This window comes from Hirundo rustica, chromosome 4 (genome assembly GCF_015227805.2).
Source record: "Hirundo rustica isolate bHirRus1 chromosome 4, bHirRus1.pri.v3, whole genome shotgun sequence".
NCBI lineage: Eukaryota > Metazoa > Chordata > Aves > Passeriformes > Hirundinidae > Hirundo > Hirundo rustica.
Window position 1 is genome coordinate 24,471,612 of NC_053453.1, and position 115,112 is coordinate 24,586,723.

At 39.4% G+C, this 115,112-nt stretch overlaps 2 protein-coding genes across 2 annotated transcripts; one reads left to right on the top strand and one right to left on the bottom strand.

Annotated features, from left to right (window-relative positions):
• Positions 1-4,385: 4,385 nt before the first annotated feature.
• On the bottom strand, positions 4,386-93,845 carry CFTR (CF transmembrane conductance regulator). The gene is made up of 27 exons (XM_040062137.2): positions 93,705-93,845; positions 81,138-81,248; positions 78,300-78,411; positions 73,384-73,599; positions 72,410-72,499; positions 70,893-71,056; positions 70,301-70,426; positions 66,032-66,278; positions 63,674-63,766; positions 62,951-63,133; positions 60,123-60,314; positions 48,909-49,003; positions 46,237-46,323; positions 44,632-45,364; positions 43,388-43,516; positions 40,500-40,537; positions 39,279-39,532; positions 38,155-38,234; positions 33,830-33,980; positions 32,517-32,744; positions 30,535-30,635; positions 21,297-21,539; positions 18,247-18,402; positions 10,216-10,305; positions 7,517-7,689; positions 7,059-7,164; positions 4,386-5,608 (listed from the first exon to the last, which is right to left on the bottom strand). The coding sequence occupies exons 1-27, from the start codon at positions 93,755-93,757 to the stop codon at positions 5,402-5,404; spliced, it is 4,458 nt and encodes a 1,485-aa protein (XP_039918071.1). The 5' UTR covers positions 93,758-93,845; the 3' UTR covers positions 4,386-5,401.
• A 1,560-nt stretch (positions 93,846-95,405) lies between these two features.
• Positions 95,406-96,170, top strand: LOC120751551 (uncharacterized). The gene has a single exon (XM_040061550.1). The coding sequence runs from the start codon at positions 95,406-95,408 to the stop codon at positions 96,168-96,170; it is 765 nt and encodes a 254-aa protein (XP_039917484.1).
• Positions 96,171-115,112: the final 18,942 nt, after the last annotated feature.

Genomic DNA, 115,112 nt, shown 5'->3' on the forward strand with positions numbered 1-115,112 from the left:
ATGTTTTGAGGCATATTTTAAAACTGCATATTGTCTATGAGAGTGAAAACTAATCAGTACCATATTGTGCATGAAGATTGGCAGAGGACAGAGTAACTTTGATCATGGTGTGAAAGTTAGGTCTCTTGTTAAATTTAGCATTGCCTTTCAATGCCCTCATTATCCTTCCTTTTCAGCCTGCTGTTCTAAACTCTCCATCTGCATCTTTTACCTGTTTGACTTCGGTCTGCTGTCATTTTGTTTGTCTATCAGTTCAACAGTCTGTGATCTCCTTGCAGCTTTAATCTCACAGAGTCTTGCAGATGTCCTCATTGGTTCTTCTCTTCTGCACTAAGTGCTGATCTCTCTTGTTAGGCCACAGCAGTTCCTGCCCTCAAAAAGTGAACACCACATAACCGTAACACGGTTTGCTTGTGGACACGCTGGCTTATCGCTTGGTTTGTGATAGGTTTGTGCTGAAGCAAGGCAAGGCTCTGTTCATGAGCCCAGGGTTTCACTGTGTCTTCAGGTTCTTCCTGTGATGCTTGTGAACAGCACTCCTCATTAGTGACTTCTTGTACCAGCTACTCTCATTTTGGGTTTGTAATGGGCAAAATCCTTTCTCTTCCTTGCTTCCTGTGTCTCAAGCAGCAAGGATTAGAGTGTGCTGTGGTGGGCTACGCCCATCCATGCTGCTACTAGCTATTGCCCTGTAACTTTAAAGGAGGTAAGTGGAGAGAGAGGCCATCTCCATGGAGGAGTATCTCAGAAAGTATAGGGAAGATTCTATGGTTGAATCCAACTCACCAGCCAGTGGGGCGGTGAAAGACTTTTAATTTAGCCCTCATCTGACTACACTGTATTCTTTATACTCATCTCAATGTCTTAAACCAGAGAAACATGAAAGATACTTCTCATCCATCAGCTTTGACAAGTACCAAACATTCCAGTTCTCCAAGCCAGTCCTGAAAATAAAAGCTTTCAGCATCTCTCCTATGGTTCTTATTTCTTGACAAGAACATGGACTATGTTCCTAAAGTGAATGTCTGAATCCATCAGACAATATTTGCCTTCATTTTTTGGGTTGCTGAGCATGAACTCCAAACTTATGGAAGAAAGAATGAAGAAACCTATTCCATCATTCAACAAAGGCAGCAATATTCATCAGCAACAGCAATACCAGCAGGCCTGAGGCACATCACTTCCTGTAATACAGCTCAAGTGATTTAAAAAATATATCAAAAACCCTCCAGCTTTCCAATAGAACTGGAAAAGCAAAACAGCCTCTGGTGGTGGAAAATGCTTGGAGAAAGGATGATGGATCACTTTCTTGGTTATAACTCTGGCTAAAGTGATGTTTATGATGGTCAAACCATGATTAAGAGATTTGAGAATTACTGAATGGGCTGTTCTTCATGAAACTTGAAGTCAAAGTGACTTTAAGGAAGCCCAAGGTATGGTGGTACTGGGCTGTAGCATCACTCAGAAACCTCTGGCTGCATGTTACAAGGGTTGTATTTTGAGGTTGAAGTGAGCTCTGGGGAATGAACTTGGATAAATATTGTTTATCCTAGGAACAGGAAATTGGTTTTAGAGAACATGGGGGTTTGTAAAGGAAATTTATTGCTATTGCATTGCATTGCTTGATTTGCAAGATGTTTTTAGGCAGCAAATAGTAGTCCATTAGTGAACAGTTGTACATCAGTTCTAAAGCAGTGTGGGTTTTTTCCCACATGTTAAATCAAGTAATTATAGACCTAAAATGCCAAATCTGTAATAGAAAAATGAGGAAATAAATAATCGCCAGAACACTTTTTAGGTCAATAAAATTAAACAAATTATATAGTTCTGAAATTACCTCCAGCAATTAACACCAATTTAGAATGAATAAAGGGAAATGCTTTGCAAGGTGTTAAATTACTAAGAAATAACTTAAGCCTGTTGCTTGAACAGGGTAGATGGAATTCAAGAAGTGTAGAGGCCCTCAGGTGTTTAGCAGATCTGATCTAATAGCCAGAGAGATTTGAAGCTTGCGGAATTGGAGGAGATGGATTTTTAGAAGACTTTGGAAATGGATATTTAATGAATAAAGCACAGCTGGTAAGACACCAGTTAAGGAACTGTGAAAGCAAAGTTGTTGGAATAGCAGGCTTGTTTGACTCCACTGAGATACTGAGCAGTTCCCACTAATGACGATTATCAAGCTACTTTGTGTAGTTATTTGTACATAAGATTTATTAAAATGGTTAAGTGTGCATAGTTCAAGTTTGTTTAGGCTATCTTTGCTTAGCCTTTGCTCTCTCAAGAGTTTCTTTGTGCTGTACTAGCAGTGAAGCCACCCTTCACTGTACCTAAGGACAGCTACAGAATCTCTTTTCAACTTTGGCTTTTCCACTTCTTAGCAGGCTGCAAAATTAAATCTCCACATGTTTTATTAAAGTCAGTACGCTCTTCTCCTTGGCTGTATGTTGTACACACCCACATTTCTGTATAAGTGGTTTTAATGAAAAAGTGCTCTGGTAGGAGTATTTTTTATATCTGTTCTATCAAATGCATGTGAAGCAAAGCACATGAGAAGAAAAATTCCCATAAGTAATGCTCAGCCTGTGTTTATGAAGGTCATTGTTTGTTCTTCCACTGTTTATGGCCTCATTTGCTTCTTTTTTATTTTCTCTCTTTCCTCTTGTGCTCCATTTTCTATCACGAATAGCATGTGCAACTTCCCAGATTAGTTTCAGGCAAACATCCGTGGGAGCTGTCACCCCCTGACAGCAAGTATAAGAACACTTACTCTAGAAGGTAACGTGCTCTTCTCAACCTTTGTTGGGAAGGAGAGGCTGTGTTGTCCTCGGGTGGTGCTAACTTACCTCCTATTCCATCCTGAGCTCCAAAGGAGCTGAAGCACTGGTTTGGGACTGAAAGCACACTCTTCTCTCGGTTGCCCCGCGAGGGCAGCATCTTGCCTGGGCTCCTTGGGACTGGCAGTGTGATGGTGGTAGCTCGGCACTGATGGCAGAAGCTGTTTTGGTGAGTGTTGTGGCCCAGAGTGGGGGCAATCAGTTAACCGATTTACTTTTTCTTTCAAAGTCCTCCTTCCGAGTGTATCAGCCCTTCCCATTATGTCCCATCTACTACATGCTCCTGCTGTATTTTTTTCTTTCCTGAAATGTGTCTTTGTCCAGCTTACCTACCACCTTCTAACGCCGACAATGACACAAAACATGAACAGTGTCAGTTGTGCAAGCTCTGAAGCGTGCGCTGGTTCTAACAACACTGGTTCTTTTCTGCTGATCTTTCTGATCATCTTGTTTATTTAGATAATAAACTCCCCCACTTGGTGTGTCTGCTGTAACTCTGACTAACATCCTGGAAAAGAGCGACCCTTGGCACGCCTCCTTGGCCACGCTGCAGCAGCCCTGGCCTCCCAGTCGGGCTTGGCCACAAACTCTGTAAAGACTTGTACAAACGGAGAGCTGACTGCGTGAGAAAAAGGACCAGCTGTGTGAGGTGAAGAGTTTGATGGGATAAGGGGAGTGGAGATGGGATTCAAAAGTGATGCTACTTCAATACACAGTTGGTTTTCCATTGTTATAAATCAAGCAGAGCTTAGTGGCAAAGAAACGGTGTCATGGCAAAATTGAGACCCAAGGGTATCCACAGAAAGAAAGGAAAGAGACACAGGTTTAAAAAAAAAAAAAAAAAAGAGCCAACAAATATTTGCAGAGGAGAAATGTGTAATGAAGGCCAGAAAGTACGCAGTGGCGGACAGAGCTAGAGGGAAACCTGCGCGATGCAGGGTGAGCAGCTCCAGAGCGAGCTCCGGTGCCTGCGGGCTCAGCCGGGGCCGGGGCACCTCGGGCAGCGCCAGCGCGCAGCCGGGGGCAGCGCAGGGCAGCTGCTGCTCCAGGACGCCTGGCGGAGTGCAGCCCAAGCCTTGCCGGCGCTGCTCTCGGCAGCCGCGGGGCTGGGGCGGTGCGGGGGAGCCCGGGCTGAGCGCGGGCCGCCCGCAGCGTGTGAGGCCCGCAGCACCACCTAGTGCCGCCCGGGCCGGCCCCGCCGGCACCCCGCCTTCCGCCCTTTCACCGCCGCCGCGGCAGAGAACGGACACGCACCGCTGCTCTGCCCGTGGTTTTCGGAGGCAGCAATGACTGAGGTGGAAGTAACAGAATCGGTCCGCAGTGCCTGCCCCATTTGGAGCGGATTGTAATGTGTCATACAGGCAGGTTCTCTTTTTAAAAATTTATTTAAAGAAAAAAATAATCTAAAACGCTTGTATATCACTAGAATACCTTAGTGCACAAAGACAGCATTGGACAGTACCTGGCCAAACTCTGAGGCTGCCCTCGTTTTCAACAGCTCTAGCATAATGAGACATCAAAGTCTAGTAGCAAAATATCCCTGCAACAATCCAAATATAAAACTTTTTGTACAAATATATTTTTCTTTATAGGACGTAATCACTCTTAAAATACATAATTTCCTTAGCAAAAGTTTGCAACAATATTAAAATAAATAAAATATCCTAGAGAACATTCAGTTCCATTGTAAAACTGCAAACCAGAAGAGTATAAAAATTAATTTCATTATTAAAGTCTACTTCTGAGAGGTTTCTTTTTTTTTTTTTTCTTTTTTATAGGCCAAAGTAAAAAGCATATAAAGATGCCAGACCTATGCAGACTATTACAGGTCCACTGCCAGGAGTCCTACCTTTTGCTAGGTACTGATGTCAGCCTGCACTCATCCAATTGTGAGTGTGTGCAGGGTCAGGTTAACAGTCTCCTAGGTTTTAAGAGGAAATACCAATTCTCCCTTAACTGTGGAGACATGACAGATCTTGATTGGCTTCCAAGACAATATCCTCTCTTCCTTCATTTTCACCTATGCACGTGGCATTTGGCCTTTCCTGCTAAGCTGAAATTACAGTTGCTGCATGGAGAACAAAGAGGAGGAAGTTTTCTGTGTGCCTTGCTGATATTGTCCCTTAATTCATTTGCAGGAAGTGAATCCACAGAAGTTTTTTACACACTGATTTTTCTATTTTCCACCCAGGTCTGATTATTTTTTCATATTCTTCCTGCTGTCTAGTCCTCTCACCCCAGCAAGAACATTTCTAAAAGTTTTCTGAAACAATTATGTCAGGCTAGGCTGGTTACTTCAGCTTGCCATCTCGTTTGTATTCAATCGGAGCAGCTTTCCAAAGGAAATCTGGTTTCGCCACTGTAAGTGGCAAAACCTCAAAAACTGTACTAACTTGCACATGATTAACCACAGAAGGGAAGCAATTCGCTCGTGCGGTCGCTGCAGTAAACACCTCCTGGAAGGCTGAATTTGTGCATGGCTGAGGCAGGTTCAGAAGTGCTGTCCTGTCATCGTGGGGCACTGCTGACCATTCACTCCACAAAGAGGGTCTCTACACAGCATCTCACAGTCTTGTCTCCTGCACTTCCTCCTCTGTCTCCTCCTGCAAGGCAGTGATTTGGGGCCGGGGTTTACGTTTGCTGGAGTTCCTGTGGTGTGCTGGGGGTAGCTTAAGGCGCTCAGCGTGACTGATGGCCTGCCTGAAGGAGCTCTTCTCATTCAGCAGCTTCTGAATGGATTCGTACTGCCTCAATTTATTGTCCTCAATTACCTGGAGAAACATCACTCGGTTAGATGAGCAGTGGTGGTGCTGACTGAATTCAGCTAATGCAACTAATGGAACAGGGAAGAGACACAAAGACATGGCAAACATTTTCTAATAGAAAAAGCCCAATTTACAATTTCTAATTTCTAGTTTCCAATTACAACTACAAAAACATGCATTAAAATTTGAGTGTGTGGAAAAGGTGCCTATTCCCCAAATTAAAAAAGGGCTGCTGGTCTGGCTGGTTTCTTCTTGTGCCTCGGTTTTACCTCTGGGTCCCTTTGTTGAAGTCTCTCAGTACCCTGGCATTTCCCTGGCACTGCTAGGCCGCCCAGCTAAGGAAGCATTAATTTTTGTATCACAAGCAGAGGGAGAAGGCTGCCAGCAAGGTGCCAAGCTTTCTTTGCTTTCTTCTCACCGAACAAGGAAGCCCTGCTCACCTCTGTTTGAAGGAGTCAAGTTTGCCCTGTAAGGCTGAGCCAGTCTCCCCTGTCAGGCAGGAGCCAAGGAAAAATCAGGCTCCTTCGCTGGCACCGCCGCATTAGCACATCTCTGGTAAGGGCACAGCTCTGACAGGAGAGAACTTTTAGCATCTCTGTTGCTAAAACACGGTCTGGAGGATGGGAGGCCTTTTCAGAGCAGAGGCTGCCTGCCTGCTACGGCTCAACTGCCAGAGCAGCTGGGGGTGAGGCTGAGTCCAGCGCACACGGAGGAGCAGCGCACCCAAAGGATGTACAACCTGCCTACTGACTAGACTGCTTTAACTCCAGGCAGTGTCCCTCCTGCTGTGCTACTGCAACCAATCAAACAGACATCGAAAATCATGTTCCACTCTGCTAATAAAATTTAGATGCCTCTCAGAGTGAAAGAAATACAGAGAGAGGAACCTAATTTTTAAGAACAATTTACATAACTTGCCATTTTTTTACTAACCATTTTTATGTAACAAAGGAAATATCCCAGGACTCCAGCAATTTGTCCTCTTGATTACACGTGAAAGAAATTGCTTGTTGAAAGAAATCAGCAATTCCGATCATCACGTACTAGGAAACCTCTCTTCCCCAGGCAGCCTCCTATTGCTCAAGTGCAGCTGATTCTGCATTTGCAACTGTAAAACTCTGTGAGATGCTGAGATTTTTCTGAATCTCCTGAGCCAATCAAAAATATAAGGTACCTGGATCAGCAGCTGGATATTCTACACAACTTTCCTTCTGGCTGAAGCTTCCCTTTTTGCTCCTCCAGAATATGACCCAGCTCATCTGAACAGAGGTATCTGTGACAGATCAGGTGAAAGAGCAAGCAGGAGCCTGCTGCAGTTCTGCCAGTGGATGGGTTGCTCAACTGCCCTGAATGACCCCCATCAATTCAGAAAACATCATCATTTCCACTTGGTGTGTTTTGCACATTCATCAAATGCAGTAAGACCACAGTAAGTGAACCTATGAGAAATGCTCACCAAAAATCTCTGGCACTCCAGCATTGCCTCCAGCCTGTGCTCGGAGAGAATCACCGTGCAGTTGGCAAATGCGTGCTTCAGGGTCTTCCTGATCACTTGGGAAGTTCTGAAAGGCAAAAAACCACTGGCATTCAGACTGCAGTGTGCATGCCCATGACTGCATTGACATGTGTTAACTGCCTGGCTGTGGGCTGTAGAGCTTCCATGAAGGGACAACAGCTCTGAGGTGCCTCAGCTGCACGTCTGCTGTCAAAGTACTTATCAGCCACAGAGTAAAGGTTGTAACTGGGCTTCCCTGATCCCCTGGGCAGAATTACCAACATACATTACTGAAATCAGGTTTAGTAATAGGCCAGACAAGTTACAAAAGGTCTCTTTAGATGGTGCTGGTTTTCTTTAGATGGTTCACGGGTTTTCTTATTCCGTATTAGAAAACAGAACAAATGAACAAAACATACACAGGGTCCAGGTGAGCACTTGGTTCATCGAGCAGCAAGATTTTAGCTTTGCTGAGAACTGATCGGGCAAGGCACATCAGCTGTTTGTGGCCATGGCTGAGGACGCAGCCTCCATCCACAAGAACAAAATCAAGCTTGCCTGGAAATTGCTCTATTACAGACTTCAGCCCAACCTGCCAGAGAAAAAAAAGACACAAAACAATGGCAAGATATAATTATTGCTGACTGTGGCAATCATTTACATCATTGTAAATGCTACGGAAAGTGATTTTTGAAAAAATAGGCCTCTTCGGTTACTATGAGTTTAAAAAGAAATTACCAAAATTTATATGCTACATTACAGCAACAGAGAAAATAACCCCAGTCACCATGGTCTCTGTCTCTACAGCTCTGACAGTGTTTCCAGCTGCTCCTTTTGCTGCCTCAAAGGTCTTGTGCCCTTTGGTTATACTAATGGCATGAGGGGTTTCTCTCTGGCACTGGTGACAAAGCCTTTCGAGGCGTGCCCCTGCCAAGTGAAGCTGCTGCCTTTGGACCAGAAACCAGAGTCCAGCCCAGGAGATATTTTCTAACTGTTTCTTCCAGTGCTCCACTTTACTGTCCTTGGGAGATTTACACCTCAAAGTGAAGCTTTCCGTCTTCCACAGATCCAAACCAACTGTGGTCCTTGGCCTTATCAGTGGAGTTTAGGGAGACATTTTTACAAAATATGAAAACTAGGAAATATATGTGAGTTGCATGGCTCTATAAAACACTGCAAAAATGTAATGAAACACCAGGAATTTTTGAAGGCCCCCTCCCTTGGATTTTTTAAATATTACTGATCTGAAACTAATTTGCATTCCAGAGAAAACAAGAATTTGGAATTCCTACAAGGTGTTTTCACTTTGCATGGGAGCCATATTAAACTGTGGTGTATGGGTATATGTGTTGTGCTTCTGAAGAGCTCGTGCTCTAATTTGTAAGCAAATTAAGGTCAGTGATTTGTTCCTTGTTCTCTTTGGAACACACATTTTTTCCTTAATGAAATTTTTCATTTAGTGCATGGAAAAAGTGCTTTCTTCTTAAAACTGCACAAGGTCTCTTCATGTACCACAGGGTTCAGACAGGTGACTGCAGGAGTAAGACTTAAGCTCAAAAGCTGACACAAGTCTGACAGATTTCGGGTGCTGAAATATGGGGACAATAAAACACGAAGATCACACAAGGCTTTGTTCTCTGCAGTTGATTGCAAGGAGCGTAAAAAGCTGATGCTGATCTCAGGAGGATCCTCTAAATCCTCAGCAGTCAACGTGGGTCTGGAATAAGCTGACAGCTCATTTCTGTGCCGGGCTCCCAAAGTTACACTGACTCACTGCCACTGCCAAGCCAGACTTCAAGAGCCTGAACTTTGTAAACAATCCAATCACTCCTAGTAAAAAGCATTACAGCTCTTTCTTTTTTCTATTTGCTTTGCATTCTTGCCTGTGCAATGAAAACCTCAGTATCACATACAGATTTGCCAAACTCCTTAATGATAAACATTTCAAAATAATTTTTTTTTCATGCCATTGTAAAAGAAGTTTAGCTCTTTAAAATCCCAGGCTCAATTCAAACACACACTGGGAACAATCCTCCAAAGCAGGAGAGCTTATCTTCTTCAAGAAAGGGGATATTGATCCACGCTCAGTTAAGTCCCACACTGTTGGAATTCTGGAAACTTGGATTTTGGGATTTTAGTATATAATAATACATGTTAGTTAAGATGGAGGGCTTTGGGCTTTGTCTGAGTCCTTCTTCACCTTCTTCTTCCTTCTTCTTCTCCATGGGTTTAGGTGATTTTCTGTAATTGTGTGAAAAAGGTCTGCATTGTGGGCCTTGGGTGGTCATTATTGGGTCAGAAATAAAAATAATGTAGGTGTCACCTCGTTATTGGGTAATTATCGCTTAAATAACCTTGGAAAGAGTCAGAGGTGTTCCATTTCACCTCGTTTCTCTAACTTGCTAGTTAGAACTCACGGCTTGTGAGTCTGTAAATAGGAAAGAAATAATAAACATCCAAGTCCAAATTTGAAAACTATGTTTCCCCTGTATTATTCATCCCAACCTTGGCAGGAGAAAAAAAGAAGCCAGAACCGTAACACCACACCTGGAAAGCATTTTTTGATACATGAAACTTGCAATGAACAGGGAAAATGGCACCAATTTATGGTTAGGTCTGTATTAATTAGGTCACGTGTACCTTGGAAAAAGGTATCCACTTTCTAGGCTGCGGCCCTTTCCTTCCTGTAATGCTCACCTGACTTTTCCTGGGCATTACAGACACTTCTGCAACCCACGAAGCACTGTCAGAGCCAAGAGGCGGCACCTGACAGCCTGGTGTGTGACCAGTGCAACATGGAAACAGAATCTGGCCCCTAAGCTCGGGAATTGGGGAAAAAAATGTTGTTGAAACCTCAATAAAATATTAGAAGACAACTTTCAGTTTTGAAATTCTAACATTCCATGACTCTTATTTTCCATGGCAGAGGGAGATCCATGACCCAAGCAGAGCAAAAGTCTGAATGCCTTGTCAGAGAGAGATCCTCTCAGCTGGCTTCACATTGGTCTGGGTATTGAAATAACTATTTATATAAAACATTATATATATGCTTGACCTACACTGCACCCTGTTGTAACCACATCACCAGAGGGAGACAAATAACACTGAACAGCTTTACCTCCTCTGCAACTTTCCATATCTCTTCATCGTTCCACTGCCCATAAGGATCCAAATTCATCCGAAAAGTTCCAGAAAATATGAACACTTTCTGCAAGATAGAAGGCATACAGACACAGGTAGTTAACCTGAAACATTGTATAAAGCACTGGAAATGGTGAAGCATACAGCCAAAATAACCTCCTGCAATTATCAAATAGAGCTAACTGCAGGTTATTAATTTTTTAAAAAAATATTATTTTTTAAAAAGTGATTTTAAAGATACATATTTAGATTTTGGCAATTACCTTAATAAAATCTTAGCCAAACTTTTCTGAAAACCAGCAAACCCCAGATTTCAGCATTTTTGAGAATAAAACATTTCCTTCATTGTCATTTTGAAATAAACTTTTAAAACTATTTGTGATTCTGGATTACATGAAACATATTCAAACATACAAAAAAAAATTGTAAAAATAAGCATGTGTTTCCACAATTTTATTTAGAGAGAAAAAAACCTGCTTATTTGTCAAAATTTGGAGATATCATCCTAAGTTGTTTTTCAACAATGAATTTATTTTTCTAATAAATTGTAGCCAAGTACCCATCTCAGCATCATTCTGTTGTTCTCTGGCATCTCACCGCGTCCCAGTCGTGTCTCTAAAGCTGTTCTTTCCCTGTCCCACTGTCACCTGACTGAACTGTGACAGATCACGACTGCAGCAGCACCAACCCTCTCGGTAAGAGTTTTCCCTGCTGGACACTGGGCTGGGCTCGCTCCCTGCTCTGTCCCGCGCCCGCCCTCCGCAGCAGGAGATGAGGAGATGAGGAGATGAGGAGATGAGGAGGACACACATTTCCTGGCTCTGAGAACCTGCCCTTCTCCAGCTGAAGTTTGCTACTCCATTCTGCTTTCCCCATCAGTTAGGGCAAGCAGATTTGGGAGACCATACCTTAGATACACAGTTGGTAGCTCAAGAAGCAGTGACTCAGACAAAATTAAATATTTGTTTAACCTCTTTTTACATGGGGCGGATTCTGATGGAAATTAGATTCTTCAAGGGACACTGAGGCTGCACAATATTTCTTAAGGAACCGTGTTTTTCTATGCTGTAAGGTATGCCTGCTGTTTGTAGCAGGGAGAACTTGCTCTCAAAGCATTTAAGTGCCTTGTTGAGAAATATTACCATTTTCTTGCTCTTTCCTTGTATGTATGCAACAAATACTGAGAGGAAAACTTTGAGACCATTATTTTCTTCCATCTTTCTAAACTAAGTATTTATTTAGAGAAAAAGTGTTGAAATGCCAGTGATTCACAGCCACGTAAGTTCCTGGAGTCTTGGTAGTCAGACACTACCAAAAGCAGTGAAGGACTAGCTGTACCAGCAGAAAATAACTGAGAAAATACACTTAGAAAATACACTTAGAAAGTGCCCTCCCAGAGTTTGGCCTATCTGCCACAATTTCCACCTGCCTCAACCTGGGAACTTGGCATTCTTTCATCAGATTTCAAAGTGATTTATATGCACATTTACATTAATCATTTAATTATGATTAATTAAAAGTGCAAACATTGCAGAGGAAAATAAATTACATTAATTAGCTAGATTAAGATATGCATGCAAATGCCAACTTATTTGGTGTGAAAGAGAAGGAAATAACTAATCCAAGAAACCAGAGGAGAAAAGCAGCTGCCCTGTGGTGCTGTGCACTCAGCAGGGTGGATTTAAGTGCAGCGATACCTTCAACACATGGCAAACAACACACTGACAGAGCTGCAGAACCACACTCAGCTAAAAATTAATCACTGAAGTACTTTTTGTAGAGACAACGGGGAAAGAGTAGACTCTTTCCCTTATAATTGTTATTGTTAATAGCAGTGTACTTCAGTGAAGTACAGCACAGTCCTTTTCCCATGCCCCGCACTGGTTAGGCGGTGTGAGCGGGGTGACATATTTGCAGCAGGATTAGGTTCTTCCAAGTAGTGGGTGTGGTGGAAACAACAATGCTGTGGAGTGTCAGACGTGGGTTTGTTCACACTGTGAGCCCCATACATTTAACTAATGGAATACATGTTTTCATTTCTCGGTGGCAAAGAATAGTTAACTGAACAAACCAGTTTTGAAGAAGATAGGGCTGAATAACATTCCTGCTGAAGTGCACCCCGCAGAGCAATACAGGGTACAACTTTCTTCTGAAACTGCTGCTATTCCTAATAACTGTGCTTTCAAGAAGAAGGGCACTAAAAGCAAGCAATTCCCAAAAGCAGCATTGGTTTTTCATCCCCAAAAAGTGAATATGTCATTGTCCTGAATTCTGGTACTTTTCTCTCCATTTCAACATCTCCTTCCTCCCAGCTCATTAGAAGCCATATAGGGTTCACTTAAGTAAATACCATATGAGTCACCTGGGCAGTTTAGAGTCTACTTGAAGATAAGCGGAAACAAATCTCTCCACATTCTTAAAAACTAGAAGTCTAAAGTGAAACAAAAACACCCAAAAGTGAATATGAAGGACTTACATTGTTCATAAATATGGAAGAAGCAGAAATAAGGAGACCCATGATGTTGGAAAGGTGAATGGATAGCTGGGTAGACTGGCAGCAAATTTGGAATAATTTCCTTCTCAGTCACTTGTTCACATTCCCAAAGGATGATAGTGGGTGTGATTATACAACAAATAGTTTCTAAGACCTGACATCCACCCACAAGCAAAACATTTGGAAACATAAATATGGTCATGTTTATATTCTGACCACCCCAAATATTGCAAACCAACCCTTCTGAAGGGCGTTAACCCCCATCAGTGGATACAGCCTCTGTGTGTGTGGCAATAAGCTTCCTAAGCAATTTATGTGTTATGTGGAGAATCTAGACCCCAGAGTACCTAAGGAAATGCTTAGAGATGAGTTAAGGATCAGCTGACAAGAGGCTGCTAAGGAGTGAGAGTATCCTGGCTGCAAGCAGCTGCTGCTGCAACCTGTGTGCCGGTCCTCAGCACGACCCTTCTTCCCACATGCCCCAGGGCTGAAGAACAAATGTAACATCAGCTGGAACCAGGCAGCAGCTCCATGCACAGAGAAGTTACAAGTAACAGCAGCATGACCTCCATGTAGCCTCCTCTGCTTTGTCTGTGTTATAGCAGCAATATCAACATGAAATTAAGCTACTACATGAATGCTTTAGCACTAGGCGCAAAATTAGAGGATTTGTTTTTTGTAAGTGTCCTTTAGGGACTTTACATTGACATAAGAATAAGAGCACAGAAATAATAAAACACCAAAAGGTTTCTGGGACCAATTCTGTAACATTCTCCCTTGAAGATGCCAAAACATCTGTCTCCCATAGAGCGTACTGGTAAATGTAAGTGCTGTGTTCCTGGCAACACTGAACCCATGATGTAGAAAACAACCTAGATAGTGCCCAAAATGAACATGAGCATGGGGGGTTGTTTATGAAGGTCCCCAGGTGCTCTGTGCACAGCTCTGATGCCCGCTGTGGTAATGCTGACTCATCCCAATGCCATGCAGGAGCCTCTGCGGGAGCACCTTGGGAAGGAGCCCTGCCCGGCAGCTGCACACCACAAAGCAGCCATGACCTCCAGAAGTAAGCAGGCCTGAAGGGTATGAGAAATAGTGCTGGTGACAGACAGACAGACAGACAGACAGATACAATGAACAGAATGTGACAGCTGCTGAAAAACTGGAACTACGAAGAAAAAGTTGCAAATTTTCGCTCTTCAGTAAAATAAAGGGGCAAAACAAATTTGATTTGTTTTGTCAGCCGGCAGTCCTGCAAACTGTAGAAAACTTGTTCTCCATGTTAAACTTTGTCGTGGGCTTTCCCCGACATTCAGGTGGTTTTAGAGTCTTTCTGCCCTCTGCAAAGCCCTGTGCCAAACAGAAGAAAGAGACGGAGCCTTCAGGTTCTGATTTTTCAAGGTTGTGTGCTTCGTTTATTATTTCTTATCTTGCAATTTTCTCAGTGCCTAACAAAGGTCTGTGCAGCTGCTCGGGCATCTGGTGACTCCTCCCAAACTGGGCAGTCGTTATCTTTTATACTAATTGCTACGTATTCTTTATTTATCATTACTTGCCAATACTTATCACTTATACTAAACAGGTCATCCCTACCTTGACCTAATCTCTTTAAACTACTTTGTGCCACCGTCACTGCTGAAATGGAGTGAGGGAAGAAGAAAGAAGAAGCAGGAGACAACGCCCCAAATCCTCCATCTTGCCCCCATTCACTTCAATGCTAGAAACCTAAATTTACTCTTTTCTCACCCTGTGATGAGCTAAACTACTATCTCTCACACTCTTGTGGCCTGCAACCCCTCCCGCAGTGCAGGAAGCCTTTCCCATGGACTGAGATCAAAGCCAATGTCCCTCTGGGCTCTGGGCTGGGGTCCCAGACCCCCCTGTCCAGGTCTCTGACCCTCCAGGGCAGCCAAAGGAAGGCCCTGGACTCTAACAAAACTTGATTTTAACTCTATATGGAGTATTTACATGTAGAAAATAGTGTGATATCCATTAGGATGCATGGAATAACACTGAAGAAAACATCAGAAGTCACGCCCTTCTTTGGAGCCAGCAGCACTTCACAGGTCTCAGGTTTCTTATCACTTGTTTTAACTGGAAAGCAACTGAGGTCTCCTGTTCTCCATTCAAAGACAAATTTCTGAAGGCACATTCTCAGTCTGACTCCATTAAATTCCTCAGGATGCAATCTGCATGCAGACCCATGCAAGAAAGCCTTAGTGTGTTGAAACCAAATGCAGCTGGAGATCCTCGCTCTGGAAATGTGATGGGCAAATAAATACCTGCAGAAGAATCATCAGAAAGGCCTGTCCAGGAAGAAGGGATAATGGGTGCAAAGGTGCAGCCCAGTGTCAGTGAAGCAATTGTTCTGTGGGAGAATGACAAACAGCCCGTAGGAGCAGTGCTGCGCAGGCTGTGTTCTGCAGCACAGCCTGTGAGAAGCTACAGCAGGGAACTTCCTTGTGGGTGCCTCAGGCAATGTGTTTTATATGATTTAACCCTTCACACTACTGCAAGGCACTGACAGCCAGATTTGAGGTACTGAAAGAAACAAGGTGTTTAGCTTTGCTTCTGCTCAGTGTGATCCCTGACCACCCTGCAGGTCTTTCCAGCACAGCCTGCATGGAGCAGAGAGCAGTGTCTCAGGACTCTGTGTGCTATGTGGTTGTGCATTAGTGAGGCTCCCACAGTGGAAAAGCACTTCTTTTCTACTAAATTGGGAAACTTAGGGTTAAGGAAGGGAAGGAGAGTGTTGGAAAGTTTTCAGGAGGAAGCATGCCTCAGGTAGAGCTCCATTCCCCTTTTGTTGGCAAAGCCTGTCCTGGAGACAGTGAATATCCAGGTGTTGCTGTAGGAGAGCCTCCCAGGAAAGGAAAGGCAACATTTTTTCCATTCTGAAGCTGTAGGTGAATGGCAAAGAACAAAAGGCTCCCTTTGTTCTGCTGAGAAAGGCAGGGTGGCATATGCAATTTCTCTTTCCTGCTGGGAAAGTGCTACTGAAAACTTCATTTTGTTCTGAATGTGGGAACTTTTGAAGCATAATGTGCAGTTCTTTGCCAAGGCTTTGGGACAAGTGCTAAGAGCTGAAGGATGCAAACAGGCTGGCAACTCTCACGACCTTCCAGAGAATGGAAGGCTGGGATTATTTGGCATTGATCCATGTATCAGGGACTTCCAAATGTGAACTAAATGTCTAATTTTAACAATGAACTAACAATGCAGCTCACTAGCAGAAGGGCAAGCTACACTGCTCATGCAATAAATGTCTCTTGCATTTTGCTTACGGCTGCGGAATGATGTTTTCTATACCATTAGTGACTCTATAGTGAGTGCTCAGCTATGAGAGTTATTCCTCATATTTTCACTGGGACAATGAGTCTACTTGTTACCAAGCATCCAGATTTCTTCTCACTCCAAGCATTCCCAAGGACAGCTGGAGATGGAAAATGAAAATTCTGGTGGGCAACAACACCCCAAAGTGTAAAAGGTAGAGAGCAAAAGGATGACTATGGGAGAGATAAGAAAGCCCCTTCTAATACAGAAATTTATACTTGGCTGTATAGAAGAATTTTCCAGTGCAGACATAGCTTACTGATAAAAGCATCTTTCATCCTCTACAGCCATGCTTCAGAAGACAGTTGTACAACATGCATGTCCTCTAAACCAACTAGAAGCAGCTGCACATGCAATTCACTGCACAGCTGCCTTGATCTGAATGGGGTACATTTTTTCATACTCACAAGCAACAATCACTCTGCAGAACTGAACCAGCTGGGATAAAGAAATGAAAGTTTAAAGGAATAGATAGATATGAAAATGTTGAAGAGATGACAGATGTTGTGACAAGAGGTCAGTTATGGCAGCTTGTCAAGCAAGCCTCAGCTCTGCAGGCAGTGTGTGACTGGCAGAGCTCAGGTAAGAAATGGATCCAGCCTGTGGACTCAACACCGCTCTGTAAGGCTTGGTTTGTTGAGGGTGCAACGTGGCAGAGAAGAAAGGGTCTGCTCTGACAAGGTCGAAGTGCTAAAAAATTGTTACCTCTAGGAAATTTCAGAGCATGAAATGCAGAGAAAAGACAGTTGCTTAGCATGCCTACTCTAAGTAAATGGCCCTTGGGCTACTATGGAATAACGTATTTGAAAGGGAAGGTATCACAGCTAAAAACTGATCATCACGTAGAAATATTGAATGCTGAGTCCTCTTGGTGTTTGCAAAACCAAGGCTATTTTCCTTCCAGCATGAATATTTCAGTTTCTTTTAACAGTGACTCAAGCTGTAAAACTTAGAGACTTAGGTTAAACTGTCTGTCCCAGAGTCTCCCCTACTATTTTACAGTGCCTCATGTAGTCACTGCAACAACACCTTTATACATATACACTCAGGAGCTTTCTAAGACAGTAACCACCTTTCTCAGATGGAAGACTATCAGGGAACAAGCCAAATCTTCATAGAGACAAGATGGAAAACAGCTTTACTGTGGGGACAGGATATGGGGATCAGCACAATTAGGATTTGATAGCTAACAGTTAAGAGGGATTGCTTGGCCACCTTGCTCAGCCCACTCCCATGTGGGTGTGTCAAGGAGGAGGTCATCTAGGGTAACTGAGGATCAAACCATATTTTTCAGTCTCTGGGGCTGGTAGGCACCCTCAGGGATGGACAAAGGCAGGACAGGCTGCATGGCTCCTCACAGTGTGGCAGGCTGATCTGCAATCAGTCTCCCACTGCTGCCCAATACTACAAGTGACTCATTGGTAAGATTGCCATCAAGTGTTACTTGAATTAGTCTGCCACAGTCACAAGATTCCAAAGGAATGAATACTGTTATGGGGGAGAATGTGTGTGTTTTGAAACTGAAGAACTACCTGATATATAACTGTCAAAGAAGAGATGGTCAATACATGTTGTGTTACTCATGTATCAGTGTTGTTGGTAAGGATAGACAACAGAAGTACAAAAGAGTTAAAATTCTGCAGTTCATTCCATCAGTTTTCATTCCTAACCTTAGAGTGAGCAATCACCTTTTAATGTTACTGTATGCAGACAATAATGTTAATTTTTCAGACAGATAATCCACAGCTGTAACTGATACAAGGCACTGTCCAGTGGCAGGAGCATTGACAAGAGACTCAGAAGCCCTAGATTTACATGTTTGCTATCAGTCTTCCAGGGAAAACACACAATGTGCAGTATTCACGTGTTAACCATATTATGTGATGTAGAGCTTCAGAAAACAGGAGCTGAGAATATTGACTGTAGTTTTTTCTTCAGGTGGCACTATCTTATCCTAAATCAAAATGCAAATTGTCTCAGAGAGCAGGGATAAGCAGGCTAGAACCACTTCTGTTTGAGCATGCTGTACCTTCCCATTTCTAGAAGAGTTCTTGTGGGAGTGGCAGAGAAACCCTAAAAACGCAAAGCTTGCTGTGAATCATTGCATCCTTCCACCCATCCCTGCCTGGCATACAGAACCAATGAAAATAAAGGCACAAAAATATTCAATAATCTCATTACCTGAGGAATCACTCCAAATGCTTTTCTCCATTGCTGCACACTGACTGTATTCCAGGAGACTCCATCAATCTGGATATCCCCTTCAGTATTCAGCAGTCTTAAAAATGCAAAAAGTAAAGTGCTTTTTCCTGAACCTGTTCTTCCTAAAAGGCCCACCTGCAATGCAAATCATACAAGCAAACATTTAATACTTTTCACATATTGATCACAGACTAAAGCAAAAACCTTAGAGGTCTCAGCAGTGAAGAGCAGTCCAGATGGATCTCAGTGGGACAGCAAATGTCATCCATATGGGAACGATAAAAGCTCATAGCAAGGGCTGGATCAAACACTGGGCAGACTCTTCTTTGTTTTGTTAGAACTAACTAAATGATAAATCTGATAGCTTACTCTTAGCTGAAGGACAGAAATTTGCTTATCTATTACCTTGCACTGATCAGCCCAGCTCTTTGTGCCTCTTCCCTTCACTTTGCTATGAAGCCCTCATCATCAAAATCACATCCAGCAATCAAAAACTAAGTAGGGAGCATTTGGATCACCCTAGTAAGCTATTCCATTTTCATATGATTGAAAATAAAGGGCCTAACTCTGATTAGAGGGGTATCTTGAGGCAGAGGCAGTGGTTACAGCAGACTTCATGCCACTGGATGTCCCTAAAAACCTGTGCAAGTCCTCAACCTGCCCAGTTGGTGCTGATTTTTCTTGTCTCTAAGGTGTGAGGAAAAAATAATATAGGTTTGGGGTTTTTTAAGGCTGTGTTTCCCTTGTAGGGGAACCAACCTATTGCAGTAAGCAAATATCAGCATTAACCACCAACAAACTCCAAGATGCTGCCTCTTCCAACATCTGGGTTTACACAGCTAACAATATCCTGCCTGAGCGCGGGCTGCCTTTATAGCATGACCATACCGAAGAACTGGCTGAAGGCTTGTAGTGAAAGGGGCTACATCTGGCTGGTGTTGGCCAGGGCTCAATCCTAGGGACAGCTCTCTTCCACATATTCAATGACCTGGATGCAGGAGTGAAATGCACCATTAGCTAGGTTGATGATGACATCAAACTGAGAAATGCTATTGGTTCTCCTGAGGACACGAGGCCTTACAGAGAAATCTAGATAGTTTGGAACATTGGGCAATGTTTAATTGCAATTTGACAAGTCCAAATGTCAGATTCTGCACCTGGGATGGAGCAGTGCCAGGCACAAGTATAAACTGGAAGAGCAGTGGCTGGAGAGCAGCCCTGCAGAGAGGGGTCTGAGGGGCTGGCTTGACAGCAGGATCAATGTGAGGCAGCTGTGTGTGCCCGGGCAGCCAAGAGGGCAAACCCCAACCTGTGGTGACCACACACAGCATCACCACCAGCAGGGCAAACAGGGGTGACTCTATGTATCCCACTCTATTTGACTCTGGAGCAGCCTCACCAGGAGAGCCATGTGCAGTTCTGGGCTCCACAGCTTAAGAAGGATGTGATGGTGAGTGAATGCATCCAGAGCAGGGCAACAAAGCTGGTGAAAGGGCTGAAAGAAATATCCTATCCAAGTGGACAGGAGCTCTAGTTTGGAGAGGAGGCTGAGGGGCAACTGATCTCTTATCCCTGGGATCCAGTGAGAGGAGATGTGGAAATGATTCAAAGCTGCACCAGAAGAGGATCAGACTGAACATTAGGAAGCATTTCTTTACTAAAATGGTGGTGAAACACTGGAACAGGCTTCCCAGAGAGGTGATTGATGCCCCAAGCCTCTAAGCTTTTAAGAGGCCCTTGATAATATGCTTTAACTTTCGGACAGCCATTAAGTGGTAAGGCAGTGTGACTAGATGATTATTCCATTCCATTCCATTCCATTCCATTCCATTCCATTCCATTCCATTCCATTCCATTCCATTCCATTCCATCCCTCAACAGAGGAGAACTCCTCTGTTTCCTTCTTGGTGTACTACCTATGCAATAGAGACAACTTCTCTGCAATTTAAGGAGCATCTGAGTCTAGGGCTCATCACCAAACTTGAATCACAGACCCTGAGAAAAGGATTTTTGCTTTTACTGCTCTACCCCCTGTCTGTACAATACAAAAGAGTCTTTCATTTTCCCTACTCCACTGCTACAAGGGATTTAGTAGGAAGTAAATCCATTAGCCTGCAGCAGCACCTGCATCTCCACATTTCAGGAATCACAGATGTCTCTCTTTCAAAGGCAGAGTGGTTTCAGGATGGTGCTACAGGAAGTCAGAACTCTGGGTTCAAAATTTTGGTACCCTCAAACTTAGTAGATGAAACATTCAGTTCATGTAAACCAAGACAAATCTACCAAACCTGGCAGAGACCGGTGCTATCCAAATTAGGAGTGAATATGTGCCTCATGTCAAGGTCAGGGGGCTGTCACCGAACCTGTTTTCTCATTTACGTGGGACAGTTAAAATCTCTTCTTCCTCCATATGGCTTCAGCTCAGGAAATCACAACCCTTCCTTCCCATTCCAGCATGGATGGGCCTTTACCAAGAACTTGAAGCAAAGTGTTTAACTTCTACCTAAATGCTCTCCCGAAGCTAAAGCCCTTTCTTAAACACAACCCCAAACACTCATGAAGATTAATCAGAGGTTTGTCAATCCTCTCAAGAATAGAGCTGTTTACGGTCTGTAATATAATAATTCAGGGTGGCGTAGAACCCTCATGGAGAGGGTGAGACTCCACCTCCACCCTCCGGCCGCCGGAGCCAGCGGTGCATTACCCTTGGCGCGGCAGCTGGCATTCTTTTGTGCCCTGCCCCATCGGGTCAGGCTGTCCCCAGCACCTGCATTCACCAGCAAGCTCTCCTCTCCACAGCAGCAGAATTTCAAGCATAGGAATACAGCTTGGAAAACTCTTGCATATGTATTTTATCCTGAGTATTTTCTGTTCTTCAGTTAGTTTAGAAGCTATTTTGTTTTGCAACAATTTCATTTAGAAAACCTTACCGGACTCAAAATCCTGTTTAGTCATTGAATAGGTTTATGACAATTCTATACGTAAGCTTAATAGAAGTCAGAAAAAACAACAACAAAACAGTGTCTTACCCTCTGCCCTGAACTTATTGAAAAGGAAATGTTTTCTAGTACAGAAGCTCCTCCTTCACCGTATTTGGCTGTAAGGTCTTTCACAGTCATTTGGCCCCCAGATGGCCAGTTCTTCTCATCCTTCACATGCCTGTTTGCAATTACAAGGGCATCTGAAAACTGACTATTCTTCTGTGGCTTAATGCTTTTTGTCTCTTCTGTTGGCATGTCAATGAATTTTAATATTCGTCCGACAGACCGCATCTACAAATCAAAACAAACAGTATTCTAATTGTAATTCATATTAAACTATCAAAACAAATGAAATAAAATTGTTCCTAGTTCTTAGCCAGAACAGTAAGCCTTTTTCCCATGTAAGCCACTGTCATGGGTAACCCAAAACATTATTGTATTCCATACCAAAACCCCAAAAACTCTTGTCTCTTTAAGGCCTAGTGTGGCTGGAACTGGAATTACGGGGCAGCTGGGAGGTGCCGTTCCCTTGAAAAGGTCAGAGCACCCAAGTGGAGTCCCTCTTGCTCCTGGCAGCTTTTCTGAAGTCAGAGGCTCCACTTCTGGTAGGTTTTTGGATTTCCAACTGTAGCAACTCGGAAAAACCGCATTTCACAATTAGAAACTGTTTTCTGAGTGAAGTCTGCAGTGAAACTTGGGCGGGTCCTGGGGGGCCCAGTCACCCCTCGAAGGCACCAACAGAGCGGTTTTTGCTCCGACACACGCACAGTTTGGGGCACATCAGCACCAGCACGGGCAGAGTCTGGCGGGCAGTGGGAGTAGGCGGCACTGCTGCTGACCCCACATGCACTGGCTCTTCTCACCTGCCACTAGAATGGCTCTCGCCTTCCCAGGAGGGGTTTTTTGTCCATCATTTTCCCCTTTGTCTCCTGGAGTGTGTAGCCACCTGGGGGTTGCCATCTCGGGGGAAAGAGCTGGCGCCATTTTCCCTTTGTCCCCCTACAAGCAGCCAGCAGCAGGGCTGCCACCGTGGGTGGGGACGGTACCCTGCCACTTTGGGGTCTCTTTGTTCCCTCCTGCTTCCTGACATTCAGCAATTCTGTATATAATTGTTTCCGGGGGGGGAGGGGGGCCGGTGTCTGTCTGTTACTGTTTCACTTGTTACTTTTTCACTTAAATCTACTTCTTTGTTCCTTATTGGTGGAAAGAGATTGGTTTAAACTAAGGGGAGCTAAATCATTTTAAAGTGTCCATGTTTTTAAATTGTCTTAAACCAAGAGACCTATACTATGATACAATCTTCAAAGGTAGGCTACTTCTCATCTAGAGCTCTAGATTCCATTACACATGGACTACTGACATTGGTCCAACCTGTGACTCCCCTTGCTTTCTTTTTACACGGACATAGTAGCTCTTTCTGCCTTAAAAATTGTATTTTGAAAAGTGATGACTTGAATCTAGGAAAACAAAGTATAATCATAAAAACAACATGGGCCACTTAAACTCTTTCCTTCAGGAAGGTATGGGGTTGCCCAAAACCTGAAGTTCTTTGAATGATGACTGATCTCTGAAGATCATTAGAATGCATGGGATTTGAAAAATGCAAGGCAGTAGCATTAAGTAAAAAATGAACAATCATTAAACAGTAACATTTGATATTTATGAGAGATTAGTAGGAAGTTCCATGATAATAAATTTTGTATCGGTAATTATATATATTAGGTGAAATAATAAAATCTTGTAGTTTGTGAGCTTCAGAGAGAGGTTGCTAGTAGCGGTCTTGGTGCGTTTTCAAAGGAACATGGGTCTAGAAAGGATCTTCTTGATCTTATTTTTATTAAATGGGTCAATAAATAATTTATCTCCTTCACTATAACTTCACTGCTCAGGTGGTCAGAAAACATATTTTTTACATTGTAGACAACTTTGCTGTTATAACTTTATTAATTTTAAATTCTAATGAGCTCCTTTTACTAGCTGCTTTCTCCATTCATTTATGGAGGGATACTTTAGATATAATCACCCTTTGTCCTCCAGGACTAAAGAAAATCCAGGTCTAAGCCTCTTTATTAATATATGTTCTCCTTGTCCAAACTCCCCAGTTCAAATCAAGCTTTCCTGTCTGACCAGAATGTACACAACATTTTGGATGTTTTACCAGGACATTATACAAATGCATTGTTACTTCCCTATCCATTTTAGGAATATCAGCATTAACATACCCTGGGATCATATCCTCTGTTCTTCACAGTCACATCTTCTAGTCAGCCTTTGACTGAGGGGTGCTCAACAAAGCTTTCCCTCATTTTAGCCATGTCTAACCAAGATCCTCACTTACAACTGAGGTTGTTCTTAGCAGTCCCTAAATCCCAGCCTTTCCACTTTTTTTTTTTAAATTTAAATCTAAATAGTATCTGCCATTTGAAGTCACCTAATACATTTAAACTTCCAGGATCCTTTATGCCAGCACTGCCTTTCAGCTTTGTTCCACTGGCAAATTTCTTCAACACATATTTTTATTTTGTTGAGAGCATTTTAAAAAGATTAAAATGAGCTCAGTCAGCAATCTAATCTTTGTTGAGCAGCCTCCCTACAGGTTAATACCTACAGCTTAATGCCATTTCCTTTCTGACGAACTCATTAACTAGTTTACAGTCCTTGTAATAATCCTGATATCCTTCATTTATATAATTCCTGAAACAGAGCCACAGTCAATGCTTTTCTGAAGCCAAATGAGATCTATTACATTACTTTTGTCTGGAAAATAAATCATCAGACACAGTCATGAGGGTAGTGTGATGTAACCCTAATGTCAGCAAATCTAAGTTACTCCAGTCTATAAGCATTACATTTTTAATTAATTCTTAAAAATTGTTTCTAAAGACTGCTGCTATCACACTAACAAACTGAGGGTGGTATCAATGACTTCTCATTTCTCCTTCTCAACAAACAAATGACAGTTGTCATTTTATCACATATCAGCAGCCATCACCACTGCCAGCTTGTTTTATTTCTTTGAAGTGGCCATTATAAGATTTCCAGCTTCCTGGCCAGTTCTTCCTGAACACTGGGATGCAAGGTCTGCTCTACCCGGTATGGATGGCATTGTTCCAGTCTGGTTTCACATATTTAAGTGAAATTTCCAGCTGCAGAACTGAATCACTCCTAGCTGAAGATTCTGATTTTAGATGGACTGACTCACAGGTGGTCACAGGTGTGTGTCTCCCCACAAAGTGTACAATTTAGGGAGACCGGGATTCTAGCTGATTTGCATATAATTCCCACCTCGGATATTATAAATCGCATTTCTACTGTCTGCTCCACTTTTAACTCCACAGATTAAACACTGCCTTTTTAGTGAAATTAGGATCAAGTATTTATCCAGCTTTTGAGCCATTTGCAAACTCAACTCTGATTTTGTCAAATTTCCCTCCGCCCCATCCCCCCCCTCCTCTCCTCTCCTCTCCTCTCCTCTCCTCTCCTCTCCTCTCCTCTCCTCTCCTCTCCTCTCCTCTCCTCTCCTCTCCTCTCCTCTCCTCTCCTCTCCTCTCCTCTCCTCTCCTCTCCTCTCCTCTCCTCTCCTCTCCTCTCCTCTCCTCTCCTCTCCTCTCCTCTCCTCTCCTCTCCTCTCCTCGACCTCCAACACATAGCTTGTTTAGGTTAACATTAAAATCCATTCTGTAGAAGCTGTAGGTTCTAATATACTGCCAGAGAATGTTGTTCATTCTGGCAGTCCTAGAGTCTTCAAAATGTCCTATTTTTCTCCTGTTCAGGAAACAAGTTTCAGCTTCTTACTTGAAGAAGATGTGACTTCCCTTTACATTCAGGTACCTAATTGCCCCAGTCCCATATTAATTAATTAGATTCCTTGTTTAGCAAAAACTTGTTCTTGTAAATAACATTTCTTCTCTAATCTGTATTCTCAGAAATACATTTCTGTTTAGTGGTATCATGGAAAACTCTTTGCACATTTTTGTTTAACTGCATTTATGTTCTTTCTGAAAAGTGCTTCTACCTGACATATTAGGTCCAATTCCTTTTTGCTCTTCTATCCCAACTGAAATACTGCTAGGTAGATTTTCTATGTGGAAGGAAATGCAAGGGAATACTGGGATCATAGCTTGTATCTCAGCATCTTGAAACACAGTTGTGACAGAAGTTCTAAAAAGCATGCTAACACACAAGCCTATCAATTCTTATTTCCATCTCAACTACTGTGCAAGATGGAAAAGCATGGTCATCGTCATGTCATGTTCATATATGTATGCCAGCCCTTTTTTATGATACAAAGAGGAAGACCTTGGATCAGGCTGACAATTTTCTCCCCATCTGACTGTCAATAGCAAATCCCACAATGACCACCATGCAGTTATTTTAATTGGTGTTTGATGGTACCTTTGTTTTCAGAAATATTAGCTTTATAAAAACATAGCCATTTTAGAAATGAGGGTCTTTCTCATCTTCCTCAAGAGCTGTGAATGTTTGAACAGGCAGAGATTCCCCATAACTGCCCAAGAGGTCATACCACTACACACTGTCTAATGTCTGCTGTGGAGCCAGGTGGGTGAAGAGCCTCTATCCAAAAGAAAATTTCATCCCAATGTCCTAGCTCCCCTGAAAAACTTATCAGTTATGTATGCACATATTTTAGTCAGTTTAATAATTTTAAAATCAATTCTGAATTCCTTGTTCTATAGCTTGAACTGTGATTTAAATCTGGGCAGAATGTAGCATGTCAGGCATTTTACAAAAATATCCATGCTTCCTTTCACAGGTAGAAATGTTCTGTCATTCATAGTGACAGGTATAGGATAGGCAACAGCAAGTTTCTTATCCATTATTCCCATCAGTACTGTGCCAGCTATATTCATGTTCTTTAACTAGTACTTTTGAATAAAGGAGTATATTTACTATTTTCATCCCTATGTCTATAGCATAGTACACTATTTTTAGCCTTGCCCAATTGTATTTTACTGAGATTTCAATAGCACTGCAAATTCTTTAATTTATTTTCTCATTAATATCACTTAAACTCTCCTTAACTTTGAAGGAGAATTCATAACATAATTATACAATTCATATTTCCAGAAGGTGGAAGAAGTAATTATTTTACAAGTAAGCTAATAGAGTTAATTTCATCAAGCTCTGTGTCATCTTCTACTAAAAAGAGAGCAGTCACTCTCTCCAGACCAGACACACATGGTATTCAACGGCTGTGTTGCCAGACATCACCTCCTCACAAACACACTGCTTGGAAAGTGCACTGTGTAACTGGGAGATCCTGTGGGAGATTGGTCCGATGTTGTAAAAAATCCTGTGCATTAAGTCACTGCCAAAACTGGCTCTGTAGGCAGAACATATGGTTTTACTGAGGTTCCACATCATCTGCTGTTACATATTTGGTGCACTTTTAGGATGTATACTTCTCTTCTGAACTGCAGAAATTAGTTCATTTAAAACTTTTACTCTTTTTTTTCTCTTTTTCACACTCCTGTGCAGGCAGGCGGAAAAGAGAATGTTCTAAAGATTTCTTCATTATGTTTCCTTCCAGAAGACTGACATCTCACTTTGAGGACTGCCCTTCTGATGGAGATTTTACAGTCAAGTATTTACTCTACTTGAACTTAAACTTTGGAAATTAACAGTGTTCTCGGGTCTTCTGCCAACAGTAATAAAAACTGTATTAAGATCGTGTCCAAGATGAAAAAAAACCCCAAAGTCAATTGAACAGGTTAGAGGTATGGGAATATAAAAGCATTAAAAAAATCTGTAAAAACACCATTATTTTTCACAGCTGTACCTTTAAATTTGGTCCTTTCCTCTACCCTGTATTACTTTAATTCTTCAGCATCCCTGATGTACAGGGTGGGGCACTATGACGTTTAGCAAGTTGGGTTTTAATATCTCTTTGCAGGATTCTTTTTATATCTCCTTATATAAGTAATCTTGGCAACAGTAAAAGCATGGCATTTTCTCTTTCCCTGATAAAAGGAACTGTCCTTCACAGTTAAAGCACTGCTACTGCAGGGTATACGTCAGTGAAAGAAGAGGTTAGAAAGCAGTAAGATGGTCCACTGGGACTAGCTAATGCTTATCTGTGAAAGCAGCATTTACTGAAAAAATTATTTTCTATTTCCTTATGAAGGAAAAAATATATCAGAACACTACAAGACTGCCTAGAAGGATAAGAAAAGGTCTGAAAACCAACTAAAGGGATATTAGCAGAAATGATCACAGTGAAACAATGAATCCAGCCTAATCCATAGCTTTAAATGAAACAACGGGTAGCTGTCCAAATGACCACATATGTTTGGAGGGGGTGAAAGGGGGTTTGGCGACGGTGTTTGGTTTTTTGTTTGTTTTTAAATAAAGGCAGAGCAGATAAAGTATCAGGGCTGTAGAGAATGAAATGCTAAAACCATTAAACCCTACAGGGTATTAAGAGATAATTTTTCATTTAATTTTTAATTTAAAGCCAATCCTGTTAAAAAAATATTGTTTCAAAGACAATGTCTATGTATGTAGAAATAAAAAACAACCTAGGAACTCAGATTTCTTCAATCTGTGTGCCAGTGTCATGGAAAGCTCAAGAGGGAGATTGTGTGGAATAAAGTCAAATTTGCCACCTATCCATCTGTTTGGCCTGCTACTCCTTTGGACACGGCTTTCAAGCACCTGCAGTAAACTCCAGGCAATATGACAACCAAAGACTGCTACCTGCAAATATGCTATTCACTCAGGCATGTTTGTCTGCAGGCTTGTAAACATAAGTAACACAGCTGCTCATGGAAGGGCAAGAGTGATGTCAACTAGAGCGGTGTGTGCATATCTGTAACTGGAGACATGTGGAGATGTGTCAATTCTAGTCAATCTGGTCCTGTGGGGAGCTTCAAACTACTTCTAGAGAGAAAAATAGAGTATAACTAAATAGACTACTAAGTCAGGCAACCCTTGGCGAAACATCTTTAGCCAAATAATTCTAAAATACTTTGAAGAGGGAAGTGCTAAATGCAGAGAATACAGAGCAGGAAATAATACATCTGTATCACCCAATGAAGCATTTTTTTTATCTTGACACCATTAAGCTTTTTTTATCTGCTTGTGCACAGGAACGGCTTTTGAATGTCAAGAAAATCATCCTGCCAGCAATATCTATTAGTTTCTCATCTGAGAATGCCTAAAAATTTGTGTAATGAGGGTGGACAGATATCCACTGCTAAAAATGTCCAGAGGATCCACCTATAACCTGATGGACCTTAGAAGGCTATCAATAATATAGTATAACAGATAACATAACATAAACAGTGCTCCAGCACAGTCCTTTGTCTTAATACAGAGCAAAGTACTCAGAAAAGCCTAGAGCAATTTGAGACTCCCCTTCCAAGGGAAAAGGAGTTACCTTATTATTACTAATAGGTAACATTTTAACATGACTGTACTTTTAAAAAGGGGAATTCTTCTTTATCAAAACACTGGTGTGTCCAGCACCCTCTGAATCCTACTGTAAGTCTTCCTGTTGCTCTTGTGAAACACCTTCAGTTTGTACTAAGCCACGTAATATGCACACATGATTTGTATACAGATTTTTATACTTAAAGTGATCTCATTCTGCCTTACAGGGGATGGAGTTGACAAATGAGAGCCAAGTGAATGAACATGGTTATTGCTGTTGTGGTGTGGGGGGGTTGACCTACTAGAGAGCAGCTTTGTAGAGAAGGACCTGGGAGCTTTGGTGGATGACAAGCTGACTATGAGCTGACAGTGTGTCCTTGAGGCCAGGAGGGCCAGTGGTAACCTGGAGTGTATCGGGAAGAGTGTGGCCAGCAGGTGGTCCTGCCCCTGTACTCGGCCCTAGTGAGGCAACATCTGGAGCGCTGTGTTGAGTTCTGGGCTCCTCAGTACAAGAGAGACAAAGAGCTACTGGAGAGGGTCCAGTGAGGGCCACAAAGATCATTTGGGGTCTGGAGGGTCTCTTTTATGAGGAGAGACTGCAACAGCTGGGCCTGTTTAGTGCAGAGAACGCTGACAGGGGATCACATTAATGCATATAAGTATCTCAGAGGAGGCTGTCAGTTGGATGGTGCCAGACTCTTCTCAGTGGTGCCCAGTGACACAATGAGGAGCAATGGCTATAAACTAAAACAGAAAAAGTGTCACCTTAATGTAAGGAAGAACTTTTTCATATTGAGGAGGACAGAGCACTGGAACAGGCTGCCCAGGGAAGTCCTGGAGTCTCTCTTGAGACATCCAAAACCCACCTGTAGCCAGTTCACATGTCACCTGCTCTAGGCGGCCCTGCCTTGTCAGGGGAGTTGGACAAGAGGATCTTCAGAGGTCGCTCCCAACCCTAAAAATTCTGTGATTTACCAATGTCACATTTTTCTACATTTTTACTCATGTAACTACTGTTCAGCAGCTCTTGCAGTTACAGCAATGAGGCCCTTTCACAAAGTGCTTGCCCTTCAAGACAGGCTGTTCATAACAAAGCAAAGAAGGAGCTACCATAAAATGTTTGGTGGATAGGAAACACTGCTGAATGGCCATCAGCTTTCCTGACTGTCAGCAGTCAAATGGGCAAACAAGAGATTAGATACTGTAAGTGGTTAATTCCTTGTTCTGAGGCTCTTAATGATTTCCCTTGGGATGAACGTAGTTGAATAATTTATTTTAAAAAGAATTAATATTAGATATGCAAATATTGCTTCACTGACACCATCTTCCCCGATTATATATTTTTAATATGACAATTAATTTCAATCAGGATTTAAGGGACTCTGAAATCTGCTGTAAAAATTTTTGTTTTCCAATATATAAAACAAGAAAAAGACTGCCAGGGAAGTCAAGGACATATTTTAAAATCACTATCGATAATAGGTGAAAGGAACTCAAAAAACATACATTGTGATCTGCTATCCACAGCTGTTAAGTAGACAAAGGGAGGTATATTTTATATATATATATATATATATATATAAATTCAGGAAATAGAATCATAACAATCCCAAGCCTTTTCAAAGTTTTCCCATCACTGCTACATCTACAATCTGAATCCCTAAATACAGCAAGTATTTGCTGTTGCCTATTCCAGGCCAGAAAAACTTCTAATATGGAAAAACTCAGTTTGTGCCATCCCAGAGCCAATAGTTTGCTATCAAAGGTATGAGGGAAACTTTTCTGACACATCTGCATAATATTCAACTCTGAAGATAATTCACTGCACAACCATAATCAACAAAAAAAGGCAGTTTCTCAAAAGAAAGCACAGCATCATGCATTTTTTGCTTACCAAACTATCAACATCTATGCTGGAGTTTACTGCCCATTGCAAGGTTCCCATGATGTTCATAGCTAAAGTAAGAATAATTCCAGCTGTACCTGGTCCATCACCTGTGGAGAGAAAAACACATTCAATTTCTATGCAAATGAAAAGCCATTAGAAAACAGAAAATTAGCATGTATATCTTAAAATGCATATTCATACTCTCTCCTCTTTTATTTTATGGAGAAAACATGGATATGTTAATCATAAAAAGGACTAAGAGTTAAATTACAGTTAAACACCCGGCTTTGGCACTGAATTCACCAGAAACCCTAATCTTGCTTGGTAGAAGAAAAACTTAAATCTTAACCTGTACTTAACCTGTAAACAGAGTCAGGTCTCTGCAATCTTGATTTCTCTTTCCTTTTTCCAACACACATGAATCCATGAAATTAGTCTTATCTGACTAAAACACCACACACAGCTAACCACTTTAAAATTCAAAATGGCTTACATTTTCATTTCTTTGACAAATAGAGGATATTCCCCTTAGTGTTTCAAAAAGATGCAGATGTAAATCTTTTAGCTTTAATTGTTGGCTATAACAAGGATGGGATTTCCCAGGGATTTTCCTTTATAACTTCATACAATACAATATAAGCATTTAATCTACTTCACTGTTTTTTAAACCTCACACATGTTAAATGGAATTGAGAATTTAAGCCAATGCCTTTCTATGATTTCTCCATTCCTTATATAGTTTTCCTCAATAAATCTCCTCCTGTTTTTCTTATAGGCATCTCATGATGTAACTTAATATAAAAGTAAGCAATAAAAGCAAAATATTCCTTGTGAAAGCTGACACAGGACACAGAGTGAGAAATGAGAAGGACAACAGGGAACATGATTTCCTATGAATGGCAGGGGAACTAGAAGTCTCCTTAGTAACAAAAGTACTGTAAGTGCCTATATTTGTGTGGTGTCTCTTTTTGTAAGGAGAGCTAGAGCTCCTTCTACAAGAAACAGAGGATAGCATTTCATAAACTATACAATATAACTCCTTATAGCTCTTATATAACTCCTTTTCAACACTGAAGTACAGCTGAAGGAAATTTGAATATTGTTAGATTTTAAAACCTCCTGCATAAAATCATCAAACTTGTTCATCAGTGACCATAGTACTGAAACTGTGTACAGATCCTGCACACGAAGTCCAGTGTAAACTCAGAGAGGTAGAACCATGTCCAAACGTAGCAAAAGCATTGTGAATAAAAAACTGTATTTAAAGTAATCTTTAGCTGAATTTTTAATTATTCAATTAATAATGAATTATTAATATTTTTGGGACATCATACTCCTAATTTTTGCTTGTTTGAAGCTGGCTACACCTGGCAAGTCATGGGCACCACTTCAAATACAAGATATAGTGTGATTCTCATCCGTGCACTGTGTTTACTAGGAGTGGTGAGCCATTTTTCAGGGGATTTTGAATAGAATTTGCAAAACTTCACCTAGAGAAATAGGTCAGTGGGTTGGGAATTACAGAACTGGATGAAAATTTCTCCTAATGGTGTATGCTTTAAAAGATTATTAAAACTTTTCATGTCTTAGCCATTTGCAAGTGAGAGGAACATTAACTTTTATTTACTAAAAATCTTTGAGCTATACAGGTGCGATCAACATCCAAGCTTCTCGGAACAGTAATGTGGCTTCAAACTCATGAGATAATTTTGCAGCAATTACTATCAAGAAAATGAAAGTTTTTTACCTTCAGTTATTATTTTCAAATTAATCTCTTTAATGAGTCCTCTACAATATCAGACTGAAGGTAATAATGGTGTTATTTCTATTTTAATTAAATTGTGCTTTCTGTTATGACATACTTAAATCAATTACTCCAATGTATGCTAAATTCCACAGAAGTTTGTTTCTCTCAGAATTTTCTAAAGTTGAGCTGTTAAAAAGAAGCAGCAGACTTCCATTTCATTTTTTGGGTAAAGTAACCATACCTGTAGTTAGGATGGAGATAAATGCCACAGCAACAAAAAAGATGACAAAAATAATTTCTATCCTCATCTGGAACCAGCGCAGTGTTGACAGGTAGAGGAACCAGTTTGCCGTGTGTAGGTTCAGAGCTTTGTGAAATAAGGTCTCAAAATACGGCTGCCGCCCAAAAGCTCTCAGTGTCCACAGCCCTTTTAAGCTTGTAACAAGATGGGTGAAAATTGGACTCCGAGCTGTAAAGTGTTTAAATTAGGACAACATAACATGCATGAGCAAATGCCTTTGATATAATGCACACACCCCCCATGCTCCACCTCACAGCAGTGTAACTTCTGCCAGTGTGTAGTCAAACTACAGGACTGAAGTAATCCCAACGAAGGATATGCAACAATTTCTGCAAGAATGGGTTGGAATTCATTCAGTGTATTGACAGGAAGGGATCACAATAATTCTTCATAGTTAGCACATAACTATTTGTCTCATATCTACTTGGGGAAGCTCCTGGCCTTCTGTAGGTTGCCACAGGAGAAAGGCTGCTCCTCCCTAGCCAAAATTAATTCCTGCAATTTTGGTAACTCCATTACATGAAGCTTTCTTAGCATAGGCAGAGTACTCTAATGCATTGGATTCAACAGCAGTTGCATAGTAATTTTAGGCAGATCTTGCATCACATAAAAAGGGGTGAGCCAGTGCTGGATCCCTGTGAACATCAAAGAAATTTAAATTTAGATCTGAGGAATTCCAGAACTAAGTAAAAAGGAAGAAGATCACCACTGTTTAAGATTTAGGACTGATTTGCTGAGGATCTGCCAGTTGGCTGCAAAGCCAAGCAACAGTGTATGGTCTGCAAATTCACACTTCCAAATGAGGGTTTCAAATTTATTTGGAATATTTTAGTCTCTTAATGGTGAGAGAGGAAGGAATCAAATAACTTATTCAGAAATAAGAGCTCTTTGTGATCAAGATACATCCATCAAAAATTTTTCTTACTAAATAAAAACTCAAAGGGTACATACCAAGTCTGACCACAATTTTGCAAGTTATACTCTCAAGAAAACTGTTTGTCAGGACTTAATTTGTTTTCAGCTGCAGTGGTGATGAAGCCCATCTTTTAAAAGGCCTTTTTTATTGACCTTTGGCAGCAGAGCACTCAGTATTGGCTGGATCAGTAACAGCCCTGGCTTTAAGGAGATATGTGTTCTGCTCCCAAAGACAATGTCATCTCACAAGAAAAGAGACAAAAAAGAGGAGAAAGGGTAAATCACTTCTCAATTAATTTATTGTGGATTTAAAAGTCTACCAGTTTTGCTGCTCCTACCTTCAGATTCCAGTTGTTTCAGCTGCTGAGAAGTGTGGAGGAAGTATGCCCTTAACAGAATAAAGGCTGCTATCACAGGCACTGATGCCAGGAAGATGTAGGGTTCTAATATTGAGACTACTGTTATAGCGCCAATCACAATCAGTATTAACTGTAGAATGAAAGAAAAATACTATTGATATAGTAAACTTGTCATTTTATAGACTAGAGATTGGTGATGAACCTCCTTCCTATGGCAACTATGTATTGTTTCAGCTAATACAAAGTGCTAACCTAAGAAGATTTGCAGCTGAGAGCAAACCTCCATGAAAAGATAATGAATAACCTGGACCAGATCCATAACCTGTTGCAATAAGCTGCCAGATTTTCTAATAGATGGGAGAAGTGTTTTCTGCAGTACAATCAGTATTTCAGGCTTCTATGAAAATATGAAGCCACACAAAAATAATAGCAGCTAGGCACTCACGCTTCACTTATAATTGTAAGAATGGCTTGAAATATCTGCAGACACCTACCAAACCAGCAGTGCTGTCCCTGTTTTGTCTGGACTAGGGGTGTGAGACTGTCAGGAGCTGAGTGACAGTCTCCTGCAGGTTCTGGGCAAAGCAGTCTTGCTGAGGATCAGAAAAAGTGGGAAGTTGTGCTTGCTCACTGTAACTCATACATGAAACTAGCACTCCTGCTTGTCCTGGTCAGAAGAGAAGAAATAAATTGTACAAGAAATGGTGTCATGACAAATTAGTTTCAGGAGAAACAAAAATGTGTTTAAAGGTGTCATATGACAAAAGGAACAAAATTGTTTCAGATTTAATCTGTTTTAACCTACTAGAGACTACTACCATTTTAAGACCTCATCCTCAGTAGCTCCAGACAGATTTAGCTAAATCTGGTCTTGATCTTTATTCTAGAAGACACTTAAGCAGATAGACTGGTTTTGTCTCATGTCTAAATCTAAAGAAAATAAAGTATACTAGTGCACATAGAATAACAAAGTTCTGCTTTGTATCAGGGGGTTACTTCAAACATTAAACAACTATTTCATGCTGCAAACTTACCAGCATAAACCATCTGCAAATGGACAATTTGGACAAAATGATGAACATTGCATTGAAACATCACTGCAACTGACCAGTCAGCAAACAAACAGATGAAAAGCAAAACTAATTTTGCATTAGGAAGAAACCTGCAGTGGGTGCTTTTGCTACTGCAACCACATAAACTCAAGAAAAGATTTAAATTCCCAGCATTCCAAGTTAGAGGTCTTTTATGAACAGGTGAGCACGTTCTAAGTTTCCTACTACTTTTTTTTTTTTTTTTTTTTTTTTTTTTTTTTTAATCAGAAATCAAAGCAATCCAATAGTACCATCACATTACATGAAAAAAAAGAAAAAAAAAATTACAGCTGAACTAGCTAAAGGAGAAATGGCTTTGAACTGAATTACAGCAGGTTTAGATTAGATATTAGGAAGAAATTATTTTCTAGGAGGATGGTGAGGCATTGGAACAGGTTGCCCAGAGAACTTGTGGATGCTCCACTCCTGGAAGTGTTCAAGGCCTGGTTGAAAGGTGCTCTGAGAAACCTGATCTCATGGAAAGTGTCCTTTTCTGTGCAGGGGGGGGTGGAACTAGATGATCTTTAATGTCCCTTCCAGCCCAAACAATGTTATGATCCTATGAGCTCTTTCACAGTTTTCCTCATTTCTCTTAAAGGAATGGTGATATGTGTGGGTTATACTTTGTGCAGGCTGTTTAGCACTGGTCTGCAGCAATGCAAGAATGGATTTGTGTTTACTCATTACTTCAAACTGCAGAAATTAGTAACACTTGTATGTCTCTCTAATTGTTAAAAAGCAAATGAGCTATTCAAGTGATATTGAACCGAGTTATACAGTTCTCACATTACTTGAGATTACAGTCACTTAGTGAGTGTTATAATTCCCATTTCTGTCATTTACTTAAATTTTGTAAAGGTCATCATGATGCCATATTGTTTTAACTGCTGGTCCCACAGTTATTTCACTAAAAAGTCGAATATGAAAATCTGTGTTATCTCATAAACTCCAAAGTAAGCTTAAAGTCAGACAGAAGATGATATTTTCTCTAAAAAGGCAGAAACAAAAATCTAAACCACAAGCCAACTGTAATGGCATATAGTTGAGGAAGGGCAGCAGAGGGCTCATGCAGCCCAGCTGATGCCCCAGATGCTCAGCGTTCTGCCCTTGGACAGAGGCCAGATGACGAGACATGTTCCACTGTTTCACAGTTTGGAAAATGCAGGTGGTAGTTGACAAAGCAACCCAGGAAGCGTACAGGGTGGCAGTGACTGCAATAGCTGGTTTGATTAACCAACAGGAGTTTATCATTTAGGGGAAACCAGTCATGGTCACAGGCATAAATGTTCAGCGAGTTCACAGTGAACTTTTGAGTTAGACTATATTAAATTTTAGGGACAAGCACTATGTGCCAGCAGCATCTCATATGAAGGATCTCCAAGAAATGAGGACTGGTTGATAGAACCGGTTTAGCCTTAAGAGAAGGTTTGGGGGATCTCATAATTTTGGATCACTATCTACTGGTATTTATTATACAAATTATAAATGTTTCTGTATATGCAGTTTGTTATTATTTATATAATTCAAATATATTCTGTCTAGTAGGTATTTCTTGTGGACCATATGTGCTTGAGCCACATTCTTTTCAGTGGTACATACTGGGAAGAGGCAATGGGCACAAGCTGAAGTGCACAAAATTCCATTTAAACATAAGAAAAAGCACTTTTAGCATGGGGAGGGGCAAACACTGGGACACATTACTCAGAGAACTTGGAGATATCCAAAACCCAGCTTGGCCTTGAGCAACCTCCTCTAGCTGAATCTGCTTTGAACAGAGGGGCTGGAGGGGTTCCAGGTCCTGGGTCCGCAAATCCTTCCACATTCTGTGACTCTTCAACATTCATCAGAAGGAAAAATCCTATATATAATTTCTCTGTATCTTTCAGAGGAATCTGACTTTGTTCATTAGCAGAGTCCATGAGGTCTGAATCTATGGAGGACCAGAAGAAATTGATTGTGAAGGAATGATTGTTAAAGTTATTCAAAATGGTGGGTAGGTTCAATAATCTTCAGCAGAAGAAGCTGGAAAGACAGGGCAGCTTATCATGCATGTCTAGAAGCCTCTGCAGTTGAGGCTGAGGAGAGAGGTGAATCTATGGGACAATAGGGTATAGCTAAACCTCTGAAAGGCATCAGAATAGAAAAAACCAAATACTGGGATTTTCCTTATTCTTGAAAACATGAAAAACAAGTCAGTTTCTTGTAGAAAGTTTGAAATGTAGAGACAGACTTATTAACATGCTTCTGGAATAAAATCCCCTGGTAGATCCAAAATATCTGAAACAAAATGGTCCTATCAGAAAAGACAATAGCAACTCCTGTTCACACTGAAGGTTATACTGTTGATTTAGAGTCCCAATGTCCATGTTTACTCATTCAGCAAGTCCTCATAACATCAGCAGGACATGAAGTAAATCTGTAATGTACTTGAACCTCTTCATGTCAAGCTGCACTGGCCTCTCTGAAGTCATGAGTCAAAGTTATCAATTACTCACAAGGATACAGGGAAAGAAATTCTGTCTTTATCAGATTAACATGTTGGAAGGGACCGTAAAGCAGGCAAACTCACACATGGAGATAGGCAACCTGTACAGTGGAGTGTTTGGGCTGGTTAAGTTGGGCCTATATCACCTTAATAGTGGAGACAAGAACAGGAGCAGCAGGGAAGATTTGCTTCTATTTTTAAAATGTTCTTGAAACCAGTTTTATCTAAGGAAAAGCTGGTAATTTCCATAGAAGATAAAGGAACAGTAAAGTCAAGAATATATGCAACAGAAGAAAAGTAAACTAAAGGTGATGCTAGCAAACTGGGAAGAGGAAAGCTTAAGGAGAGGAAGTTATGAAAGTGACTGAATGAAATCAAAGAATAGCATTAAAAAAACCCAGTAAACTTGAGCCATGATAACCTGAAGAAACAAAGGAATGCCTTTTATGATTTACAGTTGAATCTGGCAGCAGCAGGGACACATGTCCTGTAAGGGTCTGCAGGGCAAAAATATTTTTGACCCTGGGTAGTAAGAGCACTTTGCATAAACAATGGAGGTAAAAACACATAGAGGCAAGTAGTCAAAAATGAAGCAATAAAGCTGACCTACAGGATAAACAGCTACCTAGATACATAGATTGAAAAAAACCTTTTTTCTTTGCAAGATGTACAGCTGAAATATCACATTGCCATGAAACAGCAAAAGTTACAACTTTTATTCTACAAACCTGAATGAAGTCAAATACTGTAAGTGGAAGTAAGTCATCCAATACTGCTGTATCTTTTGAGAATCTGTTAAGCATACCACCTATGGATTAAGAAAAAAAAAAAATCAAACATTTTAATACCCCCCAAATCCCACATTTTTTTAATTACTTTTTAAAAAGGTACAAGTTTTTCTGAATACAAAATATTAAGTACAAGATTTTTTCAAATACAAGTAATTCCATTACAGTTTAGTGGAGCTACAGTTTCTGTCCCCCTGGAGGATTTCTGTTTCAGCTCTTGGGGAAAAAAAAAAAAAAAAAAAAGCCAGGAAAATATAATTTAAAAACAGAAACAACTAAAAGGGGCCGAATGAGAAGCACAGAGCATAAGGTCAGTACCCCTTATTCAGCAGGCCCTGCTGATACACAGGTAATTTCCACGTCAGCATTTGCATGGGTTTGTAATCTGTTTCTTAATTTCTGAGAATAATTACTGTTTTAAAAATCATGTAACAACAAAGTTAAGAATATAAGGGAAAATGAAGGAGAAACTCATCATTGTATCATCATTTAGCAGTGTCTCCTGTAATCTAGTACTTACCAGTAAGAAGTATAGGAGATAGGAATTTCATGTACAATAGGAGATGGAACTTGTTGCATCAGTTATATAATGAGCTTTATATCAACTCCCAAATTTGAATGTGCATGCCATCATTCACATTAACTGATGTTTTAGGCTATTTTAGTAGGACTATTCATTAAAAAAGGCACTATTTATCATCCATATCTGATTCCTTGTCACTCATGACATAGCTGACAATATCTTTTCTATTGCAGTTTTTGACAAAGTCTATTCTTTGGAAGTTATTCTACTTTTATTGCCTGGAACAGTTGACAGTTTATTTTTTCCGATTTTCTTTCTTACAGAGTGATATTTCAGAATCAGAATTGACAACTGAAATATGTCACACTTAAGTGCAATCAAGTTTCATTAAAACATTCACAAATTACCTTATGTGGCAAGCTTCTAATATTCCACTTGACTAAAAATGTAAATGGAAGGCAACACTGTCCTTTAACAGAATGAAAACCATTTAATTGAAATTAAATGCATATATGAGTCAATCATCTCCCGTCTCAGTTACCTGCTTTCCAAGAGTTGAAGGTTGACATAGGTGCATGAAGAACTGCATGCACCATCTTTTGATGAAGAGTTTTAGACACTGTTATAAGTGTATGCACAAGGGGCAAACCTCTGAAGATTCCCATGGCAAGCAGGGTATCTGCCACGCCCACATAGATGTAAATGATGTAGTAGCTGCTAGTGTCAGTGACAATCACAGGAGGTTTGTCAGAGGTGTTGTTTTCTGACTGTGTTGAATTTGCCTTCAAAGCTGTCCTGTGTGATGGAAATTAAAAATAAATGCATTACTGGAAATTGTGTGCTTTTCCTCTTTTATTTACTAAACAAAACCGAACTATACTATAGTGTCCATTTGTTTTAAACCTATACTAATGCATAGATATAGATATTTCCAGTAATTTTTAAAATATTGTCATGTATGTATGAAATATAAATAATTAATTGCTCTGGTAATCTCTTGCAAATCTACTGCCTTTTAATCACTGACAACCTTTACCTAATCCAGGAAAATACACCCACTTCTTTTAAACAGAAAAATCAGTTTAAGTCTTGAAAAAACTGAATTCCTATGGAAGTAAATTCTTTATAAAAATAAAAACCCTTTAAAAATCAAAGCCGTTAGTGACTTCATGTAGTTGGAAATCAACATAAATTACTCTACCTCCAGTCAGACCAACACCACCATATGCTTCTATACTCAAACACACAGACTCATTGCTGCAGGACAGAAACAGGGATTAAAAGCATTAACCCAGGAAAAGCCACTGGCTTTTCTACTGCTCAGTACATCTTAACCTTCAACTGCTGACCCTGAAACTTCTGGGAATTCTTCATAGATGAGCAGAGGAAATTTTACAGATGGAGTCCTACAGAAACTGCTCCCTTAAAATGTTCTCAAGCGTGTCTTCCCCAGCACCTTTGAATCACGAGATGTTGAAGATAATCAGGTCCAAGCATCCCTAGAGTGAGCTGACCCAGCTGGAAAATCTTGCATACGCTGTTGTGTACTCAATAACAAGGCATAAACCATTCAACTGTTAGAACTTACAGAAGTACCAGCTACCACCTACACAAGAATTTAGATCATCCATCTATGAACCACTTTGTTGACCAAAAGATAGTGACTTTGCACATAGAATTCTGGCAGAATTTATTCATTATTTACAGAAAAAATAATATAAGGGATATCCCAGTTTCTCAATAAGTTATCACCACTACTTACTTTTGAAGAAACCATACCCCACAAAGAGAAGCAGCTACCTATGACCAAAGAAAACAGAGTCAGATTTTGTCTTTTCACTTTATGTAATTTTTCTATCTTTTTTTCATTGACGTTACACCTGTTTTTAGAAGGAGCATAACAAATGGGTAGAAGTCAAACTTACTTGAAGCAAAAACCTTGTAATATCTGCTTCTCTCTCCACGGAAACAATTTAGTGCATCCCACCAGGAAAGCTACATTTAGACTTGTACTACAATCCAACTCTCAAGTGCCTAAATATTCTTGTATTGTTTTTAACCATACTATTAACAAAGGCTTGCTAATGCCTTCCTACGGATAACTGTATGCCTTAACAAATTTTAAGTTTTAAAGATTAATTGTTTTAATGACCATAGAAGAGTTATTCTCTCGGTATCTTCAAAGGCATCTATTCAAATATGAATTTCAAACATTTAATATTATTACTTTTGCATTGTTCTTCTTGCTAGCTGATATCTATGTTTGGTATATTTGACTGATAATGCTTTGCTGTTTAGTTTTACATATTTTTCCACATAATCTATTATAATATTTTTAAAATGTAGAATTAAAGACCTTTTATTGTGAGATGATTCAGCATTCAACAAGAATTTAGTCTGTAATATATTCTTGTCTGTCCACCAAGATACTGGAGATCTTCCTCTGGTCTATCACATTTTAGTTTGCTCTGTTCCTGACTATGATCATTTTTCTAAGGGTTGAAACAGTTTTTACATTTTCTTCCCATATATTTTTATGTCACTGGTACAGAAACATATTGTGGTAGTGCCCCAACACATAACTGAAGTCTTCCTTTTGAGAGCAACTAACTTTTGCAGGTCTTACAGTAGCTCAAGGCTGACCATGATGATCCTGAACTTAAGTATTTGTAAGAATCAGGTTTCTTTCACAATAATATTTTTACATCTCCCAACAGAATTATGTTGTCATCTTGACTCCTCACAACAGAGGAATTTTTTCAGCCATGAAGAGGAATGGTAGGTAATATTGTCACAGAATAGTTTCACAAAGCTTTTCTCTGTGTTTCCTTCCAAAACTGCTCTTCTTGCAGTTAAGCAGCCCTAGTTTCTGGATATTACATCCATGAGACACAGTTTTGAGCTGCCTAAGTGAGCTACACAGCATACGCCTCTCAGACCTAGGAAATATGTACAGTTGATGTCCTATTTATAGTGACCTACGTGGACTCACCTTGGATCCTGCAATACAGAACAATCCATTCAAAATCTAAAATAGCATCTCTAGAATTTCCCCAGTAGTCCCACTCAGATCTGAAGGGTGTGAAAACACCACTCAGTTTACTTGGATATTTATCAATAGCCTCTTTTCATTGTCTCGGGTTGGAAGGGTACAAACTGTTAGCACAGGACACATAAACACTTGGCACGGTGTTTCAGCTGACACACAGAGGTTTGCTCAAGACTGGGCTGTGGCTGGATATTTTCCAGCCCATTCATTTGCCAATAGGCTTTTACTTCAACAATAGTCACACTGGAAAGTTTAAATTCTATGGAAACTTTCTTTGGCATAAGATTGGTTTTTTCAGTTAGAAGATGGGACTCTTGAACTGTTTAAAATAGGTTTAGTCTAAAATAAAAGCAAAAATGTGTAATCAGCATTAGAAATATATGCTGAATATACAGAAATAAACTAATATACCTTAACATTAAAATTTCCTTTGCCTCTAAAACTCACATTCAGCTTTGCTGTTGTTTACATAGCCATTTTCCACTATCATGAAAATAAAACTTACATGATAAGAAGAGCTACGCATCTAAATGCTGTCTTGCTTCTGGAGTTGGTTTAAAAATTTAGGATTTAAAATGAGATCTAACCTCCAGGATTTATTCCTGGTCCAAGAGAACTAACTTAAATCAACTACAATATAACATTAGTGTCAATTCAGAATACTATCAGCCACATCTTTCTCCAGCTGTGATAATATCAGAAGTTTGAATCTCACTGCAGAATTGCTAAAATCAGCCAGATATTAGCCCTATATTCCTAATGGATTCTTCTCTTCATTCAGTTCATGTTGTAAAATGCCAAGAGAAATTGGCACCATATTTTATAAGCTGACAAACACATATAGTCTCATTGATTTCTCACTATGAAATACGTTCCTTCCCTTTGAAAAATACTTGATTTAGGATATTTACTATAGAAGAGAACATTAAGAGGTGCTATACACTAATAATTCTTCCTAAATTGAGAGACAAGACAACTTCTGAAATATGAAAAAGAGTCAAATGTCCACAAACAGCTAGATGCTCTTCAGTACTTGTTCTGGTGTTTTACACTGTCCTTGGAAAAAATCTTGTTTGCATGCTGCAGGAACACCCCTTCCATCTTTACCAGCCACCACAGGCACTCAGCACTCTCCCTTACTCACCACTCTTCTTTCACTAGGAACAAAGCTAGTCACTCATTTTTCAAAGCAATTTTCCAGAACTTGTGTATGTGCTCATCAAGAAATATTATGGCAATTATTGCTGTTAATTCCCTAGGGCTCTGCAAAGATTTTTTTTAATGAAAAATGGAAGATTATTCACCCATGAACAAGAGACTTGCAATAGGGCAATAGGGCAATAATTCTTATTTATGGTACCACATAGCAGCAAATAATCTCGATAATTTGAGAAGATGGATCTTTTGCTGCTGTGCACTAGCCACCAGCTTTGGTGAAGAAATGCTCTTCTAAGCAGTAGAAAAGTCACTGCAATTTCATTTCACAGCTGTTGCCAATAAGTGATACATAAAAATGTCTTGATGCTTTATCCATTTTCACAGAGATGACCCTTAACAAGCATCACTTGTTGCATCATGACACCAAGCACAGATTTTCTTACCTCAACCAAGAAGACAGTCACACACAAAATCAGAACAAAAATCAAGTTTTTGTGGATAGTAACGTATCTGAAATAGGTATTCCATGTTGTAACAGTACCCATGCTTTCAGCATCATCACTGAAGCACTCCTGCCAAAAAATCAGTAAAATAATAGTAAGAATGCTAATATATCTCTGTATGAAAATTTATGACACAAGAATGCTATCATTTTTTTCTGCTAACTCACGGCAAATATTTGAGCTGAAGCATTAAATTAGCTGATAATGGCTAGAGAGGAAGGTACTGACTGGGTGAGTCATCTTTGCTACAAAAATGCAATCAAGATATTATTTGAAATTTTCAAACAACAATGAGAGAAACTGAGATTTGTCCAGCACTACCAGAATCAAAAACTATTAATCAATAAACTATTAAGCTGTATTCTTTCAATGGAGAATTATTATTGTGATTTTAGAGTAAATTTGTAAGCACTTTGAGCTGGTTTTTTGGTTTTTTTCTGTTCAGCTCAAAAGAAAATAAGGGTAGTCCTTCAGCAAATTATGAATTTAAATTTTCCTTGGACATCTGTTTCCTCCCAGGAAACTCCCCCTGAAAATTTTCCTATCCTGAGAAAATCAGCTATCAGTTTTGAAAATGCAAGTATTCCATCATGATCAATAGAAACTATTAGAAAAAAAAAAATTTTGGTCCAGTTTGTTGTATAAAACTTAACCTTCTGGTTTTCTCTGCACATCCATAAAACCAGAGTAAAATCAAGCTTACTCCTCCAATCATTATCTGCATCAGGACACAAGAACTAAGCAGTCTGGCAAATTTATCAAATTTGATCGAATTCCAGTTGTAAAAACTGTGCTAGTACATCAAATGCATTTTATTTTTCCCATGAGTGTTGATGTTTCAAAGGTGAATTTTACATAAATGCTTTAAAACAATGTTTTTCCAAGTTATTGTTCCAAATTTTATTTTATCATAAATAATCTGAAGGGTAAAGTGCAGGAGATGTAAATTCTGTATTGAAATTCCCCACAGATAGCACTCAAAAATGAAAAAAAGTAAGGCAAAATAAATTTTTGAGGATTTCAACATACTTGAGTTTAAAAATTTTCACAGGTATTCAAAAAGCATATTCCACAGAGAAATGCTGCATTAAGAAGAAATAGTCAAGCAGAAAAATGGATGAGGAGTATACTGCACTAAACCATCACCATGACCAAACCCAAGATGAATTCAGATCAACACACACCTTCAAATCCTCTTCATTGATTTCATCAGTTATGTCCAAGACACTGTCTCGAGACACACGCCTGGTGTAGATATCTATCTCAGAAGACAGGTTTGTCTGAGGCACCACAGACATTTTCCGAAATGCTGTACTTCCCTTTTTGGAAAAGTTTGGTCCGTAGTTCACAGAGGTGCTCGTCATCAGGTTCAGCACCGACTGCCTCCTCCGCCCTTGCAGCAGATGGTCAGCCTTGAGCATGCCAGTCCGCAGCAGAGCCACGTCCCCCTGTTCTATGTCAGGCACCAGCGAGAGCCTCCTCTCTGCTGGGTCATTGTGGCCATCGTCTACCCCATTGACCTGCATCCCGTTCTTCTGCACTACTGAGAACTTCCTATTTGCATTAAGGGGGTTAATAATTACAGAATTCTTCCTTTTGTCATTAAAATCTGATTTTTGTTTGAAAGATTGCTTCTTTATTTCATTGCGTGGTCCCATGCCTTCTCCTTCAATGGAAAATCGTCGGAGAGTCTCAGTAAGGATGGAATTTCTTCTCTCTGCACTGAACTGATCAAAAGAATCAAATCCCATCAGCTCTGAGCTGAAGTCTGGCCGTTGACCGTGAAGTTCAGAAAACGTTCCATAGAAATAGCAGCTCCCTTCATGTAAGATTAATATTTTGTCAGCAATCTTTAAGTGTTCCAATTTTGAAGTAACCAAGATCCTAGTTTTATTCGCCATCAACTTGCACACACAGCTGTAAAAGATGGAAGTGTGAACATTTAGACTTTTTTGTACCTGTGATTAAATGATGATTTTATCTGTTTCACTTTCAATTTGCTTTTACCTGCCCTGCTCCCAATATGAGCAGTCTTGAGTGCCACCTAAAATTACAAAGGAGGTGGTAAAGCTGAGATGTGTAAAGGGTGAGTACTTTATCTCAGGAACCAATAAAGGGCTAAAATTTAATCATTTTCAGGTCAATCCTAAAAGCATAGTTCATCATGAAGTATTTCTTTTCAGCTTAGGGTTACTCAGATCTGCTGATCTGAGACTTAAGAGTATTACTCCAATTTCAAAACTTAAAAATTACAGTGGCTGAAAAGCTCATGGATAGCAGTGCATGTCCTTACTCTTTTCATCAAAAGGATAAGCAAAAAGTCTCTGACTTGGGTCAACCTGCTGCCAATCTGCAGCCAGCAGTTTCAGGTGATTCAACATTCAGTGATGAGAAAAATGGGTCAAAATACAGCTTTTTGTAAAAAATTATACTTGCAAAGCAGGTAATTGTTTTAAAGTGAAAGCCTTTCAGATACAAAGATATCAGATGTAAAGCCACACACATTGGGAGTATGAGATTGCAGCAGGCTCAATATGTTCAGATGGAAGAGGGAGCAGTAATGCTCACACCTGGCCCAGGCTCGTTTGCCACACAGTGCATTCTCCTACCACTAACACAAAATACTCAAAATACTACAACATAATACAATGAGAAACTCTACAAATGAACATCCCAACAGGTATAATTTTGATCACTTCAGTACTTTTGTACTGCTGTTAAAAACCCTTCATTTTACTTTGTGCTGCTTGGTGAGATTCTTAAATACAATCTATCAAAACACACAATACCTTTCAAATATCTCTTTTTCTGTAAAAATGTCTAAGTGTCCAAAAGGAGAATCCAGAAGATACAAATCAGCATCTTTGTACACCGCCCTGAACAGAAAAAATGGAAATGGCATTAACTTTTGCATCTCTTCTAAATTTAAATGAGTATAATTTAAGAAGAATGCCTCAAATCTTTTAATTGATAGACTTTCTATAGCATCAGTTTAACATGAAAGGAGTTTAACATGAAATGTGCTTATAAGACATCTTTCAATAAAGCCTTTTCTTGCTGCAGACCACATGACAAACTAACTCAGTTTTCCATTAATTTCTGCGCCATGAAACAAAGCTGTCTTTTACACAGGTAACCCTGTTTAAAAAAGATCTGTTTAAAGCCTGAATCTCACAGTCTGCATCAATAAACAATGACCATTTCAATGGGAATTTAATGTCTACTGTAACACCTACTGATGCCTGAGGGAATATTGCATGTATGTAAATAAACATGTGAAAAGACTTTGTTCTCAGCACTTAATTCCAAAGGTACTTAAAAAAGATGGTGAGCAAAAACAAGTGTATTAATGAGGCATGGTCTTGCAAACATTATTTGCAATGGGACTGTACAATATTTTGAGTTGAAGACATTAAAAAGGACTTTAAGCTGTATGTACCTTGACACGGCTCACTGAGACCTAAAGCTCTGGCAAAGAAGGTCATTAAAAAAAAAAAAAAAATTGAATAGAAGTTCAGAAAGACCCCCTGCCTTCCTCTGTGAGAATGAAAATCATTACACAGTATCAATCAGAGTATAATTAGTAAAGAAATCCAGACAGCTGCAATTCTGTATTTTTTAAAGTATGTTAATCATTGTGAAAATATTTAACCACCAAGAGAAAAAGCCCTCAATATTAGCTCATTATGTCAATAAAACTAGCAACTTTATTGAAAAATCCTCTAACATGATGGATTTCACTGACCATACACTATGATGTAGTAGCTGCGCAACAACAAAAATTCCCACTGTTCTGGGTGCTTTTATCAGCAGGAAGTTTGCACGGTTTTATTGCTGTAATTTGTGTGTTACATTTAGTAGCTACAAAGCTACTGTCTTCGGGGTACCAGGCTAGCAAGATGACTCCAGTCCAGGACATGCACTGTGTTTTTCTCTTGGTCCTTGCTTTCCCCCAGTTGCAGCTGCAGGCAATGACAGTGCTCGGGAAGAAAGACTCACTCATGCAACCTCCACTTGCTTCTCATGATGGTGGTTGATATCACTTCCGTCAGGGATTCTCATTTCACTTGACCTTGCACAAACTACACCAGATAAGTTTATGCAGCCAGTCCAAGAATATAACATCCAGTTTATCACCAGTTTCTTACCTAGGTACAACCCAGAGCTGTGACGGTAAATTTACACCTAACTTTTCAGAGCTTCATCAGCAACCCACACCTCAATACCCACACACCTTGGATCACAATGAGCTTGGACTGGAGCCCAAAAAAAATCTAAGATAGTCACTGTCTTTATGACATGCAATTGTTTTAAAGTACTATTCTACAGCCAACAATAAATACATAAGTTCTGAGACCCTTGAGGAAACAAGCTTCGACCATGCAAAAAATGACAGACAGGATTATCCACAGCATCTAGGAAACAGTCCGTGTAAATGTAGCATTTTAAATGAAGATCTAAGTAGATTTTGTAGTTTTGGGGCTACATGCTTTAAAAGTTTTGCCTGATCTCCGCTTCTCTTTCCTCTTACTGCACAAACCAGAACCATCCATATGCCTCTTCAGTCTCACAAACCCACACTGAAAGATTCTCTGTTTTAATGATCCCATCTTTTGTCCTCACACAGATGAGCACATCTTTCATTGGAAGCCAGCATGGATCACTATAATGTGATTTTACTTCTACGCAGTGTTTCTGGGCATGGGAATCAACACAATTTGCACTTGGCACAGAAATAAATGGGGCCATTTGCACATAAGAGTTGTCATCACTGGATTTCTGACAATAGCTAAGTGATTCTGCTGAAACACATAGTTAATTTATAGGACAAACACCTATGCTATTGTTCTGTAGACCTTCAGAATTACTTACTAACATTGGAAGGTCAAACAAAAAAGGCAGTTATTCATATGTATTGAGTAGTCACTGCTTACTATTTTTTCTTTTCCTTATGACAGGGAGAAGCCCAAAGTGTTAGTGCAAAATATTTTGGAACATGGCTGCTTTTTGCTTTTTTTTGGTTTTTTCCCTTCCATTTACCTGAAGACAGGATGTATGTCATTGATCACTATATCAATCACTTCGAAGAAATGTCATATCAGGGAAAAGATCCTGGAATATTTATTTGTATCTTTCTATGGGTTCCTTCAGTACATAAAAAGCTACACTTAAAGGTCTGAATTCTCAAAGACATCTTGCATCAGGAAAGGAAAGATTCATCTTATGCTAAGCCATAGCATTTGTCTGACATCTAACTTTTAAAATGCAGTAAATTAATATGTAGGCATATCATAAACAAAATTGCATAGCAGAACTCAGATTTCTGATAGTAAAATCAAGTTCCTGATATACCAGGAGGATATTTATTTAGCAGGACATAGTCCACGTGTATTTAAATGCTTAGTCATAATATATTCCATATACATGAAAAAGTTCACTACTTGAAGAGCAAGATACTCACCTTGCCAGTGAGATTCGTGCTCGTTGACCTCCACTCAGAATGATTCCACCTTCTCCCAGCAGTGTATAATCTTTGTCTGGGAACTTGGAAATATCCTGTTAAATATTTTTTTAAAGAATCAGTTACATTCAATATCCAAGAAACTCAAGCTACAGACTTGATGGAAGCATAGTGTACAGTTGTCTACAGACAGGTTGGACAGCAATTGTTAAAAAAAAAAAATATCTTACAGAGGTTTATTTATTTCATTTTCTGTAATCAGAAATGGTGATAAGAGAAAAAGTATCATTCTACTGCAAAAAGCAATCACAATCTTAAGAACAAATATTTGTCTGAATTGTTACTCTCCCTAAAAGCAAGGAATGTACCTCCATAAAATGTCAGTCCAAGACATTAACTGCTCAAGTGTTCCATCAAGTAATGATAAATGCACTTGCTGCTGAAGTTAGGGAAAGCAACAAGCAAACTATTTCTGAGCTCTTCAAAACCCAGAGAAATAGATACTTCAGGCAGGTTCATTAAAAAAGGCTTGACAAGCATTCTTAGCCAGGAATGCTCATGGTTTGCAAAACTTTTGGGAACCAAGTTCCACTGCTTGGGCTGTAAGTTATTTAGAACTCATGACTATGTTAAAAACAAGTCTTTAGCAAGGGATAAAAGCAGAGAAAATACCATTTCACTCTCATATGAGACACAGAAAGGAGAAAATGACACTCTTGTGTCCCACTGGCAGGGGTAGCCAGAAATTTTCTTGAGAGGAGTATTTAGCACTGAAATAGATGATCCATGTAGACCACATAAATTCATGGAAGTGGAGACAAGGAGAATGGCTCGTGTGCCTGAAGGCTGTCTAGTTTTTCTACATTTAGAGTTGCTGTAACTAAAAATATTAATTCTGCCTTCAAGCCTTACCTGACTTACATCTGTAAGCCAATACAGTGACACCACTGTCACAGTGGTGGATGTAGTTTCAGCAGATTTTTCAGAAACACAGGCTGGATGACCTCCCTGTGCCTCATGGCACCTAGGCTTCCAGGGGATACAATTTCAGGGAAGTTTGCCATGGCAGTTGGCCATGCAGTGAGTGGGAATTCCTGACTATGCCAGGAGCTCCCAGTGCCTGTGCTCACTGCTCAGCAGCACCATACTGCCTGTGCACACCTTCCCCCTCCCACAGCCAAGGAAGCCAACTGAGGCATCCAGTACCAGACAAAATCAGCTCCGATGTTCTCATGCACCACATATATTTTCTTTTCAGTGCAGCTTCTGGGGAAAAAAAAGGTGGCATGCATTAACCCTCAGAAGCTGAGCTTCTGAGAGCAATCTTTAGGCTGTGCTCTGGAAGAGGTATCCTGTTTTGGGGTCTCGTCCTGCAGGCAGCCAAGAGGCAGGCAGGAACTCAGCTGTCTGTATGCTCTCTGCAGCACCCATGGCTTCCAGACTAGAAGCCACATGAAGCACTTTCAGGGCAATACTACCTGGGATTCTAAGTTGAGCTGCTCTCTGTAAGTTCGTATTTCACTCAAAGTCATATACAATCCAATTTTGATGGCCCCTGCTGTGATTTTGGTCGATGACTCTCTGTTGGGCAGCCTACTGGCATTCCAGGCCTCTGAGGTTTTGCAGAATAGATAGATAAATAAATAAATAAATAAATAAATAAATAAATAAACAAATCCTTCCGGAAAATATTTCCTTCTTCCTCCCCTGCAAATTGCCCTGACCTCAGGAACAGAGTGAACAATGCTGTTCAGGCTTGGAACAGTGACAGATGAAGGCTCCAGCCGCTCCACAGCTAGAAAGTGACTGCCTGGTCCATCAGGAAATGAGAGATTCTCACAACTCTTTAATTTGGTAATAGCATTTACTTCCTGACTTAGAGGATTCTGACCTTAAAATCAAGATGCTCTTATGTGCGGAAAATCTATTGCAGGTGATTTTGAAATTATTCTCATGTTAACTAGTTATTTCCCTCTTGTAAATGGAGTCACACCAGCAAATCCCTGGTATTAACATAACAGCTCAAGTATTTGCAGAAAGAGGAATGTGAAAAACAGTGCCAGCAACAGTTTTAAAGAAAATTTTTCTGAATGTGACAAAATCATCTTCCTATAAGTTGAAGTATTTAGAGAGAACACGTGAAATTCTGGCATAAAATGTTTTTTGGCATTTCTTTGGGACAACCAGATCAGATCACTTGTGGTCTCATTATGTATGCAGGAGTCATGTTACTCCTATAACTTCAGCATTAACAAATGGGTTTGCATGATTAAGTATCCAGATCTCTAAGCTGATTTAAGCTTTTTCCCATTTCTACCAGTACTGCAGCCTGTAACGGTGCTGGTGCCCTTGCTGTTTCCTGATTCCACTCCTTCCCAAAAACCCAGGTGAAGAACTGAGCCCAGCAAACAGGGTAAAATCCCAGCTCTACTGAAATTCATGTCAGGGTTCCCATTGCTTTAAAGTTTGTGGGCTTTCATTGGATATATTTCTTTGCAGGTGTGTCAACAAGGAATTTTAATCAGATTCTTAATGAGTTCCCCTTCTGCACCCCTCTACCCTTCACCTCAAGATAATATATGGCATGGCATGGAACAGACAAAGAACTTTTCAGGCTGTAATTATAATAATTAAAAAATATTTAGTAATTTCTTTCAAAGGCGTAAACAAAGTAATGAAGTCCAATAGACACACAATGTTATTTGTTGGAACACGCATTACCTATTGTAATAAAGTACATAGGGCAGGTCCAAATACATCCTTGCTGTCATTTTATGCAGGAAGTGAAATCAAGCCAGGGACAAACCTAATGTAATGATACCGAACAGCACAAGACTCAGCACATTCATGAAGTATGAAGTAACCACTGGATTTTCTTTAACTTATTTGTTTCTAAATGCTTAAATTGAGAAACTGGTTGGTAGCTATTCATACGTGAGAACCCCTACAGTTCCCACAGACATTAATTACTCTTGTGGATACTTCTAATATCAGGAGCTAAAAAATCCCAAGTGGCACACTCAAGGAGAAGACACCCTTTTTAATAGCTATTTGCAATTTTTGCAGTGAAAATGCCATATTCATCTACCTCAGCAGCAAAGGGATGGGTCTCATAACACCTTTGGGCTTGGTAAGGAGAAATACAGACAGGATACCTTCAGGGAGAACAGGAAATATGATCTCGTTATTAAAAAAGAAAACCACAGAATGGACTTCACACTCTAAGTCTTTTCTGTAGAGATTGTTATCAGAATCATTTGATAAATCATTAGCAACAATGAAGATAATAAAGCATGACAGAAAACAGCCTATAAGAACCAAGAGTTTCTTAATACGTCCAAGATTACTCAAACTGCTCAAGAAGTTCTAATGACAGAAACTAAGTATTTTATTTACATGACTTCTTTTTCTTCCTTAAATTTGTTCTTAATTATGTGGGGTTTGATGGTCTCTCTTCTGCTTTCCCTCATAAAAGACAAAACAGCCATAAAACATGATGGAACAGAGCAGCAGTCTTGGCTCTCTGCATTTCATCTTCATTCTATTTCTATTTCACTTCTCTATTTACCTTCTGTTTTTATTATAGTCACCTCTACAATCATCTCTATCCCCTTCTTTTTCTTCATTGCCATCAACATTCCCTACACTTACTTTCACAGTTCCCAGAAAATCCCCCACTCTCATTGCTACTGAAGTACTCCCTTTTTCTTCATCATCATCTTTTGAATTTTTAAAGTTTGAAATCAAGATTTGTGTTTCAGACTGATACCTACTACAGATACTTATACAACCTACTACAGATACTACATACAACTACTAATACTTCTATGAATTTTTAAAATATGACAAATTTTCAATAATTTCTTGTATCTTGGCTTTTAGGTAACCAGCCTGAACATCCTTGAATCCTCATTTTCCTGGGAATTAAGCCAGGAAAACAGATTTTTTAAAAGTATTTCAAATAACATTTTTAAAATTTTTATTTTATTTAGGTAACTCTCTTCTCTCTCCCAAGTGATTCTGTAAGCCAAAGCTTTTGTTAGACTTCAGCTGAACCACTTACGAAGGATTCATGATCCAAAAGCATAAGCTTTGTTTTTGCAACAGTTTGTGACCTTGAACAGAGTGTCAGGCTCACCCAAAACTCACATGAATGCTGGCAAAACTTGTTTTCTCTATGGCAAAATATTTCTGTGAAACAGATTTTTGAAACTTGAAGTAGTCAGTGCACTGCATTTGGGTAGGTTAAATGCAGAGTAAGAGAATTAAATATGATTCCAGAAAAGACACAGAAGATAGGACAACATCCAACATAATCAGCCCAGAGCCCTGTAGCTAAGACAGGGAAAGGGGTGAGGAGAGCTGTCTTGACTGAAACAGTTTTTTTACTAAATTGTATCAACAGAGAACATGGAGGAGGGGAGAGGTGCCTGTTACACATATTTATGGAATCACTGATAAACTTCTTGAAGTCAGTGCATTTGGGAGTTTGTCTCCAATCGAGATGTTCCCTTGCTATAAAGAAATTGTTCTAGCCTCTTAACTTCCAGTTTCCCCAGAAACCTCATTGTCTGCAGCTGATCTGACAATGATTTTGGGCCAGAGATAAGAATTTCAGTTAGAGGAGTCTGTGTAGGCCATTGGATCACAGCAGTGTGGGATGGAAAAAACACAAAGGTAGCCAGCTTTGGGGCCCACATATCTGAGATGCAATGGTGGCAGTGAGAGGTTTGACATGGTGCAAATAACACCAAGGTTGTGGGTTCAATCCCTGCATGGGCTTAAGAGCTGGGCTTGATGATCATTGTGGATCCCTTCCAACTCAGGATATTCTGTGAATCTATGACACATTACGTGGACTTTTGGCCTGAAAGAGGCATTTATACTCTTTTAGCTGTTTATATTATGATGTGATAAATTTCACCTTGACATGCCAGTGGCTCTCCCCAGCTGTGAAGACAGGTTAAGTCACTTGCTTTCACATAATTTACACCATAGACATGTACCTGATTAGATAACCAAGCTACCATTTAATACCCTCTTGTAGAGAATTTCATACCACAAAGCACTCTGTTTCACCTTTGAACCCTTTATTGTTCCTCTCCTCCCCACAGAAGCGAGTAATCTGCCCATTTCCCTTGTGAAAACGAGGCTCAAAATCACAGCACAAAGTATTTCACTCACTGACATGATAATTTCTCAACACCTACTGATTTAGTCATGTGCTAAAACAAACAAACAAACAAACCAACCAACCAACCAAACCAAACCAAACCAAACCAAACCAAACCAAACCAAACCAAACCAGACCTAAACCAACCAAACAAAAAACCAACCCCAAATCAGCACAGATAAAAGGAGCTGTAGCAGTACACGGGATGCAAGAATGTGTTTCTGTTTTGGAGCATTCTTAACACTGCAGTGAACTTCTCCCCCCAGGGTGGGTACCATCTTTTGCAAGGAGATATTGAACACACAGGAACACAAACCTAGGCTTGGCCTATTGACTGTCTCTTTCTATAGTTAATCTCTCCATAATCTAGTTATTAGATGAAAATTAATCTCCTGCACTCCCAGTAAACCCAGCTCAAAAACCTACAGAATCTGGCCACAAACTTCTTTAGCACTATTATATAATTCAATTTCACGTGGAAACACTTCCTGTATTTGTATGCCATGTTAAACATTACATTCATGAGCAGCTGGTGTCTCTCAAATCAGAACGTGTGTTTACTTAGAGAGTGGTAATCTCTCAAAGGTAGTTTACCATTATGTGTTTATGGGCTCTTAGGTAACTCTTGAAGGATCAAATTAATTAACTAGGTGGGAAAATATCTATCTCACATTACAAACAGGTAAAACTGGAAGTTATGGAAGTATGGCGTCAAAACTCATGAACTACTGGACCCACTGAAATGGGATATGATGCTTGTTTGTTTTTAAACACAACTATAACAGACCTGCTTCTGTAGTCTTGACTGGAGGAATGCCTTCTCTTAGGATGATTTTTTTCAATATTAACAGCATTTAAACATGAAAATTTCTATTTCAACTGTCCAGAGGTTTTACCTGTTTAACTTATCTAGTGGTAAAATCAAACAAAAATCTGATACCGTGCATATAGTAGGCTATTGATACTAATTTTTCAACTTAAATATCTGAAAATCAACACACATGTTCCTTTCCTCTTTTTCATAACATGAGTAAAAAGGATTTTGCAAACCCACACACCACCTACAAATTAAATCCTACAAATTTCCATTAATATTCATGTTATCCCTGTCATTACATTAATACAACCTCCAATTAATCCAATTCTTAGGGAAGTCACACTTGTAGAATTACTTCAAATTTAGTGGTAAATTTCCACAGACATACAAACTCAGGAAGTTTGTATCTCTCAGTGGCTTTTACAACATACTTGGTCCTTAACTTGACGTGTTAGGCAAAAGTTCAGACTCTCTTGCTACCATTTTTTTATTATGAGACGTGTTAGGCAAAAGTTCAGACTCTCTTGCTACCATTTTTTTATTATGAATGTGATGAAAGGTACGTGATAAAAAGGGTAAACCACTTTGTCAAAAGTGCTGCTGAGGCACCACCAATTCATCTTATCTTCCTTTTTGAGTACCTTTACACTTGCCTATGGGGACTACCTTTAGAAAATGCACTCAGAATACCAATTACATCTTGTCTGCTCTCCAGTACAGCATGCCAATATAATACTTCAGAGGCAGACTTGAGGTAATACCTGCAAACCCAAAAGTAATCTTAATAAAACAATTCATTTCAAAAAAGCTTCTAAATAAAGGGGAAATGGTATGGGCTACTGATCTGTGCTGGAATAATTTAACCTAGGAGGTTAAAACCTTCACTTTCTTATTTGCTTAGTGGGACCTTAATTTTAGAGAGCATATTAAATTAGGCACTCATCCTGTTTTCCTGCTTGCTAAAATAACCACTGTTTCTCAAGAAAAGGAGAAGAGAGCAAGAAGGTATTGGAGAAGGAACAGGAAGCCTTTCCTATACATCCTGAAAACTTTTTACTCTGATGTTTTGCAAAATATGTTACGTAATTTAAATGTATTGCCATTCTCTTGAGTTCAGCATCACACAAAAAAATGGGTAATATCTACAAACAACTTAATCTCATTGCAGTCATATTCAGTATGCGCCAAGAAAGAATTTTTCCCAGTAAGGCTGCTTCTTTTAGATATCAAGAACACTAATGAAACTCTTAATGACAGTGCCTTTATCTCAACTCCAAAGCACTCTTTTTTTTGTTCTTTCACCTTTTACTGCTTTTCTTTTAACCTCTTTCCATTTACACACTGCAGTAATGAGAACATTGTAAAACATGGCTTTAACTCTTCTGATGCCCTACTTTCTCTCAAAGGAAAAAAATAATCAAGAAATGTAATTGTAATCAAGTTCTGAATAATTTTACATTCATAAAACAGGCTACAGTACCATAAAAATATACATGAAAAGATAAGTTTAAAAAGTACCCTAGGCATACTTTCACTGATGCACGGAGATGCAGTTGAGAACCCATCTCATGATTCTTCAGTGTTATGTACCTGTACAGTGACATACTGAAATTAAGAGAAGCCGTGGTACTTAGATCTGACACACTTCCCTCACTGAGCCTTCAACACATGGTTGTCTTTCATTATGGAGCATTTCCACAACTCAGATCTTGTACACTTAGTCTGGGTTGCACTGTGGTGTCCCTTGCCCTTGCTCTCCCCATGTGCCAGAGAAGGCTACAGAGAAGAGCTGTGAGGACCAGGGACCATGAATGAAACCTACAACACTCTACTGATGTCACATATGCCATCAAGTGGGCCTACACTCCAAGGAGCACCATCAAACACATGCTTCCCACACGTAGACTCACAAAACTGTATCTACTGTAGGACGATTCCCATGTCTGACCCCCCATCAGTCACACTCCCGTCTCAGGGGCGTTGGGTGAGACAACAGCCACACTGTGCACAAGAAAAAAGGATACTTGAGAGACATGTACACACCAATTAAACTTGTAACCTAAGGCACAGATTTACATCCTAGTGCATTGTGCTCTACACAAACACACTCTGTCAAACTATCTTGGCACAGCATTTTTGAGGTATGCAGATCTCCAATATACCATGACAATTTTCTTTTTAATCTTCATCTTCTGTTTCACAGTACACCATGAACAGGTATGATGGCACAACTGGAGGGTAGGTGAATTGCATCAAGGCAACAAGATTAAGAAGCCAAAGGGAGAAATCTCTTATGAGAATTAAGGAAGAGAAAATGTAGCTACCTGAACTACTCGGACTAAAAAATGTCCCATTTCAGTGCTCTAAATCCCTATAAACTTATGTAAGCTCATAAAAGAAATAAAAGAAAATCCTTTTGTTGTTCATAGTTTCACTGCTTTTCCGAAATTCTTTTTGTGATTAATCAAAATTACCTGGAGAAAAAATTGTCTTTTTAACCTTCCTTTTTATGAGTCCATACATATATAGAACAAAATGCAAAGCAGTAAGAATATCTTTTTAGAACAACATAAAAATTTCTTCCATTCAAGAAAAACCTACCAAAGCAAACCTGTTTAGGTAATGGCTAACATAACCAGATTTGCCATTCTCTACAACTTGACAGAATCTAATATAAGACACATTATAACCTCTGAATAAAAATCTGATTTCCCATGCAGGGAAAATTCTATTCTTGAACACATAAAAAGAGGGAAAGCTCTGGGAAATATTTACTTTCACTATCTTTCATAGTTATTTAAGAGATAAATTTGCTTTGCATACTTAGCAACACTAAAGAGGCTCTAAGTGATACCTCCTTATTAAATTAACTACATACCAAATCAAAAAAGTCAGGCAGGAGAATGTAGTAGCATTGACTTTCACGAAAATTCTCATGCACCCCAAATTATTTAAGTTACTCTTCTGTAATATCATTTCCATATCTCTAGAGCCCTAAAACAGAGTGGAAAGCACCTTTTATGACACCACCTGGCTTCAGTATCCTGTTCTGTTGCAGACAAAAACAGGATACTCACTGTGTGTGTGGAAGCCCCAAACCCACATAAACGGTACGACGTGACCCACACAGAGTGACCTGCAGTATTTTATTGGCACTAATAAAGATGGGGAACAAACATTGAATTTACCAGTTGGACTAGATCTTCAGTTTGCTTCCTCTATAGGTTGATGGCGGAAATGGCAAAGTAAAAGGGGCACTTCACAGGTATACTACTTTTTACCCTACTAACACATCTATTTGCCCACTGGGTCAAAGAAAATGTCTTTGTATTCCAAAAGCATTTTGGTGAGTATGGAGCTTGGAAATAAATCTGACTTAGCCATTGTTAAGAGCACTATATGAACTGACTTGGAGCACATGGGCAATAAGGAAATAAACTCTCCTGTATCACCAATCGTTGATTTCTTGAGGGCTCCACATAAGAACTAGACTCAGCAGGCCTGTTTTCAGGTGGAATATATAACTGCCTAGGAAGGTTGCAGAGAAGGGGGCAGAGTGAACTCAGGCAAAACTGCTCTGGTTTCTCCCTTCTGAAGAAGGAGAACAAACACACACACAAACGCCAACGCAAAGCACTAAGACAATAAACCCCTAAAAGGTCGCACTGGGGAATAAACAGGGAATTAGTATTTGATATCCATCCTTCAATCTGTCATACTGAGTCTTGTTTGGTAACTAATACATGAAAGCTAACAAGACAAGAAAGCATAATAATAGCAATAAGGTAATGAATTTGGCTTCCTTCCAGACTTATTCTGCCTTCTCTTCAGGCCAGCCCAATTTACTCAGTCCATGAGAAAAAAAAAAAAAGGCATAAGGTATCAAACCTGGTCTCAAATAATAAGTCCTGCTAGCAGGTGAAGCGTATCTGCACAGAGCTCCACCAACACAGATCAAAGCTGGCTTGATTGAGCCTGCTTGGAGAACAAAGGAGCTGCAGCCTACTGAGACACGGAGCCATCCCACAACCCCTGAGACACGAAGCTGTCCCACCAGCTCTGAGACACTGAACCACCAGTAACCACCTGCTGCTCTAGGAAGAGCCTGGCTTGGGAAGCCTCCTTGAGCAAGGGCAGTTTTGTACTGCTGAAGTCAGCTGTTTCTTGAGCTTTGGCATTGACCATAACTTTCACAACTTATGTTAAGGACAACTTTACAGAAAGCCTGACACAGAAGTTGTTGATGCTCCAGAAGAGCTTCCAAAGAGATTTCCAGCAAACCAAATCAAAAATCCAAACATAAGCTGAAATGGCTAGAAACATATAGGGCAATATTACTTTATCACTTAACTATACCCTGCTCTGAAATAAAATGCAGTAGTAAATTCATCTTATTTTTAAACAAACTGGCTATGATTTCTTGCTTGTCTGGTGCTAACGAAAAATATGTTTCACTATGTGGCCAAAAGAAAAACCCAAGTTAGCACAGTTAAATATTTACTGGTTTTATTTTTATTTTACAGACAAAACCTTAAGGGATAGCAAATTTTGCAAAGGTCTCAAATGCTGGCTCCTTTTGTATCTTGCTATGTGCAAAATATATTTCCCAATACTCTCCTCTGTGAACAACAAACGCATACAAGGACATTTTAATGTGATTGTACTCATTGTGGGATGCATGTCACATAAGGATTGATCCTGCAATTATTTCCAGTGTAAGAACTTTTAGTGTATACATAGAAAAAACCCCAAATTTTGTCGAGACTTTCTACTAAATAATTCAGATTTCCGCCACGAAGTTCCAGTTATCCCTGGAGCCATTTTTGAAGTGTAAAAGAAAGAAGAAAAACTGTAAGGAAAAGCTTCTTTATGTGGAAGAAATAGGACAAAAAAAATTAGGAATAATATATTTGTAAATAATTTCTTCAACATCAGTAGGTTTATTCAGGTTTTTAACTAGCAAGGAAGGCTGAGAAGGCAGACACCATATAATATCTGAGCCAGCTTAGCGTCTGTTGTGTAAACTACCAGAACTGTCAATGTCAGTGCATCTCCCAAGCAGCTGGCAACAAGACGACTTGCAACTCCACAAAATTGGGATGTCAGGCTGAGTTCCTTAAATCTCAGAAATTTCTCACTTGCTTTAAGACCCACTCCCATACCTTTTATTTGAGGTTTTTCACTAGGGTTGGGTCACAGGTCTTAAAAGTCCTAGATGACTAACCTCTTCTAGTTGGCAGGCTTTGATGACACTCTTGTACCGGTATTCATCATAGGATACACCAAAAATTATGTTTTCTTTTATTGTCCCAGGCATGATCCAGGAAACTTGAGGTGAAAAGGATATCCTTCCACTGTGTTTAATTTTACCCTGCGAAGGCTCCAATTCCCCCATTATCAACATCAGAAGAGAAGTCTGAAAAAACATTAACACTTGATTAATATATCAGAGATCTGTACCGCAAAAAGAAATGTTGAACAAAGAGTCCCTCTGCTAAGTCACCTAAATAGCATATTTGTCTCATCGAGAGTGTCCCTTGATTTATTGCAAACTGCAGTTAGTGGAGATTTTTATGAGATGTGTGATTCTGAAAGGCCTCTAATATAGGAAAAACTTAATTTAATAAATGATAAAAATTGTGTAAATGTCTTGTAAAAAAGACTGTGAAATGTCTTGTAAAAAAGCCATGCTGCTGCAAAAGTATGTCATTTTAATGAAACTATCAATAATTTTACAAGGTAAAAATCTATCTGTGAAACACTTACAGACAGAAGGTACTAGTATTTATAGAGAATTCTATTTGATTTTTCACATTATCAGTGACTATTTTGTTTGCTCTTTGTACAACATAATTCACGTTTATAATTTTGCTAGTGTTTATAAGTATTTTATCTGTATTGCCTTGAAAAATGCAATTTCTTTGTGTAAGTATATACAATTGCTCAGTATGATCTAAATTTTCCTCTGTAACTTTGTTAACTCATTTACGTGAATGCATGACCTAAGTATATTTACTATTTCCCTTCATAAAAGAATTGATTGCAATTTCAGCACTGACATGTTATAATTTCAAAGTTAATCAGTAGCTTGTAGTAACCTTGTCACACATCATTGGCTACTAGATCAAAGAACAGAATTGAGAAATACACGGAAAAATATGTTACAGAGCCATTGCAGTGGTGCTCTTAACATTAATAAACAGTCAACCAAGTGGGACGTAGCAGCCAAAGATGTAAAAAATATGTCTAAGTCACATTTTCATGCTGTCAAGCCCAGAGATCCTTTTGCAAGTTATGCAATATACTGGGGGAGTCTCGAGATTCCTTCTCTTATACCAGAATCTGACTTTTCCAAAATGCTGAGTAAGAAGCTCCCAATCTTGCAAAGGACAGCTGCTTGGTATGTTTTGTACACTGGATGTTAAACCACTGCGTCATGCCCCATATAACAAAAATTAGAAAACAAAACCAAACGGAAACAAACCCTGTCTAATACTGAGGCAATATTAAAGAGCTGATGTCAGGCTTCATACCTGTTATAGATTAAATAGTTAATAAAGATAAAATTATGCAGTCTGTTTCACAGGCCTGACAATTCCTGGAATATACAGTAACAGCCTCAAGTACCAGGAAGGAACCCTCCCTTGAAGAAGGCGTAAAGGTAGGGCAGTAATTTTGGGGGGTGGTGGGTGGCAGGCAAACCTTATTTTTTGACTTTTATAATATAAAGTTTTTGAGTTAATATTATAAGGTTTTTATTTTTATTGCCTTGGAAAGCAAAATATTTTGTATGTATATACTCACAAAGACTGTTCAGTGTAATCTGAATTTTCCTCAATTTCCTATGTAGCAGAATAAAGTAGATACACATATATCCTTCAACATTTTCTTGTTCACATTTCTATATTACAATTCCCAGCATTAGCAACAGCAATAGATAAACTATCCTGTTAATTCAGAAGTATCACAGTAAAATACACCTTAACACATTGTCTTGAGGACAGTCTCATGTTCTGAGTCCCTTGCTCTCTCTTGTGGGAATCATTAGTGAAAAATAAGATCATACTGATGATCATACTGAAATTGATGGGTCCTTTGTCATTGACTCCAACAGACCAAAGACTTCACCCCATGCAAGTAAAAGAAATCATAATATTTTCACCTATAATTTATTAAACAAGAGATCCATAATGAACATTTGTTTTGACTTTCACATCTCCTCAAAAAACCCAGTGAAAATGAAAGACTCATCAAGACTCATCTAATTACTTGCTGTTCAATGTAAAAAAGAGTATCACAGTTCAACTAATTTTGTATTAATGATGTTAATTGGATGTGTCATCTGCAAACTAAATACATTGATAACATTTTGGGGTAGTAAAATGATGAATGATCTAAACCACAACTTTTCAGAGGAAACCACCAATTTCAGCAGCATCTCCCCAGGCTTTCACATGGGTCTCAGGAAGCCCAAGTGAGGCATTACAGGAATCAGAGCTAAGTGGCCAGGTACACCACATGTCCAGGGCACACGTACCTGGCTATATTCCTGTCAGTCTCGTCCAGTTACAAACCATCCTGTGTTCAATTTTTTTCCTTAAAATGATAGCAAAGCAGGGGGGAAAATGCTTTCTAGCACACTAAGCCATCAGAAGATCTATTCTACATTCTTCATTTTTTTTTAAAGCAGAGAGATTCTCACCATGAGACTTAACTTTAGGTTTCAGTCTGCATTACTCCTGTAAAATTTCCTTTTACTTCCAATGGAAAAACATTTTGTCATTAAACTTCTGTTTTCTTATAATTCTGTAACCTTCTATTACAAAAAATATCCAGCAAACTCTATCTCATAATGGTCATAGTATAAAACTTCAAGTAACTATTTTAGTGAAACTTGCAGATTATCCATACTTTTTCCTGCAGCCATCATTTCTGCAGCAAGCACAGGATAGCAAGAATACAGTAAAAATACAGGTAACAATACAGGTAACATCAGAGTATTATTCCTTACAGTTATTAGGACTCCTGTTGAACCAGAAGAAAGAGAAATACCTTGCCTGCTCCAGTAGACCCAGAAACAGCTAATAGCTGCCCCTTCTCAATCTTGAAATTTATATCCTGAAGAACAGGAGAGGCATGAAGGGGAAAATTACTGAAGAAGAGACTGCTGTCAGTGCTAGGAGTTTTGCTGCTGTTGTTTTCCTGGTTTGCTTTTACAAACAGCTCTCCAATTCCCTGCAACATACATAGATATATATTTGATGTACATAAAAAATAAATAAAACATGCATATGTGGAGGTGTATATCATACTATGGATTTATGAAAACATATGAACTTACTCTTCTCATGTTATTTTGCCTATCAATAAAACACTCATTATATTCTTAAATATACTTTTTTAATGTATGTATTGGACTTGTGCCAAAATTTGTGGACACAAACAAAATTTGCTTGTTATAGACCTGTTTTCCAATGTTTATATATACCATAGCCTGATCCTGTTTCCAGGCTGGCCTAAGTCAGTAGTAACTACTTACTACAGGCCTTAACCCTTATTAAAATGTTTCTTCCAAAGTTTCTCAACTCTGGATAATTTGATATCATGCATTAATTACTTGCTATGTATTCCTTACCTGCTGAGAGCTGAAGCTAGTTAAAATAAAAGAGTGTAGGCTGCTCTTTTTAGAGAGCATCATGGCAAATATTAAAAAAAAAAACCAAAAAAACCAAAAAACACTCTGTGTTTTAATATAGTTTGGGTAAAAGTACCAACCTCATCCCAAAAAGCTGTTACTTTGTCCAGCTCAACCCCAGTGGTTGTTAGATTATACTCCAGAGCTTTATATTCTTTTTTCAGCAAGAAATCCTAGAAACACCATGAAAGCAGATGAAACAGTAAGGGATAAGGTCACATTGCACAAAGCAGTCCATATTTGCCTATATGGAGCACTAACACTTCTGGTGGCACTTTTGCATTACAGTGCTTTCAGCAGAGGCATAAATATAAATTACACAACATTTTTGGATGCAGAAGGAAATGTTTTTGAAACTACCAATTCTTGCTTTGCTAGTGAAAACATAGCCATAAAGGTATTTGGTTCTGATTTAGAAAGAATATCAAAACTTGGCACTTGTTTTGCTTTCAGGACTTGTATCTGGCAAGATCACCTCTCTGAATTTAATCCTTTTAAAATATAGCTTTGGTTTTGGAGTAAGATGTAGAAGACTGCACTCTGGTAAACAGTGAAACAAAGCAGCTACATGCTGGTATCTCCATTTTCCAAACCTGCAAGAGTTTAAAAGAGTACCAACAAAAATAAAAGGCAGATAATGATCCTGGCAAGTGCAGCATTGGTGTAGTGTAATTTCAAATGACACAAGTCAGCAACGCGGTGCTTGTGTTGCCTTCTAGGATATCATTAGGAAATAAGAGTAAGCCTATGCTAATGTAGGAAAGACAGCCTCTCTATTCCACTATTTTATTAAGGTTATATAGTCTGTGGATATGGTCTCCTCCAAATTCTACTTTTAAAACTATGTGGAAGCAAATAGATCTGTGGGCAACATGACGGACAAACTAAGCAGACTCATGGGGAAATCAGTTCTCAACAGTACACTTGCAAATTTTCAAAGTAGAACAAGAAGAAGGGTTCTGTTGGCATAACAATTAAGCAGCTGGTTGAAAGAGCAGGAACTGAAAAACTGGAAGGCAAGACACACATGATTTATTAAAAAAAAAAGAAAAAAACAACAGAAATTATAGCTACGCTTTCATAACAAAGGGGTCACCCAGTGGAGTTCCTGGAGCAGTGATAGTCAGAGAGAGCACACTGATTCTGAAATATCATGGTCTAAAAAACACGTGAAATACAGTAACCCAGGGGATATACCTGGCCCAGTCAGCTCTCTAAACTGATGTGGAAATTAAATCAGAGAGATGTACAAGTGGTTTATTATTTATGTTTCTTAAGACTAGTAAAGGGCTTTGGTGTTCTGGGATTCTGTCCTGTCTGTCTATGGGGACTATACTGAACCTGCCACAAAGAGATGATTATTTATAGATTCTGGAGAACCCATTTGCTAACATCTCAGAAGACAACCATTCAGTGAAGTGAGGGCAATGTTGTGACAACTGGGCTTGCCAGTTCTGTGACTGTGTCCAGGGCATTGGACACACTCTTCCAGGAAACAGGAAAGACAGGATACTTCCACTAATGCCTAGGGAATCTGAGAGCACAAGGAAAGCCCATAATGGGACCTAACAAGGCAGACTTCTGAATGTCAAATAGTAAGGTTTATGGCTAGATTTCTTGAATTTCCTGCCCAGTTGAAAGTCATCAAAATCCTACATCTACTTCTTATTCTAGACTGAGGTTCAGGCATCTGATTTAGATCTTTAGGTTCTGTATTAGTTATTTTTATCACACTAAAAATAATAAAATCTGTGTTCTACAAAAAAACCGCACATCTATAAACATGCAATGAAAAAGGTCTAAGATTTCATCCCAAAATTGTGTAATTCTCTGCCTAGGGAGTAATTTTAGAACAGCACATAAAAAAAGACAAAGTTAATGATAATCTATCCTGATTTTACTCAGCAGATAAGCCTCTCTTGCTGGTACATGAGCAACTGATCTCAGTAGGTAAGGTGGGTAATAATTATTTGACTGGTACCTTAATTATGTTTGCTACTCATAATGAATGAGATGCACATTTGCATAAAATACATAGTCTCCTGCTGTTGTTGCCACTAATATCTAGAAAAACAGAAGATCTGTGACTGCAGCTCCTAGAAGCCATGCTATATAAAATATGTACTAATTTTGAACTTTCCTTTTTGAAGGAAATACTTCTCTTAAGCACCACAAGTTATGATTTTTATTAAGTTTCTTGTTCTGCAATGAGAATAACTAACTAAAAGTCACTGTTTCAGGATAAAAGCAGCAAACAGGTAGCATGAGACTCATATGGTTATGCTGCCTGGGGAACAATATCAAGATTTATAATGACATTTCATGGTGTTTAGTCAAAGCAACATATATTCGAAAAGTCTGGCTGATCAGATGACAAGATAACATGATATAAAGAATTAGCTTACGCACTTGGGAAGATTTTAGTCTCTGTACCCTACCTGTATTTTGTTTATTGCTCCAATAGAGTCATACCAGGTCTGTACGGAGCTGGGAAACTGCCTGGTCACTGTCATTCGAAGAACAATGCAGAAGGAAATGGTGGTAAATATTTTTCGGAGAGTAATTCCTTTAATCACAGCATACGGAAGCACAGCTAAGAACACCACAAAAAAGCCCGAGAAGAAGAAGGCTGAGCTGTTGAAATATCTCACATAAGCAGCTTTTCGCGTAAGCTTCAGTTCAGTTCTGTTAAAAAAAAAACAAAAACAAAAACAAAACCAAAACAAAACAAAACAAAAAAACCACAAATAATTTGTGTAGGATTTCACAGCTTACAACACATTTTGGATGGAACTGTTGGCATAACAATTAACTCAGAGGCTCACTCACCCTCCTTATTTTCTAGAATTGCAGCTAAAAAGTAAGACTCCAAAGAGATTTTGGGGCTAAAAAATCATTAGAGTGAAATTCTGACATCAATGTTCAGAGATGCTTGACAAAGTAACAATAATCTGTCATGGTTTCCATACCCAATAAACTACAAGCCTCTACAACTCCTGGCACAACCAACCTCAAGCATCTAACATTGTGGTATGTGACGTACTCCCTGAAGCATCACCCCATGCTCATTTAGGTGCATAACACCTCTAGAAAAAAGATACTTTGAAATGCCAGATTTGCTACGTTACCATAAAAAAAACAAAAACAAAACAACTTACAATAGACAATCTGATTATAAGGTCATATTTTTTTGCATGGCGACCTACTAATGGCTTCACCCATGAATTAAGGTGCCACTTAACCTCTGTTTGAAGAGGTGGAAGGCGGGGAGCCTGCACTCCACTCTCCTTTTTCCACAGAAGCTCAGTCTACAGAGAATCTTACTGACTCCTGTGCAGCTAGGAATGCAATCAGTGATTACTCCTAGCTGTTTCCATAAGGTCTATGCTATAGCTAGCTATTAAATACAAAGATAAATAATCCGGGGGCTATAAATAGTTTTGAGTTGATAGTTCTAACTCACAGCGCTGAAGATTTCTATTGATGGCTCTCATTTTGATCCTGTTCAGTTCACATCCCCCAGGTGCCCTGCAGCCCAATTTTGCCTGGACAGAAGCACATCTGCTGCAGTGACAGAGCAGTTGCTCTCCTGCAAGAGCAATTAACTGGGTCTAGAAATGGTCTTAGACCCCAAGAGTGCCCATTCACTGGGTGAGTGCTATGACCACTGGAACACCACGCAGACATTTGCAGTCACATTGCTGATGGCAATACCTGCTATTGCAAGGCTGAGCACCACAACATTCATGTGTCTTCTCAGTCTGCATTCAAAGTTCATCCACATTGGTGCTGTGTGAAACACCCTTTCAGCTCCCCATCACACAAGCATGAGACTTGTACATGCATCTAGCATCTTACCAACTTTTGCCAGCCAAGGTGATCTTAAAAATCCCTGACAAAAAAAATCTGAGTTCGGCCCATTTTGGAGTGGTGCTTAATATCTCGTTTTAAGTCTGTCTTTCACAAGAGAAGCCTGAATAAAGTAGCCAGACATGCAAGTCACCACCGTGACAGAGCTACTGCCTGGGAGAAAGGGCCTTTTAAGTCCCTCCAGAGCGTGTATGGAACGGCAAGTGGCAGCACAAATAGGGATAACAAAGATTTTGGGACTTGGTGCTCGTCCAGTATCACATAAATGTCCGGCCTGAAGCTATCAAAAAGGTCCCCAGTGCTGAAGAACACAGCCTTACTCCAAAGAGGGAGAATTAAAGCACTGACACCTTTTTCAGTATGTTCCCAAGTACCAGCTACAGACTGACGTGGCCACAAGCAAAAGTTTCCCAGAGGTGGTTCTGTCTGTGATACAGACTTGAAAGCTCTGTAGATTACACATTTACCTGGGACAGGTCTTGCTGGTGCAATATGGGTACTTGGAAAGAGATGTAAGGGACTCTACGAGCCTTGTGCATATGTAGAGTGTAGACCATTGTACGCCTGGTTTTGGAGTGACACTGCAGGAACCAGTACTAATACATAAGCTTGAGATCCTTCACTCTGTATAAAGATGTGTCTCTGCTGGAAAAGTATAGACACTTCCAGCCTTCACTTTCTCCAGTGCTATGCCATGGTTCAGAGGAATTGTTTGGTGGGGTGTTTTTTTTACTTCTCTGAATACATTGCATAGCCCATAGGAGTGCAGGTATGTTTATTCAGGCATCTGTTAGGAACACTTATTTTCAGTGCAACCTTAAGAGGGCACAGAGTAGACAACCCATACTGGTGTCTCTGAAGCTGCTTGAACTGCCTTGTATCAGAAAATGCCAGCATGCAGAAATGATTTTGCGATAACTGAGTTGTAAAAAGCTGGCTAAAACACAGACATGGCTTCAAGCACAGGGTCTTGTTTCCTAGCAGCTTAAGAAGCCAAATGACTGGGAGGTCCTGCAGAGCTGATTCCGCAAGCCAAATTCAATTGAAACTCTCATATTCCTGGGTTGACTTGCTCTGGTGATGGCTTCACCAAGCGACCTGCTGGATGACTTAAAAAAAAATACAGGAGAATCATAGAATTATGGGATGGTTTGGGTTGGAAGGCACCTTAAAGATCATCCAGTTCCAACCCTCCAGCCATAAGCAGGGACACCTTCCACTAGACCAGGCTGCTCCATGCCCCATCCAGCCGGACCTTGAACACTCCCAGGGACGGGGCATCAACAGCTTTTCTGGACAACCTCTGCCAGCACCTCAGCACCCTCACAGGGAAGAAATGCTTCTTAATATCTAATATAAATCTACCCTCCTTCATTTCAAAGCCATTTCCCTGTGTCCTATCACTATGTACCCTTGCAAAACATCCCTCTCCTGATTTTTTGTAGAGTCCTTTCAGATACTGAAAGGCCACAATAAGATTTGCCCAATGCCTTCTCTTCTCCAGGCTGAATAACTCCAATTTTCTCAGCCTTTCTTCATAGGAGAAGTACTCTGATCTTGTAATATTGCTACCATTCTTGTATTTTAGAAATCCATGCATTATACAATAAAAATTAACTCCATCATTACAAAATTTACTATAAATTAATACAGAAAATATAGATAATAAAATAACAGTCTAATTTCCAGGTTTCTGTAACCAGTTTTGTGGACTACAATTTATTTAATTTCTAGAGGATTTTCTAGCATGATGTGCTCTCAAATTTCCTAAAAGCAATTACATGTGACTGGAGACATCAGGGGAATCTAAACTAGCTCCATCCCTGAGCTAGCTCTCATGACCTGGATTCAGACTGAGTTTCTCTGATTGTTTATAGTAAATAATGGCAAATTTTAATGGTAAAGAACATTTCACTTTCCCTGGATTGTCTTTCAGAAAGCAGCTGAACAAGAAGGTGTTTGTGGAACAATATCATTTTATGCCTGCTATTTACATGATAATATAACACTTATATTTCTTTTATTTTCCCCATCACACACCTGGCACAGAATTTTATTTCTCTGTAAAGGACTAAACAAACACACGGGACACATGGGAGAGCTTTAATGCAGCATCACCCATCAATCAATGTGTCACTTCTCCCTTCCCCCAGAACTCCTTGCCCGTAACAAAGACTTCCTTCTCACAGGTCTCAGCTAACTTTTACCTCCTTTCTCCTTCAGGTCTCGTAGTCACAGTTCAACCCTTATATTAATTGAGGAGATAAGCATTCTGCAAGGCCATCTACAGACAATAAATGTTCATGTAAACATGCAGGATAAAGACATGAATCTATGCTACCTTACTCCTTTCACAGATTGTATGCAAATTTTATAACCAGCTTTATAACATTTCTGAGAAAATGGTTGCACAGCATTCGTATTGCTTCCTTCACCACAGAAGAGGGACGTCTGTTAAGCCTTAAGTAAGCACCACAAAAGGGCTTTTGATTTTAAGATGAGGACAGCGTTGGCCAGAAACAAACACAGATCCCACAATTGTTTTACCTGCGCAAACTAACTACCGAAACATCATTATAATAAATGAGGAAGTAAATAAAAAAATGAGAAAATCTCACCTCCATAGTAAACTTGGGGAAAAAAAAAAGGGAAAAACCCCCAAGCTGCAGTGTGGGAATGCACGGTTAGTTTATTTAGGATTAATAGTTGTTGCTTTACGTCTTAACTAACATGACTATAGATGATGTTCATAGTCACTTTTTTTTTTTCTTTTTTTTCTTTTTTTTTTTTTTTCCTGAGGACATAAAAAAATTTGTGTAACAAATGAGTACACTTACTCACGGATGTTTTCAATCATTTTTTCCATTGCATCTTCCCAACAATAGGCTTTAACGGACTGTATATTTTCAATTATTTCTGAGGTGATGACAAGCCTCTCATTGATCTTTCCTGCTCTCTTATTCCTACAAAGTAAAAAGGTAGTAGGTCAATCTCCATCTTTTTCATCCTGTATTGTTAGCTTGTGTCCCATTATATCTTATGAAAACAGCTTCCATATATGCTTCTGCTTAAAATGTTTACTTTAACAGAATTATTATGAAGAATGGAGAAGAAATTATTAGAAATCCAATAATTATTTTAAATGAAGAAAATAGAAACTCAAAAAAAATTAAAAATTCTAGATTTAATGCTATATCTAATTTAATCATTATTTACTTCATAATAGACTTTTCTTTTTTTTTTTTAAGTTTAGACACCAGCTGCTAAATAAGTGAAATTTTGTCTGTAGCTTTCCCTACACAGAAAACACTCTTTGGACTCACCCTATGTAATGTCATAACCAGAGTAGCTTAATCAAGTGGTGGTAGCTTCTTAAAACCAATGTGTTTCAGGAAAATACATCGAAATATTTTAAAATATTCTTGTCACCTGTATTTCATCATCATTTGTCCCAGCCAGGCTTGGAATAAGACCATGACTATTAGAAAGGCAAGTCCAGAGAATGCAGAAGCTTCTAACATATCCCAGAGCAATCCCATCAGCAGTGCCACTTGTAATGGTGCAATCCATACAAAATGAGCCAGAGCCAGACCCTGTGGAAGGCCATATATAGAAAAAAAAAATAAGTTAGAGATGTGCTCTGAAAACTACATGAAAAGGAAGTAGTCATTAAAATTACACTTTGAAAAATATAGTGAAGAATGGTACAAATATTTCCAGTAGAAAAACAAGTTTATAAAGGAGAACTTGTGATCCGGAGCACATAGCATTCTGGGTGTTAATTATGATGACAGTGCAGCAAAACATATACATTCTGCACTTAAACTTAGATTTTTCTAAGGCAAGGTTCAATTTGCAACTGTCTGTTTGTTAGGTATATGCATGAGGAAAATCACGGCTTTGTAAAATAAACAGAATTTGGCATCAATGATGGCTTTTTCAACCACTGTAAGATGAGAAAAATGCATGTAAGAATCTTCTGAGAGTGTTTTAATCTGATATAGAAGGCAAATATTACTTTGATGGAGAGATGGCTGTTGTATGAGTTCATTGAGTACAACTAGTTCAACACAGTTCTCATTAAGGAGATTTTGGAGTGAATCCCATGATCAGGTGGACAAGGGATCTGTGTTACTGCAGCTACACTGCTGAAATGACAGACCACTTGTCTTAACTCGTGCAGCACTAGTTGACTTTACTCTATCCAGTCACACAAGCTTAAAGTAAATACACCCTGCAGTTCCAGCCTTGTGTCTACAGTCTCTCTGATCTTGTGTCTTCCATGGGAAGCAAATCTTATACTGCGAAAGGGCCAGTTAAACACACAGGAAGAACTGAAGTTCATAGAGTTTCCAGTTCCTAAAGGCATTACAAGGGATTTATTGTAGTCTCTAATAAAAGGGAAATTTTACAGAAGACTCTAAGTTTTTCTAAGACAGATGTCTAAGGCTTCCTAACACAGTCTTACATCAACAAGCCCTTTTTAGTGGACTAGGTAATCATTGGAACAGGAGACTAAACCTCATCACTTGCTCAATTACAGAAATGGACTGGATCACCTTAGTAAAAGGATGCAGTCATCAGGAAGTAGGATGGAAGGATTGAACCAGCAAGTTCTGACTTCTATGAAACCAGCTGTTTAACCCAGAGATTTCCTGGCAGGTTCTCACTGGACTGAAGAACAAACATGTTTTTATGATGTAACTGCTTTTTAGGTTTCCTCTTCTAATCAGCATAGGAGATAAAGAATGTCATAAGTATCAAATGAGCATTTCTGTGACTATGTGCCAACACATTTTCTTAAGGTAACAAATGAGTATTTAGTTGACAATGAACACTCAGTGCAGTTCTTCATTTGTGCTCCTTCCTTCCTTAATATCTGTCATGAACAGCTTGACATTTGTATTTGATGGATCACCAAGTGAATTAAACAAGTGATGACGCACCTCATCAAATTTGTTCAGATTGTTAGAAAGAAGACTGACCAATTGTCCAGTACTTATTTTATCTAGAACTCTGCTTGACAGTCTTAAGATCTGTAAAAGAAAACAAAACCATAGAAAAATTGTCATGTAAGTTATCTCCATAAAACACAATAAAGAAAGATGAAAATGATAAGCAATAATGCAGTAGTATAAGTAATACTCCACTTATCTGTTTATGTTATAAAGAAAGTCTCATTAAACTTGTTATTTATGTCACTTGAATTCAATATAGCCATTACAGTGCTTTAAAAATATTGATGTATTGACTTGGTCCTTGCTTTCTGTTGAATATTTTATGGATATAGATATATATGCAAATGCAAGTTTTAATTAAGCATGCATGCTGTGTGCTGCTGTGCATCCTCAAAAATCTCCTACTGTTGCCTCTCTTGACAAATATTTTTGAAAAATGCTTTCACAGTGAGCTTTATTCTAGAATAACTAACATGTTTGTTTAAATTATCTTCTCTGGGTACTGGTAAAACAGAGTAATTTTTAAAATCTTTATTTTTGAATGTGTGATGGGTCAGTATCTGTTGACTCTTCATGCTATAGTGATGTCACACAGTATCATTCAAACTCAATCCCTTCAATGTTACATTTATTGTTTAAATCTTCACCTCTGATTATCTTTTGAAGATATACTTTGGCCACCAGCATATTATTTTCCACTTTTAACAGGAGCACAGTGGTAAAACAGGTAAGGCATCTCACCACATATGCAGCAAGTCTGAACTCAGAGGCTGAAGAGGCTGTAGACAGGTTATTTAATTCTTTGGACTGGGAAATTGAGAGCTGTCAGAAACTGTTGGCCACATTATTCTTCCGTGTACTTTGTGTACCTTAACAAAACTATCAATCTTTCAACAAACTAGCCTAAAAGTTACATAGACTACACACAGAGGCTTGGCTTATAGTGTAAATGAAACAATTACCTTCTTATAAATCAAGCTAAACATAGCTATCCTCATTTGCATTCCAATATGATGAAGACCGAAAATAGCAGGGTGTATAAGCAGTGTTCTCACAAAAAAGAGAAGGCACAAACCAATGCCCAGGTAGTAGGCTATGGATCTTTCATCAGAGTTGTCTGGATCGTAGGAAGCTATTATTCTCCCCAGCAGAAGGGGCTGCACAGATTTGGTGACCTCCTGTAGAGAGAAACAAAAAAAGTAATTTTGGTCAGCAATTGGTTCATTTTTTTCAAAATAGCTAACGTTTCAATTCAAAGTCCTACCAAATGAGATTTAAAGTCTTATATTTTAAATGAGGAAGTCAGGCCCATTAGCTGCACAAACCACAGAAAATTGCAGTAATTGCACAGGAGAACAGACAACTCACTGCTAAGTCAGTGATGCTACTGCAACTGCACCAAAGCAAATCTGGCTTGTAAATTTGGTTTGATCATTTTCTACAAAAGTGACAACTGATATTAGCTTCCACATTTACAGAGTTTACCCATATCATATGACTGAATCTAGTTTATCAGGCTGGACCTCTGTTTTGGTCCCTAGGGAAGAGTTCTCACTGCACTTTACTGGACGTAGAGGACAAGGGAAGCCTCAGAATTCCCAAAACAAATGCTACCATTCTCACAAGACAGTGAGAATATAGCTAAAACAAAAACAAAAAAAAAAAAAAACAAAACAAAAAAAAAGGAAATAGGAACAGAATAAAAGTATGAATTATTGGATCATCTGACTCAACAGTTCTAGACACTGTATCCAGTTTTGTAACAAAAGCAGGAGGAGAGGAAGTAAATGGTGGGGGAGGATAGTTTAATAAAGGTCCCAGAGAGAAAAAAGTCTCTCCTACATTGGAGGCCCTAGCACTTCCCATCCAGGGATAGAGAACCAGGGTAGGAGAGGAGAAAGAGATAAGGTCAAACCACTTTGCTAAAGCCCTGACTTGACTTTAGTCTGCTATTACATTTGTCCTCAGCCTCCTTTTCCATTGTAATTAAACCCTATCAGTGTTACCTCAACTTCTCTTCCATTTCCCTCCCTGCCCCATCATTCTCATACTTTCACTCCTCTAACCTCATCTTTTTCCATCTCTGCCTCTTGCCTCCTCTTCCCTTACCCAGTCTTTTCCAAAGAACTGCAAAAACCACCTGTGTGCTGTGGTCTAACATTTTGCTTCATCTGCATGAGCTTCAGAAGGACATGACATATGTATGTGCTCCTTTGCTTCACTCTTATGATCAGTTTAAAAATACATAGCGTTACGAACTTGCATGTATCTCCTTATTATCCTTTCTGTTGCATTGCAGCAGAAAGCATGTGATACTTCCAAAGTAACAAGACATTACTGAATTCTTTTGTACAGAGATGCTTCAAATTCTGCCCCAAAGTTACCAGTACTGCCTTCCAGATGAAAACCACACAGACCACCACAGAGACTCAGAGAAGGGAGCTGGAGAAGTTCAGCTGTAATTTCAGTTCTACTATGACAAATTGGAATAATCCAATTTAGTTTTTTTTCTTCTCCCTTGGCTTCTCGTATACAAAAGCAATTGCAAGTACTTCTATAACCTGTACTGTAGTCCCTTTTGAATGTTACTGTTGGTGGGGTTGAAATTCATCATTCACTTTTTCCACAGAAGAAGTAGAATTTTACATCTCACCTGTATCAGGTGCTACACTACCCAAATTAAACACCACTCTGCTGTGAATCTGGAGCCAGCTTTGACAAAGGCCTCAGTGTTATTAGTGAGCAAAGGGAGGAGTGTTTATTAAAAAACATATGACCCAAGACAGCTGTGCTTAGACCATATGCATCCCAAAGCATCAAACCAAGGCTCCCCAAAACTCATAAAATACAAAACATTCACCTCTCAAGGACAAGACTGTGTTTTCGTATTCTTGGAGATTCCAAGATAAGCTTTTCTATATAAGCTTAAAATAGCAACAATTTTTTTGTGTGTTTACTTTCATTCCAGTGAAAATGACATGCTCTGCTGCTGTGTTTGTTGTGACTATAAGCGTATTGCATACATTCTGAGCTTGCTGGAAAAAAAAAAATTACAGACTACAATAGTGGCTGGCAACAAGCCAAGTCATATGCTATCTCACGGGGCATAAAAGTCCACTGGTTTACAATGGAGATTTATCAGTTTGCTTACCAAAGATATTATCTAGTCTACATACAAATCAAAGCAGAACTGCCTGGTTTTCATTTCTCCTCTTGTAAACTCGAAATTACCCACTGATACAAATATGAATAAACAGATTAGAACAACCTGCCTAAAAAAAAGAACGGAATTTGTATACCCAAGAGAAAATTCAGTTTTCAAGAGTCATGTTTTGTCTTTGCCTGTCCTTATTCTTCCCTGTGCATTCATCATAGGACACTGAGAAACCCATAAGTGTCCCCCTCGCAGAAATCTTCACTAAAAGAGTAAAGATCTGAAGAGAAATGAGATTATGACACAGCATATTGTGCTAATCTGACCCGGTATGATTATTCTTATGCAACAACAACTTTTATGTTACGTGTATCGCCCATATGTTCAAACACTCTGCATTTGAAGACAATAATGCACATCTCTTCTTTGGTATATGGCCAAGAAGCGCTTCCCTCCCTGCCTACTCACTCACACCCGTGACCCATATGCAAGAACTTCAGGAAATCCTCATTAGGGTCCTTTGGGATACGATACTAAAACCACTTCTAAGTTAATGTTAGCAGCTGTTGCGCCTGAGTGGAAATATAAATTTCGTAGGAATAAATAAAAGACCAAAATACAAACAGAATCAAATTGATCCTCACAGTAAAGTACCTAGTTGGCTAGCAGGTATCAAGCTAAGAAGTAAGATTTTTGTTTCGGCACCATAACACATTTTCTTTACATTGCAAGACTCCTATTCTGACAGGGTGAAGAGTGGAAACCATCTCAAGCAGCAGGGGAGCAGATACATTAAGTGCAGTAACTCAACATGCCTAACATATCAGTATTTATGAGGGGGAATTGTAGTACTCTAGGGGGCCAGATCACAAGTGTCCATCCTGCAATCATTACCTATAGCACATCAGGGACAAGCAAGAGATAGGAAAAAGACTAGATTTAATGAGAGCAAAGCTGTGATGCCAGTTGAAAGGACATCTACACAAACAGCAAGGATGTCAGCAGAGTTTAAACCACAGTCCAAGAAAGATGCCATGAAAATGGCTCAGAGATTAGACAAGCAAAGAGCTGAAAGGAAAATGAAGTTCAAAAGAACACACAACTTGGTTACACCTATGCCAGTACGGCACAACATCCTGTCCCCTTTCAAATTTATGGCAAAGCTCCCATTAATTTCCGTGAGCAAGGTCTGCAAAGAACACCAGCAGCTTTAGGAGCAATTTGGTTTTTCACAATTCCTCTTTCAATAAAACAAAGCAGCTTTAAATAAACTGAACACTAAAGTTAATAGAATCAAGAATTTAAACTAAGCTTTAATCTTTCCATGCTCATGGCGAAAGGTGCAGATTCATTTACTATGTTTACTACATTTCTTAAAGAAAATTTAAAAAAAACCCATACACACAACCAAAGAATACGACTCAAAAATCCTGCAATCTTGTTCTGTACTCGCCCCATCTAAAATGGTACTTAATTAAAAAAGCGCACGAGGAGAAATCAGCCCTGTGTATGCATGCTGACACACATTGCCTAAACTTTGGGAAAGAGTGTTATCCCCAAACTGCCTGCAAAAGCCCTCAAGACACTTTTAACAGGAATGCATTAGTGCAAAGGTTCCAGCTGGCAGACTCTACATGAACAGCTATTACAGTGGTAGGCTACATTTGTAGAACTGTTTTGTTGTCAGTGGGTGTTTTTTAAATAAAAACCTCTCACGAATAAGGGGTTGCTGGCTTGGTTAAAGGTTTAATATATAAAGGTGGTAATGAGATCACAGGAACACATAAAAGACATGATTGAGTAGGGGTCCACTAATACAAGGAGTCATCCCAAAGAAGAGCTGACAAAAGTGATGAAGGAGTAGAGAGAGGGCAGCTATCATGCAGCTCCTTACGTAGCAAGAGGCCTTGTCTAGCTAACTGCCCTACCTGGACAAAGGCAATTTAGGGTCCAGTACCTAAAGGTACCTCCTGACACTACACTACTGCTGCATCCAGCAAAGAATGGAAACTCTCCCTAGCCTTCCTTTAGCTGCCAATGTTTTTATAGAAACCTTTTCTTTGTTGTCTTAAACTGCAGTGGTCAAATGTAGTTACAATTTGGCTTTAGCCCTTCTGATTTTCTCCCTACATAACCACACAACATCGTTTTAGTCCCAAGGTTGCCTGCCACCCCTTACATGGTGATATGCTCTCTTTTTTATGACTAAATCACAGAAATTTCTAAGTAACACAGATATTTAATGTGCATATTGGTTAACAGCATTTTTCAGGTTTACAGTCTGGCTACACATACCTAGTGAGATACCATTAGCAATAAATTATTTTCACAGCTCTTAACCCCAGCGATAGGATTGTCAAACAAACAGGTGGCATTTGGTAAGTCAAGGTAATCCTACCTAACATGTTGGAAAGGTGATAAACATAATCAGTTCAGGCTTTCACATCAAGTTCCTGATCACACACTTGGAAGCACTAACAGCACTAGAAATGCTTAAAAACTATTAATGTGTATGTTTTAAAGATATTAAGATATTATAAGAAAATACTTTTTTGAATTAAAAAAGCTCCTGGACACAACTCTGTATTTATCACCTTTGTAAGCAATATACAGAGAAAAAAATCTGTAGCTATTCACAATATTCAGTATTAATTCAGCAGTCCCTAAAACTTGGATTTATTTAGGGAGCACTAAAAGTTTACTGAAGAGAAGAACAATTCTTACCCCTAAATATAAAATTATTCCATAGAACATAAATTTCCAGAAAAAGCATCGTCGAAGAGCATTAATGAGTTTGGGTTTCTTCTCTGAAGTCGCCAGCTCTCTGTCCCATTCTCTGAAAAGAAACCAAAATCAGAACCAAAATTAAGGTGTATGAACAAATACATGGGTCTATGGCTGTGACATACTTCAATTCACTCAAGTATATCCAAGGAGATTTAGCTAAGGTGGCTAATGAAAGAAAGCTTTGCAGAGACCCCAAGAATCTGGCCTTCTTGGACTTGATAGATCAAGGAAAGTTAAAACCTAGTTCAGCCACATATTTGGTAGTTTTAAATACTTGGTCATATATCACCCTGCAGGGAAATATTTCATGAAAAGGTCACATTGTATGTTTTAAAGAAACCTGCTGTACTTAAAACCGGAGTACAATAATAGGCAAATAAATGTTTTGGAGCTCTTCCAGCCTGCAAAAAGAAAGAACCAACAAAGCATCAAAAATGTGACTTTTCTACGGCACAGCACTATTTTAAACCTTGTTGCTGGGACAATAACTTTCTTTTCAATAATAAATTGTAGACCAGAAGCAATGCTGTATACAGACAACATATGTTCTGGCAAAATTCAGTTCACAGTTTAAGCACTCCTGAGAATATCTTCCTCTATTTTCTCAAATTTTCAACAGAATATTAGATAACCAGAATATTTCATTTATAAACTATCAAAACACATTAATACCAATGTTCTGGAATTCCACTGGTTTGGAATACTTATGCCACACTGCAATTAAAATTGACTGAACTGGCACAACAATCCAGATGTCAGCTGCCTTGGAACATCAGTGAAAGCTACAACATCAGTTGGTGGAGCGGGAATGGCACCTCTGTTGTAAGAGTTAGTCACAAGTGCAGCACAATTTCTAAATTAGGACCCACTGAAATTGGGTAAAGAAGAGTGGAAACCTAAATGAGGAAAGTCAGAGTATGATTTCTGCAGAAATAATCAGTGTGCCAACAGTGGTATCACAGGAAATTAAGAATGTTATTTCACTGAAGAAAAAATAATCCACAGTTTTACAAGGTTATTTTGGGAAGAAAGAACAGCATTTCTGCTGTCTCTCTTTTCAGAGAACCAGTATTGAAACTTTGAGTCTAGCCTCGGTCATCACCCTGAAATTGTGAAGGATCTGCTGCTCCAGCTGCATCCCTACAAATCTATGGTGCCTAATGGGATTCATGTGAGAATCCTCAAAGACCTGGCTGATATCACCGCAAAACCTCTCTCAATTTTTGAGCAGTCTTGGGAATCCGGAACAGCCCCAGCTGACTGGAAAACACTGTCCCAGTTTTCAAGAAGGGCAAGAAGGAGGACCCCAGAAAATACAGGTCTGTCAGTCTCACTTCTGTACCCAGCAAAACTATGGAGAAGATTATTCTGGGAGGTGTTGAAAAACACCTGAAAGAACACACAGTCATTTGTTACAGCCAGCATGGCTTCATGAGTGGAAACCTGATTTCCTTTTATGACAAGGTAACCCACGCAGCTGACCGAGGGAAGCCAGCTGATGTAATCCTTTTAGATTTCAGTAAAGCTTTTGATACTGTCTGTCACAGGATCCTTCTGGACCAAATGTCCAGCACTCAGGTGGATGAACTCTTCATGTGATGGGTGAGCAGCTGGCTCATGAGCTGGGCACAAAGGGTTACAGCGAATGGGGTGACATCAGCCCGGTGACCTGTCACTTGTGGGGTTCCACAGGGCTCCATCCTTGGCCCTGTGCTCTTCAACACCTTCATAAATGACTTGAAAGCAGGACTGGAAGGGATACTGAGCAAGTTTGCAGACAATACAAAACTGTGAGGAGCTGTTGACTCCTTTGAGGACAGGGAGGCCCTGCAGAGAGACCCTGACAACACAGAGAACAGGGCAATCACCAACCGCATGAAGTTCAGCATCGCATTCTGCACCTGGGATGGGGCAGCTCTGGATGTACAGACAGACTGAGGAATGAGCTACTGGAAAGCAGCGCTGCAGAAAGGGGCCTGGGTGTCCTGGTTGATGGCAAGTTGAACATGAGCCAGCAGAGCCCTGGCAGCCAGGAGGATCACCCATGTCCTGGGGGCCATCATTGCCAGGCAGGGGAAGGGATTGCCCAACCCTACTCTGCACTCCTGCAGCCTCACTTTGAATATTGTGGGCACTTTTGTGTGCCACAATATAAGAAAGATATGAGAGAGTGTCCAAAGGAGGGTAACAAAGATGGTGAATGGCTTTGAGGGTAAGCCTTTTGAGGAGTGGCTGAGGTCACTTGATCAGTTCATCCTGGAGAAGAGGAGACTGAGGGGAGACCTCACTACAGTTACAGCTTCCTCATGAGGGGAAGAGGAGGTGACCAGCGACAGGACTTGAGGAAACAGCATGAAGCTGAGTCATGGGATGAAAAGATTCTTCACCCAGAAGGCTCCCCACTGAAGTGGTCCCAGCACCAAGCCTGACAGAGTGCAAGAAGCATTTGGACAAAGCTCTCAGGTACATGGTGTGATTCTTGAGGATGTCCTCTTTAGGATGAGGATTTGGACTTGATGATCCTTCTAACTCAGTCCCTTCTAACTCAGCATATTGTCTGATTCTGAGATCAATGGCAGATATCACAGGCAGTTGTATACAGTAATTTAGACCATCTAGGTTGTACATGTGCACCAGGGATCCCAGTCATGTCCAAAGTTCAACTGTATGCAATCAGCTTGCACCCAACATTATTTAAACATTTAATCCAAGAGCTCTGTAATGAAAATTGCAGTGTGATTCCTGAAACAAATTTATTTAATTAACCTTTCGTACCTTTCCAGTTTTTCAGAAAGATTATCAGCAGAGTCTGCAGAAGGGATTTGATAAATATCTGACAGCTCCAACCGTCGTCTGTAACCCTTTTTCAAAATTTGGTTTGTCCATCTAAGTAAATATTAAAAAAGAAAAAGTTAGGAAAAAAAAATCTAGCATTAATTCTGGAGTTGCTTTGTCTCACCCTGAGTATTCTGAGTCCACAGCATCCAAATATGTCTAAGTGCACATGCACTCACATACACACACATATATGACACAATACAGAGCAGCCCTGCATTATATTTACAAAATTATATTGACAAATATAGTACTGAAAGAATCATTGTGAAACTCCTGCATTTTATAGGTTTTGGGGTGGGATCATGCCCCAAACTTCCTACTGAGTCAGCAGAAGACAAATGAACAGGGTATTGAAACCTTTGTACTGTATTTCCAAATATGCTATGTGCTATGTCCATATAGATGAATAATAAATCAGAAATATAGTAAAGTGGACATGTAAGTTTCATTCCCATCTGCTCTGCTCTGGGGAGAGTACACCTGGTGTACTGTGTCCAGCTCTGGGGTTCTCAGCACAGGAAGGACAGGCACCTATTGGAGCGAGCCCAGAGGAGGCCATGAAGAGGATTAAAAAGATGGAGCACCTCTTCCTAAGAAGAAAGGCTTAGAGAATTGGAATTTTTCAGCCTGGAGAAGACACCTTAGAGCAGTCTTCCAGTGCCTAAAGGGGGCCTCTGAGAGAGATGGAGAGGAACTTTTTACAAGGGCATGTAATGACAGGAAGAGGGCAACTGGCTTCAAACGGAAAGCGAGCAAGCTTAGATCAGATATTAGGAAGAAATTCCTTACTGTGAGGGTAGCCAGACCCTGAAACAGGTTGCCTAGAGAAGCTGGGAATGCCCCATCCCTCGCAATGTTCAAGGCCAGGTTGGCTGCAGCTTGGAGAAACCCGTCTGTTGGAAAGTGGCCCTGCCCAAGGCAGGGGGGTTGGAACCCAGTGACCTTTAAGATCCCTTCCAACACAAGCCATTCTATGACATCCTGCATTGCAAATAGACTTAACAGAAATCTTGCACAAGACTCCTCATAATATCTTTGTTGTGTCCATTATATACACACATTTTACATTCGTTTTTCCAAATGTCGTGTTTAAAATTTTAATACCAATTTAAAGAGTATGCTGAAACAAAACACAGCAGGAAAAGACTACTCTGAATGGCTACTGTGTAGAGTAAACCTTTATGAACCATGACTAATTTTGAAAAAATTCTGCTCCAAAAAAGCCTATGAATTCCCAAGGATCAACTTATACAAATTTTTTCACCAGATTCTGTTCAGAAATCTTTTTGAAAGCAAAGGAGTAGATCAAAATATAAGAACGGTTTTGAACTAATGGTGTATTTTGAAACTATTTGAATTTCTGCTTTACTATCACCAATAAAAAATAAATTTCGTTAAGAAAATGAAGGGCCTGCAAAAGAAGTAGCTTGTGGTTGATTGCTATCACACTTCCACATGTAAACCAGTTTGTAAAAAACCCTGCATGATTCATGATTATGATAAAATTCTGCAAAACCTCAATCATTTCAAAATTTTCGTTTAAAACTGTTTTTGTAGACAACAGCTAAAAAACCACAGAATATATGCAATAATGTTTGCCACAGTCACCCAGAAAATGCAAACAGCTTATTGGATAGGCTTACCTGTATGCCTGTAAGAACATATGTCATACACACAAAGTAATCGGCATTCTCAACTGCAGCCTCTGAAGTTGCAAAGAATTTGATACAAAGGTAAAAGAGCATCATTGAACACTACAAAAGTGCAAAAAGGCCTTAACACAACAGATGAGTACTTGTGTGCCACTGTGTGCACGCACAGGCACGCTTGAACATTTACTTTAATGACTTTATGAATTGCATGAGACACCAGTATATAATCCCCATGATTCAGTAAAGCACCAAGATATTTCTTAAGTGCATGGTTATATCACACCCACTGCAAAGAGAATATGCCCTAAGAAATTGAAGGAGTATCCTTCATTTCTGCAATAATAGTATGGTTTCAGGTGAATTATATGGCTTCTAGCTCAGTCTTTCATACCACTGTAGCTGAGAAATAAGTGATTCATGGTATGTTATAGGAAGGGAGCTAGGAGAGTCCACTTTGTAGAGTCGCGGGATTCTCATTTTACTATTTGAAGGTGATAAAACATCCATAAACTTTACAACTACTGGAAATAAGGGACAATATTTTTCAGGGATAAAACAGATTAGAAGAAAACCTTTGAATTTCATGTAACATTTACGTGAAAGTCTTTCATGGCTACTGCAAATGGTGTATCAGGTACCGATTTGTATTTTGCCAGCTCTTGAAGACAGAAAGGGTCAGCTGCTATTGGCTTAGTGTACATCTTAGAGTGGAGAACTGGCTAATCCTTATCATTCAGGAACAGCAACTCTCATTCAGGAACAGCAACTCTCATGAGTTCCTGTTCTCAGCTTCACTGATGTCCCATATACGTAGATATATCAGTAATGACAGAATGAATACAAGTTATGGGAAACAAAACCACGACTGTAACTAATGCAGGGAAGTAACTGTACTTCCTAGGCAACTTCTTTAATTCACAACACTGTAGCTAAGTAATAACCTTCCTAAGCCCCTCAATAATGCTTTGAGACTGCAATAAGCAATTTCCAACCTGACAAAAGATAAGCGCTTTACAGTTTCACTTTGTATGTTTCGAGAAAACATTCTTTATTACACTGATTCCCTCCATCTATTTGATTTTATTTATAGTTTTGGTTAACACCTACCCTGGCATTTTGCCACAGCCCAAACTAACAAAATGTGACTGCATTTAGAAAGAGAGCTGAGTGGCTGTATTATCATTTGGGGAAGACAGCATGCTTAGCAGATCTACTATACTTCCAGAAACGTCACTCATTTTACTCTGCACTTACCTCTGTGATAACCAAGTGCATTTATCATTGCCATCAAAATGATGCAGTCCCGAAACTACCCTCCTCTCCCAAGTCAGTGTTTGATACAGACTTATGCAGACTTATGCTCATCTCACTGCTCATCACAGTTGCAACTGTGCTAGATAAACTCCTCCAGCCAGCTAAAGGAACAGTGCCAATACCTTCCCCATGGGACCTCCCAGTCTGCAGCCAGGTTCCTACTGCAAGCTGCTGGCAGGGCTTGCACAGAGATGTTCACCTCCCAGCTGCCCTGGCCCTGCTTGGAAGTCCCACCCTAAATAGATCTGGCCAATTTGTGTGCTGTGCCAAGTGGCTTCAGGTTGGAGTGGTAACCATGAGAGGAGTTGGTCTGATACGTGATGTTTGTCTCAAGGTTGATTTTTAACAGCTGCTTGAGTTGTGCTGTCAAGAACTGCAGGAGACAGTTTGTGTTTTATTAAAAGGAATACACTAGACCTAAAACACATAAATATCTCATAAAACCTTTTTTTTTTTTTTTTTTTGCCAGATTCCTATAGCATTCCTATAGCCATTATGTTCTAGACTCTTTGCAAAGATTTGAAATGCAAAATGACTGTGAATTTATTTTAACTGGCAATATAATCTGTAGTTATCTGTGTTCCTATAACTCTAGGTGACACAGCTCAGTCAGTGTTTGTCAATGAATATGGCTCTTCTACTTTTTTTGGCTTATTGGAAACAATTTGTCAGCATTAATGCTGAGGTTTTTCCTGAGGTTGTTGAGAAAGAGAAATTTATTCTGAAAGGAAGAGAGCAAGAAGGAAGAGAAACAGATTGGCTTTACAGCATTATGTTAGCAAATGCCATCGGATTACTGGCTGGCATTTAATGAACCTTTCACAGAGAAACCTGTAGGACTGTGAGAGTTTAGAGAGCATAGGAATGTTATTATGCATACACACATGTGAAACCCAGCAGGGAACAAGTTTCAAGGATGTACAGTAGGAAAGAAGAAAAGAAGGCAAGTTCCACATCTGTTATATACTCTCTGTAGTAAAACATACATTATGAACTTTATTTGTAAATATAATATACATACCATTTGGTAGATTTCTAATGACACTTCTTTGTCATTTACTTAAGCAGTATGTAACAGATTTCTGTTACAGCTATTGCTTTCTACAGCATGTTCAGACTCATCCCACTCAAGCAAATTGTATCAATAGGACAGATGTCTTTGGCTTTCCAGAGAGTATTAACACAGACAATTTGTCAATAGGATTTGACTCTCCCTTAAGGCTTCTTTGCATGTCACTGAAGACAGACAGAGCATCTGTGTTGCTAAGCCAGCTGTCCAGATCTTCTTCCTGAGCACTGGAATACCCTAGCTCCATCAGGCTCTTCAGATCAAAAAGCACAGATTGCTGAGACAGCGACAGAACAGTGGTGCTGGGCTAGCCAAGACCAGCAAAACAGAGCAGCTTTCCTCCAAGGGTCACTGATCAGACTGGTACCAGCTCTACAGGTGCTCTGTGCACAACACAGCAACAGCTACTGAGCAGCACAGAGGCGGCCATAGTTTCACTCCTTTCTACAAAGTATTAATACCTGTGCAAAATATAGTTAAGCATAGTGACTGCAGCTCCTAAGGAACTGGACCTAAAATTCAATGGAGAGAGCAAGAATAGTGCCTCTGGCTTTAACTTATCCTTCCTCTTAACAATTAAGGGGGAGGTGGGGGAAGGGCAGGGAGGAAGGAACATAATCAAGCTGTAATTATGATGCTTTAGAGCCTAAGATTTACAAGATGTTTGTAGAGCCACGAATTCTTACCAACTGCAAGAAAAGGCTGAGGTACCATGTAGATCTCAGACATTCCCAAAGTGTCCCTCTGACCAGACTACATCAGAGGCTCAGCACTCCCATCCTCCCACAAAAAACACCCAACACTCCAGCAGCAGCAAATTGTAAATTGGGGCTCACTCTATACTGGAAGTCACTCTAGTACACCCAAAACTACTTCTCCAGAAGAGTGTCTGCACCACCAGCTGTCTTCTCTGAGCCTTATTGCTGCTCCCTGCCCCTTGGCTACCCTCAACAGAGTAGGGTTGCAGTTACTTTGTTTTGAATAATAACATACTGAAATAGCATGTTATATATTCTGAAAACTATATTAACTTCAGCATTTCCCCCTTTATAAATAAAAAAGGCAATACAGTTTAATATTTAAATATAATTATTGCAGGGTTTCAACAACAAAAGTAAATGGTGAACCTACTGATTTCTGTTTTGTTGTTGTTTTTTTTTTTTTTCCCCATATCACAAAAATTAAGATTTTAATTTCTTCACTATTAAACAAATCTTCCCCATGAGGTGTTATTTGACATGGAAAGTATTTAGCTGCAATATTATTGACTCTGCCACTAGCTGTGAGCAGCACCATTTTAAGACTACTCAATGTTCTGCTGAAACCCCAGGATTTCAATAGCAAATCTTAATTAGGATTACGCCACAGCAATTCTTGGGGAAGTCTTGTCTTTTATGGCCCTTTTTTTTGTCAAGTGACATTTGTTTAAATTATTATCTAATTTCTAAATGCTTTCTTAGCAGAAACTCAATACATTTTTCCTTACAATTAGTAAGGTAGTCAAAATATTTCAGTTTGCAGAAGTAGTGAGAAATATTTGAAAAAAAAAAGCACATCAGGGATAGCTTGTGCAAGACGGAAGGACAGAATATATTAATTGTATTGCAATCTGTCAATTGTTTGGGTACCAAAGTCAAGTGTAAGACATGCTTCCAATATTTCTTTAACAAAATGAACAAAATAACAGTGATGACGATGTGCTATGAACAAGGTTTGCAAGGCTGTTTCAGCATATACCTACAGCTAGACTGACTAGGAGAGGATGTTCCTTCATCTTCAGGTTTTTTCTCAATTATATCCCTCAGCAAGAATAAGAGATTTATTTTCTCCTAGTCCTTTGAAAGAATAAGGAACATTACAGAAAGTTTGCATCAGCAAAACTGTTGCAGAGCAGTGCTATTCATGATTTAATTGAATTTTAAAATCTTCCAGATGTGTCACTAAGTGATAGCAACACATTTCACCCAATTTAGCACTTCACTCTATTAGCCATGCATTTTAAAAGATATTTTTCATAATAAAATAGCATACAGTGGCACATCAGGTGCAATGGCCCTTTCCAAAACTATAATTTGTTCCAAGCCCAATGACTGATATGTGGCCAGGTATGAACAAACAGGTGAATGCAGTCGCATTTTATTTAATTTTAATACCAAGCGTCTAAATGTCAATTACCCTTACAGTAATACGGAATCAACCCTGAATTAGGTGCTGCTTCTCTTACTACTTGCTCTTTGCCATTTTCTCTGTATCTTGGTATTTGATGATGCTATTCCCCGGCATCATCCCTGCAAATTAATGAGAAAATGTCTCATATCTTTTGAGTTTGAAAACAGTCTTAGGCTTTGAGCAAATCAACATTGGGGGGACCTTTGTGGTTTTGTTTTCTTTGTATTTATTACCTACAGAGAAGTAAAAGCATTCCAGAATTGAAAGATTAATGTTAAAATGAGTTAAGGTGAAAGTTATAGAGAGATACCAGAATTACTTCAATACAACAAGGGTTCACAGCCTTTATTATAAAAGTTGGGGGGAAAAATAAAGGAAAAATACTAATATTAAAATATGGGGAATGTACCTAAAACCAAGTACCTTTACCAGCTGTCATGTAGGATTTTCTCCTAAGGCACAACCTTGTCCACAGAGTCAAGACACTTGTATTGCAACAGCCCACCCCTAGCACTGCCTTTGAGGATGAATTCCTCCTTCCTACCTATCCTCTCCTGAAAGAAGAATATCTGACAGGCACCAAGCTTCTGGTTTAAACTGAAAAACAATGCTGTTTCAAAATATGTCTTAAAAGCCTACTTATTCTCTCCTAATTTGGGGAATTTCATGACAATGCAGCCTTGGATTAGCTGTTTGCTGACTGAAAAAGCTCATGCAGATCCTTTTGCTTGTAAGAGAGGGACTGATATGTAAACAGCCTCTGAGTTCTTGCTTGTCTCACCCAGGCATACCCCCACTTTCATGGAAGGCAGTTGAACTGCATCTACAAGTTCACATGGCAAAATTTGGCAATGTGTTTCAATATGCCTCCTTATATACTAGTTAATTTTCACCTTTAGCTTACTTATTTCCAAGGATATAATGCAACACATAATTACCTGCATGTCAAGTTGGAACCATGCTGCTTCCACAATTATACCTACACATGTATGCTGCAAAGCTGGGGGGGGTGAGTGAAGAGAAAAAACATAAATCAAGATAACAGCAACCTGCAGAAACCTCTTGCAATAAGACACTATTCACACCACTTTGAAATTTAGCATATCCAAAAAAAGTAGATGTTCAGAGACTTAGATTCTTCAGTATGAAAGAGGCAATAATAGTTCACTGCAGAAATATTCTGAAATAACTTTGTCACACCAGAAATACCCTTTTGCAATCAAAGTTCTGGACAGGAGAGCTCAGGCAGTCTGCACTGACTCCACCACGTGCTCCTAGGACAAATCACAATCTTTGTATAACCCACTTTCTTCTCTACAGAACTAGTAAGGAAACTTCTTTTTAACCCATCCTTTGTGCTAACTGCTTAGACTTCAAGATCTTCAAAACAGACTTCCTTATCAAATATTTTGCTTAGTACAAAGGACTTCAAGTTTCTGTCAGTGCATTTAGAAGCCTCTATAATACAGATAATAAATCTACTAACCATGTCATTGCCTACAATATTTAAAAAAAAAAAAAATAATCAAGGATTTGGATGGATTACTTTCTATCCCACCAAAATCAAATAAGCATGTAGAAAATAACAAGGTAGGGACACGTCTGCAAATATTTCAAATGCTTGATAATTTATTTTGAGTATCAAGATAGTAAGTCTTCCTCCTGCAGGAAGAAAACAGACTTTAAATATATTTCAGAAGCCAGATGCAACTTGATCCAGGTATCTGTGCTTTAGAGTTATAAAGCAGCCAGAAAAGGTCCCTGTGCTACACAAAGTTTGCTCTTTTGGTCATTAGACCAAAGATGCAGTATCAGACTGAGCCAAGGACACAATTTAGCCTTATTGTTAAAGAAGGTATTCCCCTGACTGAAATGACTTGAAGTGTAGGAGACTCTGCATCCTTTCTCCAGTTCACTTCATATTTTACCTGCAAACAGCAATGGAAGTCAAATTTTCAGAAGGAGACCAAAACTTGCATGCACATCTTCGAACCATCTGACTTTCAGAAGCTGACACCTTGCTGTTTTAGACAGGTCTGGAGGAGTGGCAGAGCAGCAGGTCTCCAAGGACTCTACTTGTGGCAACAGACCAATGACCAGGAAGCCTCCCAGGGCCACAGTCTGTCCTGCAGCTGCATCTGTGCTTGGTTATCACAAACAGCCAGGATTTACAATTGCCTGGGATCAGGGAAAGACAGCTCATCAGGCTGTAGATACATGTAGATACATACAGGGCTGTAAGAATATATTGTAGAAAAATTGCCTTGTATGAGTGTCTAAGCTGACTGCCCCAGAAACTGAGGCATAACCCTGTGCCATTCACCTGCTACTGGACACACAGGCTCCTTATTCAAACAGGAAAGATGAGCAAAGTGCTATAGCCAGGTATTGATAAAGGAGGCTCCAAATATGTATTGGTTATGATGATTCCCAGACACCTGCACTCCAGAGTGAAATTTATAGACGTGAGTTAGGCCTTTAAGCTTCCTATACAAAATCTGTGAATTTTAGGAACTCAGGACAGTTTCGGGAGAAACTTTGAGTAAAAATGTACACATTAAAATCCAAACTTCAGAAGGAAAACACAAGATTTTTCAGTTCAAGAATGAAAATCCTAAGTAACTTGCTGGCATTGGATTCTAAGATATGCCACTCAAGGATAGAGCAGGGGCTGCCCAGGGATGGTGTGGTTTTAGCTCCTTTCTCTGAAGGGAATCAGTTTACTTCTCACGTCTTTTCAAACCAGAAACTATCTTGTACAAGACACTCTTAAACTTGAAATTATGACTGAATTAAGCTAGAAAGAATGACAGAATAACATTACTGTAGCAGATGAGTTAAGTACTTTCAAAACTTAAGACCTGAATTCTCTTATCCACCTTAAAGGTTATTAGCAGACTTCTAAAGAAGCCTCACACCAGGAATTAGGAGTTGCAAAGAAGTTTTTTATTCAGAAGAGTACAGAGTCATTCTTGATTCATGCTGTAAAAAATAGCTGAGCCAAAGATAGAGAACTAAAACACCTTCACTGCCAAACACTGGTAACACCTGGTCCTACTACCTAGAAGAGGGGAGGTATAGAAGTGAATTCCTTTTCCTAGCCCTCACAACACACACAGGACAGAAGAATGAACCCAACATTTATCCTGTACTGGCTAAATTATTCTAGCAACTACAGGACAGCTGTATAAATGTATAGATTTCTTTTTCTCTAGTTTGGAAAGCAAGAAGCAACTAGAGCAGATCTGATTGACTGAATCCATGAGAAGACTTGACACAAAAGCTGAGTTAGTTTGTATTTCTCATTTAGATTTAATAATGAATCAGGCACTAAAGTACTGGGTCTTGCGAAGAGTTGTAACCTTTGATAGGTACCAAAGCAAAAGTATATGCTTAAAGAGTTGGACACAAGCACAAGGATTACTTTTTGAGAACTTCAATTTTAATATCTAAAGTTGCATGTCAAAGAAAAGTAATAAAGTCAGAATTGTCCCATAGTTGCAGCCATTTCTGAAATTCCAGCAATAAATCTGTACCGGTTCTCAAAAACATTGATTCATTAACAAGACTTCCTGATCTCAGTTAATTTTCAATAAAAACTAGGTGATTGCAAAGTAGCCCAATACTGTTTGTGGCAAAAGGTATGATCTTGACCCTTCAAAACCCCAAATTTCCAAAAGAAAATAAGTAATGGTTATAAAGACAAAAGTGAAGCTTCGCAATGAATATGAAGCTAAGCATACAATGATCTGACTGCTTCTGCATAAACTCTGTTTTCTTTAAGCAAGGTAAAAAGCTGCCAATGAACAAAGAATGTTTTGCATGTGGTTGGGAACAAAAGAGATCAACTCTGAAAATGTAACAAGGAAAATACAACAAAACAATCTCTGAAACCCCAAACTCTCAGTATCTAGTGTTTTCTAAGTGTCCCCCTAACAGAGGATCTCAAACCACTTGTTTTCACACCTTGTTTCTTGACCACCTAAGCTCAGTTTTTAAACCAAAATTGTTTAAAATTTAGGATGAAGGTTAATTTCTAATTTTAAAGACTTTCTATCATGACCACTCCTAGCAATTATCTTTGTTTTCCCCCAGTAGTATTACCATCACTAATACAATGAAAAGGTAACACTTTCTACAAGATACTACTCCTTGTATACCAAGACATTTTCTCACTTTTTTTTGGCATAAAGAATTAAAAAAAAAATGTTCAAACAATATTGAAGCATGTATAAATTATTCAGTTATGAGCAGAGATGTACATTCTGATTTTAACACATGTTAAACCTATCACTCCCACTCAAACAGGATAAATTATGAAGCAATAAAACCTTGCCAATAGGTTTACACACCTATAGCTGATAACAGCTTGTACAATATTAAATTGTAATATATTTATCAGCAAGATTTACTGAATAATCATAGCTAATACTTTAACATCATTTCTGCTAACATGACCTTCAACTGCTGTGATAACATCATATTCAGATTGGTATTTCACATACAAATGCATTGCAGACTTTTAAGTTACTTCACTGAAACATGTACTGTGTTGTACTTGACAGCAACTATTTCATTATCATTGAAAAAAGCAATCTCTCTCCATACATCTTTTTTCCATTTCTTCTCTCCAGTTAATATTCATCATGAACCTTTCCTTAACTACATATACTTTATTATTATCACTTTGGTTACAGTCACCTGACCAATAGCTGGTACAGTATAATGCAACATGCGTGATAAACATGATTAAAACATGTTTAAAACATCAATTGACTTAAAGACTGTGATTTAAAAGATGAGCTCAAGATGGTTAATTATGTGCCTAATGAGAAGGAATTGCATCTAGTTTCAGATGTGGAAACTTTCACTATGATAGGAATCAGAAATACATTTATCTTACTGGGTTGTGGTTTTTTCTTCATACCTTCAACACCCTAGGTTCTAGGATGATAAATTTATAGAAGTTTATAAATAAATAAAATTAAATAGAGCAAGTGACCCCTCAAACAACTAAATTAATATAGATCTATTTCCCATGTATTTCTATCTTATACTTGACAGGAGCACTGTCTGAAGCATCATTTATGGAAAATTTGTAATTGCTTGCACTTATGTCATGCACACTCTCCGGTTCTAACAGTATTTGGCAGCAAGCATGACTTGCATGACTTCTTTCCCACTGCAGCACCATTGGAGAAAAACTATAGGATTACTTTTACCAGGATGTTTGTAAAACTTCAGAAACAGGTTCTATTTGGGATCATTCACCTCTATTGTGTCTGGCTAAAATGAGCCAAAGTGGGGGAGACAGGCAAACAGTGACTCATACAGACTCCCTTTCATTAAGAAACTTTAAAAAATATACAGACCAACCTGCTGAAAGCTATCCCAAAAGAATTTAGAAGTGAGCTAAAAGCCCTCTGTTTTTCAGGCAGAGACCTCAAACAGTGTTATAGTTTTATACCATGCGCTCTCTTTTTAGTCATCATGTTTACATCTTACACAAGATTTCCTCCCATCCTTCCTTGCCATGCAAAAGACCCTCCAGTAACAAAAGGGGGAACTAGTACTCTGGTAAAACCAGTGCTCTGTGGTCCAATGCCAAAAAGATTATTTGCTCTTTCCAGTTCATAGTGTCATTTCTAGCGATGTCACATAAGACGTATTCAGCTTCCATATTGTCTTACAAAGTACATTGTGCCCAGGCACTGATATTGGCTCCTTCTCCCTTTATTTGAAGTTTTTAGAAAGAAAAGGCACTAGGAAGTTTGCTTGTAAGAGAACATTTTCAAGGCTTACAAGGGACTGTTTCCAGTAAGATCATATATTACAGTTGCACATTGAGCAAACGCTAAAACACTCAAAGAGCCAAACAGAAGGAATCCTTGTTCTGAGAGCATTTCCCCTCTGCTTCCTACCACCCCACTGTGTTCTCAAAGTTTACATGAAATAACAGATTAACTAGTTGAGCAATTACCAAAGGTTGCTCAAATTATGTCATAAATTCATCTGTCCGGGTCCAGCAAAGGTTTACGACACCTGACAGAACCCATTCCCGGTGCTAAACCCCCAGCAACAACAACAAAAAAAGAGTGATCCGATCAACAAGCGAGATCCCACCGCTGTCCCCACAGACCTTTCCAGAGCTGATTGGCGCCCTGCGCTCGTTCCCCTCTCCGGGAAAGCGGAGCGGGCCGGGCGGGGGGCGCGGAGCCCCCGCGGAGCTCCCGGCCCGCCGCTGCCCTGCCCGGCCCGCTGCCCCCGCCCGCACGCGTCCCGCCGCACCGGGGCTCCCACCTGAAGAAAAGTTTGGAGAAGATGTTCGCCTTCTCCAGGGGAGACCTCTGCATGGTGAGGTGAGGTGAGGTGCGGTGAGATGCGGCGAGCGGGGAACCGGAGGCGGCCGCTAATCGCTGACGCCTCGCTCGCCCACTCCGCTCCTGCGGCTCTCCCACCTTATCCGCCCGGCCGCTCTGATGTCACCGTGCGCCTCCTGCCCCGGCCCCTCTCCCCGCCTCTGCTTTGCCCCGGTTCAAAGGCGGGCGGGCTGGGGCCCCAGCCCGTGCGCCGCCGCCGCTCCTCCCCCGCCTCCCCGCCGCGCCCGGCACCGCGCACCGGGCGCGCCCCGCCGCTCCCCCCGCACCCTCTCCTCCCCGGCTCCCCGACGGCTCTCGACCAGCCCGTTACCTCCACCTGCCGACTCAGCTTCCCGAGTCACCCCACCCCGGGTCCCCAGCCTCCTTCCCCAGCACTAAACCCCTCTTCTGACCAAGTGCCGAGGTGGGGAAACCGCCCCTCCAGATGGGTCTTCTGCCCTCGGTCCAGGGCAGCGGGGACAGAGCAGCGAGGACAGCCCCGTCGGGGCGTGGACACCCCTCGCCCGCCCGAGCGCGCAGCGCCTCGCCGCAGAGCCCGTCCCAGTACACGGGGCTCCTGCTCGCATCCCACCGAGACCCTCGGGAGCCGAGCTTTTAGCGGCGTTCGGCTTTGCTGGGTACCCGGGGCCAGGGGCCCCGTCCACCGCCCCGACGCCTGTGCGCGGACCCGCGGGCGAGCGTAGCGGCACACGGGCTTAAGGCAGAGGGCGGGCGGTCAGCCCAGGGAAGGGTGCGGGGTAAGCGCGATCATACCCGTTTTAAAACACACTTGCTTCAGTTTTTCAAGTTCTCTGTCAGGCCCGTACCTGAACCGAGAAGAATGGGAACTGAAGTTATATCTTTAATGAGTTTAGCTCAAACACCCCCATATCTAACACTAAGGCTGTTTCTGAAGCTTTTTATGTGTGACATACAAACAAAATCACAGCTTTAATGGCGCAGAGCAGAAAGCATACTTGAAAGAGACAAAGATGTCAAAAAACAAGAAAAAAAGAACATGTGATTTAATTCTGTGCAGGATTTAATTTTATTTGCTGCTTTATTTTTATATTAACACACTCCAGTGTCCTTTCATTTCTGTAACGTAAAAAGAAAACGGGTGGAAAAGGCCACGCTTTCTCAATCACGCAGCCGCTGCCCTCTAAACTGCCCCTGATGAGAAGCGAGCGTACTTTTTTACGGACTTATATCTTGTACTACAGTTTAACCAGCTGCTACTCTTTACAAACTTTGTAGACACTTCTTATTTCAACGTTTCTCTCTACGCCCCGCTGCGCTCTCGTGAAGAATTTCTCTTTGCCTCGGCAATTCCTCCTCGTAAATCGCCGAGCCAACAAGTGCCCCCTTACCCTGTCACCGCACCGGGCTCCTTTGTGTCTCAGACCTCCCTCGAATCCTTCCCGATTCTGCTTTATTAATGACAAAACCAGTAAGAAACGCGGGGTAGGCAGGACTCCAGGAAACTGTCCGCATTTTATCATGTCCTCAGACAATACGTAGAGGCAGGGCTAAACCCGCCCGGGCTCCAGGACAGCAGCGCGGAGCCCTTCGGCATCCTGCCACCTAGTGGAACCGGGCCCGGGGCGCCAGGGCATCCCGCACCGCACCGCACCCCACCCCAATGCACCGCGCACTGCACCGCGCACCCCAATGCACCGCGCACCCCAATGCACCGCGCACCGCACCGCACCCCAATGCACCGCGCACTGCACCGCGCACCCCAATGCACCGCGCACCGCACCGCACCCCAATGCACCGCGCACTGCACCGCGCACCCCAATGCACCGCGCACCGCACCGCACCCCAATGCACCGCGCACTGCACCGCGCACCCCAATGCACCGCGCACCGCACCCCAATGCACCGCGCACCGCACCGCACCCCAATGCACCGCGCACCGCACCGCACCCCAATGCACCGCGCACTGCACCGCGCACCCCAATGCACCGCGCACCGCACCGCACCCCAATGCACCGCGCACTGCACCGCGCACCCCAATGCATCCCGTACTGCACTGCACCGCGCCTCCCAATGCACCGCGCACTGCACCGCGCACCCCAATGCATCCCGTACTGCACTGCATCGCGCCTCCCAATGCACCCCGTACTGCACCCCAATGCACCCCGTACTGCACTGCACCCCAATGCACCCCGCACTGCACCGCGCACCCCAATGCACCGCGCACTGCACCGCACCCCAATGCACCGCGCACTGCACCGCGCACCCCAATGCACCCCGTACTGCACCGCGCACCGCAGCCCGCACCGCACTGCACTGCGCACCCCAATGCACCCCGCACCGCACCCCGGCAGCCAGGAGGAGGCAGGAGCAGCTTCTCCGGGCCGTCGGTGCCGGGCACCTCCCGCCGCTCCCTGGTGCGGCAGTGACAGCCCGCCTGCCCTCCGGCCCCTCCAGAGCTCAGGCAGCTTCAGCGGGAACGCGAATGAGCGTTCAGCTCCCCGCTCCTCCGCGGGAGTCGGGGCAAGGCCGGGATCCCACACGGCTCCATCGGTCTCTGAGAGAAGTTCTTTGGGTAGGTCCTGACATGCAGGCCACCTAGATCTACCGAATTTTTCACTTCATTAAAAAATGGTGAAACGTTAGTTTAAAGACAGAATCAGAGAATCAACAAGGTTGAAAAAGACCTTTGAGACCATTGAGCCAGACTGGAAACCCACTCTTCTAAACACTAGACTGCTACAGGCTCTTCTCCTTCCTAGCCTTTGGATCTCTGGTACAAGTGAATAAAGCAGAAAATGAGCAGAGGATTAGATTAGACTTTTTTTTTTTTTTTTTTTTTTTTTTTTTTTTTTTTTTTTTGTAATTTACATTAGCAAGTGAGGTATGTTAATCATTTGAAACCATTAGCGGATCAGGTCCAAACTAGTTAAAATGTCAATGGGTAATGAAGTATTCTTCATAACAGTATCTCCCTGTGGCTATTACCATAAGAGCTGATTTGCACGCACTTGTATCAAATTTGGGACTAACAAAGACATCCCATCAATCATCGTCGATTATGTAATTTTTCTTACATGAAAAATTCCACGAACTTTCCCTGATTTTGAACATTTCTTCTCTAAACTTAGAATATTTCTTTGCCTAGTTCCTTAAGTACCAGCTATGGCTATGTTCATCAAACCCATGGAGTGATGACTTCCCCGCTCTGTGATCCAATAGTTTTGCAAATAAATCAGACCCTTTCACCTACACACATCCCTCAGTCAAATACTCCTAAACTCTTGGGTTTGTTTTACGTATTTATTGTCATTTTTCTCTCATGTACCCACAAAGTTTCCACTGGTACACTTCCTGACTTATTTCAGAGTCCTAATATTCCCAGGGATCTTGAACATACTCAGCTGACGTGAAATTAAAACTTGTCATTAGCATGACTGTGAGTAGGAATAAACCACAATATTTCTGTTCTTCTCTAGGGACTGAAATACCTCCAACTTAAGTATTATTTATGCATTTCATTTACATGAACTACTTTCACTTTTACAGAAATGCAACAGCTACTTTATCCTTTAAATGTACCCACATCCACCATCTATCGGACTTTACTCTGAAGAAAACACAGTGAGGCCGAGTTAGACAGGCAGGCATGAGAACAGGAGGATGATAAAGGCCGGGTCCCTGTGCCATCACGGCGCTAGCCCTGGCTCCCACACTCATGCAGGGGGAGTATCTCAACCAGGCAAGAACCCAGGGGCCATGGTCAGTCTGATGTCACACACATGGGAAATAGACTGGCTGGTTAGATGCCTCCATGTTCATGGCAACCTAAAAGTGATTTCTACGCTGGGGGCTGTACCCTGACCTCTCTCGTGCCTTTGGGTACATCTTCCCATTCTGCTCCAAAGCCACCAGGCTGCATGTAAAGCTGTTTAAGGCTTCTGATCTAGCTGAGAACCCCACCCATTTTCACTGAGATCTGAATTTAGGAGGAAGAAAACTCACTTAGCGCTTTGCCATGGTAAGGGTACAAACCTATGGCAATGGGCAAGGCAGAGAAAGGCAGGGCATGGATTTGCGTTAGATGCCATGAAGTCACCAAAGGAGTTTTGCATTTCCTTTCCTAGGTACAGCAATACATTGTTTTTTAATCCAGCTGCTGGTATTCAAGAAGAGAAGAAGAAGAAGATGGTTTAGTTGCTTGGTGGTGATTGTTCAAAGATTGGACTTTATGATCTTAGAGGTCTTTTGCAGCTGTAATGATTCTATGATTCTAAAAAATTAATTATATTTGGATTTTTTATTAATGTCACTGGACAAGGGTAGAAATTTTTAGTAGAAATAGGAAGCATGATCATATTAAATACCATCTCCTCAGAAAATGAAGCTAAAGAGCTGTCAGAACTAACACTTTAGGTCACTGTTTTTCTGTTGTTGCTTAAAATGAAAAAGTTCTTTGTTTAGTCTCTCGATTCTGATCTTCTGGAAAAAAAAGAAGTCCTGCTCTGACCTATCAATCACATTTCTAACCAAACCCTCATTTTTTTCTGAATATTTTAATTAACTGGAACTACTTCTTTTGTTATTAATAATTTTGTTTTGCAATGTCTCATTTAACCCCAAAGAAGCCTGCTTTATTTCCTATATTTATTTCCTATATTTATTTTTATATTTTATATTTATATATTTGTATTTTTTTTCCTATATTTATTTTTTAATAAAAGCAGAGAACTTTATCCACAAATCTGACACTGGTCTTTCTCTCAAGCTTCCCTTTACACTCAGTTGGACCTAGGTTCCCTTCATGATTCCAAGTAATTCCAACAATGGTGGGAAGCCTTACTTCAAATCTTTTCAAGAGGATGGCCTTAACATATTGGTCAGGTATGGCTCCTCATATCTCTTAGAAGCAGGGAAAACAGTCTGTCCACTTTTCCATAGGGTAGGGCTTTAAGCTACCGTACAGTTGTCAATTACAAAAAAAAAATGATTACTCTGTTTCAGAGCTGCTTACACACATTAAAAAAAAACCAAAAACCCAAAAACCTACTCAAAACAGTGAAGCAGCAACAATGAAAGAACTCTGTCAACTACAGTTTTAAATATATGTATAATTTAATATTCAGCACAAGTATTCTACCTGATGACTAATGAACATATACTCCTAGTTGATGAAGTCCTCACTGAATTCTCTAATTGTGGACAAATTAGCAACATCTTACCTTTCTTACTGTTTGACAGTTTTTGCTTATACTACTAGGAATTCCAAAGAGCTTCTCTATTCCCAGGAAATATATTGAAAACTGAATCTCGACCAGGATAAAAGCTGTAGCAGCACTCACTTAAAAAGTAAACTATTCCCAGATATTTACCAGACAAATAGTTTTTGAGTCCACATCCATAATACTTTCAGAATACGGATGGACATGCAGAAAATGCCAGACTGACAGCTGTTGGATCCATTTCCACATGAAAATCTGTAATCCAGTACATTGTCTCAATACTGCTAAAATTGATTCAGCCAATGCTTCGAGTATTTGCAGATTAACATTCTTAATCTGCACACACTGGATACTTTTGGCAAGCAGAGTTATGTATGCTTCACCAGGATTTATGTTAATTCAATCCATGGTGTCAAAAAATAGGGAAAACAGTTTAATATTCCAGAGAAACTGCACAAATCTTTTATGAGGCATGTGTTTCTGTGGTACATCATATGCAGCTGGGCAGAGAAATATGGTGAAAGTACCAGGCCTTTCATTCTGGACAGGTAAAATGGGCAGATCCCATTTTGTTAAGATCTTACATGGAAATCTCAAGAGGGAAAACAGTGAAGAATACACCACAGGCTTGGTGAACGAAAAGCAGAATAGCTGTGTGTTGGTGTTCAGTATGGTGTGACTCCTACTGAATTTACAGAGGTCAATTTGTCAGGCACTACAAGCCAACTTCTTCAAAGCACTTCAAATTCCACACAATTTTCAACAAAAATTGTAACACCATACTACATGGAACCATCAGACAAATGTCAGATATATTCATATGCTATCATTTGCTCTATGGAGTTAACAACTAGTACAAGAATACCTTTTTAAACTGGAAGGTATTTAAAAATACCTTTTGAAACTGTTGACATCTATAAGGGAAACAAAAACATTATTTCATTCAGAAGCACATGATTCTGTGACAATGCATTTCTATTTATAACAATGCATCAAAAAATGTATAAACTTTTAGACCTACTGAAGTGTCATTTTGCTCTGCCTTTCTACATGATCTATCAAAGTACTGACTGAAATTTTGCTGCCTAAGTTTACGTCAAGTAAAGTCCTAATGGATCTAGAAACCAAACAGAGGAAGTTCAGACTTTGGCCTTGAATACATAAGAAAATGGCACTACTCATTTTTCTAAAAGATTTCTTAAAATGGTGAAAGTGCTCTGTTAGTAATCCTCATAATATCAAGACTTGTGATGGGTTTTAAGAGTTTGTTCACAGCTTAATCAGAAACAATAATTGTCCTGGCAGATAGGGTACCTGCATTAAGGGGAGGGGAAAAAAAAAAAAAAAAAAAAAAAAAAGAGGGACAACTTTTGACAAATATTGAAGCTAACAGAAAAAACAAGTACCAAATGTAGGGTAAATTTTTTTTCTTTTTACTTTACACTTGATAAAATATATTTGGTTCTTTCGAAGTTGCAGTAGGAAATAGTTTTCTGAAAACTTCATGGTTTGTTTGCTTTCAGTCTAGAAGCAGTCAGAGGAGTTAAGAGCCTGAAAATCCAAGTCAGACAAGCTTGCAAGGTTTATGTTTCCAAAGATAGCTTAAACTTCTTCCTCTTCATACTGTCATGTAATAATCCCAGAACAATGGTATTATTGAGGTTAAAAGGGCAAAAATCCAAGACTGATACCTTCTGTGACTCAATAAGAGGCACACGCCAGCAACCTTAAACAGTTGAGCAACAAAGATTATTAAACTACCTAGAGCATAACAAAAAGTGCTTAATTATTTACAACTGCTTAAAAGAGAAAGAGCTTGAGTTCCTGTCAGAGCCCTGAGACTGGAATCGTCTTTACTGGAATGTTACTGCAAAGATCATGCAGTATAAACTCTACCATGTGAATCGATGCAGCACAATGGATCTTTAACCCATTTCTTTTTGAAAGTAACCTTAGTTTGGTGTACGTTACTCTTGCCTCAAACAACTCTATATGGGTCCAAACACTTTCTGAACAGAAAAATTTGGAAGCAAACCACCATAATTCCAGTAACAAAAGAACTGTAAGACTTGGTCTTTTTTTTTTAGGCTTGAAATAGTCTAAAATTGCCTCTGCAATTGTCTCTTCAATAAGGAAGTTGCTTTAATATTCGGAATAAAAAATAAAATTTTAAAAAAAAAGGCGAGATAATTGCTCCCCTTTAAGGTATCCAAAAATTTTGAACGGTGTGGGTAAAGGGGCAGACATGGTTTCACATGAAGACAAAGGGTGGGGTAGCATATAATCCCCCACTTTCCATGCAGTTCTCTCAGCATTCTCAGCCCATGTCCATCCCATTTCCAGAGGCCAAGCTGAGATCCAGGTTAGTAGGTTAAAGCCCTGTATTTAGTCAAGCTTCAGAAAAGCAATAACCTTTTCAAGTATCAAGAGGATTGGGTCACTGACTGACATTCTCACAAAGGGTTTTCTCCCAGCCAAAATGAGAAGCAATGTCTTTTTTTTTTTTTTTTTTTAAATGGCCGATGTCAGCAGAATATCATGAGTTACTGAGTTTAATCAAAAACCTTTCACAGTGGACACAATAAAAATTTTATATGAGGTTAAAAGTTTCTTTTCATGAGGTCTTGAAACTACTTGTGCTAAGCCAAAGAGGTACAGCTGTATTTTGAATAGTTAAGATTTTTAAGGCTAAAAGCAAGACTTCTTGAAATTGTGTAGATTTATGTCAAGCTGTGATTTACAAAAGTGACAGCAGGAGAAGCCCACCATTATACAGCTATGGATATAACTGCCTTTTCCCCCCTTTATTTACAAAATACCCTATGACTTTTCTGCAAGAAAGAAGTTCATATTACAGGATAAGGATCATGTTAGATAGGATAAGAATCTTGTTAGACAATCACAGCACAGTGGTGTGTGCCATCAGTGGCAAAGCAGGCATCAGTCTTGAAGCTGTCCACAGAACTGGTTGATAAAAACGCATTCCTCCACTTGGAAAGGAATTCCTGAGATGTAAAAAATGATCTTTTAAGATGACACTTTTTAATAAAAATTGCCAAACTGCCAGAACGTAAAGCTTGATCATCAAGACCAGCCTGCTATTGTTGCAAGTAAACCTGCAGAGAAATTCAATCCTACACAACCCCTAGGTGATGCAGACCCAAAATTACTTCCCAGGGCTCCAGGCAAATGAAGGCTTAATGTAAAATACGTGCTATCATTGTTAACACTGCAAAAATAAGGGAGCAAGGAATATAAGGGTATATAAAGCAATTCAGGTCCCTGACTTTTTACTTATTTATTAAAAATCCCAAAACTTTACATACTGATATAATAACATATATAAAGGAATAAAAAGCTGGTCAACCAAAGGCTGAAGTGCTTTGCAAAGACTTAAAAACTGATGATGAAGTTCATGTTCCACTGAGTTCTGCCCATGAACTAGTGCCACTATCTCCCATGCCTGGTAAGAGACCTACCTGGATGATAATTCTGAGATGAGTTTTCTGAGTTTGCTCTGCTAAAGCAATTTGACTTGAAGACAGCCAAGCACCCAGTCATGAGCTGCTTTACGGAACCCAAGTTGCAATCCTTTATTTGAACTCTATCTTTCAGATGAGGGACAATGTCATATTTTGTTTGGTTTTGTTTCTCTGTTTGTTTCTCTGTTTTTTGTTGTTGTTTTTTCTGAAAGGAAAGGTGCTACTTGATAGAAGTAACACAAACAAACAAAACCAACCAACAAAACCAAACAAACCACACTTGTCAGGGGTCTCAGTTTCTTCCCACAGAAGAATGGGAAATCTGAATTTTTTTGGCATGAGAGTAGAGAGATGTGGTAATAATGAGTTCTGAGAGAAAAGAAGGGAAAATGGACAAATTTAACAACACTAAGCACTTAAATTATAGACTCAAACGGTTCTGAAGAGTTATCAGAGAAAGCATTTTCAGATTAGAATCAAAAAGGCTCTCTAAAAAACTCAGTTTTATTTTCCTGCCCAGGGGTTTCTATAATTAGCTAGTTACAATTAGGACTATTATTCTGGTCAATGTCAGCACAATACTTTTACAGCAGAGTTTAAAAAGCCAGGTATACACAAAAAACTGTTACAACTCACAAACTGGGTTTATATACTTAAGAAAGGGGAAAATATTTGCAGTTTTATTTCTAACTGCATTGACCACAGAAATTAAAACCAGGAGTTTAGTACTCTACCCTTACATAGACGTCTCCCTTGCTGGCTAACAAAAACTTAATTTACACTTCCTTGTGCCTGTGTGAAATGAAAAATGCTATCTATTCATGCACACTAATAGGTTATAAATTACTATAACCATTGAGGGAAGAAACCTTCAGTGGGTCTAATTGTAGACAGCACAACGAAAAAAGGACAACACAAAGTGTAAGTTATGAGATAGAAACTAATAATTAAAATATTTAATTATTTACAGAAATGAAATGATTTCTCGTCAAATTCTTGTTTGTCTCATTTATCTTTTCTCAGAACAATAGCACAGAAGTTAGACAACAATGAAAAAATATGCATTTGAAATAATATACAGGAAAGGCAATAATAAGACTTCCATTTACATTTTTGCATAATGCATAAGTAAAGAGAAATGCTTTTTTATTTGATGCATATTTAAGCTTCAAAAGTTAATGACCCACAGCTTTGTTAAGCTTATAAGGACTCACGACAAAAACAGACATGTACATAGGAAGGGAGATATTTAATGCATTTACAATAATGATTTATTAAAATCTGAAATGCCTTTTTATTAAGACAATCTCTATTTCTGTGAATTTAGGAGGCAATATCTGATATATACAGTTTATCACAAAACATCTCCTAATATAGCTTCACTGTCATATCCTGGATAGGATCCTGGCTAGGGTTGGCAACCATAGTAGGTAGGCCTGTCACATACATTTGGCAGCAGGAAACCGAAGAATTTTTTAATGACACCAATAAAGACAATTTCATTCTGACAGAAATATATTATGGCTTTAGATGCTTCTTTTAGAGATGAAAAACAAGGAACAACATCAGAGTACTAGCAAGAAAGCAGAATAATATGAACACCTATGCATGTTTGCTGTAAAATAATTTCATTTTGGAATTCAGAAATAAGAGATATTTTCAATTTCTTTATTACCTTGTAACTTGTTTTCCCTATTATTGCAGTGCTACCTAAAGTGAGCTTAAATCAGGATTCTAGTCACTCTCTTCAAACTACTTTCATTTTGAAGGCAAGATTCAACAAATAAGTGAGACAAACTTTTAGATTATGAGAAAACCTGTATAAAGAAGACCCAGCAGCATGCATATTAAAGGCTTCTCTCTAAGCTCACCCTTTACTCAACCTCAGCTACTTTTCTGCTTGTCTCAGTCAAGCAGACCAAACATGCTTTTGAAAGAGCAGGTTCACCCAGTTATACCTGGGTGGGAAGAAGGTGGGCAGCGGTGCATAAGTGGAAAGAAGTCAGAAAGGGAAGTAGACATTTATGATTTTTAGAAAGAAGTAGTTAAACAGAGGTGTGGTGAGATTTCTAACTCCCCTCCTTAAGAGATGATTAAGAACACCAGTAAAAAGACCAAAACTAGGAAAAAAATGCTGAAGGTTGTGTTTCCTGAATTCTGGATGCTAAGCTAAGAATAGAAACACTGAAGGCTAGTAGAAGGGGAGTAACAGAAATAATTAAATTTTATTCTTCAAAGATTAAGCCAGAAAAGAAAATGAGAAGAGAATTTTTAAATGGATACCATGCTAAAAAATGCAGATATAACCACTGGTAGGGTTCACACACCTCCTTTTATGTATACATTGATGAAAAAAAAATTGTAAATAGTAAAAAAAATCCCAAACACTAAAATGGAAAACATGATACTCGTCTTGAGATGTGTCATAGGAATTCTCAACAGTGAGCGTATGAGGAGGCAGCTTTCTTAAAAAATCAGACCATTCCAGCACCTTCTTGTCCAACTACAAATATGCTTATTCTACCACAAATGCCTGCGGAAAAGTTCCTTTTCAAAACAGAGGCTAGAACACCAAGTGCCTACACCCCGTCTATCACACTGGCTATATCCAATGAGCTTGAGTTGCTAGCTTGTCACAAATAGTCTACTTGGGCAGACAAGAGCAGCAAACAGATTGCATCGCAAAAAGGCATCCTTTGAAAAAGGAAACAGAGAAAGAGTAACCCACCCATACCCAGACATAGCTGACCCCCAGCAACAACCTTGTTAACAGAATAAAAAATGATCTATAGAACAGTGAAGAAGAAATATCCTCCATATAACAGAGCACATGAGAAGGGGGTGTTAAAATTTTCTGTGTAGTTGTACACACATAGAGACCAACTCATTCCCACTTGGGATACCTCCCCATAACATATCCAGGAGAAATTAAATTACAACTGGTGTGGACCAGAGCTACCCCAACAAGAGAGCAACTACTTGGTGATATTTCCCTGCCTGATTCGTGATTTTCAGGTACTGAGTTTCTATTTTAAAAAATATCCTTTGTGTTCTTCTAGGAGGTTCATTGGTGGGTTTTTTTGGTTGTGGGTTGGTTTTTTTGTTGTTTTTTTTTTTAATAATTCAGCCTAACCCAGGCCAGGATCCACACCCATCAGAGGCTTGCAAAACCCAGAATGCTTCAGATATCATTTATTTTAAAAGAGCCCTTAGATCTTACTTCCTGCAATTACATATACATATACATATCTAAGTGCTAAAAGAATGAAGGCAGAGAAAGGTAAACAGCCCAGTCAAACCAAGGGGGATGTTCCTTAAGTTTTCTGCTGCAGCTCAGTAACAGATGAAGCATGTGATCCAAACCCAGCCTGATCAATCAAAAATCTCTTTTTTGCCTTTTAATCATCTCTGGATCAATTAGATGTACTACTCCCACATGCTATGCTTATGATTAAATTTATTTTCAAACAGCAGTTTCAAAGCCATTAACTGAATGTTACATTACCAAATGCCTTTCCTTATACTTAATCCACTGTTCTCATTATACTTCTGTCATTGTTGTTTTGATCATTAACTGTATCACTAGAAATGGCTTAATAATTACTCATTGCTCCTAGAAGCCTTAGCATAAAATTCTTCATGATTCCTCAGGTTTTCTGGACAAAAATTTATTTTTTACGTCATTACCTGCTAAAAATTTTTAGCACTATTTCAAGTGTAGTTGCAATTTTTAAAATTCTCCTAGAAGTATTGCAACAAGTACAGCCGTGAGAATAACAGTTCAATAGAGCAATTGGATGTTCATAACACAATCATTACAAGAATCCATCTGTAATAAAAAGCAGTCCTTCCCAGAAGTCCTCCCAAATAACAGTGTAATGAATCACATGCTACTACTGTTTTGAAGAAAATCTCCCCAAACCAAGATCTGTATTTATCATCTTATGCTCAAATTTAACACTGTTCCTCAGGACCTACTGATAATATATTAGATAGGTTCCCAGGCTGTGAACTTTTTCCTCCATGACTCTAAATTTCAGAGACATCAAGACAAAAAGAATTTGTATAGGAATTAAAGCTGTGTGCCTCTGCGTGAAAAAGGCCACTTGAGAAAGATGAGGCAGAAGACTTCCTGTTGGCAGTATTCAAATAAACTAAGTTAGTTTAAACTAAGTTATTTTTTAAAAACTACAATCAAGAAAATTTTCCTTAATCCAAAAAGATTGTTTATTGCTTTTTCTCAAGTAAAAATGAAAAGTCTGAGATTAGACTGTATGGATACTAGAACCAAGAATTCCCACTAGAAACCATCTAGGAACTATTCGTTCAGAGGGATCCTGCCCTTCAAGCACACCATGTTAATCATAAATGCCTTGCTCTTACCGTGACACTGCAGCACCTTCTGTCTCACAGACCTGGAGAACAGATGAAAAATATCTTGGTACCAATTCAGGAAAGTGCTTCTGACAAATCTAAAGAGGCATGCAGGAAGTGGAGTTGCAATGACTTACTGTGGGAATATACATTCTCAATACCTACTTGTATGGTCCCTGGATTGTCTGGGGCTCTGGCCAGTTAACTGCCAGTTAATTGCCACAACGGGAGCTGATGTGACTCTCTGCTGTTGACTGTGATACTCCTTTCCACACAGTGACTCACAGCTCTGTAACCTCAAAGGTGTAACATTAGAATGTGTTGCAAAATGATCAGCAGTGTCACGGGCAGGTGAAACAAGACTATTTTGCTAATGCAGACAAATAAAGAGGCTGGAATAACAAGCAGATGTTAAACAGAAGTCGTATTTATGTACCAAAAGTAGAAACAGTGCAAGCAGGAGAAAAAAAAAAATCTAAATTATTTGAAAGCATAGACAGCCTTAACATTGCTTCCAAATGTGAAGAAATCCTTTTTTCCAAGCTAATGCTTTTCAAGCTAAAATATGCTTTAAAAATCACATTAATTCCTTAAAAAAGTCGTTTCTTTCAACAAACACTGCTGTGTACAGATTTATTTGTAAATACTCATGCTATGCTGTTTAGGTAATGTACATAAGACTTAGATGAGGTTTGTCCTATTTAACACTTCTGTGAAAACCTGTTTTCCAATCACGTATTCTTTATACAGAACATCAAATACACATACAGAAAAAAAATTACAAATCCTAACTTAAACTAATCAAAAAGAGAGCTGAAAAGAGTAAGGCTTATGGAAAAATACAACTTCCCCATACCGGCCACCTAAACCTATACACAATGTGTAATTTCAAGTCTTACTTCCAGCACTAGCTAATTTTTGCTACAAAGAAATTATTAGCCCAAGAACATAAAAAGTTCAATAATGTATTTTCTTTCTCAATATGTCTTCCCCTTTCTCTAAACAGGTACACTGATGGTTTTAAAACCACTGTTCAATAGAACACATATGTAAGAACATGTGACATACTAAGAGGCACATAGCATTCTCCATGGTTTTTGATTATTTTTTTTAAACCTGGCAGGTTAAAAAAGCAGCAGAAATATAATAATATAAGATAAATGAGTGCAACCTACTGCAGTGTTTCCTATGACTGAAGATGAGAAAATAGTACAATCACATTACAAAGACTGAAATTAAATCTCAGAATTGGAGTTCTTAACTATTGGAGTGCCAGCTATTGCCATCTCCATGGCCAACAACCAAATTTCCACTGACTTCAGATGGTGGCATCTTTTGTGCTCAGGGCTAATGAAATACTGTTATAGCAAAAGACAAAGCTACAGCACACATCTTATATGCCTCATGCACTAAAGTTAGTGGCAAGCTGGCCTAAAACCAAATTATCTTATTAAGAAGTAAGCAAATGTGTTGTCATTTCCTAGCCTGGTACAATACACTTCAGGATAAATCTATGTGACTTAATAGATTCTTAGCTATTACTGGTTTTAAAAAAATCAGTATGTTTAATTTAGCATCTTAGAATTCCACTGTTTTAATTTGGAGATCTCAAGCTGCTTTGCAAATGTTACTAGATTAGGTAAAGGACACACAAGCACAATGGTGTGTCTAAATAATATTTAAATAATGAATACTGTTTCTAGGTGAGTTCATAAATCCTAACAGCAATATGCGTCAATAATTGGTACTTGATGCTTTTGAGTCACCCCAGATTAGAATACTTGCATCTTTGACCACAGCATTACTAAACATATAACACTATTAACTTCAGTAAAAACTACATATATTTTCTTTAAAAAGCTGTTGTGGAATGATAGAAACAACATTTTTTGTTATATTTATATTTTTGTTATATTTAACAACCATGCAAACAGCTTTCTGTAAACATTTAAAGCTCCACAAGCATTTGAAATAGAAAATAATTGTCTGCTGTGACAGACTCAGTTTCTATTTCCTTCTCTAGATTGCCATAATATTCCTATCATCACAATCTATTGAACATTTTTTTCAAGTTTTTTTCAATATTCTACTTCTTTTTGTGATGGTTCCTGTAAAAAATTCGGTGTATAAAGGCCTTCTCAATTCAGTATAAACACAGCTCAGTAAAACATTGAAATTAAAAACATTAAAATTTTAATGTATTGATCTCATCTTATTTTAGCCAAAGCAAAGCCTAGAGAGGACTTGCATTTTTAGCAGTATTTTGTTTGTTACTGGTGTAACAGAGGGCTCAAGGAAAAAGTGATGACTTGTTAAAAAGTGGAGAAAATCTTTTAAAAGTCTTCCAAACAGCCAGCACTACTGACCTGCACAGTTTTCCTTGTCCACTGGTCTCCTCCTGACAAAGGGAACTTTCTCTGCCCTCAGTTTGGTAGAAATCAAACGTTTACCTACCTCCACGATGAGTGCAAAGAGCAACTTACTTTCCTTCCCTACTTTGTCTTTTTTCCCCTTCGGCTAAGGGGAAAGGCTTCATGCAAACTTAACTGGTGTTGTATCATTAACAGAGCTTTCTTTCTTGCTGTGCTACTTTAAGCTCCTCATAAAACTAAGCAAGATCAACTGTAGAGGCAGCAAAATCTCCCATGCAAAGGAGGAAGTAGAATAATATGCCTTGTTCTTCAGAGCTGGAATGGAAAAAGGATTGTTAAAGGTAGGAATAAACAGAAAAGCAGGCTAGGTAAAAGCAAGGTGAAAGATCAGTGTGTTTGTATCTCTGCTGATGTCTTCTGATTTATTTTTACTATTTGCATATACAGTGTTTGACTTTGAAAAATTCAAAGCTGTCATGGGTTAGTAAGAACTAGAATATAAAAATTTCTAAAACCTGTGTAGTAAATAGATGAACATTGCAAAGAAAAAATTCAAAAACAAGCACACTGAATTCCTCTTTTTTTTTTCTCCACAGCATTATGATACAGCCTTTAATTGTGTTGTCACTTCATCTAAACCTGTCCATCCCATTCCAGATAACAGAAACCAAATAAATCTAACAAACAGAAAATCAAACTGAACAAAAAGATGCTAGCTAGAACCATTATTTTTCCAAGGACTCTCCTAAATTCAGAATCAGAGGGTAGATAGCCTGACATACAGATGAAATTTCCATGTACCAGGAAAGCCTTATTTAAACCAAAAGATTGCTTTTTGTCTGTTCTTCTAGATGCTGACAATGATAAGAATCCCATCAGTGTCACTCCTGAAAGTTAATTCTATTACATCATGAATTATTTAAGAGATGCCTAGAGATACTAGCCAATTATGAAGCAGGCTGGTGGGAATATTTGCCTATTACAAAATCCTGTCCGCTTGAAATGACCAGTCAGGGCTTGCTGCCAAAGGAGCATGTGGTGATTTTGCAGGAAGTTAGCCAAAGGGTTAATTGGAGGTTTGTTAAAACTGGCTGATGTGGACAAGGAAACCTATGATCATGGCTCTTTGGTGCAAGCCATTTTCCCCCCATATACATCTGGATTTCAAATACATTCCATGATGAGTTTGGATAATCTGGTTAAATAAATGGGTATTTCAAGGAAGATGATAGAAAATAACTATATGGGACAGAGGCAAATTTGTTTATTGCAGAGCCTCATAGGCAATTAGGTTTCCAAAACTTTAGTGCAAGGTAAGCCTTGTAGGAAAGCACTATGAGAAAGAAATCTAGATCAAACAGCTGTTGGCAGCTTATATAGCTGCATTAACAAAGAAGGAGCTATCTTCAATAACTTGGACAGTTCTGGTATATAGGATGATTAGGACTTGGGGAATTTTACAGTATCAAAGTAGATAGGAACTGCTGAGTATTTTACTGCAGCAATTAGACAGAAGGCATCTGTTTTAATATATAAGTGCCTGTTGATTTCACGCACTAAAATGAGGTTTTTGTAATAAGAGAACTGTTACATCTATGGAAATAGAAACTTGAATGGAGTTATGTCAGTGGTTAGAGACTTAGAGAGAAAAAGCTGCAGATACATACACAGGATCCTATGTACATCTATATGAGCACACAGAAGGCTGGACTGTGGCTATTTAAATATTAGGGAATTACTAGAGGGAAAGAACATTTTACTATAAGCTCAATAATTCATTCCTTTAGAATCATAGAATTGTTACAGTTGGAAAAGATCTGAGTCCAACCACTAACTACCATAACCACTGTGTTTACCACTAAACCATGTTCCCAAATACCACATCCACATGCCTTTTGAACACTACTAAGATGGTGTTTCTTCAGCTTCCCTGGGCAGCCTGTTCCAAAGATCACCTGCCTTTTCAGTGAAAAAATTTTTCCTAATATCCAATCTAAAGCTTCCCTGGTGCAACTTGAGGCCATTTCCTCTCATCCTCACTTGTTACCTGGGAGAAGAGATTGAACCCCTCCTCACTACAACCTCTTGTCAAACAGTTGTAGAAAGCAACAGGGTCTCCCCCAAGCCTCCTTTTTTTTCCAGGCTAAGCAACCACAGCTCCCTCAGCCACTTCTTATAAGACTTCTAGCCCAGACCCTTCACCAGCTTTGTTGCCTTTTTCTGGATATGCTCCAGCCCTTCAATGACTTTCCTGCAGCGAGGGGACAAAACTAAACAGGGGTTGAGGCCTGACTTGTGCCAAGTACAGAGGGACAATCATTGCCCTAGTCCTGCTGGCCACATTATTTCTGATCCAAGCCAGGATGTCACTGGCTTGTAGACTTGTGGACAGTAGCACAATTACTCTTAAGAGAAGACCTTAAAGCAGATGCAAGGGAGATGCTGCTGACTTTGCTGGAAGAGATGGATGAGATTAAAGGAATCAGTAGCAAAGTCCAGTTAGCACACCCTGGGAATTCAGTGAGGGGTTGAACAGTTCCTCTCAGAAGAGATTTCAGGAGCTCTGAATTACTGGTATCACTTTAGAGAGCCAGAATTATAGATCATAATATAAAATACCATCCTGACTTAATAAGTTCAAACAAAACAAGTCCAGAAGACAATATATGTGTGGGAGTTCTCACAACGCTCAGAGACTACTGGTGAGCAGCCCCAGCAGCTGTAAAAGTAAGAGATAACCAAAGACTTAACATCCTGTGGTAAACCTATGATAGCAAGGGCATTCAGTATGAAGACATGACAATCAGACTGTATGTTTTGCTAACAAAAGAAAAGAAAGAGAAAAAAACAATACAAACCACCAAACATGATAAAGCAAAATCAGCTTTTGATTCAAAACCAGTCCCTTTTCCAAGAAGCCATATTCCTTTTGAATTGGTCAAAGCAAAATAAGAATGTGGCAACCAATAAAAGTATTACATATATGAATATACCGAAATATGTGGATAACCTTCAATCTTGATAAAAGTAGTAAGACAAAGTGTAATAATAAAAGAATAAAAGTTAAATGGTGCAGAAAGCTCAAAGCAGCACCGGATCGTTATAAACTGCCTTGAGAAAATTCAAACATTTGAGTTTCTAAGAGACAGGCAATGCTATTACAAGTGGTTGCCTGAGTACCAGAAGAGAGTCAACAGGCTGAAACAAGAAGGTACTCACCGTGATAACGAAGTGGGAGTACTGCCAGTTAAGATTAAGGGGATGAAACAGCATAGAACAGAGTAGAGATAGTGCAGGAATGAGGAATTTTTAATAGAGAGGTTGCATCTAGTAATACCAGGAATTGTTCTGACATGGACTTGCTACACAGGCTAAAGCTTCTAGGTTATATGGAAAGAAGCTTAAAATCTGCCTGAGTGAATCTAAAATAAAAGAAAGTCTCCTCAACATCTTAATTCTTGTTGTAGGTTTTTTTACACATTACTGTCATAATAAGAGATATTTTCACAACAGGATTCAGGTTTACATCATGTCCATGAATTCCCCACTAAGTATGGGGTATTTTGACAAATTCTGGAATTTTGACAATTTCTGGAATTATCTGGTTTCTACCAGAAAACAAATTTTACAAACAGAAAACCAGTTGGTATGCAATTTATACTCATGTGTTGGGCAGCAGATTGAAAGTTTTACATCAGGTACCATGAAGACAGATTTGGTAAAGTGGACAGGAGGAAAACAGTGGTAAAAAAATAATTATAAGCAAAACAGATAAAATGAAATCCTTTCCATCTTTTTAAGTCCATTAGAATAATGACTCAAATAATTATGAACAACTCAATTTGCTGCAGTGCAGCATCTCGTAACAAAACAAGGGCGGCAAACCTATAACTGATTTAACACTAAGGCTGATTTCAGATCACAGAAAGAACACAGATCACTTAAGTACTTTTTAGAGAATAAGTATCCATCTTTAGACTTGAAATACTTAAATATAAGAAATGCTACAGCTATTTACAAGTCAGCTGAAAATTAGCCCAGGACAATATAAAGTACTTTGTTTCCCATTTGTATCATGAATGTGATCTGTTGAACTGCAACCACGTGTGTGCTACGTTAATGGGACTTTTTTCAAATTACACAAATTCCTGGATGTACTGCTCTTAACCATGGAACTGGCACGGCTGTTAGTTCACCGTCTCCCAGCTGAACATTTACTGGTAACACGTCAATTCTGTAGACCCAGAGCTACTAAGCCTCTCTGAGAATGAAGATCTCTTACAATTTTCGCAGCTTGAGCCATTCTATAATCACCTCCTGCATGTAAAATGAGTACTGCACAGAACAAGGAAAAGATGCTAGAAAGCGTTCCTATAGGAGTGAGTAAAAACACACATTTAGCAAATATGGATGACAGCCAGGACTTAGGGTATTGTCAACCAAAAGAAGTCTGCCTAGCCGAAAAACAAAGACAGACTTCAAGGTCACAAACAAGCTGGAAGAAGAATGTGAAAAAGAAGTAGGAGAGTCTACAATCAACAATAACATCTGATTTACAGTACCAAGCAAACACAAAAGGAGAGATCACCTGCTACCAGCTTCTGTATGATTGTCCTGCTCACATTTGAAACAGCTACTGGGTACACTGGCTGCAAGGTTCTTCTACACTGTGAGCCTTTGAAAGGAGCTGGGATTTCTTCTTTTAACACTAGGTACTATCAGGCCTGTTGCTGAAAATGACCTTCCTAGAGTGGTGCCCTTCGAGAAAGCAGCAGTATGCAGGTTGCATTTCAAGTGTCTGTTGTTTTCAAAACTGTCATTTTAATTCAAATGGGCTACAATGCAGAGAAAAAGAAAAAAAAAACAAAACCAACTCACAAACAAACCAACCATCTCCAAATCTGAAACCCAAACCAGTACAAATAAATCACAACTGTCAAACACTAAAAAATTGGTAGTGTATTAAAGGTAATGAATTTATTCATAGTACCAGTACCAGTTAGAAATAACTTTCTTGGAACGTGTGATGTCAATTGTAAAGCATCACACTCACTTGTGTTTAGAGTTTAGCTGCTGGGGATATAATTTCTACCAGCAAGTCCATATTCTGTAACACAGCTAAGCCAAATGAATAATAATATGGAAGCTTGATTCTGGTTATGGTTATCATAAAGTTGAGTACTGGCAGATTCAATACAGAGAGGCTACACAAAAAAGGTATAAATACTACTTTTCCTCTGCAGAAAATAGGAAATATTCAGACCAGTAATAAAAAAGCCTGAAAACTTAGAATGAAAGTTACAGTTTTATAAGAGTTGACATGGCTACAAAATCATTCAATGATTATACATAGTAAACATTTTATCTTCATTAACAAAATATTTTAAACAGAGATTTAGTGTATACAGGCAAATCTAAAATAAGCATATAAAGCTAAACCTTTATATAGAAGCATGTATTACAGTTGAGTCAATTTTAACAACCTTTGCTCCAGGTATGATGTGTGAAAAGAAGGAGGTTTGCATTTCTATTAAGTTTCCAGAACTGGAAGTTTCTCTCATGGGAGTTCATTTAAAATGTTCCCCTAGTTCTTACACCAGAGTTCCTCATTGTTAATAGTCTGACTTTCATTATACTTTAATGCAAACACGCTGTCATATTTAACAGACAAGCAAATAAAATCCAGAAAATGCAGCTATTAAAAATGTCAAGCAGGCACAACGGAAATGTGCAGACCATGCAGGTTTCTTTTTTAATAAGTGCGATTTTTATTTCACTCTGTATGTTCCAAGCATAATTCTAGCTAACCTGCAAATCCCAAGACAGAAAAAGCTGCCTTACACATTGCATTGCATTAAGAAACAAATATTAAGCAAAAACTAAAATAAATTAATAAGAAAACTTTCACAGCCACTTTCTGA

Excerpts from the sequence above, each read along its gene's own strand:
- CFTR (XM_040062137.2), bottom strand. The coding sequence starts at position 93,757 with ATGCAGAGGTCTCCCCTGGAGAAGGCGAACATCTTCTCCAAACTTTTC. Across the intron at positions 40,538-43,387 it reads TGACTGTCTTCTTGGTTGAG|GTAGCTGCTTCTCTTTGTGG; the intron begins GTAAGAAAATCT and ends CTTTGGTCATAG. Across the intron at positions 38,235-39,278 it reads CTTCAACTCTTGGAAAGCAG|GTGGTATGCTTAACAGATTC; the intron begins GTAACTGAGACG and ends CTTAATCCATAG.
- LOC120751551 (XM_040061550.1), top strand. The coding sequence starts at position 95,406 with ATGCACCGCGCACTGCACCGCGCACCCCAATGCACCGCGCACCCCAAT.